At 64.1% G+C, this 137,155-nt stretch overlaps 2 protein-coding genes across 2 annotated transcripts in view; both read left to right on the top strand.

Annotated features, from left to right (window-relative positions):
• LOC125424672 (IQ domain-containing protein H-like) overlaps positions 1-18,268 on the top strand; it is a 22,493-nt gene extending 4,225 nt beyond the window's left edge. The window contains exons 4-8 of the mRNA XM_048482087.1: positions 6,247-6,369; positions 8,588-8,649; positions 13,393-13,501; positions 15,349-15,462; positions 17,687-18,268. Coding sequence (XP_048338044.1) covers positions 6,247-6,369; positions 8,588-8,649; positions 13,393-13,501; positions 15,349-15,459 — 405 coding nt within the window. The 3' untranslated portion in view covers positions 15,460-15,462; positions 17,687-18,268. The remainder of the gene's footprint in view (positions 1-6,246; positions 6,370-8,587; positions 8,650-13,392; positions 13,502-15,348; positions 15,463-17,686) is intronic.
• Positions 18,269-57,476: 39,208 nt separating this feature from the next.
• On the top strand, positions 57,477-133,806 carry MAP2K5 (mitogen-activated protein kinase kinase 5). The gene is made up of 12 exons (XM_048482086.1): positions 57,477-57,537; positions 67,294-67,361; positions 73,687-73,756; positions 80,506-80,546; positions 83,525-83,592; positions 90,329-90,377; positions 103,837-103,901; positions 105,025-105,116; positions 107,811-107,848; positions 131,146-131,214; positions 131,309-131,390; positions 133,666-133,806. The coding sequence occupies exons 2-12, from the start codon at positions 67,341-67,343 to the stop codon at positions 133,776-133,778; spliced, it is 708 nt and encodes a 235-aa protein (XP_048338043.1). The 5' UTR covers positions 57,477-57,537; positions 67,294-67,340; the 3' UTR covers positions 133,779-133,806.
• Positions 133,807-137,155: the final 3,349 nt, after the last annotated feature.

Here is a 137,155-nt window from a genome sequence, read left to right as displayed (position 1 = left end):
GACCCGCTATGAAACGTCTCCTTGAAACTGGGTTTGATATTCACCTGCTTTGTCTTCAGAGCCATTTCCTGTGATCGCTTAAAATTGTTTGGCCTCGTGGACTTTGTCCGCCTTCCGGTGTTTTTATTTATTTTTTATTTATTTATTAATTAGATTTTTATACCGCCCCATCCCCGAGGGAACTTTGGCGTGATCAGTGTAAAATGCCTCCCTGTCTTAGCGTCCAAGACAGTGGATACAGTCCCTTTTGCTTACGTTTGACTCCAAAGGTAGAAATGGCCGCACGTTTCTCCCATAAAAATGCGTCTGGAGACCCTTTAAAACCATTGCTGCAGCCTCCAAAGGAGCTACCATTTTAAGAAGAAGAAGAGTTTGGATTTCTATCCCCCCTTTCTCTCCTGCAGGAGACTCAAAGGGGCTGACAATCTCCTTGCCCTTCCCCCCTCACAACAAACACCCTGTGAGGTGGGTGGGGCTGAGAGAGCTCCGAGAAGCTGTGACTAGCCCAAGGTCACCCAGCTGGCGTGTGTGGGAGTGCACGGGCTAATCTGAATTCCCCAGATCAGCCTCCACAGCTCAGGCGGCAGAGCTGGGAATCAAACCCGGTTCCTCCAGATTAGATACACGAGCTCTTAACCTCCTACGCCACTGCTGCTCTTTAATGCATGATCAGAGGATCCGGAGGCCTCCGTCTGTCCATCAGCAGAAGGACGTGTTGTGGCATTCCAGAAAAGTGTCAGAATTTTGCAATTCTGAGGTTAATGAGCTCCTGATCTATTGTTCTAGTCCAGGGGTCTGCAACCGGCCGATTGGCCATGCTGGCAGGGGCTGATGGGAATTGTAGTCCATGAACATCTGGAGAGCCGCAGGTTGCAGACCCCTGTATCTAGTCAAGCCACCCCCTTTGAGTTTGGAAGGAGTAAATTAGATATGATTAGTCCCAGTAGTGCATGTTTAAGAAATGAAAAGTAATCAAGTAGCAACTTTTTAATTAAAATTCTGTCAGGATTAACGTAAATTTGTCATTCCCGGCCTATAATTTCCACACACACACCCAGTACATTTTTACTCCTGTAACTCTCGCTTGCCTGGCAGTCGATAGCAAAGGAAAACGCGCTGTGGCATCAGAGATGCCTTTTTTTTAAAGTCCAAAGAAATAAACAGGAGACAAATCTTTTTACAGCGTATGATCTGTAATGAATGATTAAGTAAAAACACTTTATGTGAAATTATGATGTTAATAACGCTTCCGTCCCGGCGAATTTATTACACGTACATTAGGCTGCTCGCTTTGATTTTGATAAAACGGAGCGGTGGCCGAGTGCGAGTGATGGTTTTTTTTATTTTTAGAACTCTCCTTTGCAAGAGCAAATTTCCCGGATACTGCTGCTACTGTAATTACGTACAAAACCAATCACTCATTATACTTAGGATACATTATCTTTGAGACAGATGAGGCTAAATAAGCAAGATATTAATAATTCATCTGGCAGTTCATTATGCATGTGTTTGCCTGCTTGGTAGCTGAAATAAGCACCTCATCAAACTGATGGCTGGCCTTAAACAATAGTTCTGTGTTGTTGTTGCGGCGGCACGCAAATTTACGCTTGTTAAACGGCTGCTTGGATTATTTCATCAAGCATTCGGTTATTTTATTGGTTGCCAAAAATAGACGGTTGAAATATTTGGATCCTTGGCTTCACGGCGTGTAGATGCTCGGTTCCTAACCGACGCAGGATTATCCCTGTGCTAAATAAACTAGAGAGTAGGACCCTGGCCAAATTGGGGGACTCTGCTGTGTGTGCTCGCTGCCAGCATTCATCTCCCACACACTTCGGTTCCCTGCAATACTGAAGATGCGCTCACAAATATGAACACTTACCGGTAGTAACAGTGTGGAACTGGAGCACTGGCTGCCTCTGGGGACAGCCACTGCATGCGCACTGCATGTGCGCCATTTGGGATCATATTAAGCCTGTGCTGCGGCAGCTGCATTGGCTCCCGGTAGAGTTCCGAATCATCTTCAAGGTGCTGGTGTTGACCTTTAAGGCCTTACGCGGCCTGGGACCCTCGTATCTTCGAGACTGCATCACCCCATATGTCCCTGCACGGCCTCTCCGTTCGGTGGAGGCCAATTTATTAGTGGTCCCTGGCCCCTCCATGATGCGGCTGGCCTCCACGCGGTGAAGTCGGCCCGCAGGGGTCGCAAGGAAGAGGCGAGACGCGGTGATATCATCCGGTGGAGAGAGCCAGCAGCAGGAAGCACAGTCCTTGGATCCGGCAACTCTGCTGTGTGCTGGGCCCTGGCACCTTTTATTAGGGTTTACAATAGGGGTGTGTATGGAAGGCGGGAGAGCGGGAGAATATCATATGATACATGACATCATGGGGTTGCCTACGTGCGGGAGGAAACGCTCAAGGCTCGGGTTCAATCCATACCTGGGGGCATTCCCTTTTGGCCCTTTGTCTGGGACACCTGGTGACCGTGAGTCAGGGAGTTCATGACCTGTGACTCACGGGGGTCTGGGGGATGGGGGAGCGTGTGCGCCCAAAAGGACACAGATGGCACAGGCATTCCATGCGCTCTTTCTGAGGCTCTGCTGGGTTCGCGGGGCTCACCCCTACAACGCGGCCCAGGGCCTTTACGGCTCTGGCCCCGGCCTGGTGGAACACCCTTCCTCCCACTGTCCGGGCCCTGCGGGACCTCAGTGAGTTTCGCAGGGCCTATAAGACGGAGTTGTTCCGCCGGGCCTTTGGAGGGACCAGCCGCTGAAATGGTGCCCCCCCCCCCCACCTGGCTCTTTACACCTGGGCCTATCATCTAATGGGAATCGCCGTTCCCCTCTCCTGGGGAGGATTTTAAAAATGGGGTTGGCCGGATGCCTTTTATTACTGTTATCGCTGTTTTAAAGGTTTTAAGAACTTATTTATAATTATATTTTATGTTGTACACCGCCCAGAGCCCCTCGGGGATCGGGCGGTATAAAAGTCCAATCAATCAATCAATCAATCAATCAATCAATCAATCAATCAATCAATCAATCAATCCCTGGAGTAGCGGGTGGGGACGGGGTAGCCAAGCTTGCCTTGAGTGGGCCAGCTAGGCTGAAAAACTTCTGCAGCCCCCGTCAATGCCTGGATTTGATCGTTGGCCCTCTTGAATACCTCCGCGACTTCATCCAGTTCATCAAGAAAGACAAATAGGAAAAAAATCCCTCATCCAGCAGTGGCGTAGTGGTTAAGAGCAGGTGTACTCTAATCTGGGGGAACCGGGTTTGATTCCCCGCTGTGCTGCTTGAGCTGTGGAGGCTTGTCTGGGGAATTCAGATCAGTCTGTACACTCCCACACACGCCAGCTGGGTGACCTTGGGCTAGTCACAGTTCTTCGGAGCTCTCTCAGCGCCACCTACCTCACAGGGTGTTTGTTGTGGGGGGGGAGGGAAAGGAGTTTGTAAGCGCCTTTGAGTCTCCTTGCAGGAGAGAAAAGGGGGATATAAATTCAACTCCTCCTCCTCCTCTTCTTCTTTTTTAAAATAATTTTTATTGTATAGAGTATTTGTACATTTGTTACATTTAATATCTTTATTCCATTTATATATTTTTTCCATTGTCTCCCCCCTCCCCCCCTCTTTCTATTGATTATTTCATGCAAGCAGTAGGAGATTCATTCTTCTTATTCTCTTACTCCATGGCTCTTCGTTAAATCCGGCTTCTTCAATCCATTTTTCATAAACTGTCCATATCTTCATGATATCTTCTATTTTTTCTTTCCATAAAATGGTTTTTGTCAGTCTCTCAAATATCTCTAACTGTATTTGTTCCCAAATATATTCCAACCATTTTGAAACTGTCCATTTTTTATTATCTTTCCAGCCCAACGCCAACACTGCGTGTGCTGCTCTAATCATTATTTTATACATGGGTTCCAAACTTCTATTCACTCTGATATCCTCTATTATCCCCACAATTAATAAATCTTTATTTACATCAATTTTTACTTTCACCAATAGTTCTATCCTCCTCCTCCTCCTCCTCCTCCTCTTCCTCTTCTTCTTCTTCTTCTTCTTCTTCTTCTTCTTCTTCTTCTTCTTCTTCTTCTTCTTCTTCTTCTTCTTCTTCTTCTTCTTCTTCTTCTTCTTCTTCTTCTTCTTCTTCTTCTTCCTCCTCCTCCTCCTCCTCCTCCTCCTCCTCCTCCTCCTCCTCCTCCTCCTCCTCCTCCTCCTCCTCATCATCATCATCATCATCATCCAGGGTCCAATGTTTCCCCCCCTCCCCTCCCTCCCAGTTTGGCCCTCATGTAGGATCCTGCATGGTCCCCATTAAAAATGAATGGAAATTGCCTTGGCGGTTGCCCTTGAAAAACCATTGGCCCCCTCCGCCACCAGTTTCTGCAAGAAGCAGAACACAGTTTCGCTTACACGTTATTATTTACCTCTTTATTGAAGCTGTCCAATCAATAGTACTTTGCTAAGAAATAAAAGGTGAGAAAACACATCTTGGGCTAAAACTCTGTATTGATTTGCGTGTTTTGCTTTAAGATGCCTGCCAGTGCCACACTGTTAAGGAAACAATTATTTCAAAAGTTCCCAAGTTCTAGGATCACTCTTACCAAGGTATCTCTGAAAAATTGCATGAGGAGCCAGTCCTAATGTACTACTTCCCTGCTCCAGGGGAATCGCTTCTCAAAGTGCCAGATATTGTCTCTGGGAGCAGAAACAACATCGTAAAAGAATGTTCCTTTGAAGTAATTTCAGAACAGTTGGGACAGAGGGAGATCTGGGTTAAAAGTTCTGTTCTGCCGTGATGTTCATTGGGCAATCTTAACTGTCTCTGGGTCTAACCTGCTTCACAGGTGTTATAAGGGGGTGGGAGAGGAGATAGCAGCACTGAGTTCCTTGAAAGAAGTATAGATGCAGTATCAGAGCAACTTCACCTGTGACCTCTTCCCGCAAGCAGGAATCTAAGTCAAACTTTGTAGAGAGTCTCAGTGGCGTACCGGGCCTAAATGGCGCCTGGGGGCATGACCGGCTCCCCCCCGTTATGAAAGCCAGTGGGGAGGGTGAGGCTGGGGGTGGCTCAGATGGGCACCACTGAGCCCTGCCCCCCCCTAGCCTCCCTGCAGACTGGGTCCAGCCTGGGAGGGCAGGAGCCAGACTGCAGGAAGGCCAGAGGGGTGGGTCTTGGTGGCGGGTGGCTCAGACAGGCACCATGGCGGTTGGCTGGCTCATGCTCTTCCTGGTCTTCCTGTGGGGGGGGGGGGGCAGGAGCTGGCCTGTGGCCACAGTGATCAGCTCAGCCAGCAAGTGGCACCCTGGCACGGGGGGAGCCACTGGGACCCAGCGAGTGCCCGGCACCCTCCCCCATGTGACGAAACGACGTGCGCCGGGGACATAGGATACCCCACGTTCCCATTAGTGGTACGCCACTGGTCTTTCTCTCAAACTTTTAGACAGTGTGAAAAGTCTCAAAAACTAGTTTGGTTTGCTTCAGAATCATGTTTAAATAAAGCGATAAACACTGCCTATATATTTTCCTCGTGGTTCAGAGCTTTTGGATTGCGTTTCAATTTTCTCTTGAAATTGCAAGAAGATCTCTGCTTTAAGTACACAATTATTTCGTTTTAGCGGCAACATAAAGCACTCTCCGTTCTTTCTATCAGTGTCAACGAGGACCAGTTCATGTGACTATACAGCTGTCAAAGTAATGTTATCTTGCAATATGAAGTGTGCTTAAACAGCGTTTAAGCACTGTAAGATGTGTCTCTACTGTGTTTCTTGACTCTGTGCTTCCCTACTGCATTCCCCCCGCCAAAGTGGAAACTTTCTTGTTTTAGCAAATGAGACAATGACAGGTCTTACCATAACCTCTCAAGAATTGGCCGCACTGAGAATAAAAGAGTCAGCGTGGCGTAGTGGTTAAGAGCAGGTGCACTCTAATCTGAAGGAACCGGGTTTGATTCCCCACTCTGCCGCTTGAGCTGTGGAGGCTTATCTGGTGAACTAGATTAGCTTGTGCGCTCATGCTTTGGGCTAGTCACAGTTCTTCTGAGCTCTCTCAGCCCCACCCACCTCACAGGGTGTCTGTTGTGAGGGGGGAAGGGAAAGGAGTTTGTCAGCCCCTTTGAGCCTCCTTACAGGGGAGAAAGGGGGGGATATAAATCCAAACTCTTCAACTCTTCTCCATCAAGCCAGAAATCTGCCAGCCCTTCATCACAGTAAGCTCCTCCCCCTTTTCCTTTCATGCCAGGCTTCCACAGTCAGCCGCTGCGCTGTCATGACCAGTTCGATGTGGCACACCAGCCTCTCCTTCATCTACTACAGCGTTTTCTTCAAAATGTGCAAGGCTCACGGGATCGGCTATGACGTCCAGGTAGGAAGTTTAGAGTTAAGCGAGACAGCTGGGAACGGGAAGCCCATGCAAAGGGTGGCCAGACTGACAGGACGGGGATGGGATACAAACTCTTCTTCTTCTTCTAAATAAATTTGGGCTCTTCTGCTGACTTGTGATGGGGCCGATTCTGTCTAGGGCGGGCCGGGCTTAAGGGGGCAGATACCCAGACCACAGCACAAGGCTTCAACGTCTCTCCCATTAGAAAATCCCGATTTTTATGTGAGCCTAGAGGCAAAAATCTCTTGTGTGCGTTCACTTAAATTTGGGGTGTCCAACTCTGGCCAATGCCATGCCAGCAAGGGCTGATGGGAATTGTAGTCCATGAACATCTGAAGCGCCAGAGTTGGACTTACTAGAGTTCTTACTAGAGTTCTTTGAGGGTGTAAACAGGCATGTGGATAAGGGGGAACCAGTGGACATTGTCTACTTGGATTTTCAAAAGGCTTTTGACAAAGTTCCTCACCAGAGACTGTTGAGAAAACTCAGCAATGAAGGAATAAGAGGGGAAGTCCTCCTATGGATTAAAAACTGGTTGAGAAACAGGAAGCAAAGAGTGGGTGTGAATGGGAAATTCTCACAATGGAGAGATGTAAGGAGTAGTGTCCCCCAAGGATCCGTTTTGGGACCAGTGCTCTTTAACCTATTCATAAATGACCTGGAAGTAGGGGTGGGTAGCGTGGTGGCCAAGTTTGCAGATGATACCAAATTATGTAGGGTGGTGAGAACCGCAAAGGATTGCGAAGAGCTCCAAGCGGACCTTGATAAATTAGGTGAGTGGGCTCAGAAATGGCAAATGCAGTTCAATGTAGCAAAATGCAAAGTGATGCACATAGGGGCAAAAAATCCAAACTTCACATACACTCTACAGGGGTCAGTGCTATCAGTCACAGACCAGGAAAGGGATTTGGGCGTCTTAGTTGATAGTTCCATGGGAATGTCAACTCAATGCAGGGCAGCTGTGAAAAAGGCAAACTCTATGCTGGGGAGAATTAGGAAAGGAGTTGATAATAAAACTGCAAGGATTGTCATGCCCTTATATAAAGCCGTGGTGCGACCGCACTTGGAGTACTGTGTTCAGTTCTGGTCGCCACATCTCAAAAAGGATATTGAAGAGATAGAAAAAGTGCAGAGAAGGGCAACGAGGATGATTGAGGGACTGGAGCACCTTCCCTATGAGGAGAGGCTGCAGCGTTTGGGACTCTTTAGTTTGGAGAGGAGACGTCTGAGGGGGGATGTGATTGAAGTCTATAAAATTATGCATGGGGTAGAAAATGTTGACAGAGAGACATTTTTCTCTCTTTCTCACAATACTAGAACCAGGGGGCATTCATTGAAAGTGCTGGGGGGAAGAATTAGGACTAATAAAAGGAAACACTTCTTCACGCAAGGTGTGATTGGTGTTTGGAATATGCTGCCACAGGAGGTGGTGATGGCCACTCACCTGGATAGCTTTAAAAGGGGCTTGGACAGATTGATGGAGGAGAAGTCGATTTATGGCTACCAATCTTGATCCTCTTTGATCTGAGATTGCAAATGCCTTAACAGAGCAGGTGATTGGGAGCAACAGCCGCAGAAGGCCATTGCGTTCACATCCTGCATGGGAGCTCCCAAAGGCACCTGGTGGGCCACTGCGAGTAGCAGAGAGCTGGACTAGATGGACTCTGCTCTGATCCAGCTGGCTTGTTCTTATGCTCATATGTTCTTATGAACACCACTGACTTAAATTAACCACCACTTTCAAAATCTGATTGAGCCCCACACAGCGTGTGCACGCTCCAGTTTCTCGCAGCTACAGCCTTTGTATTTTTTTTAAATTCAGGCTGCATCTTCACATTTTCAAGAGTTATCGTTATTTGAAACTTTTTACATACACCTTCATTGGCATCAAACATATAAACTGTTATAAGAATTAAAAGGAGGCGCAGTTGATCAACATTAAAAATAATATAGAGCAGACAATAAAATGCATACACTATATATTTTAAAGTACATGGATTAACACTTATTCCTAACAAATGAAGGTTTATAGTGCCCTGTAGGAAACTAGCTTCCTTCTCACAGATCTGTGGAACAGCTATATAACAAAAAATGATGTTAAAGCCACAACAGAGGTGTTGGCTGTCTGTGAAACTTTTTATTGATGACATAGATGTATTGATGACATCGATGCTAATTCCTTCCCTCCTGCCCTCCACAGCAAAAAGAAGGAACAATTTTTACGATTTTTGAAGAACAGAAGAGGCATAGATTTGGAATGTTGTAAGTACAGTGGAACCTCCGTTTTCATCACCTTCGGAGTTCGTTGGTTTTGGTTTTTGCTGACTGGGTGAAAATTTTGCCTCGGTTTTCGTCAGGTGCTCTGGTTTTTGTTGGGTTTCGCCGGCGCGCACGCTAAATTTCCAGTGAAAACCGGCGACCCCTGCTGCTCCATTGCTTGCCAGTGGGTGCCTCGGTTTTCGTTGGTTTCGGTTTTCGCCACAGTTCCCCGGATGAATTAACAACGAAAACCGAGGTTGCACTCTATGCAAGAGAGAATTGTAAGAACATAAGAACATAAGAACAAGCCAGCTGGATCAGACCAGAGTCCATCTAGTCCAGCTCTCTGCTACTCGCAGTGGCCCACCAGGTGCCTTTGGGAGTTCACATGTAGGATGTGAAAGCAATGGCCTTCTGTGGCTGTTGCTCCCGAGCACCTGGACTGTTAAGGCATTTGCAATCTCAGATCAAAGAGGATCAAGATTGGTAGCCATAAATCGACTTCTCCTCCATAAATCTGTCCAAGCCCCTTTTAAAGCTATCCAGGTTAGTGGCCATCACCACCTCCTGTGGCAGCATATTCCAAACACCAATCACACGTTGCGTGAAGAAGTGTTTCCTTTTATTAGTTCTGTTCTAATTCTTCCCCCCAGCATTTTCAATGAATGCCCCCTGGTTCTAGTATTGTGAGAAAGAGAGAAAAATTTCTCTCTGTCAACCTTTTCTACCCCATGCATAATTTTATAGACTTCAGTCATATCCCCCCTCAGACGTCTCCTCTCCAAACTAAAGAGTCCCAAACGCTGCAGCCTTTCCTCATAAGGAAGGTGCTGCAGTCCCTCAATCATCCTCGATAGCGCTTCTCTGCACTTTTTCTATCTCTTCCAATATCCTTTTTTTGGAGATGTGGCGACCAGAACTGAACACAGTAGCTCTAAGTGCTTTGGCCGCACCACAGCTTCTATATAAGGGCATGACAATCTTTGCAGTTTTATTCTCAATTCCTTTCCTAATTATCCCCAGCATAGAGTTTGCCTTTTTTCACAACTGCCATGCATTGAGTTGACATTCCCATGGAACTATCAACTAAGACGCCCAAATCCCTTCTCCTGGTCTGTGACTGATAGCAAGCACTGGACCCCTGTGGAAGCGCAGGTAATGTGAAGTTTGGATTTTTTGCCCCTATGTGCATCACTTTGCATTTTGCTACATTGAACTGCATTTGCCATTTCTTAGCCCACTCACCCTGAATTTATCAAGGTCGCTTGGAGCTCCTCGCAATCCTTTGTGGTTCTCACCACCCTACATAATTTGGTATCATCTGCAAACTTGGCCACCACGCTACCCACCCCTACTTCCAGGTCATTTATGAATAGGTTAAAGAGCACTGGTCCCAATCACGGGATCGCTTGGGGGACACCACTCCCTACATCTCTCCATTGTGAGAATTTCCCATTTACACCCACTCTTTGCTTCCTGTTTCTCAACCAGTTTTTAATCCATAGGAGGACTTCCCCTCTTATTCCTTCATTGCTGAGTTTTCTCAATAGTCTCTGGTGAGGAACTTTGTCAAAAGCCTTTTGGAAATCCAAGTAGACAATGTCCACTGGTTCCCCCTTATCCACATGCCTGTTTACATCCTCAAAGAACTCTAGTAAGTTTGTAAGACAGGATTTGCCTCTGCAAAAGCCATGCTGACTCTTTCTCAGCAGGTCTTGCTTTTCTACATGTTTTATAATTTTATCTTTAATGACAGATTCTACTAATTTACCAGGAACAGATGTCAAACTGACTGGCCTGTAATTTCCCGGGTCCCCCCTAGATCCTTTCTTAAAGATTGGTGTGACATTGGCCATCTTCCAGTCTTCAGGGATGGAGCCTGATTTCAAGGATAAGTTGCATATTAAAGTGAGAAGATCAGCAATTTCATGCTTGAGCTCTTTAAGAACTCTTGGGTGAATGCAATCTGGGCCAGGGGATTTGCCTTGTCCACTGCTGTACCTCTGGAAATATCAAGGGCTAGTCTTATATCTCCGACCGCTGGTGTCCATCCTCAACCATTTGTATCGCCTTGCCTGATACAAATCAGTCACAGACCAGGAAAGGGATTTGGGCGTCTTAGTTGATAGTTCCATGGGAATGTCAACTCAATGCATGGCAGCTGTGAAAAAGGCAAACTCTATGCTGGGGATCATTAGGAAAGGAGTTGAGAATAAAACTGCAAGGATTGTCATGCCCTTATATGGTGCGACCACACTTGGAGTCCTGTGTCCAGTTCTGGTCGCCGCATCTCAAAAAGGATATTGAGGAGATAGAAAAACTGCAGAGAAGGGCAACAAGGATGATGGAGGGACTGGAGCACCTTCCCTATGAGGAGAGGCTGCAGCGTTTGGGACTCTTTAGTTTGGAGAGGAGACGTCTGAGGGGGGATATGATTGAAGTCTATAAAATTATGCATGGGGTAGAAAATGTTGACAGAGAGACATTTTTCTCTCTTTCTCACAATACTAGAACCAGGGGGCATTCATTGAAAATGCTGGGGGGAAGAATTAGGACTAATAAAAGGAAACACTTCTTCACGCAACGTGTGATTGGTGTTTGGAATATGCTGCCACAGGAGGTGGTGATGGCCACTAACCTGGATAGCTTTAAAAGGGGCTTGGACAGATTTATGGAGGAGAAGTCGATTTATGGCTACCAATCTTGATCCTCTTTGATCTGAGATTGCAAATGCCTTAGCAGACCAGGTGCTCGGGAGCAACAGCCGCAGAAGGTCATTGCTTTCACCTCCTGCATGTGAGCTCCCAAAGGCACCTGGTGGGCCACTGCGAGTAGCAGAGAGCTGGACTAGATGGACTCTGGTCTGATCCAGCTGGCTTGTTCTTATGTTATTAAATGGCCTTGAGTAAGCGAGCGGAACCAGGCTAGGGACATCCAAAGGGCAAGCTAGATTTGAGTCCAATAGCCCTTTAGAGAACAGCAAGATTTTGAGTGTCTGAGCTTTCCTGAGTCAATGCCCCATTCATCAGATATAAGCAATTCATTTGTATGTTAAGGGGTCTCTGCTCAGCACAGAACAATCCACAGACCATGCCTACACCTTGCTGAAACTGTTGTTCATCTCCAACTGTTCAGAAGCTAGATAGAAGAGCTGACTTTAGAATTTGTAGAAACTTATTCTTTAATATTTGCTTACTGTAAAGTGGTACTTACAGCGGACTCTTATGATCTGTGCTAAAAACTGCTTTTCGAAAGTCCTCTACTTTTTAGAAATGGCTTTCTTAAATACAAGGAGCCTGCAGCCCTCCAATTGTCTGACTGGTTCAAACCAACATGTAAAATCAATCTCTCCCACTTTTTGGGAGAGGAGGGTTGTGCGTTTTGCCCCCCTTGCCCCTGAAGGATTGCTGTGCCATAGTGCTTTGTAGCTGGCAGAAGTCAGTGTTTATTATACCTGGCAGTCTTGGCTCCCTGGTAGTCTCCAACCCTTAAATTTAAATTGTGTTTTTATTGACTTGTACACCGCCCAGAGCCCTTAGGGCAGTGGTGGCGAACCTATGGCACGGGTGCCAGAGGTGGCACTCAGAGCTTTCTCTGTGGGCACGCGCAAACAGAGTGCCCCCCCCCTACACACACACATCTAGGCTGGCCTGGGCCGCTGGGCTGGATTATTAGCATTAAACCTAAGACCTAGTTTTGGGGAAGCAGTGTAGGTAACCCTGTTTAGTGCTGTTAAACCCCACTGATTTTCATACGAAGAACTAAAGTGTGATCCTTTACCTGGGAGTAAGCTCAGTTGCTGGCAATGTGGCGTGCTTCTGAGTAAACCCTCCTAGGGTCATGATTCACCCATTGGAAGAGTTGCACGGTTGCTTCAAAGCAAAGCCACCGACTACCACCAAGCTTACTCCCGAGTAATGCACGCCTCGGAGCCAGCCATTTTTTCTAAACTGAAGCCTCAATCTTCAGATTAAATTGCCGTGTTGGCACTTTGTGATAAATAAGCGGGTTTTGGGTTGCAGTTTGGGCACTCAGTCTCGAAAAGATTCACCATCACTGCCTTAGGGGATGGGGCGGTATATAAAAACAAACAAACGAATAAAACTAATACCCTGGTTCCCCGAAAATAAGTCATCCCCTGAAAATAAGATGTAGTAGAGGTTTTGCTGAAGTGCTAAATATAAAGCATCCCCCAAAAGTAAGACATAGCAAAGTTTTTGTTTGGAAGCATGCCCCGTCAAACAGAATACCAGAGCATGCAGCTGTGGAGCGGAAAAATAAGACATCCTCTGAAAATAAGACATAGCGCATCTTTGGGAGCAAAAATTAATATAGGACACTGTCTTATTTTCGGGGAAACACGGTAGCAATGGGATTTACAAAGGGCAGTTCCCAGTATAATTCTCTATGCTTAGCAGCACACGGGTGTTTCATAACCCCAGTGGTTGGTGAGTCGCATATTGAAAATCCAGAGCAGTTTTCGAAAGGCAGCAGAGTTTTTGCTCAGGCGCGCCACACCTCTTCTCTGCCGCTTGATTAATAAAAATTATTTATTGCACAAATCCTTTCTCCTGACAAGTTAAAATGGAGGCTCATCTTTCATATCTCCCTGAAGATTGCCACCTTACGAGATTGGAAATACTCATTAAATTCCACCGGCTGACAGGCTGGAATGAGAGGGCTGATTGTTTCTAAGCATGCAAATGGAATCATTGGCAAAGTCATTTGTTTGGCTATCATTAACAGAACAATTGGAGAACATCTCCAGGGGGTCCTGATGACCTTTGCTCACCATCTCTTCATCATCTATCAAGAATTATCAGCACCTAATATGCATGCCGAGACCAATTTTAAGGTGAGGTGTTAATTAACTAACGATCCCAGTTAAATTTTCTGTTCAAGGACAGAAAGACACCTCGCGCTGCATTGTGAACAAGTGCTAAAGTCCAGTGGCGGCGAACCTTTGGCACTCCAGATGTTGTGGGCTACAATTGGCCATGCTGGCAGGGGCCGATGGGAATTGTAGTCCATGAACATCTGGAGTGCTATAGGTTGGCCACTCCTGTTTTAGGTAAATATAGGTAAAATTGGGAGTCAGCCAGGTCGTTGGGGGGTCCCCCAGTGTTCACACAGTCCTCTAAGTGGTGACTGCTTAAATGTGGGGAAAGACAAATTTATAGTCTGGCCTGAAAATCTGCATCTGTATTTGTATTGGTAAGGTCACTTAGTGTGCAGCTAAATCAAGGTAGGATATGTACTATATCAGTTCTAATACTGTAGTATTTTGAATCAGTGGTTGTTTTATACGGGTCATCTTGTTTTGTATGCTATGCTGGTTGTCGACCGTTAAACTCATTCATTCATTCATTCATTCATTCATTCATTCATTCATTCATTCATTCATTCATTCATTCATTCATTCATTCATTCATTCATTCATTCAATCAAATCAAATCAAATCAAATCAAATCAAATGACCTTTATTGGCATATGTACATATTTAAAACATTATAGAACATTAGGATAACATGCCTTTGCTAGAAACTTCAGTTCTTCTTTGACTGTCCCTATCAGAGTATAGGTGATCAGTATTCAGATGGGGATCAATGAAGACTCTTCTTAGGGTGCTATGCCGGGTACAGTTTAGCAAAATGTGTGCTATAGTTTCTTTTTGCTTGTCTGGGCAATGGCATAATCTGTCCTTTGCTGGGATCTTTAAATAATCTTCCTCTAAGTTCAGCCGAGGGCAGTGTATTCATACGTGCTTGCATAAATGCACGTCTCAAAACTGGTGCTGTTAAATTATAAAAATATGCAGGTAATATTTTGTACTTCGGGGTGAGACCTAGATTCAATGGAGAACAAATTTTGTTGGCATGACATTCATTCATTCATTCATTCATTCATTCATTCATTCATTCATTCATTCATCCATCCATCCATCCATCCATCCATCCATCCATCCATCCATCCATCCATCCATCCATCCATCCATCCATCCATCCATCCATCCATCCATCCATCCATCCATCCATCCATCCATCCATCCATTCATCCATCCATCCATCCATCCATCCATCCATCCATCCATCCATCCATCCATCCATTCATTCATTCATTCATTCATTCATTCATTCATTCATTCATTCATTCATTCATTCATTCATACACAAGCCTCGAAATTTTAAGACATCACAGCAGTTTCAGGGGAGGGTGTGTGAGTTGAAGTTAGCCAGTAACACCATAGCAGGTGCTGGTGGAGCCTTAAATGCAATGTCACTGTCCCTGTCCCGGTGACACTGGTGGCTTCACGCCAGCTGGGTGACCTTGGGCTAGTCACAGCTTCTCGGAGCTCTCTCAGCCCCCCCTACCTCACAGGGTGTTTGTTGTGAGGGGGGAAGGGCAAGGAGATTGTCAGCCCCTTTGAGTCTCCTGCAGGAGAGAGGGGGGATATAAATCCAAACTCTTATTCTTCTTCTTCAGCTCCCTCCCACAGAGACCTGAACTGCTAGTCAGGTCTGACCCCAGCCAAATTTGACAGCTTCCTCAAACCAGTCCTCCAAAAGGTCACTCCACAAGGGTTTTTAAGCGCCTGACGCTGCTGTGACCCAACATGGCAAAGCGGAAGGGGGATCTAGAAGAGACGATGTCTTGCAGCATCAAAGCTCTGTAACCACTTTTGGCTGTTTGACTCTGTTACAGGGAGCAGTCCAAGATGTCGAAACTATCTTGGGAGTTGCAGAACACAACAAGCTCCGGTTTGACGAAGAGGAGGAAGAGGAGGCCTCCCGAGCACAGGCTCCCACAAAATAGAGAGTAAAACCTTAATTAAAGTCTCCTTCCTTTCTCCAGAATCTGACCCCCACACGGAAACAATCAGACACAAGTCCAGTTATGCCCACTCCAGAGGTCTATTGAGATGGGGCTTTTGATTGACTTCTCCCAGTCAGGGTGGTAGGATCCTTCAGACTGCTCCCCGTGAGTGGGTGGAGGTAGAAGGGGCTGTCAAGTTGCCGTGGGCTTAAGGTTTTCAAGACGAGAGACAAACAGAGGTGGTTTGCCATTGCTTGCCTCTGTGGACCAGCCCTGGCCTTCCTCGGTGGTCGCCCGTCCAAGTAGTAAAAAGGACCAACCATGCTCGATTAGGCAAGGCTTGGACATCCTGATCTTTAGGATATCTGATAAACTGGTAGCTGCCAACTTTTGCTCAAAAATCTGTGAATAAGATCACCCCGATGTGTGGAATGTTTCACTGAGCCTCACACTTACTTAGGTAAACTCTCAGCTCCTGTGAACACTTACTAGAACCAGGGGGCATCCATTGAAAGTGCTGGGGGGAAGAATTAGGACTAATAAAAGGAAACACTTCTTCACGCAACGTGTGATTGGTGTTTGGAATATGCTGCCACAGGAGGTGGTGATGGCCACTAACCTGGATGGCTTTAAGGGGGGCTTGGACAGATTTATGGAGGAGAAGTCGATCTATGGCTACCAATCTTGATCCTCCTTGATCTCAGATTGCAAATGCATTAACAGTCCAGGTGCTCAGGAGCAGCAGCAGCAGCAGAAGGCCATTGCTTTCACATCCTGCACGTGAGCTCCCAAAGGCACCTGGTGGGCCAGTGCGAATAGCAGAGAGCTGGACTAGATGGACTCTGGTCTGATCCAGCTGGCTTGTTCTTATGTTCTTATGATTAGGCTAGGCTTGGACATCCTGATCTTTAGGATATCTGATAAACTGGTAGCTGCCAACTTTTGCTCAAAAATATGTGAATAAGATCACCCCGATGTGTTGAATGTTTCACTGAGCCTCACACTTACTTAGGTAAACTCTCCGCTCCTGTGAACACTCACTGTGAGTACCACGTGACTTGTTTCCGCTTCTGATTCTTTTGTCATTTCCCATGTCGCTTTGGAAAAGATCGTCATCTTCCTCATTCCCTGCAGCAGCTGACGCAGAAAAAATGGGCACATACCCTGTTTCCCCAAATATAAGACATCCCCGGAAAATAAGACGTAGTAGAGGTTTTGCTGAAGTGCGAAATATAAGGCATCCCCCGAAAGTAAGACGTAGCAAAGTTTTTGTTTGGAAGCATGCCTGACGAACAGAACACAGAAAAATAAGACATCCCCTGAAAATAAGACACAGCGCATCTTTGGGAGCAAAAATTAATATAAGACACTGTCTTATATTCTGGGAAACACAGTAGTATTTTATACTGAGCGATCCATGACTTCGTGGAATACGACTGAGCAAGTTGAATGTGACAGCTAGGAAGATCCCATCACAGACATTTTGAAATATTAATTTAAAGGGGGGTTATGCAGGAAACTGTCAAAATGGACCGTGCTATATGTGTTAATAAGAATTGTCTTTTTTAAAAAAACTGATAAAGTTTTGGAGGAGGAAGTGGAAAATATATTTGTTGAATTATGCAATCAGGGCTATAAGAAAAACCAGAGCAAGAGATAAGACAGCTGAAGCCGCGTGAGCTTGACCCCTTCCATAGGTGTCAAACTCGCGGCCCTCCAGATGTTGTAGACTACAGTTCCCATCATCCCCTGCCAGCTGGCAGGGGATGATGGGAACTGTAGTCCACACTATCTGGAGGGCTGCGAGTTTGACACCTGTGCCTGAGCTCTGGTGGTGTCAGCTGTCCTGACCCCACTAAACGCATCACCAGTTTAAAATAGTTTTAAAAAATCTGGGAGACGTTTTCTCTCTCGGACATACTCCGTCCAATCCTGCCGTTTGTCTCTCCTCCTAAGTGACTGGGCCTTTCCTCCAGTTTTGTCTGGGGGCAGAATTCTGCCGCCTTGTCCCAGCTTTGAAGGGAAATGTTCCTCTTTGGTTATACATCTGCTTTCAAGTTTCTCAGAGCCGACCTGAAGGAACTGTTATTTCAGGCACCTTGGAAGCAATGATAAAATAGCAAAAGGCCGTGTTTAGGACAGGGCGGTGTTTAATATGGCAAGAGCAGTGCCTTTAAAATATCCTTCAAAGATGGTCTTCTCATTGTAATTTATTTTGTTCCTGTAGGTTAAATATCCACTTTTTTTCTGCAAGCCACATCTCTTGTCCACGTGTTTAAATCCTTCATCATGTTGCCAGAGCCACGCTGCAGTAAACGTTCAACATGGAACAAAATAGCGTTTTGGATTTTTGGAGGAACATCTTCGTTGAAGATGTACAGATGCCGCTCTGAATCCCAGCGCCAGAGACATTTCCTCACTGGGAATTATATCAGATACAATTTCTCTGCTTTGGCTTGAGGGGATATTGATTTATTCTTCCAATAAAATGCAAATGAGTTTATTTTTAAAAAGCAGCTTGGCCTCGGCGGTTGTGTTGTGGAGGGGACGAAAAGGAGAACCGGCGGCTTTAATTCTCTCGATGGACACAATACAGGTTTCTCAGGAGTCCATTCAGAAGGAAAACTGATAAACTTTTTAAAATTCTTCACGCGGGGTAGGATTGTCTGAGAACACAGCTAGTGGATGAGGCTGTCCTGTGTGTGTGCCATCAAGTCACGGCTGATTTATGACGATCCCACAAGGTTTCACATTGGGTTTATCGTTGGTTTGCCTTTGCCTGCCTCACCTGGGCTGAGAGTTCTGAGAGAGAGAGAGAGAGAGAGAGAGAGAGAGAGAGAGAGAGAGCAGGCTTCTTGCGGAGGAGTGGGGGATCAAACCTGGCTATCCACATTAGAATCTATTGATTGCTGATTTATGACGATCCCACAAGGTTTCACATTGGGTTTGTCGTTGGTTTGCCTTTGCCTGCCTCATCTGGGCTGAGAGTTCTGAGAGAGAGAGGGAGAGAGAGAGAGAGTTCTGAGAGAGAGAGAGTTCTGAGAGAGAGAGAGAGAGAGAGAGAGAGAGAGAGCATCCTGCAGGCTTCATGTGGAGGAGTGAGGGATCAAACCTGGCTATCCACATTAGAATCTATTGACTGCCACGCCATGCTGTCGTCCTTTACTGTACATGCATTTATTTAAACATTCTTGTCATGCCTTTCCCATCAGTTGAACACTCATAATAAAAACAAATTAAAAGCCATCATGAAACAGAGAAATTAGCAATCATTCACGAAGAAAAACAATCAGGTATCAACCCAAAGCTTGGATCAGAAGAAATATCCGATGTCACGCATTTGTCAACAAATATATTCGTTTCCCGCCAGGCCATCTGGGGCTGGAGCAGGGTTGCCAACGCGAGCCTGGCAAATTCCTGGAGATTTATGGGGCACTTCCTGTGGAGGGGAGGTTTTGGCAAGGAGTTTACCTAGAAATTATGCTACGTCATTGTTTGCTCTCTGACCTGTCTTTTCCTCCAGGAGAATTGATCCCTGTGGTCTGGAAATCTGCTGCAATTCTGGCTGAACGCCAGGCCCCACTTGCAGGTTGACAGTACTGGCCCTGGTGCCTGGCTTGGAAAACGGGTCCTGGAGTTGCACAGGGTGCAAGCTGAGCCCGGACGGCGCTCTGACCCATCAAGACAGGTGCCTGGAAGGAGCTGCATTTTGCAATTTGAAGAAAAGTTTGGATGTATACCCCACCTCTTGTGAGAAGACTCAACGTGGCTTACAAACTCCTTTGCCTTCCCCACCCTTCAACAGACCCTTGTGAGGTCAGTAGGGCTGAGAGAGTTGAGAGACAACTGTGACTGCCAGGGGTCTGCAACCTGCGGCTCTCTAGTTGTTTATGGACTACAATTCCCATCAGCCCCTACCAGCATGGCCAAGTGGCAGGGGCTGATGGGAATTGTAGCCCATGAACATCTGGAGAGCCGCAGGTTGCAGACTCCTGGACTAGCCCAAGATCACCCAGGAGCGTAGGAGTGGGGAAACAAAACTGGCTAGTGTGGTGAAAAGAAACTGCCCTCCCATGTTGAATGCGGAAAAGTTTTGATGGCTTTTGAAGATTGAAATTTTTAGTGCGTTGTCATTCTGTTGTTACTTCTCTGTGGGTTAGTTTTGGGGACTCAATTCTTGCCACCAGTCCAATTTGTAAATGTATGTATTGGAAGCCACTCTAAACTCGCTTTGGTAGGCAGAATGGAGTATCAAATATAATAATAATAATAATAATAATAATAATAATAATAATAATAATAATAATAATAATAATAATAATAATAGTTGCAATTCCTGGTGACAGCAGAATTGATGAGAAGCAACTGGAAAAACTTACACGATATGAGGATTTAAGGATTGAATTACAAAGACTCTGGCACAAACCAGTAAAGGTGGTCCCAGTGGTGATTGGCACACTGGGTGCAGTGCCTAAAGACCTTGGGCGGCACTTAAAAACAATCGGCGCTGACAAAATCACCATATGTCAGCTGCAAAAGGCCACCCTATTCGGCTCTGCACGCATTATTCGTCGATACATCACACAGTCCTAGATGCTAGGGAAGTGTCCTGTAATACAAAATCCAGAATATTGATCTTGTTTGCTGTGTATAACTGTTTTTGTATCAATAAAATAATAATAATAATAATAATAATAATAATAATAATAATAATAATAATAATAATAATAATAATAATAAAAACTTTGCCGATACATTACAACTTCCTAGGCCTCTGGGTGAGGCTCGAATTGTAATGAAGGCCAACAACCAGCTAAAGATCTGGCAGCTGTGAAATCTACAATAATAACAACAATCTGGTAGGTGTGATGGTAAACGAAATTAAGCAATAGGAAACTGAATCAATGGTTTTAGCCACTCAAGAGCAGGTGATTAGGACAAATAACATCAAGGCCAGAATCGAAAAATCCTCAGATGATGCAAAGTGCAGATTGTTCAAGGAGCGGCAAAACTGTAGATCACATACTCAGCTTCTGTAAAAAGATTGCCCAGACTGGGTACAAACAGAGGCCCAACTCAGTGGTCGAGACGTTCCACTGGAATTCACGCAAGAATTGCAACATTAGCACAAATAAAAACTGGTAAGAAAATCATCCAGAGAAAGTAATGGGAAATGGGAAGGTCAAGATCTTGTGGGATCACCCTGGGACCGAGGCTTGAGCAGCAGTGGCGTAGGAGGTTAAGAGCTCGTGTATCTAATCTGGAGGAACCGGGTTTGATTCCCAGCTCTGCCGCCTGAGCTGTGGAGGCTTATCTGGTGAATCAGATTAGCTTGTGCAATCCCACACATGCCAGCGGGGTGACCTTGGGCTAGTCACAGCTTCTCGGAGCTCTCTCAGCCCCACCTACCTCACAGGGTGCTTGTTGTGAGGGGGGAAGGACAAGGAGATTGTAAGCCCCTTTGAGTCTCCTGCAGGAGAGAAAGGGGGGATATAAATCCAAACTCTTCTTCTTGAGTTGTAATAAATGGCCAACAACCAGCTAAAGAACTGGCAGCTGAGATACTACACAAAATTAAATAACAATAACATCTAAGGGTGCCCAAAGGGTGGCTGCTTCCTCAAATGAGGGTGACACCCCACCCCTGCAGTGATGGCCAGCATTTTCCGGCCTCCACTCCATTGCTTCAGCTGATCCAGAAATGCAATTGAAGCTCTCTGTGCTCTGTTAATTATCAAAAGGTAAGTTGAGTCAAAACTTGTCCCTGACAATGATTAATAATGAGTGGCTGGCAGCGCATTCTGGTACATAAAACCAGCAATGTTGGCGCATAGTAATTGATTAATTAGCGCAATCTTGCTCTCCAGCTCGCTGGTCTGAGATGATGGTGGAGGGAGGAGTATTGTTCATAATTATGTGGAGCTGAAGTGTGTGTGTGTGTGTGTGTGTGTGTGTGTGTTGTCACAGCCAGGGAAAGGAGTGGGTGGCTGAGCGTGTGTGTTGTCTTACGCTCTCCTTTAAAGCTCTAATACTGTGGTGGCGAACCTTTGGCACTCCAGATGTTATGGACTACAAATCCCATTAGCCCCTGCCAGCATGGCCAATGGGGGGCTGATGGGAATTGTAGTCCATAACACACGGCTCTCCAGATGTTCATGGACTACAAATCCCATTAGCCCCTGCCAGCATGGCCAATGGGGGGCTGATGGGGGGGGGGTGGGGGGTTTTTGAGGGGTGGGGGGGGCGGGGGGGGGGAGGGGGTGGGGGGGGGGGGGGGGGGGGGGGGGGGGGGGGGGGGGGGGGGGGGGGCAGGGGGGGGGGAGGGTGGGGGGGGGGGGGGGGGGGGGGGAGGGGGGGGGGGGGGGGTTGGGGGTGGGGGGGGGGGGGGGTGGGGGGGGGGGAGGGTGGGGGGGGGGGGGGGTGGGGGGGGGGGGGGGTGGGGGGGGGGGGGGGTGGGGGGGGGGGGGGGTGGGGGGGGGGGGGGGTGGGGGGGGGGGGGGGTGGGGGGGGGGGGGGGTGGGGGGGGGGGGGGGTGGGGGGGGGGGGGGGTGGGGGGGGGGGGGGGTGGGGGGGGGGGGGGGTGGGGGGGGGGGGGGGTGGGGGGGGGGGGGGGTGGGGGGGGGGGGGGGTGGGGGGGGGGGGGGGTGGGGGGGGGGGGGGGTGGGGGGGGGGGGGGGTGGGGGGGGGGGGGGGTGGGGGGGGGGGGGGGTGGGGGGGGGGGGGGGTGGGGGGGGGGGGGGGTGGGGGGGGGGGGGGGTGGGGGGGGGGGGGGGTGGGGGGGGGGGGGGGTGGGGGGGGGGGGGGGTGGGGGGGGGGGGGGGTGGGGGGGGGGGGGGGTGGGGGGGGGGGGGGGTGGGGGGGGGGGGGGGTGGGGGGGGGGGGGGGTGGGGGGGGGGGGGGGTGGGGGGGGGGGGGGGTGGGGGGGGGGGGGGGTGGGGGGGGGGGGGGGTGGGGGGGGGGGGGGGTGGGGGGGGGGGGGGGTGGGGGGGGGGGGGGGTGGGGGGGGGGGGGGGTGGGGGGGGGGGGGGGTGGGGGGGGGGGGGGGTGGGGGGGGGGGGGGGTGGGGGGGGGGGGGGGTGGGGGGGGGGGGGGGTGGGGGGGGGGGGGGGTGGGGGGGGGGGGGGGTGGGGGGGGGGGGGGGTGGGGGGGGGGGGGGGTGGGGGGGGGGGGGGGTGGGGGGGGGGGGGGGTGGGGGGGGGGGGGGGTGGGGGGGGGGGGGGGTGGGGGGGGGGGGGGGTGGGGGGGGGGGGGGGTGGGGGGGGGGGGGGGTGGGGGGGGGGGGGGGTGGGGGGGGGGGGGGGTGGGGGGGGGGGGGGGTGGGGGGGGGGGGGGGTGGGGGGGGGGGGGGGTGGGGGGGGGGGGGGGTGGGGGGGGGGGGGGGTGGGGGGGGGGGGGGGTGGGGGGGGGGGGGGGTGGGGGGGGGGGGGGGTGGGGGGGGGGGGGGGTGGGGGGGGGGGGGGGTGGGGGGGGGGGGGGGTGGGGGGGGGGGGGGGTGGGGGGGGGGGGGGGTGGGGGGGGGGGGGGGTGGGGGGGGGGGGGGGTGGGGGGGGGGGGGGGTGGGGGGGGGGGGGGGTGGGGGGGGGGGGGGGTGGGGGGGGGGGGGGGTGGGGGGGGGGGGGGGTGGGGGGGGGGGGGGGTGGGGGGGGGGGGGGGTGGGGGGGGGGGGGGGTGGGGGGGGGGGGGGGTGGGGGGGGGGGGGGGTGGGGGGGGGGGGGGGTGGGGGGGGGGGGGGGTGGGGGGGGGGGGGGGTGGGGGGGGGGGGGGGTGGGGGGGGGGGGGGGTGGGGGGGGGGGGGGGTGGGGGGGGGGGGGGGTGGGGGGGGGGGGGGGTGGGGGGGGGGGGGGGTGGGGGGGGGGGGGGGTGGGGGGGGGGGGGGGTGGGGGGGGGGGGGGGTGGGGGGGGGGGGGGGTGGGGGGGGGGGGGGGTGGGGGGGGGGGGGGGTGGGGGGGGGGGGGGGTGGGGGGGGGGGGGGGTGGGGGGGGGGGGGGGTGGGGGGGGGGGGGGGTGGGGGGGGGGGGGGGTGGGGGGGGGGGGGGGTGGGGGGGGGGGGGGGTGGGGGGGGGGGGGGGTGGGGGGGGGGGGGGGTGGGGGGGGGGGGGGGTGGGGGGGGGGGGGGGTGGGGGGGGGGGGGGGTGGGGGGGGGGGGGGGTGGGGGGGGGGGGGGGTGGGGGGGGGGGGGGGTGGGGGGGGGGGGGGGTGGGGGGGGGGGGGGGTGGGGGGGGGGGGGGGTGGGGGGGGGGGGGGGTGGGGGGGGGGGGGGGTGGGGGGGGGGGGGGGTGGGGGGGGGGGGGGGTGGGGGGGGGGGGGGGTGGGGGGGGGGGGGGGTGGGGGGGGGGGGGGGTGGGGGGGGGGGGGGGTGGGGGGGGGGGGGGGTGGGGGGGGGGGGGGGTGGGGGGGGGGGGGGGTGGGGGGGGGGGGGGGTGGGGGGGGGGGGGGGTGGGGGGGGGGGGGGGTGGGGGGGGGGGGGGGTGGGGGGGGGGGGGGGTGGGGGGGGGGGGGGGTGGGGGGGGGGGGGGGTGGGGGGGGGGGGGGGTGGGGGGGGGGGGGGGTGGGGGGGGGGGGGGGTGGGGGGGGGGGGGGGTGGGGGGGGGGGGGGGTGGGGGGGGGGGGGGGTGGGGGGGGGGGGGGGTGGGGGGGGGGGGGGGTGGGGGGGGGGGGGGGTGGGGGGGGGGGGGGGTGGGGGGGGGGGGGGGTGGGGGGGGGGGGGGGTGGGGGGGGGGGGGGGTGGGGGGGGGGGGGGGTGGGGGGGGGGGGGGGTGGGGGGGGGGGGGGGTGGGGGGGGGGGGGGGTGGGGGGGGGGGGGGGTGGGGGGGGGGGGGGGTGGGGGGGGGGGGGGGTGGGGGGGGGGGGGGGTGGGGGGGGGGGGGGGTGGGGGGGGGGGGGGGTGGGGGGGGGGGGGGGTGGGGGGGGGGGGGGGTGGGGGGGGGGGGGGGTGGGGGGGGGGGGGGGTGGGGGGGGGGGGGGGTGGGGGGGGGGGGGGGTGGGGGGGGGGGGGGGTGGGGGGGGGGGGGGGTGGGGGGGGGGGGGGGTGGGGGGGGGGGGGGGTGGGGGGGGGGGGGGGTGGGGGGGGGGGGGGGTGGGGGGGGGGGGGGGTGGGGGGGGGGGGGGGTGGGGGGGGGGGGGGGTGGGGGGGGGGGGGGGTGGGGGGGGGGGGGGGTGGGGGGGGGGGGGGGTGGGGGGGGGGGGGGGTGGGGGGGGGGGGGGGTGGGGGGGGGGGGGGGTGGGGGGGGGGGGGGGTGGGGGGGGGGGGGGGTGGGGGGGGGGGGGGGTGGGGGGGGGGGGGGGTGGGGGGGGGGGGGGGTGGGGGGGGGGGGGGGTGGGGGGGGGGGGGGGTGGGGGGGGGGGGGGGTGGGGGGGGGGGGGGGTGGGGGGGGGGGGGGGTGGGGGGGGGGGGGGGTGGGGGGGGGGGGGGGTGGGGGGGGGGGGGGGTGGGGGGGGGGGGGGGTGGGGGGGGGGGGGGGTGGGGGGGGGGGGGGGTGGGGGGGGGGGGGGGTGGGGGGGGGGGGGGGTGGGGGGGGGGGGGGGTGGGGGGGGGGGGGGGTGGGGGGGGGGGGGGGTGGGGGGGGGGGGGGGTGGGGGGGGGGGGGGGTGGGGGGGGGGGGGGGTGGGGGGGGGGGGGGGTGGGGGGGGGGGGGGGTGGGGGGGGGGGGGGGTGGGGGGGGGGGGGGGTGGGGGGGGGGGGGGGTGGGGGGGGGGGGGGGTGGGGGGGGGGGGGGGTGGGGGGGGGGGGGGGTGGGGGGGGGGGGGGGTGGGGGGGGGGGGGGGTGGGGGGGGGGGGGGGTGGGGGGGGGGGGGGGTGGGGGGGGGGGGGGGTGGGGGGGGGGGGGGGTGGGGGGGGGGGGGGGTGGGGGGGGGGGGGGGTGGGGGGGGGGGGGGGTGGGGGGGGGGGGGGGTGGGGGGGGGGGGGGGTGGGGGGGGGGGGGGGTGGGGGGGGGGGGGGGTGGGGGGGGGGGGGGGTGGGGGGGGGGGGGGGTGGGGGGGGGGGGGGGTGGGGGGGGGGGGGGGTGGGGGGGGGGGGGGGTGGGGGGGGGGGGGGGTGGGGGGGGGGGGGGGTGGGGGGGGGGGGGGGTGGGGGGGGGGGGGGGTGGGGGGGGGGGGGGGTGGGGGGGGGGGGGGGTGGGGGGGGGGGGGGGTGGGGGGGGGGGGGGGTGGGGGGGGGGGGGGGTGGGGGGGGGGGGGGGTGGGGGGGGGGGGGGGTGGGGGGGGGGGGGGGTGGGGGGGGGGGGGGGTGGGGGGGGGGGGGGGTGGGGGGGGGGGGGGGTGGGGGGGGGGGGGGGTGGGGGGGGGGGGGGGTGGGGGGGGGGGGGGGTGGGGGGGGGGGGGGGTGGGGGGGGGGGGGGGTGGGGGGGGGGGGGGGTGGGGGGGGGGGGGGGTGGGGGGGGGGGGGGGTGGGGGGGGGGGGGGGTGGGGGGGGGGGGGGGTGGGGGGGGGGGGGGGTGGGGGGGGGGGGGGGTGGGGGGGGGGGGGGGTGGGGGGGGGGGGGGGTGGGGGGGGGGGGGGGTGGGGGGGGGGGGGGGTGGGGGGGGGGGGGGGTGGGGGGGGGGGGGGGTGGGGGGGGGGGGGGGTGGGGGGGGGGGGGGGTGGGGGGGGGGGGGGGTGGGGGGGGGGGGGGGTGGGGGGGGGGGGGGGTGGGGGGGGGGGGGGGTGGGGGGGGGGGGGGGTGGGGGGGGGGGGGGGTGGGGGGGGGGGGGGGTGGGGGGGGGGGGGGGTGGGGGGGGGGGGGGGTGGGGGGGGGGGGGGGTGGGGGGGGGGGGGGGTGGGGGGGGGGGGGGGTGGGGGGGGGGGGGGGTGGGGGGGGGGGGGGGTGGGGGGGGGGGGGGGTGGGGGGGGGGGGGGGTGGGGGGGGGGGGGGGTGGGGGGGGGGGGGGGTGGGGGGGGGGGGGGGTGGGGGGGGGGGGGGGTGGGGGGGGGGGGGGGTGGGGGGGGGGGGGGGTGGGGGGGGGGGGGGGTGGGGGGGGGGGGGGGTGGGGGGGGGGGGGGGTGGGGGGGGGGGGGGGTGGGGGGGGGGGGGGGTGGGGGGGGGGGGGGGTGGGGGGGGGGGGGGGTGGGGGGGGGGGGGGGTGGGGGGGGGGGGGGGTGGGGGGGGGGGGGGGTGGGGGGGGGGGGGGGTGGGGGGGGGGGGGGGTGGGGGGGGGGGGGGGTGGGGGGGGGGGGGGGTGGGGGGGGGGGGGGGTGGGGGGGGGGGGGGGTGGGGGGGGGGGGGGGTGGGGGGGGGGGGGGGTGGGGGGGGGGGGGGGTGGGGGGGGGGGGGGGTGGGGGGGGGGGGGGGTGGGGGGGGGGGGGGGTGGGGGGGGGGGGGGGTGGGGGGGGGGGGGGGTGGGGGGGGGGGGGGGTGGGGGGGGGGGGGGGTGGGGGGGGGGGGGGGTGGGGGGGGGGGGGGGTGGGGGGGGGGGGGGGTGGGGGGGGGGGGGGGTGGGGGGGGGGGGGGGTGGGGGGGGGGGGGGGTGGGGGGGGGGGGGGGTGGGGGGGGGGGGGGGTGGGGGGGGGGGGGGGTGGGGGGGGGGGGGGGTGGGGGGGGGGGGGGGTGGGGGGGGGGGGGGGTGGGGGGGGGGGGGGGTGGGGGGGGGGGGGGGTGGGGGGGGGGGGGGGTGGGGGGGGGGGGGGGTGGGGGGGGGGGGGGGTGGGGGGGGGGGGGGGTGGGGGGGGGGGGGGGTGGGGGGGGGGGGGGGTGGGGGGGGGGGGGGGTGGGGGGGGGGGGGGGTGGGGGGGGGGGGGGGTGGGGGGGGGGGGGGGTGGGGGGGGGGGGGGGTGGGGGGGGGGGGGGGTGGGGGGGGGGGGGGGTGGGGGGGGGGGGGGGTGGGGGGGGGGGGGGGTGGGGGGGGGGGGGGGTGGGGGGGGGGGGGGGTGGGGGGGGGGGGGGGTGGGGGGGGGGGGGGGTGGGGGGGGGGGGGGGTGGGGGGGGGGGGGGGTGGGGGGGGGGGGGGGTGGGGGGGGGGGGGGGTGGGGGGGGGGGGGGGTGGGGGGGGGGGGGGGTGGGGGGGGGGGGGGGTGGGGGGGGGGGGGGGTGGGGGGGGGGGGGGGTGGGGGGGGGGGGGGGTGGGGGGGGGGGGGGGTGGGGGGGGGGGGGGGTGGGGGGGGGGGGGGGTGGGGGGGGGGGGGGGTGGGGGGGGGGGGGGGTGGGGGGGGGGGGGGGTGGGGGGGGGGGGGGGTGGGGGGGGGGGGGGGTGGGGGGGGGGGGGGGTGGGGGGGGGGGGGGGTGGGGGGGGGGGGGGGTGGGGGGGGGGGGGGGTGGGGGGGGGGGGGGGTGGGGGGGGGGGGGGGTGGGGGGGGGGGGGGGTGGGGGGGGGGGGGGGTGGGGGGGGGGGGGGGTGGGGGGGGGGGGGGGTGGGGGGGGGGGGGGGTGGGGGGGGGGGGGGGTGGGGGGGGGGGGGGGTGGGGGGGGGGGGGGGTGGGGGGGGGGGGGGGTGGGGGGGGGGGGGGGTGGGGGGGGGGGGGGGTGGGGGGGGGGGGGGGTGGGGGGGGGGGGGGGTGGGGGGGGGGGGGGGTGGGGGGGGGGGGGGGTGGGGGGGGGGGGGGGTGGGGGGGGGGGGGGGTGGGGGGGGGGGGGGGTGGGGGGGGGGGGGGGTGGGGGGGGGGGGGGGTGGGGGGGGGGGGGGGTGGGGGGGGGGGGGGGTGGGGGGGGGGGGGGGTGGGGGGGGGGGGGGGTGGGGGGGGGGGGGGGTGGGGGGGGGGGGGGGTGGGGGGGGGGGGGGGTGGGGGGGGGGGGGGGTGGGGGGGGGGGGGGGTGGGGGGGGGGGGGGGTGGGGGGGGGGGGGGGTGGGGGGGGGGGGGGGTGGGGGGGGGGGGGGGTGGGGGGGGGGGGGGGTGGGGGGGGGGGGGGGTGGGGGGGGGGGGGGGTGGGGGGGGGGGGGGGTGGGGGGGGGGGGGGGTGGGGGGGGGGGGGGGTGGGGGGGGGGGGGGGTGGGGGGGGGGGGGGGTGGGGGGGGGGGGGGGTGGGGGGGGGGGGGGGTGGGGGGGGGGGGGGGTGGGGGGGGGGGGGGGTGGGGGGGGGGGGGGGTGGGGGGGGGGGGGGGTGGGGGGGGGGGGGGGTGGGGGGGGGGGGGGGTGGGGGGGGGGGGGGGTGGGGGGGGGGGGGGGTGGGGGGGGGGGGGGGTGGGGGGGGGGGGGGGTGGGGGGGGGGGGGGGTGGGGGGGGGGGGGGGTGGGGGGGGGGGGGGGTGGGGGGGGGGGGGGGTGGGGGGGGGGGGGGGTGGGGGGGGGGGGGGGTGGGGGGGGGGGGGGGTGGGGGGGGGGGGGGGTGGGGGGGGGGGGGGGTGGGGGGGGGGGGGGGTGGGGGGGGGGGGGGGTGGGGGGGGGGGGGGGTGGGGGGGGGGGGGGGTGGGGGGGGGGGGGGGTGGGGGGGGGGGGGGGTGGGGGGGGGGGGGGGTGGGGGGGGGGGGGGGTGGGGGGGGGGGGGGGTGGGGGGGGGGGGGGGTGGGGGGGGGGGGGGGTGGGGGGGGGGGGGGGTGGGGGGGGGGGGGGGTGGGGGGGGGGGGGGGTGGGGGGGGGGGGGGGTGGGGGGGGGGGGGGGTGGGGGGGGGGGGGGGTGGGGGGGGGGGGGGGTGGGGGGGGGGGGGGGTGGGGGGGGGGGGGGGTGGGGGGGGGGGGGGGTGGGGGGGGGGGGGGGTGGGGGGGGGGGGGGGTGGGGGGGGGGGGGGGTGGGGGGGGGGGGGGGTGGGGGGGGGGGGGGGTGGGGGGGGGGGGGGGTGGGGGGGGGGGGGGGTGGGGGGGGGGGGGGGTGGGGGGGGGGGGGGGTGGGGGGGGGGGGGGGTGGGGGGGGGGGGGGGTGGGGGGGGGGGGGGGTGGGGGGGGGGGGGGGTGGGGGGGGGGGGGGGTGGGGGGGGGGGGGGGTGGGGGGGGGGGGGGGTGGGGGGGGGGGGGGGTGGGGGGGGGGGGGGGTGGGGGGGGGGGGGGGTGGGGGGGGGGGGGGGTGGGGGGGGGGGGGGGTGGGGGGGGGGGGGGGTGGGGGGGGGGGGGGGTGGGGGGGGGGGGGGGTGGGGGGGGGGGGGGGTGGGGGGGGGGGGGGGTGGGGGGGGGGGGGGGTGGGGGGGGGGGGGGGTGGGGGGGGGGGGGGGTGGGGGGGGGGGGGGGTGGGGGGGGGGGGGGGTGGGGGGGGGGGGGGGTGGGGGGGGGGGGGGGTGGGGGGGGGGGGGGGTGGGGGGGGGGGGGGGTGGGGGGGGGGGGGGGTGGGGGGGGGGGGGGGTGGGGGGGGGGGGGGGTGGGGGGGGGGGGGGGTGGGGGGGGGGGGGGGTGGGGGGGGGGGGGGGTGGGGGGGGGGGGGGGTGGGGGGGGGGGGGGGTGGGGGGGGGGGGGGGTGGGGGGGGGGGGGGGTGGGGGGGGGGGGGGGTGGGGGGGGGGGGGGGTGGGGGGGGGGGGGGGTGGGGGGGGGGGGGGGTGGGGGGGGGGGGGGGTGGGGGGGGGGGGGGGTGGGGGGGGGGGGGGGTGGGGGGGGGGGGGGGTGGGGGGGGGGGGGGGTGGGGGGGGGGGGGGGTGGGGGGGGGGGGGGGTGGGGGGGGGGGGGGGTGGGGGGGGGGGGGGGTGGGGGGGGGGGGGGGTGGGGGGGGGGGGGGGTGGGGGGGGGGGGGGGTGGGGGGGGGGGGGGGTGGGGGGGGGGGGGGGTGGGGGGGGGGGGGGGTGGGGGGGGGGGGGGGTGGGGGGGGGGGGGGGTGGGGGGGGGGGGGGGTGGGGGGGGGGGGGGGTGGGGGGGGGGGGGGGTGGGGGGGGGGGGGGGTGGGGGGGGGGGGGGGTGGGGGGGGGGGGGGGTGGGGGGGGGGGGGGGTGGGGGGGGGGGGGGGTGGGGGGGGGGGGGGGTGGGGGGGGGGGGGGGTGGGGGGGGGGGGGGGTGGGGGGGGGGGGGGGTGGGGGGGGGGGGGGGTGGGGGGGGGGGGGGGTGGGGGGGGGGGGGGGTGGGGGGGGGGGGGGGTGGGGGGGGGGGGGGGTGGGGGGGGGGGGGGGTGGGGGGGGGGGGGGGTGGGGGGGGGGGGGGGTGGGGGGGGGGGGGGGTGGGGGGGGGGGGGGGTGGGGGGGGGGGGGGGTGGGGGGGGGGGGGGGTGGGGGGGGGGGGGGGTGGGGGGGGGGGGGGGTGGGGGGGGGGGGGGGTGGGGGGGGGGGGGGGTGGGGGGGGGGGGGGGTGGGGGGGGGGGGGGGTGGGGGGGGGGGGGGGTGGGGGGGGGGGGGGGTGGGGGGGGGGGGGGGTGGGGGGGGGGGGGGGTGGGGGGGGGGGGGGGTGGGGGGGGGGGGGGGTGGGGGGGGGGGGGGGTGGGGGGGGGGGGGGGTGGGGGGGGGGGGGGGTGGGGGGGGGGGGGGGTGGGGGGGGGGGGGGGTGGGGGGGGGGGGGGGTGGGGGGGGGGGGGGGTGGGGGGGGGGGGGGGTGGGGGGGGGGGGGGGTGGGGGGGGGGGGGGGTGGGGGGGGGGGGGGGTGGGGGGGGGGGGGGGTGGGGGGGGGGGGGGGTGGGGGGGGGGGGGGGTGGGGGGGGGGGGGGGTGGGGGGGGGGGGGGGTGGGGGGGGGGGGGGGTGGGGGGGGGGGGGGGTGGGGGGGGGGGGGGGTGGGGGGGGGGGGGGGTGGGGGGGGGGGGGGGTGGGGGGGGGGGGGGGTGGGGGGGGGGGGGGGTGGGGGGGGGGGGGGGTGGGGGGGGGGGGGGGTGGGGGGGGGGGGGGGTGGGGGGGGGGGGGGGTGGGGGGGGGGGGGGGTGGGGGGGGGGGGGGGTGGGGGGGGGGGGGGGTGGGGGGGGGGGGGGGTGGGGGGGGGGGGGGGTGGGGGGGGGGGGGGGTGGGGGGGGGGGGGGGTGGGGGGGGGGGGGGGTGGGGGGGGGGGGGGGTGGGGGGGGGGGGGGGTGGGGGGGGGGGGGGGTGGGGGGGGGGGGGGGTGGGGGGGGGGGGGGGTGGGGGGGGGGGGGGGTGGGGGGGGGGGGGGGTGGGGGGGGGGGGGGGTGGGGGGGGGGGGGGGTGGGGGGGGGGGGGGGTGGGGGGGGGGGGGGGTGGGGGGGGGGGGGGGTGGGGGGGGGGGGGGGTGGGGGGGGGGGGGGGTGGGGGGGGGGGGGGGTGGGGGGGGGGGGGGGTGGGGGGGGGGGGGGGTGGGGGGGGGGGGGGGTGGGGGGGGGGGGGGGTGGGGGGGGGGGGGGGTGGGGGGGGGGGGGGGTGGGGGGGGGGGGGGGTGGGGGGGGGGGGGGGTGGGGGGGGGGGGGGGTGGGGGGGGGGGGGGGTGGGGGGGGGGGGGGGTGGGGGGGGGGGGGGGTGGGGGGGGGGGGGGGTGGGGGGGGGGGGGGGTGGGGGGGGGGGGGGGTGGGGGGGGGGGGGGGTGGGGGGGGGGGGGGGTGGGGGGGGGGGGGGGTGGGGGGGGGGGGGGGTGGGGGGGGGGGGGGGTGGGGGGGGGGGGGGGTGGGGGGGGGGGGGGGTGGGGGGGGGGGGGGGTGGGGGGGGGGGGGGGTGGGGGGGGGGGGGGGTGGGGGGGGGGGGGGGTGGGGGGGGGGGGGGGTGGGGGGGGGGGGGGGTGGGGGGGGGGGGGGGTGGGGGGGGGGGGGGGTGGGGGGGGGGGGGGGTGGGGGGGGGGGGGGGTGGGGGGGGGGGGGGGTGGGGGGGGGGGGGGGTGGGGGGGGGGGGGGGTGGGGGGGGGGGGGGGTGGGGGGGGGGGGGGGTGGGGGGGGGGGGGGGTGGGGGGGGGGGGGGGTGGGGGGGGGGGGGGGTGGGGGGGGGGGGGGGTGGGGGGGGGGGGGGGTGGGGGGGGGGGGGGGTGGGGGGGGGGGGGGGTGGGGGGGGGGGGGGGTGGGGGGGGGGGGGGGTGGGGGGGGGGGGGGGTGGGGGGGGGGGGGGGTGGGGGGGGGGGGGGGTGGGGGGGGGGGGGGGTGGGGGGGGGGGGGGGTGGGGGGGGGGGGGGGTGGGGGGGGGGGGGGGTGGGGGGGGGGGGGGGTGGGGGGGGGGGGGGGTGGGGGGGGGGGGGGGTGGGGGGGGGGGGGGGTGGGGGGGGGGGGGGGTGGGGGGGGGGGGGGGTGGGGGGGGGGGGGGGTGGGGGGGGGGGGGGGTGGGGGGGGGGGGGGGTGGGGGGGGGGGGGGGTGGGGGGGGGGGGGGGTGGGGGGGGGGGGGGGTGGGGGGGGGGGGGGGTGGGGGGGGGGGGGGGTGGGGGGGGGGGGGGGTGGGGGGGGGGGGGGGTGGGGGGGGGGGGGGGTGGGGGGGGGGGGGGGTGGGGGGGGGGGGGGGTGGGGGGGGGGGGGGGTGGGGGGGGGGGGGGGTGGGGGGGGGGGGGGGTGGGGGGGGGGGGGGGTGGGGGGGGGGGGGGGTGGGGGGGGGGGGGGGTGGGGGGGGGGGGGGGTGGGGGGGGGGGGGGGTGGGGGGGGGGGGGGGTGGGGGGGGGGGGGGGTGGGGGGGGGGGGGGGTGGGGGGGGGGGGGGGTGGGGGGGGGGGGGGGTGGGGGGGGGGGGGGGTGGGGGGGGGGGGGGGTGGGGGGGGGGGGGGGTGGGGGGGGGGGGGGGTGGGGGGGGGGGGGGGTGGGGGGGGGGGGGGGTGGGGGGGGGGGGGGGTGGGGGGGGGGGGGGGTGGGGGGGGGGGGGGGTGGGGGGGGGGGGGGGTGGGGGGGGGGGGGGGTGGGGGGGGGGGGGGGTGGGGGGGGGGGGGGGTGGGGGGGGGGGGGGGTGGGGGGGGGGGGGGGTGGGGGGGGGGGGGGGTGGGGGGGGGGGGGGGTGGGGGGGGGGGGGGGTGGGGGGGGGGGGGGGTGGGGGGGGGGGGGGGTGGGGGGGGGGGGGGGTGGGGGGGGGGGGGGGTGGGGGGGGGGGGGGGTGGGGGGGGGGGGGGGTGGGGGGGGGGGGGGGTGGGGGGGGGGGGGGGTGGGGGGGGGGGGGGGTGGGGGGGGGGGGGGGTGGGGGGGGGGGGGGGTGGGGGGGGGGGGGGGTGGGGGGGGGGGGGGGTGGGGGGGGGGGGGGGTGGGGGGGGGGGGGGGTGGGGGGGGGGGGGGGTGGGGGGGGGGGGGGGTGGGGGGGGGGGGGGGTGGGGGGGGGGGGGGGTGGGGGGGGGGGGGGGTGGGGGGGGGGGGGGGTGGGGGGGGGGGGGGGTGGGGGGGGGGGGGGGTGGGGGGGGGGGGGGGTGGGGGGGGGGGGGGGTGGGGGGGGGGGGGGGTGGGGGGGGGGGGGGGTGGGGGGGGGGGGGGGTGGGGGGGGGGGGGGGTGGGGGGGGGGGGGGGTGGGGGGGGGGGGGGGTGGGGGGGGGGGGGGGTGGGGGGGGGGGGGGGTGGGGGGGGGGGGGGGTGGGGGGGGGGGGGGGTGGGGGGGGGGGGGGGTGGGGGGGGGGGGGGGTGGGGGGGGGGGGGGGTGGGGGGGGGGGGGGGTGGGGGGGGGGGGGGGTGGGGGGGGGGGGGGGTGGGGGGGGGGGGGGGTGGGGGGGGGGGGGGGTGGGGGGGGGGGGGGGTGGGGGGGGGGGGGGGTGGGGGGGGGGGGGGGTGGGGGGGGGGGGGGGTGGGGGGGGGGGGGGGTGGGGGGGGGGGGGGGTGGGGGGGGGGGGGGGTGGGGGGGGGGGGGGGTGGGGGGGGGGGGGGGTGGGGGGGGGGGGGGGTGGGGGGGGGGGGGGGTGGGGGGGGGGGGGGGTGGGGGGGGGGGGGGGTGGGGGGGGGGGGGGGTGGGGGGGGGGGGGGGTGGGGGGGGGGGGGGGTGGGGGGGGGGGGGGGTGGGGGGGGGGGGGGGTGGGGGGGGGGGGGGGTGGGGGGGGGGGGGGGTGGGGGGGGGGGGGGGTGGGGGGGGGGGGGGGTGGGGGGGGGGGGGGGTGGGGGGGGGGGGGGGTGGGGGGGGGGGGGGGTGGGGGGGGGGGGGGGTGGGGGGGGGGGGGGGTGGGGGGGGGGGGGGGTGGGGGGGGGGGGGGGTGGGGGGGGGGGGGGGTGGGGGGGGGGGGGGGTGGGGGGGGGGGGGGGTGGGGGGGGGGGGGGGTGGGGGGGGGGGGGGGTGGGGGGGGGGGGGGGTGGGGGGGGGGGGGGGTGGGGGGGGGGGGGGGTGGGGGGGGGGGGGGGTGGGGGGGGGGGGGGGTGGGGGGGGGGGGGGGTGGGGGGGGGGGGGGGTGGGGGGGGGGGGGGGTGGGGGGGGGGGGGGGTGGGGGGGGGGGGGGGTGGGGGGGGGGGGGGGTGGGGGGGGGGGGGGGTGGGGGGGGGGGGGGGTGGGGGGGGGGGGGGGTGGGGGGGGGGGGGGGTGGGGGGGGGGGGGGGTGGGGGGGGGGGGGGGTGGGGGGGGGGGGGGGTGGGGGGGGGGGGGGGTGGGGGGGGGGGGGGGTGGGGGGGGGGGGGGGTGGGGGGGGGGGGGGGTGGGGGGGGGGGGGGGTGGGGGGGGGGGGGGGTGGGGGGGGGGGGGGGTGGGGGGGGGGGGGGGTGGGGGGGGGGGGGGGTGGGGGGGGGGGGGGGTGGGGGGGGGGGGGGGTGGGGGGGGGGGGGGGTGGGGGGGGGGGGGGGTGGGGGGGGGGGGGGGTGGGGGGGGGGGGGGGTGGGGGGGGGGGGGGGTGGGGGGGGGGGGGGGTGGGGGGGGGGGGGGGTGGGGGGGGGGGGGGGTGGGGGGGGGGGGGGGTGGGGGGGGGGGGGGGTGGGGGGGGGGGGGGGTGGGGGGGGGGGGGGGTGGGGGGGGGGGGGGGTGGGGGGGGGGGGGGGTGGGGGGGGGGGGGGGTGGGGGGGGGGGGGGGTGGGGGGGGGGGGGGGTGGGGGGGGGGGGGGGTGGGGGGGGGGGGGGGTGGGGGGGGGGGGGGGTGGGGGGGGGGGGGGGTGGGGGGGGGGGGGGGTGGGGGGGGGGGGGGGTGGGGGGGGGGGGGGGTGGGGGGGGGGGGGGGTGGGGGGGGGGGGGGGTGGGGGGGGGGGGGGGTGGGGGGGGGGGGGGGTGGGGGGGGGGGGGGGTGGGGGGGGGGGGGGGTGGGGGGGGGGGGGGGTGGGGGGGGGGGGGGGTGGGGGGGGGGGGGGGTGGGGGGGGGGGGGGGTGGGGGGGGGGGGGGGTGGGGGGGGGGGGGGGTGGGGGGGGGGGGGGGTGGGGGGGGGGGGGGGTGGGGGGGGGGGGGGGTGGGGGGGGGGGGGGGTGGGGGGGGGGGGGGGTGGGGGGGGGGGGGGGTGGGGGGGGGGGGGGGTGGGGGGGGGGGGGGGTGGGGGGGGGGGGGGGTGGGGGGGGGGGGGGGTGGGGGGGGGGGGGGGTGGGGGGGGGGGGGGGTGGGGGGGGGGGGGGGTGGGGGGGGGGGGGGGTGGGGGGGGGGGGGGGTGGGGGGGGGGGGGGGTGGGGGGGGGGGGGGGTGGGGGGGGGGGGGGGTGGGGGGGGGGGGGGGTGGGGGGGGGGGGGGGTGGGGGGGGGGGGGGGTGGGGGGGGGGGGGGGTGGGGGGGGGGGGGGGTGGGGGGGGGGGGGGGTGGGGGGGGGGGGGGGTGGGGGGGGGGGGGGGTGGGGGGGGGGGGGGGTGGGGGGGGGGGGGGGTGGGGGGGGGGGGGGGTGGGGGGGGGGGGGGGTGGGGGGGGGGGGGGGTGGGGGGGGGGGGGGGTGGGGGGGGGGGGGGGTGGGGGGGGGGGGGGGTGGGGGGGGGGGGGGGTGGGGGGGGGGGGGGGTGGGGGGGGGGGGGGGTGGGGGGGGGGGGGGGTGGGGGGGGGGGGGGGTGGGGGGGGGGGGGGGTGGGGGGGGGGGGGGGTGGGGGGGGGGGGGGGTGGGGGGGGGGGGGGGTGGGGGGGGGGGGGGGTGGGGGGGGGGGGGGGTGGGGGGGGGGGGGGGTGGGGGGGGGGGGGGGTGGGGGGGGGGGGGGGTGGGGGGGGGGGGGGGTGGGGGGGGGGGGGGGTGGGGGGGGGGGGGGGTGGGGGGGGGGGGGGGTGGGGGGGGGGGGGGGTGGGGGGGGGGGGGGGTGGGGGGGGGGGGGGGTGGGGGGGGGGGGGGGTGGGGGGGGGGGGGGGTGGGGGGGGGGGGGGGTGGGGGGGGGGGGGGGTGGGGGGGGGGGGGGGTGGGGGGGGGGGGGGGTGGGGGGGGGGGGGGGTGGGGGGGGGGGGGGGTGGGGGGGGGGGGGGGTGGGGGGGGGGGGGGGTGGGGGGGGGGGGGGGTGGGGGGGGGGGGGGGTGGGGGGGGGGGGGGGTGGGGGGGGGGGGGGGTGGGGGGGGGGGGGGGTGGGGGGGGGGGGGGGTGGGGGGGGGGGGGGGTGGGGGGGGGGGGGGGTGGGGGGGGGGGGGGGTGGGGGGGGGGGGGGGTGGGGGGGGGGGGGGGTGGGGGGGGGGGGGGGTGGGGGGGGGGGGGGGTGGGGGGGGGGGGGGGTGGGGGGGGGGGGGGGTGGGGGGGGGGGGGGGTGGGGGGGGGGGGGGGTGGGGGGGGGGGGGGGTGGGGGGGGGGGGGGGTGGGGGGGGGGGGGGGTGGGGGGGGGGGGGGGTGGGGGGGGGGGGGGGTGGGGGGGGGGGGGGGTGGGGGGGGGGGGGGGTGGGGGGGGGGGGGGGTGGGGGGGGGGGGGGGTGGGGGGGGGGGGGGGTGGGGGGGGGGGGGGGTGGGGGGGGGGGGGGGTGGGGGGGGGGGGGGGTGGGGGGGGGGGGGGGTGGGGGGGGGGGGGGGTGGGGGGGGGGGGGGGTGGGGGGGGGGGGGGGTGGGGGGGGGGGGGGGTGGGGGGGGGGGGGGGTGGGGGGGGGGGGGGGTGGGGGGGGGGGGGGGTGGGGGGGGGGGGGGGTGGGGGGGGGGGGGGGTGGGGGGGGGGGGGGGTGGGGGGGGGGGGGGGTGGGGGGGGGGGGGGGTGGGGGGGGGGGGGGGTGGGGGGGGGGGGGGGTGGGGGGGGGGGGGGGTGGGGGGGGGGGGGGGTGGGGGGGGGGGGGGGTGGGGGGGGGGGGGGGTGGGGGGGGGGGGGGGTGGGGGGGGGGGGGGGTGGGGGGGGGGGGGGGTGGGGGGGGGGGGGGGTGGGGGGGGGGGGGGGTGGGGGGGGGGGGGGGTGGGGGGGGGGGGGGGTGGGGGGGGGGGGGGGTGGGGGGGGGGGGGGGTGGGGGGGGGGGGGGGTGGGGGGGGGGGGGGGTGGGGGGGGGGGGGGGTGGGGGGGGGGGGGGGTGGGGGGGGGGGGGGGTGGGGGGGGGGGGGGGTGGGGGGGGGGGGGGGTGGGGGGGGGGGGGGGTGGGGGGGGGGGGGGGTGGGGGGGGGGGGGGGTGGGGGGGGGGGGGGGTGGGGGGGGGGGGGGGTGGGGGGGGGGGGGGGTGGGGGGGGGGGGGGGTGGGGGGGGGGGGGGGTGGGGGGGGGGGGGGGTGGGGGGGGGGGGGGGTGGGGGGGGGGGGGGGTGGGGGGGGGGGGGGGTGGGGGGGGGGGGGGGTGGGGGGGGGGGGGGGTGGGGGGGGGGGGGGGTGGGGGGGGGGGGGGGTGGGGGGGGGGGGGGGTGGGGGGGGGGGGGGGTGGGGGGGGGGGGGGGTGGGGGGGGGGGGGGGTGGGGGGGGGGGGGGGTGGGGGGGGGGGGGGGTGGGGGGGGGGGGGGGTGGGGGGGGGGGGGGGTGGGGGGGGGGGGGGGTGGGGGGGGGGGGGGGTGGGGGGGGGGGGGGGTGGGGGGGGGGGGGGGTGGGGGGGGGGGGGGGTGGGGGGGGGGGGGGGTGGGGGGGGGGGGGGGTGGGGGGGGGGGGGGGTGGGGGGGGGGGGGGGTGGGGGGGGGGGGGGGTGGGGGGGGGGGGGGGTGGGGGGGGGGGGGGGTGGGGGGGGGGGGGGGTGGGGGGGGGGGGGGGTGGGGGGGGGGGGGGGTGGGGGGGGGGGGGGGTGGGGGGGGGGGGGGGTGGGGGGGGGGGGGGGTGGGGGGGGGGGGGGGTGGGGGGGGGGGGGGGTGGGGGGGGGGGGGGGTGGGGGGGGGGGGGGGTGGGGGGGGGGGGGGGTGGGGGGGGGGGGGGGTGGGGGGGGGGGGGGGTGGGGGGGGGGGGGGGTGGGGGGGGGGGGGGGTGGGGGGGGGGGGGGGTGGGGGGGGGGGGGGGTGGGGGGGGGGGGGGGTGGGGGGGGGGGGGGGTGGGGGGGGGGGGGGGTGGGGGGGGGGGGGGGTGGGGGGGGGGGGGGGTGGGGGGGGGGGGGGGTGGGGGGGGGGGGGGGTGGGGGGGGGGGGGGGTGGGGGGGGGGGGGGGTGGGGGGGGGGGGGGGTGGGGGGGGGGGGGGGTGGGGGGGGGGGGGGGTGGGGGGGGGGGGGGGTGGGGGGGGGGGGGGGTGGGGGGGGGGGGGGGTGGGGGGGGGGGGGGGTGGGGGGGGGGGGGGGTGGGGGGGGGGGGGGGTGGGGGGGGGGGGGGGTGGGGGGGGGGGGGGGTGGGGGGGGGGGGGGGTGGGGGGGGGGGGGGGTGGGGGGGGGGGGGGGTGGGGGGGGGGGGGGGTGGGGGGGGGGGGGGGTGGGGGGGGGGGGGGGTGGGGGGGGGGGGGGGTGGGGGGGGGGGGGGGTGGGGGGGGGGGGGGGTGGGGGGGGGGGGGGGTGGGGGGGGGGGGGGGTGGGGGGGGGGGGGGGTGGGGGGGGGGGGGGGTGGGGGGGGGGGGGGGTGGGGGGGGGGGGGGGTGGGGGGGGGGGGGGGTGGGGGGGGGGGGGGGTGGGGGGGGGGGGGGGTGGGGGGGGGGGGGGGTGGGGGGGGGGGGGGGTGGGGGGGGGGGGGGGTGGGGGGGGGGGGGGGTGGGGGGGGGGGGGGGTGGGGGGGGGGGGGGGTGGGGGGGGGGGGGGGTGGGGGGGGGGGGGGGTGGGGGGGGGGGGGGGTGGGGGGGGGGGGGGGTGGGGGGGGGGGGGGGTGGGGGGGGGGGGGGGTGGGGGGGGGGGGGGGTGGGGGGGGGGGGGGGTGGGGGGGGGGGGGGGTGGGGGGGGGGGGGGGTGGGGGGGGGGGGGGGTGGGGGGGGGGGGGGGTGGGGGGGGGGGGGGGTGGGGGGGGGGGGGGGTGGGGGGGGGGGGGGGTGGGGGGGGGGGGGGGTGGGGGGGGGGGGGGGTGGGGGGGGGGGGGGGTGGGGGGGGGGGGGGGTGGGGGGGGGGGGGGGTGGGGGGGGGGGGGGGTGGGGGGGGGGGGGGGTGGGGGGGGGGGGGGGTGGGGGGGGGGGGGGGTGGGGGGGGGGGGGGGTGGGGGGGGGGGGGGGTGGGGGGGGGGGGGGGTGGGGGGGGGGGGGGGTGGGGGGGGGGGGGGGTGGGGGGGGGGGGGGGTGGGGGGGGGGGGGGGTGGGGGGGGGGGGGGGTGGGGGGGGGGGGGGGTGGGGGGGGGGGGGGGTGGGGGGGGGGGGGGGTGGGGGGGGGGGGGGGTGGGGGGGGGGGGGGGTGGGGGGGGGGGGGGGTGGGGGGGGGGGGGGGTGGGGGGGGGGGGGGGTGGGGGGGGGGGGGGGTGGGGGGGGGGGGGGGTGGGGGGGGGGGGGGGTGGGGGGGGGGGGGGGTGGGGGGGGGGGGGGGTGGGGGGGGGGGGGGGTGGGGGGGGGGGGGGGTGGGGGGGGGGGGGGGTGGGGGGGGGGGGGGGTGGGGGGGGGGGGGGGTGGGGGGGGGGGGGGGTGGGGGGGGGGGGGGGTGGGGGGGGGGGGGGGTGGGGGGGGGGGGGGGTGGGGGGGGGGGGGGGTGGGGGGGGGGGGGGGTGGGGGGGGGGGGGGGTGGGGGGGGGGGGGGGTGGGGGGGGGGGGGGGTGGGGGGGGGGGGGGGTGGGGGGGGGGGGGGGTGGGGGGGGGGGGGGGTGGGGGGGGGGGGGGGTGGGGGGGGGGGGGGGTGGGGGGGGGGGGGGGTGGGGGGGGGGGGGGGTGGGGGGGGGGGGGGGTGGGGGGGGGGGGGGGTGGGGGGGGGGGGGGGTGGGGGGGGGGGGGGGTGGGGGGGGGGGGGGGTGGGGGGGGGGGGGGGTGGGGGGGGGGGGGGGTGGGGGGGGGGGGGGGTGGGGGGGGGGGGGGGTGGGGGGGGGGGGGGGTGGGGGGGGGGGGGGGTGGGGGGGGGGGGGGGTGGGGGGGGGGGGGGGTGGGGGGGGGGGGGGGTGGGGGGGGGGGGGGGTGGGGGGGGGGGGGGGTGGGGGGGGGGGGGGGTGGGGGGGGGGGGGGGTGGGGGGGGGGGGGGGTGGGGGGGGGGGGGGGTGGGGGGGGGGGGGGGTGGGGGGGGGGGGGGGTGGGGGGGGGGGGGGGTGGGGGGGGGGGGGGGTGGGGGGGGGGGGGGGTGGGGGGGGGGGGGGGTGGGGGGGGGGGGGGGTGGGGGGGGGGGGGGGTGGGGGGGGGGGGGGGTGGGGGGGGGGGGGGGTGGGGGGGGGGGGGGGTGGGGGGGGGGGGGGGTGGGGGGGGGGGGGGGTGGGGGGGGGGGGGGGTGGGGGGGGGGGGGGGTGGGGGGGGGGGGGGGTGGGGGGGGGGGGGGGTGGGGGGGGGGGGGGGTGGGGGGGGGGGGGGGTGGGGGGGGGGGGGGGTGGGGGGGGGGGGGGGTGGGGGGGGGGGGGGGTGGGGGGGGGGGGGGGTGGGGGGGGGGGGGGGTGGGGGGGGGGGGGGGTGGGGGGGGGGGGGGGTGGGGGGGGGGGGGGGTGGGGGGGGGGGGGGGTGGGGGGGGGGGGGGGTGGGGGGGGGGGGGGGTGGGGGGGGGGGGGGGTGGGGGGGGGGGGGGGTGGGGGGGGGGGGGGGTGGGGGGGGGGGGGGGTGGGGGGGGGGGGGGGTGGGGGGGGGGGGGGGTGGGGGGGGGGGGGGGTGGGGGGGGGGGGGGGTGGGGGGGGGGGGGGGTGGGGGGGGGGGGGGGTGGGGGGGGGGGGGGGTGGGGGGGGGGGGGGGTGGGGGGGGGGGGGGGTGGGGGGGGGGGGGGGTGGGGGGGGGGGGGGGTGGGGGGGGGGGGGGGTGGGGGGGGGGGGGGGTGGGGGGGGGGGGGGGTGGGGGGGGGGGGGGGTGGGGGGGGGGGGGGGTGGGGGGGGGGGGGGGTGGGGGGGGGGGGGGGTGGGGGGGGGGGGGGGTGGGGGGGGGGGGGGGTGGGGGGGGGGGGGGGTGGGGGGGGGGGGGGGTGGGGGGGGGGGGGGGTGGGGGGGGGGGGGGGTGGGGGGGGGGGGGGGTGGGGGGGGGGGGGGGTGGGGGGGGGGGGGGGTGGGGGGGGGGGGGGGTGGGGGGGGGGGGGGGTGGGGGGGGGGGGGGGTGGGGGGGGGGGGGGGTGGGGGGGGGGGGGGGTGGGGGGGGGGGGGGGTGGGGGGGGGGGGGGGTGGGGGGGGGGGGGGGTGGGGGGGGGGGGGGGTGGGGGGGGGGGGGGGTGGGGGGGGGGGGGGGTGGGGGGGGGGGGGGGTGGGGGGGGGGGGGGGTGGGGGGGGGGGGGGGTGGGGGGGGGGGGGGGTGGGGGGGGGGGGGGGTGGGGGGGGGGGGGGGTGGGGGGGGGGGGGGGTGGGGGGGGGGGGGGGTGGGGGGGGGGGGGGGTGGGGGGGGGGGGGGGTGGGGGGGGGGGGGGGTGGGGGGGGGGGGGGGTGGGGGGGGGGGGGGGTGGGGGGGGGGGGGGGTGGGGGGGGGGGGGGGTGGGGGGGGGGGGGGGTGGGGGGGGGGGGGGGTGGGGGGGGGGGGGGGTGGGGGGGGGGGGGGGTGGGGGGGGGGGGGGGTGGGGGGGGGGGGGGGTGGGGGGGGGGGGGGGTGGGGGGGGGGGGGGGTGGGGGGGGGGGGGGGTGGGGGGGGGGGGGGGTGGGGGGGGGGGGGGGTGGGGGGGGGGGGGGGTGGGGGGGGGGGGGGGTGGGGGGGGGGGGGGGTGGGGGGGGGGGGGGGTGGGGGGGGGGGGGGGTGGGGGGGGGGGGGGGTGGGGGGGGGGGGGGGTGGGGGGGGGGGGGGGTGGGGGGGGGGGGGGGTGGGGGGGGGGGGGGGTGGGGGGGGGGGGGGGTGGGGGGGGGGGGGGGTGGGGGGGGGGGGGGGTGGGGGGGGGGGGGGGTGGGGGGGGGGGGGGGTGGGGGGGGGGGGGGGTGGGGGGGGGGGGGGGTGGGGGGGGGGGGGGGTGGGGGGGGGGGGGGGTGGGGGGGGGGGGGGGTGGGGGGGGGGGGGGGTGGGGGGGGGGGGGGGTGGGGGGGGGGGGGGGTGGGGGGGGGGGGGGGTGGGGGGGGGGGGGGGTGGGGGGGGGGGGGGGTGGGGGGGGGGGGGGGTGGGGGGGGGGGGGGGTGGGGGGGGGGGGGGGTGGGGGGGGGGGGGGGTGGGGGGGGGGGGGGGTGGGGGGGGGGGGGGGTGGGGGGGGGGGGGGGTGGGGGGGGGGGGGGGTGGGGGGGGGGGGGGGTGGGGGGGGGGGGGGGTGGGGGGGGGGGGGGGTGGGGGGGGGGGGGGGTGGGGGGGGGGGGGGGTGGGGGGGGGGGGGGGTGGGGGGGGGGGGGGGTGGGGGGGGGGGGGGGTGGGGGGGGGGGGGGGTGGGGGGGGGGGGGGGTGGGGGGGGGGGGGGGTGGGGGGGGGGGGGGGTGGGGGGGGGGGGGGGTGGGGGGGGGGGGGGGTGGGGGGGGGGGGGGGTGGGGGGGGGGGGGGGTGGGGGGGGGGGGGGGTGGGGGGGGGGGGGGGTGGGGGGGGGGGGGGGTGGGGGGGGGGGGGGGTGGGGGGGGGGGGGGGTGGGGGGGGGGGGGGGTGGGGGGGGGGGGGGGTGGGGGGGGGGGGGGGTGGGGGGGGGGGGGGGTGGGGGGGGGGGGGGGTGGGGGGGGGGGGGGGTGGGGGGGGGGGGGGGTGGGGGGGGGGGGGGGTGGGGGGGGGGGGGGGTGGGGGGGGGGGGGGGTGGGGGGGGGGGGGGGTGGGGGGGGGGGGGGGTGGGGGGGGGGGGGGGTGGGGGGGGGGGGGGGTGGGGGGGGGGGGGGGTGGGGGGGGGGGGGGGTGGGGGGGGGGGGGGGTGGGGGGGGGGGGGGGTGGGGGGGGGGGGGGGTGGGGGGGGGGGGGGGTGGGGGGGGGGGGGGGTGGGGGGGGGGGGGGGTGGGGGGGGGGGGGGGTGGGGGGGGGGGGGGGTGGGGGGGGGGGGGGGTGGGGGGGGGGGGGGGTGGGGGGGGGGGGGGGTGGGGGGGGGGGGGGGTGGGGGGGGGGGGGGGTGGGGGGGGGGGGGGGTGGGGGGGGGGGGGGGTGGGGGGGGGGGGGGGTGGGGGGGGGGGGGGGTGGGGGGGGGGGGGGGTGGGGGGGGGGGGGGGTGGGGGGGGGGGGGGGTGGGGGGGGGGGGGGGTGGGGGGGGGGGGGGGTGGGGGGGGGGGGGGGTGGGGGGGGGGGGGGGTGGGGGGGGGGGGGGGTGGGGGGGGGGGGGGGTGGGGGGGGGGGGGGGTGGGGGGGGGGGGGGGTGGGGGGGGGGGGGGGTGGGGGGGGGGGGGGGTGGGGGGGGGGGGGGGTGGGGGGGGGGGGGGGTGGGGGGGGGGGGGGGTGGGGGGGGGGGGGGGTGGGGGGGGGGGGGGGTGGGGGGGGGGGGGGGTGGGGGGGGGGGGGGGTGGGGGGGGGGGGGGGTGGGGGGGGGGGGGGGTGGGGGGGGGGGGGGGTGGGGGGGGGGGGGGGTGGGGGGGGGGGGGGGTGGGGGGGGGGGGGGGTGGGGGGGGGGGGGGGTGGGGGGGGGGGGGGGTGGGGGGGGGGGGGGGTGGGGGGGGGGGGGGGTGGGGGGGGGGGGGGGTGGGGGGGGGGGGGGGTGGGGGGGGGGGGGGGTGGGGGGGGGGGGGGGTGGGGGGGGGGGGGGGTGGGGGGGGGGGGGGGTGGGGGGGGGGGGGGGTGGGGGGGGGGGGGGGTGGGGGGGGGGGGGGGTGGGGGGGGGGGGGGGTGGGGGGGGGGGGGGGTGGGGGGGGGGGGGGGTGGGGGGGGGGGGGGGTGGGGGGGGGGGGGGGTGGGGGGGGGGGGGGGTGGGGGGGGGGGGGGGTGGGGGGGGGGGGGGGTGGGGGGGGGGGGGGGTGGGGGGGGGGGGGGGTGGGGGGGGGGGGGGGTGGGGGGGGGGGGGGGTGGGGGGGGGGGGGGGTGGGGGGGGGGGGGGGTGGGGGGGGGGGGGGGTGGGGGGGGGGGGGGGTGGGGGGGGGGGGGGGTGGGGGGGGGGGGGGGTGGGGGGGGGGGGGGGTGGGGGGGGGGGGGGGTGGGGGGGGGGGGGGGTGGGGGGGGGGGGGGGTGGGGGGGGGGGGGGGTGGGGGGGGGGGGGGGTGGGGGGGGGGGGGGGTGGGGGGGGGGGGGGGTGGGGGGGGGGGGGGGTGGGGGGGGGGGGGGGTGGGGGGGGGGGGGGGTGGGGGGGGGGGGGGGTGGGGGGGGGGGGGGGTGGGGGGGGGGGGGGGTGGGGGGGGGGGGGGGTGGGGGGGGGGGGGGGTGGGGGGGGGGGGGGGTGGGGGGGGGGGGGGGTGGGGGGGGGGGGGGGTGGGGGGGGGGGGGGGTGGGGGGGGGGGGGGGTGGGGGGGGGGGGGGGTGGGGGGGGGGGGGGGTGGGGGGGGGGGGGGGTGGGGGGGGGGGGGGGTGGGGGGGGGGGGGGGTGGGGGGGGGGGGGGGTGGGGGGGGGGGGGGGTGGGGGGGGGGGGGGGTGGGGGGGGGGGGGGGTGGGGGGGGGGGGGGGTGGGGGGGGGGGGGGGTGGGGGGGGGGGGGGGTGGGGGGGGGGGGGGGTGGGGGGGGGGGGGGGTGGGGGGGGGGGGGGGTGGGGGGGGGGGGGGGTGGGGGGGGGGGGGGGTGGGGGGGGGGGGGGGTGGGGGGGGGGGGGGGTGGGGGGGGGGGGGGGTGGGGGGGGGGGGGGGTGGGGGGGGGGGGGGGTGGGGGGGGGGGGGGGTGGGGGGGGGGGGGGGTGGGGGGGGGGGGGGGTGGGGGGGGGGGGGGGTGGGGGGGGGGGGGGGTGGGGGGGGGGGGGGGTGGGGGGGGGGGGGGGTGGGGGGGGGGGGGGGTGGGGGGGGGGGGGGGTGGGGGGGGGGGGGGGTGGGGGGGGGGGGGGGTGGGGGGGGGGGGGGGTGGGGGGGGGGGGGGGTGGGGGGGGGGGGGGGTGGGGGGGGGGGGGGGTGGGGGGGGGGGGGGGTGGGGGGGGGGGGGGGTGGGGGGGGGGGGGGGTGGGGGGGGGGGGGGGTGGGGGGGGGGGGGGGTGGGGGGGGGGGGGGGTGGGGGGGGGGGGGGGTGGGGGGGGGGGGGGGTGGGGGGGGGGGGGGGTGGGGGGGGGGGGGGGTGGGGGGGGGGGGGGGTGGGGGGGGGGGGGGGTGGGGGGGGGGGGGGGTGGGGGGGGGGGGGGGTGGGGGGGGGGGGGGGTGGGGGGGGGGGGGGGTGGGGGGGGGGGGGGGTGGGGGGGGGGGGGGGTGGGGGGGGGGGGGGGTGGGGGGGGGGGGGGGTGGGGGGGGGGGGGGGTGGGGGGGGGGGGGGGTGGGGGGGGGGGGGGGTGGGGGGGGGGGGGGGTGGGGGGGGGGGGGGGTGGGGGGGGGGGGGGGTGGGGGGGGGGGGGGGTGGGGGGGGGGGGGGGTGGGGGGGGGGGGGGGTGGGGGGGGGGGGGGGTGGGGGGGGGGGGGGGTGGGGGGGGGGGGGGGTGGGGGGGGGGGGGGGTGGGGGGGGGGGGGGGTGGGGGGGGGGGGGGGTGGGGGGGGGGGGGGGTGGGGGGGGGGGGGGGTGGGGGGGGGGGGGGGTGGGGGGGGGGGGGGGTGGGGGGGGGGGGGGGTGGGGGGGGGGGGGGGTGGGGGGGGGGGGGGGTGGGGGGGGGGGGGGGTGGGGGGGGGGGGGGGTGGGGGGGGGGGGGGGTGGGGGGGGGGGGGGGTGGGGGGGGGGGGGGGTGGGGGGGGGGGGGGGTGGGGGGGGGGGGGGGTGGGGGGGGGGGGGGGTGGGGGGGGGGGGGGGTGGGGGGGGGGGGGGGTGGGGGGGGGGGGGGGTGGGGGGGGGGGGGGGTGGGGGGGGGGGGGGGTGGGGGGGGGGGGGGGTGGGGGGGGGGGGGGGTGGGGGGGGGGGGGGGTGGGGGGGGGGGGGGGTGGGGGGGGGGGGGGGTGGGGGGGGGGGGGGGTGGGGGGGGGGGGGGGTGGGGGGGGGGGGGGGTGGGGGGGGGGGGGGGTGGGGGGGGGGGGGGGTGGGGGGGGGGGGGGGTGGGGGGGGGGGGGGGTGGGGGGGGGGGGGGGTGGGGGGGGGGGGGGGTGGGGGGGGGGGGGGGTGGGGGGGGGGGGGGGTGGGGGGGGGGGGGGGTGGGGGGGGGGGGGGGTGGGGGGGGGGGGGGGTGGGGGGGGGGGGGGGTGGGGGGGGGGGGGGGTGGGGGGGGGGGGGGGTGGGGGGGGGGGGGGGTGGGGGGGGGGGGGGGTGGGGGGGGGGGGGGGTGGGGGGGGGGGGGGGTGGGGGGGGGGGGGGGTGGGGGGGGGGGGGGGTGGGGGGGGGGGGGGGTGGGGGGGGGGGGGGGTGGGGGGGGGGGGGGGTGGGGGGGGGGGGGGGTGGGGGGGGGGGGGGGTGGGGGGGGGGGGGGGTGGGGGGGGGGGGGGGTGGGGGGGGGGGGGGGTGGGGGGGGGGGGGGGTGGGGGGGGGGGGGGGTGGGGGGGGGGGGGGGTGGGGGGGGGGGGGGGTGGGGGGGGGGGGGGGTGGGGGGGGGGGGGGGTGGGGGGGGGGGGGGGTGGGGGGGGGGGGGGGTGGGGGGGGGGGGGGGTGGGGGGGGGGGGGGGTGGGGGGGGGGGGGGGTGGGGGGGGGGGGGGGTGGGGGGGGGGGGGGGTGGGGGGGGGGGGGGGTGGGGGGGGGGGGGGGTGGGGGGGGGGGGGGGTGGGGGGGGGGGGGGGTGGGGGGGGGGGGGGGTGGGGGGGGGGGGGGGTGGGGGGGGGGGGGGGTGGGGGGGGGGGGGGGTGGGGGGGGGGGGGGGTGGGGGGGGGGGGGGGTGGGGGGGGGGGGGGGTGGGGGGGGGGGGGGGTGGGGGGGGGGGGGGGTGGGGGGGGGGGGGGGTGGGGGGGGGGGGGGGTGGGGGGGGGGGGGGGTGGGGGGGGGGGGGGGTGGGGGGGGGGGGGGGTGGGGGGGGGGGGGGGTGGGGGGGGGGGGGGGTGGGGGGGGGGGGGGGTGGGGGGGGGGGGGGGTGGGGGGGGGGGGGGGTGGGGGGGGGGGGGGGTGGGGGGGGGGGGGGGTGGGGGGGGGGGGGGGTGGGGGGGGGGGGGGGTGGGGGGGGGGGGGGGTGGGGGGGGGGGGGGGTGGGGGGGGGGGGGGGTGGGGGGGGGGGGGGGTGGGGGGGGGGGGGGGTGGGGGGGGGGGGGGGTGGGGGGGGGGGGGGGTGGGGGGGGGGGGGGGTGGGGGGGGGGGGGGGTGGGGGGGGGGGGGGGTGGGGGGGGGGGGGGGTGGGGGGGGGGGGGGGTGGGGGGGGGGGGGGGTGGGGGGGGGGGGGGGTGGGGGGGGGGGGGGGTGGGGGGGGGGGGGGGTGGGGGGGGGGGGGGGTGGGGGGGGGGGGGGGTGGGGGGGGGGGGGGGTGGGGGGGGGGGGGGGTGGGGGGGGGGGGGGGTGGGGGGGGGGGGGGGTGGGGGGGGGGGGGGGTGGGGGGGGGGGGGGGTGGGGGGGGGGGGGGGTGGGGGGGGGGGGGGGTGGGGGGGGGGGGGGGTGGGGGGGGGGGGGGGTGGGGGGGGGGGGGGGTGGGGGGGGGGGGGGGTGGGGGGGGGGGGGGGTGGGGGGGGGGGGGGGTGGGGGGGGGGGGGGGTGGGGGGGGGGGGGGGTGGGGGGGGGGGGGGGTGGGGGGGGGGGGGGGTGGGGGGGGGGGGGGGTGGGGGGGGGGGGGGGTGGGGGGGGGGGGGGGTGGGGGGGGGGGGGGGTGGGGGGGGGGGGGGGTGGGGGGGGGGGGGGGTGGGGGGGGGGGGGGGTGGGGGGGGGGGGGGGTGGGGGGGGGGGGGGGTGGGGGGGGGGGGGGGTGGGGGGGGGGGGGGGTGGGGGGGGGGGGGGGTGGGGGGGGGGGGGGGTGGGGGGGGGGGGGGGTGGGGGGGGGGGGGGGTGGGGGGGGGGGGGGGTGGGGGGGGGGGGGGGTGGGGGGGGGGGGGGGTGGGGGGGGGGGGGGGTGGGGGGGGGGGGGGGTGGGGGGGGGGGGGGGTGGGGGGGGGGGGGGGTGGGGGGGGGGGGGGGTGGGGGGGGGGGGGGGTGGGGGGGGGGGGGGGTGGGGGGGGGGGGGGGTGGGGGGGGGGGGGGGTGGGGGGGGGGGGGGGTGGGGGGGGGGGGGGGTGGGGGGGGGGGGGGGTGGGGGGGGGGGGGGGTGGGGGGGGGGGGGGGTGGGGGGGGGGGGGGGTGGGGGGGGGGGGGGGTGGGGGGGGGGGGGGGTGGGGGGGGGGGGGGGTGGGGGGGGGGGGGGGTGGGGGGGGGGGGGGGTGGGGGGGGGGGGGGGTGGGGGGGGGGGGGGGTGGGGGGGGGGGGGGGTGGGGGGGGGGGGGGGTGGGGGGGGGGGGGGGTGGGGGGGGGGGGGGGTGGGGGGGGGGGGGGGTGGGGGGGGGGGGGGGTGGGGGGGGGGGGGGGTGGGGGGGGGGGGGGGTGGGGGGGGGGGGGGGTGGGGGGGGGGGGGGGTGGGGGGGGGGGGGGGTGGGGGGGGGGGGGGGTGGGGGGGGGGGGGGGTGGGGGGGGGGGGGGGTGGGGGGGGGGGGGGGTGGGGGGGGGGGGGGGTGGGGGGGGGGGGGGGTGGGGGGGGGGGGGGGTGGGGGGGGGGGGGGGTGGGGGGGGGGGGGGGTGGGGGGGGGGGGGGGTGGGGGGGGGGGGGGGTGGGGGGGGGGGGGGGTGGGGGGGGGGGGGGGTGGGGGGGGGGGGGGGTGGGGGGGGGGGGGGGTGGGGGGGGGGGGGGGTGGGGGGGGGGGGGGGTGGGGGGGGGGGGGGGTGGGGGGGGGGGGGGGTGGGGGGGGGGGGGGGTGGGGGGGGGGGGGGGTGGGGGGGGGGGGGGGTGGGGGGGGGGGGGGGTGGGGGGGGGGGGGGGTGGGGGGGGGGGGGGGTGGGGGGGGGGGGGGGTGGGGGGGGGGGGGGGTGGGGGGGGGGGGGGGTGGGGGGGGGGGGGGGTGGGGGGGGGGGGGGGTGGGGGGGGGGGGGGGTGGGGGGGGGGGGGGGTGGGGGGGGGGGGGGGTGGGGGGGGGGGGGGGTGGGGGGGGGGGGGGGTGGGGGGGGGGGGGGGTGGGGGGGGGGGGGGGTGGGGGGGGGGGGGGGTGGGGGGGGGGGGGGGTGGGGGGGGGGGGGGGTGGGGGGGGGGGGGGGTGGGGGGGGGGGGGGGTGGGGGGGGGGGGGGGTGGGGGGGGGGGGGGGTGGGGGGGGGGGGGGGTGGGGGGGGGGGGGGGTGGGGGGGGGGGGGGGTGGGGGGGGGGGGGGGTGGGGGGGGGGGGGGGTGGGGGGGGGGGGGGGTGGGGGGGGGGGGGGGTGGGGGGGGGGGGGGGTGGGGGGGGGGGGGGGTGGGGGGGGGGGGGGGTGGGGGGGGGGGGGGGTGGGGGGGGGGGGGGGTGGGGGGGGGGGGGGGTGGGGGGGGGGGGGGGTGGGGGGGGGGGGGGGTGGGGGGGGGGGGGGGTGGGGGGGGGGGGGGGTGGGGGGGGGGGGGGGTGGGGGGGGGGGGGGGTGGGGGGGGGGGGGGGTGGGGGGGGGGGGGGGTGGGGGGGGGGGGGGGTGGGGGGGGGGGGGGGTGGGGGGGGGGGGGGGTGGGGGGGGGGGGGGGTGGGGGGGGGGGGGGGTGGGGGGGGGGGGGGGTGGGGGGGGGGGGGGGTGGGGGGGGGGGGGGGTGGGGGGGGGGGGGGGTGGGGGGGGGGGGGGGTGGGGGGGGGGGGGGGTGGGGGGGGGGGGGGGTGGGGGGGGGGGGGGGTGGGGGGGGGGGGGGGTGGGGGGGGGGGGGGGTGGGGGGGGGGGGGGGTGGGGGGGGGGGGGGGTGGGGGGGGGGGGGGGTGGGGGGGGGGGGGGGTGGGGGGGGGGGGGGGTGGGGGGGGGGGGGGGTGGGGGGGGGGGGGGGTGGGGGGGGGGGGGGGTGGGGGGGGGGGGGGGTGGGGGGGGGGGGGGGTGGGGGGGGGGGGGGGTGGGGGGGGGGGGGGGTGGGGGGGGGGGGGGGTGGGGGGGGGGGGGGGTGGGGGGGGGGGGGGGTGGGGGGGGGGGGGGGTGGGGGGGGGGGGGGGTGGGGGGGGGGGGGGGTGGGGGGGGGGGGGGGTGGGGGGGGGGGGGGGTGGGGGGGGGGGGGGGTGGGGGGGGGGGGGGGTGGGGGGGGGGGGGGGTGGGGGGGGGGGGGGGTGGGGGGGGGGGGGGGTGGGGGGGGGGGGGGGTGGGGGGGGGGGGGGGTGGGGGGGGGGGGGGGTGGGGGGGGGGGGGGGTGGGGGGGGGGGGGGGTGGGGGGGGGGGGGGGTGGGGGGGGGGGGGGGTGGGGGGGGGGGGGGGTGGGGGGGGGGGGGGGTGGGGGGGGGGGGGGGTGGGGGGGGGGGGGGGTGGGGGGGGGGGGGGGTGGGGGGGGGGGGGGGTGGGGGGGGGGGGGGGTGGGGGGGGGGGGGGGTGGGGGGGGGGGGGGGTGGGGGGGGGGGGGGGTGGGGGGGGGGGGGGGTGGGGGGGGGGGGGGGTGGGGGGGGGGGGGGGTGGGGGGGGGGGGGGGTGGGGGGGGGGGGGGGTGGGGGGGGGGGGGGGTGGGGGGGGGGGGGGGTGGGGGGGGGGGGGGGTGGGGGGGGGGGGGGGTGGGGGGGGGGGGGGGTGGGGGGGGGGGGGGGTGGGGGGGGGGGGGGGTGGGGGGGGGGGGGGGTGGGGGGGGGGGGGGGTGGGGGGGGGGGGGGGTGGGGGGGGGGGGGGGTGGGGGGGGGGGGGGGTGGGGGGGGGGGGGGGTGGGGGGGGGGGGGGGTGGGGGGGGGGGGGGGTGGGGGGGGGGGGGGGTGGGGGGGGGGGGGGGTGGGGGGGGGGGGGGGTGGGGGGGGGGGGGGGTGGGGGGGGGGGGGGGTGGGGGGGGGGGGGGGTGGGGGGGGGGGGGGGTGGGGGGGGGGGGGGGTGGGGGGGGGGGGGGGTGGGGGGGGGGGGGGGTGGGGGGGGGGGGGGGTGGGGGGGGGGGGGGGTGGGGGGGGGGGGGGGTGGGGGGGGGGGGGGGTGGGGGGGGGGGGGGGTGGGGGGGGGGGGGGGTGGGGGGGGGGGGGGGTGGGGGGGGGGGGGGGTGGGGGGGGGGGGGGGTGGGGGGGGGGGGGGGTGGGGGGGGGGGGGGGTGGGGGGGGGGGGGGGTGGGGGGGGGGGGGGGTGGGGGGGGGGGGGGGTGGGGGGGGGGGGGGGTGGGGGGGGGGGGGGGTGGGGGGGGGGGGGGGTGGGGGGGGGGGGGGGTGGGGGGGGGGGGGGGTGGGGGGGGGGGGGGGTGGGGGGGGGGGGGGGTGGGGGGGGGGGGGGGTGGGGGGGGGGGGGGGTGGGGGGGGGGGGGGGTGGGGGGGGGGGGGGGTGGGGGGGGGGGGGGGTGGGGGGGGGGGGGGGTGGGGGGGGGGGGGGGTGGGGGGGGGGGGGGGTGGGGGGGGGGGGGGGTGGGGGGGGGGGGGGGTGGGGGGGGGGGGGGGTGGGGGGGGGGGGGGGTGGGGGGGGGGGGGGGTGGGGGGGGGGGGGGGTGGGGGGGGGGGGGGGTGGGGGGGGGGGGGGGTGGGGGGGGGGGGGGGTGGGGGGGGGGGGGGGTGGGGGGGGGGGGGGGTGGGGGGGGGGGGGGGTGGGGGGGGGGGGGGGTGGGGGGGGGGGGGGGTGGGGGGGGGGGGGGGTGGGGGGGGGGGGGGGTGGGGGGGGGGGGGGGTGGGGGGGGGGGGGGGTGGGGGGGGGGGGGGGTGGGGGGGGGGGGGGGTGGGGGGGGGGGGGGGTGGGGGGGGGGGGGGGTGGGGGGGGGGGGGGGTGGGGGGGGGGGGGGGTGGGGGGGGGGGGGGGTGGGGGGGGGGGGGGGTGGGGGGGGGGGGGGGTGGGGGGGGGGGGGGGTGGGGGGGGGGGGGGGTGGGGGGGGGGGGGGGTGGGGGGGGGGGGGGGTGGGGGGGGGGGGGGGTGGGGGGGGGGGGGGGTGGGGGGGGGGGGGGGTGGGGGGGGGGGGGGGTGGGGGGGGGGGGGGGTGGGGGGGGGGGGGGGTGGGGGGGGGGGGGGGTGGGGGGGGGGGGGGGTGGGGGGGGGGGGGGGTGGGGGGGGGGGGGGGTGGGGGGGGGGGGGGGTGGGGGGGGGGGGGGGTGGGGGGGGGGGGGGGTGGGGGGGGGGGGGGGTGGGGGGGGGGGGGGGTGGGGGGGGGGGGGGGTGGGGGGGGGGGGGGGTGGGGGGGGGGGGGGGTGGGGGGGGGGGGGGGTGGGGGGGGGGGGGGGTGGGGGGGGGGGGGGGTGGGGGGGGGGGGGGGTGGGGGGGGGGGGGGGTGGGGGGGGGGGGGGGTGGGGGGGGGGGGGGGTGGGGGGGGGGGGGGGTGGGGGGGGGGGGGGGTGGGGGGGGGGGGGGGTGGGGGGGGGGGGGGGTGGGGGGGGGGGGGGGTGGGGGGGGGGGGGGGTGGGGGGGGGGGGGGGTGGGGGGGGGGGGGGGTGGGGGGGGGGGGGGGTGGGGGGGGGGGGGGGTGGGGGGGGGGGGGGGTGGGGGGGGGGGGGGGTGGGGGGGGGGGGGGGTGGGGGGGGGGGGGGGTGGGGGGGGGGGGGGGTGGGGGGGGGGGGGGGTGGGGGGGGGGGGGGGTGGGGGGGGGGGGGGGTGGGGGGGGGGGGGGGTGGGGGGGGGGGGGGGTGGGGGGGGGGGGGGGTGGGGGGGGGGGGGGGTGGGGGGGGGGGGGGGTGGGGGGGGGGGGGGGTGGGGGGGGGGGGGGGTGGGGGGGGGGGGGGGTGGGGGGGGGGGGGGGTGGGGGGGGGGGGGGGTGGGGGGGGGGGGGGGTGGGGGGGGGGGGGGGTGGGGGGGGGGGGGGGTGGGGGGGGGGGGGGGTGGGGGGGGGGGGGGGTGGGGGGGGGGGGGGGTGGGGGGGGGGGGGGGTGGGGGGGGGGGGGGGTGGGGGGGGGGGGGGGTGGGGGGGGGGGGGGGTGGGGGGGGGGGGGGGTGGGGGGGGGGGGGGGTGGGGGGGGGGGGGGGTGGGGGGGGGGGGGGGTGGGGGGGGGGGGGGGTGGGGGGGGGGGGGGGTGGGGGGGGGGGGGGGTGGGGGGGGGGGGGGGTGGGGGGGGGGGGGGGTGGGGGGGGGGGGGGGTGGGGGGGGGGGGGGGTGGGGGGGGGGGGGGGTGGGGGGGGGGGGGGGTGGGGGGGGGGGGGGGTGGGGGGGGGGGGGGGTGGGGGGGGGGGGGGGTGGGGGGGGGGGGGGGTGGGGGGGGGGGGGGGTGGGGGGGGGGGGGGGTGGGGGGGGGGGGGGGTGGGGGGGGGGGGGGGTGGGGGGGGGGGGGGGTGGGGGGGGGGGGGGGTGGGGGGGGGGGGGGGTGGGGGGGGGGGGGGGTGGGGGGGGGGGGGGGTGGGGGGGGGGGGGGGTGGGGGGGGGGGGGGGTGGGGGGGGGGGGGGGTGGGGGGGGGGGGGGGTGGGGGGGGGGGGGGGTGGGGGGGGGGGGGGGTGGGGGGGGGGGGGGGTGGGGGGGGGGGGGGGTGGGGGGGGGGGGGGGTGGGGGGGGGGGGGGGTGGGGGGGGGGGGGGGTGGGGGGGGGGGGGGGTGGGGGGGGGGGGGGGTGGGGGGGGGGGGGGGTGGGGGGGGGGGGGGGTGGGGGGGGGGGGGGGTGGGGGGGGGGGGGGGTGGGGGGGGGGGGGGGTGGGGGGGGGGGGGGGTGGGGGGGGGGGGGGGTGGGGGGGGGGGGGGGTGGGGGGGGGGGGGGGTGGGGGGGGGGGGGGGTGGGGGGGGGGGGGGGTGGGGGGGGGGGGGGGTGGGGGGGGGGGGGGGTGGGGGGGGGGGGGGGTGGGGGGGGGGGGGGGTGGGGGGGGGGGGGGGTGGGGGGGGGGGGGGGTGGGGGGGGGGGGGGGTGGGGGGGGGGGGGGGTGGGGGGGGGGGGGGGTGGGGGGGGGGGGGGGTGGGGGGGGGGGGGGGTGGGGGGGGGGGGGGGTGGGGGGGGGGGGGGGTGGGGGGGGGGGGGGGTGGGGGGGGGGGGGGGTGGGGGGGGGGGGGGGTGGGGGGGGGGGGGGGTGGGGGGGGGGGGGGGTGGGGGGGGGGGGGGGTGGGGGGGGGGGGGGGTGGGGGGGGGGGGGGGTGGGGGGGGGGGGGGGTGGGGGGGGGGGGGGGTGGGGGGGGGGGGGGGTGGGGGGGGGGGGGGGTGGGGGGGGGGGGGGGTGGGGGGGGGGGGGGGTGGGGGGGGGGGGGGGTGGGGGGGGGGGGGGGTGGGGGGGGGGGGGGGTGGGGGGGGGGGGGGGTGGGGGGGGGGGGGGGTGGGGGGGGGGGGGGGTGGGGGGGGGGGGGGGTGGGGGGGGGGGGGGGTGGGGGGGGGGGGGGGTGGGGGGGGGGGGGGGTGGGGGGGGGGGGGGGTGGGGGGGGGGGGGGGTGGGGGGGGGGGGGGGTGGGGGGGGGGGGGGGTGGGGGGGGGGGGGGGTGGGGGGGGGGGGGGGTGGGGGGGGGGGGGGGTGGGGGGGGGGGGGGGTGGGGGGGGGGGGGGGTGGGGGGGGGGGGGGGTGGGGGGGGGGGGGGGTGGGGGGGGGGGGGGGTGGGGGGGGGGGGGGGTGGGGGGGGGGGGGGGTGGGGGGGGGGGGGGGTGGGGGGGGGGGGGGGTGGGGGGGGGGGGGGGTGGGGGGGGGGGGGGGTGGGGGGGGGGGGGGGTGGGGGGGGGGGGGGGTGGGGGGGGGGGGGGGTGGGGGGGGGGGGGGGTGGGGGGGGGGGGGGGTGGGGGGGGGGGGGGGTGGGGGGGGGGGGGGGTGGGGGGGGGGGGGGGTGGGGGGGGGGGGGGGTGGGGGGGGGGGGGGGTGGGGGGGGGGGGGGGTGGGGGGGGGGGGGGGTGGGGGGGGGGGGGGGTGGGGGGGGGGGGGGGTGGGGGGGGGGGGGGGTGGGGGGGGGGGGGGGTGGGGGGGGGGGGGGGTGGGGGGGGGGGGGGGTGGGGGGGGGGGGGGGTGGGGGGGGGGGGGGGTGGGGGGGGGGGGGGGTGGGGGGGGGGGGGGGTGGGGGGGGGGGGGGGTGGGGGGGGGGGGGGGTGGGGGGGGGGGGGGGTGGGGGGGGGGGGGGGTGGGGGGGGGGGGGGGTGGGGGGGGGGGGGGGTGGGGGGGGGGGGGGGTGGGGGGGGGGGGGGGTGGGGGGGGGGGGGGGTGGGGGGGGGGGGGGGTGGGGGGGGGGGGGGGTGGGGGGGGGGGGGGGTGGGGGGGGGGGGGGGTGGGGGGGGGGGGGGGTGGGGGGGGGGGGGGGTGGGGGGGGGGGGGGGTGGGGGGGGGGGGGGGTGGGGGGGGGGGGGGGTGGGGGGGGGGGGGGGTGGGGGGGGGGGGGGGTGGGGGGGGGGGGGGGTGGGGGGGGGGGGGGGTGGGGGGGGGGGGGGGTGGGGGGGGGGGGGGGTGGGGGGGGGGGGGGGTGGGGGGGGGGGGGGGTGGGGGGGGGGGGGGGTGGGGGGGGGGGGGGGTGGGGGGGGGGGGGGGTGGGGGGGGGGGGGGGTGGGGGGGGGGGGGGGTGGGGGGGGGGGGGGGTGGGGGGGGGGGGGGGTGGGGGGGGGGGGGGGTGGGGGGGGGGGGGGGTGGGGGGGGGGGGGGGTGGGGGGGGGGGGGGGTGGGGGGGGGGGGGGGTGGGGGGGGGGGGGGGTGGGGGGGGGGGGGGGTGGGGGGGGGGGGGGGTGGGGGGGGGGGGGGGTGGGGGGGGGGGGGGGTGGGGGGGGGGGGGGGTGGGGGGGGGGGGGGGTGGGGGGGGGGGGGGGTGGGGGGGGGGGGGGGTGGGGGGGGGGGGGGGTGGGGGGGGGGGGGGGTGGGGGGGGGGGGGGGTGGGGGGGGGGGGGGGTGGGGGGGGGGGGGGGTGGGGGGGGGGGGGGGTGGGGGGGGGGGGGGGTGGGGGGGGGGGGGGGTGGGGGGGGGGGGGGGTGGGGGGGGGGGGGGGTGGGGGGGGGGGGGGGTGGGGGGGGGGGGGGGTGGGGGGGGGGGGGGGTGGGGGGGGGGGGGGGTGGGGGGGGGGGGGGGTGGGGGGGGGGGGGGGTGGGGGGGGGGGGGGGTGGGGGGGGGGGGGGGTGGGGGGGGGGGGGGGTGGGGGGGGGGGGGGGTGGGGGGGGGGGGGGGTGGGGGGGGGGGGGGGTGGGGGGGGGGGGGGGTGGGGGGGGGGGGGGGTGGGGGGGGGGGGGGGTGGGGGGGGGGGGGGGTGGGGGGGGGGGGGGGTGGGGGGGGGGGGGGGTGGGGGGGGGGGGGGGTGGGGGGGGGGGGGGGTGGGGGGGGGGGGGGGTGGGGGGGGGGGGGGGTGGGGGGGGGGGGGGGTGGGGGGGGGGGGGGGTGGGGGGGGGGGGGGGTGGGGGGGGGGGGGGGTGGGGGGGGGGGGGGGTGGGGGGGGGGGGGGGTGGGGGGGGGGGGGGGTGGGGGGGGGGGGGGGTGGGGGGGGGGGGGGGTGGGGGGGGGGGGGGGTGGGGGGGGGGGGGGGTGGGGGGGGGGGGGGGTGGGGGGGGGGGGGGGTGGGGGGGGGGGGGGGTGGGGGGGGGGGGGGGTGGGGGGGGGGGGGGGTGGGTTAATTATATATATATAGTAAGGATTAGCAATATATATATAATTAAATTTATATACCGCCCACCCCCGGAGGGCTTTGTTATTGTGTTTTCCTCCTCCATTTCCCCACATCAGAAACCCTGTGGGGTAGGCCTGCCTGGGAGTTTGTGATAGGCCCCTGTCACCCAGTGAGCTTGCGTAGTAGAAGTGGGGTTTCAAACCCAGGTCATCCAGCGTCCTGGTCTGCTACTCTGTCCATTGCATTACACTGGCAGCGTGGAGCATTGCAGCCCAGGTGAGCAAGGTGAATATATTGAGAATGCAAATGCCGTGCATTCAAACATGAGTCTTGAAATGTCTCTAAAGGCATTTGGATCGTTTCCAAAAGAAGAAAATATTGAAACAGACTTGTAGTGGTTAAGAGCAGGTGCACTCTAATCTGAAGGAACCAGGTTTGATTCTCTGCTGTGCCGCCTGAGCTGTGGAGGCTTATCTGGGGAATTCAGATTAGCCTGTGCACTCCCACACACGCCAGCTGGGTGACCTTGGGCTAGTCACAGTTCTTCTGAGCTCTCTCACCCCCACCTACCTCCAGGGTGTTTGTTGTGAGGAGGGAAGAGAAAGGAGTTTGTAAGCCCCCTTGAGTCGCCTTACAGGAGAGAAAGGGGGGATATAAATCCAATTCTTCTTCTACTCTTCTTCTGTTGGGTTTGCTGTTCTGTTTTCTTAGTTGTGAATGAATCAACAAATGATTTCCTAGTAAAAGCAGCTACTTATGAATGGTTATGCAGAAAATGTTGAGTAAGAAGTACAACTAACTGGACTACCGTTCTGTTTTACAGGATGTGATCAGTCAAGTTCTTCCTGATGCCACGACAACAGCTTTTGAATGTGAGTACAGTTTGTCTGGAGAGGGCTTTGTGTTGGCATTATTTATTTAAAAAAATGACAACTACATATTGTTTATGTTCAGATACATTACAGTTAAATATTTATACTTGGATGCAAATTTAATGACAATCCTGAACTAAGTAATATTTTATTATTTAATCACATCTTGAGAGCGCATATTTCTACAATATAGCTTTAATTACCAGCGTGACCTTACAGTGCTCTTCGTGCGCGCTGCAATTATATTGCTCAAATTAAATGAAAAGTATAAAGTACCTGGAGGCTTTGTAGGCTGAGATTTTAATTTTCAGATGCTTCTATTATTAAAAACAGAAATCGGCAGCTTTCGGGAGGGTGGGATTTCAAAGCGCAGAGCGTTACAATCAACGTGGCGGCAGAGGGCTAATCTTGCAATGTCCCTTTTCTAGCAAAAGCAGAGGCATTCAGACTGCCACTGCCCCACCCTTGACCACACAAAAACACCATTCTGTGGGTGGAAAAATACCTGCGGGCAGCTCGGACTCCAAAGAGCAAATTCCTGATTGCAGGACTGATGGTAGCATTGGGGTTAAAAGCTGGTGTTGAGATATGTCAGTGGTGGCGAACCTATAGCAAGGGTGCCAGAGGTGGCACTCAGAGCCCTCTCTGTGGGCACGCACAAACAGAGTTTGTCATGGGTGGGGGAATTGCCCCCCCCCCCACACATCTAGGCTGGCCTGAGCTGCTGGGCTCGATTATTAGCACTAAACCTAAGATCTAGTTTTGGGGAAGCAGTGTAGGTAACCCTGTTAAGCGCTGTTAAACCCCACTGATTTTCATGTGAAGAACTAAAGCGTGATCCTTTACCTGGCAGTAAGCTCGATTGCTTCTGAGTAAACCCTCCTAGGGTCGTGATTCACCCGTTGGAAGAGTTGCACGGTTGCTTCAAAGCAAAGCCACCGACTACCACCAAGCTTACTCCTGAGTAACGCATGCCTCGGAGCCAACCGGTTTTTCTAAACTAAAACCTCAGTATTTAGGTTAAATAAATAAGTGGGTTTTGGGTTGCAATAAATAAGTGGGTTTTGGGTTGCAATAAATAAGTGGGTTTTGGGCACTCGGTCTCGAAAAGGTTCGCCATCACTGAGATACGTGGAGCAGCCTTAAAATGACTGAACTCATTTCTCCAGGGCTGGAAACAGGATGACGCTACAGGAGAGGACATCACCGCAGTCCTCTCTTCCTGTTGAACATCTGTTCAACATCCACATGTGTCCCCTTGCCCAGTTCTTCCAGAGTTTCAGCATGGGTTGCCACAATTACACTGATGACACCCGATTATACCCAGATATTTTGGGCCTTACCTGGCAGTTGTGGTGAAGTGGTTGAAGCAGAGCTTACTGAAACTAAATCCAGTGAAGACAGGGGTCTTGTGGCTGGGCCGTGGAGCCTGGCCACCTTCCAGCCCTTGACAAGGTGGAACTAACACCTTGATAAGGTACAATGAACACCCTCATGACTGTCAGGAGCTTGGGCGTAACACTTGACATGTCTAAGATCACAGTGTGGCCAGGCTGGCCTTTTATCATCCACACTAGACCAGGTTACCGACCCCCTTCTTGTCACCCAGCTACGGTAACCCATTCAACGGTCACCTCTAGGTTAGACTCTTGTAACTTTCTTGAACGTGGCCTACCCTTGAGACCAGTGGTGGGATCCAAAAATTTCAGTAACAGGTTCCCATGGTGGTGGGATTCAAACTGTGGCGTAGCGCCAATGGGGCTGGGCGGGGCACGACGGGGGCGTGGCCAGGCATTCTGGGGGCGGGGCATTCCTGGGCGGGGTTGTGGCAAGGATGCAGCCGCTGCGCCGGTCCTTGGGCGGGAAACGAATGCACGCAGGCGCAGGCTGCCACGCACGCCCGTGCACCTCCTGCTAGACTGCTTCAAGTTCTGCGCGCTACTGCTGAGAGCAGGGGCGTAACTAAGGCAAAAATCATGTGGCAAAATCACCCATTAGTAACCCCCTCTCGGCACACACAAATAATTAGTAACCTACTCTCGGGAACCTGTGAGAACCCTCTGGATCCCACCTCTGCTTGAGACTGATCTGGAAACTCCAAACGGTTCAGAATGCAGCTGCCCAGCTCCTTACTGGAACGCCATGCTGGGAGTGTGTCTATCCAGTGCTTGCGTTGGGTACCAGTGGAGTACTGGGTCAGGCTCAAGGTTCTTGTACTAATGTCCAAAGCCCTGAGTGGTCTGGGGCCTTTGTACCTGCAGGATCACTTCTCCCAAATACACCCCCAAGAGAACATTTGCTTTGGTGATTCCTGAGCTGAAGGACATCCAACTGTGCTCCGCCAGGGCCTCTGCAGCCCTGGGTCCGGCCTGGTGGAACTCTGTCGCATGAGACCGGAGCAGCAGTGGCGTAGGAGGTTAAGAGCAGGTGCACTCTAATCTGGAGGAACCGGGTTTGATTCCCAGCTCTGCCGCCTGAGCTGTGGAGGCTTCTCTGGGGAATTCAGATTACTCTGTGCACTCCCACACACGCCAGCTGGGTGACCTTGGGCTAGTCACAGCTTCTTGGAGCTCTCTCAGCCCCACCTACCTCACAGGGTGTTTGTTGTGAGGGTGGAAGGGCAAGGAGATTGTAAGCCCCTTTGAGTCTCCTGCAGGAGAGAAAGGGGGGATATAAATCCAAACTCTTCTTCTTCTTCTTTCAGGACCTATCACAGTTCTGCGGGGCCTGTGAGACGGAGGGGTTCTTCCAGGCCTACAGTTAAGACAAAAGTAGTTACACCCATGTGCATTCTTTCTCCTTTTTCCTTTCCTCTCCCACCTCTCCCCGTTCCCCTCCTCCCTCCTTTTAGTTAACTACCGTGTATGCTCGCGTGTAAGCCGAGTTTTTCAGCCCTGTTTAAAGGCTGAGAAAAGCCCCCTCGGCTTATAGGCAAGTCACCATTTTCTATTAATCACAAGGAGGCTGGGGGCGGGGCCGGGACAACCTCCCTGCCCCCGGAAGCCCCTTGTTGCTGCCCTCATCGAGGGTGAAGGGGGAACCCCGAGGCACCCTGGCTGGCTGGGCTTCCTCAAACCCCGGGAGGCAGAGGGAGCTCCTTATTTGGGAAGTGACATCAGGGGGAGTCCCAGCCAGCCAGCCAGCCAGCAGGCAGAGGGAGCTCCTTATTTGGGCAGTGACTCCCCCTGATGTCACTTCCCAAATAAGGAGCTCCCTCTGCCTCCCGGCTTCCCACCCTCGGCTTATACCCGAGTCAATAAGTTTTCCCAGGTTTGGGCAGTAAAATTAGGTGCCTCGTCTTATACACAGGTCGGCTTATACACGAGTATATACAGTAGTTTCCCTTACTTTTGTGAGAGATTAATTTACGGTGCCCTCATAACTTGCTAATTTCCATCTGGGACTTTTGTCGTCGTAGACCACCCTGAGCCCATTAGAGAGCAGGGCGGCATAGAAATCGAAATACAAACAAACCATTAAATAAGCTATGAGCTGCATTTTAAGGTACAAACTTCAACTCCGTCATGAATTCGGTGGGTTGTCTGAAGCAAGTGATTCTCTTTCTCCCCCTCTTCCGTATAACATAGGGAAAGCAGTATTGGCCTACCTCACAGGGCTGCTGAGCAGGTTCCTTGTTTGCAAATATAGAATCTGAACATTATATTATTGCTGATGAGGAAGGGGTTGTTACTCGGAGGGGGGTTGGGATCTGAACTGAGAGGAGACCACACGCTGAAGAATTTAGGTTGGTCTACTGAAGGGGCAACTGCCTGTCCCCCCCCTTCCCCCAGATCACGTACTTTTTGCCTTCCTCGCACATCAGTTTGCACTGAGCTCCGGTCGCAGGCATCCTGATCTGAGCAGCAACCTCTTCTGCAGGCGCCGTGGGTCAAACTTGCCTGAAAAGTATGGTGTTCACGGCCCGTCTCTAACATCTGCTGCCGCGTTTCCCGCTTTCTGTCTTCAGCCTGTCACGCTGCACCGGCGTGACACCGTTTCCCCTGCCATTTAAGTGGCATCAAAAATATGTCGCAAGTATTGCTGCGGCTTGGTTTCTAGGCTATCCTCTTTGTGCTGAAGGCCCGCATTTCACTGACGTTCACATCTTCTCAGCTCCTCGATGGCCTTCTTGGAAGCCGTTAATTGCCGCCGACAGCCGCCTCCTCTCCTGTTCGTGTAGTTATTGCTACCTCCACTGTGTCTTCCGTGTCTGCCTCTACCTGGGGCTGCCGTTCCCTCTCGCCGTCGGACCTTTTATGGGGCCTTTCGCTGTCGCGTGCCATGTTGCTGCAGACAAAATGGCTAGCGACATATGGTTCGTTATTGCCTTTTTATCCAAACGCCGCCGCTTTGTGCCCGCGTGACACACTGTGCCTTTTGCCGAGATTGCTCCCGAAGACTTGGCTGCCATCTGCCGCCTTTTATGTGGCGTCTTTGCGAGGAGGGGGCATTAGCAGAAATCGAGGCTTGATTTCGTTTGGCTTCTGCGCCTGCTTCCCTGGTGGGCTGGGAGATCACAGATGCGCTCTCAGGAAGCGGAGGGTCGTGGCGAGCGGACTTTGAACCTCTGTGTAGCCCGGAATGAATCCTTTCAAAGAAGATCCCAAAGTACTTTTTCAAGGAAAAAGAATCTTCCTACTAAATCTGTCAGATAACAATATTGCAGGGGGAGGGAGGGAGGGCGGAGGGAGCATAAGCAGTATCCAGGGGCAGTATTTCCCGCCTATCAAATAGAAAATGATGATCCTTTGTACAGATGCCTGTCTCTGTGTGGTAATAATAGGACCGTGGTGGTGAACCTATGGCACTCCAGATGTTCATGGACTACAATTCCCATCAATTCTACAATTCTACTCTAGAGCTGTGGCTATGCTAAACTCCGCGGCTTCGTGTTGATGTGTTTGGGGCTGTGTAGGGATGGGTGGAGGAAGGGGAAAGTGAGGATGATGTATGAGTCTGAAATTGTGTGCATCGAGGAATGCTGCTGTAAATTTCGTTGTGCGTGCACAATGACAATAAAATGCTTATGCTTATCAGCCCCTGCCAGCATGGCCAATTGGCCGTGCTGGCAGGGGCCGATGGGAATTGTAGTCCATGAACATCTGGAGTGCCATAGGTTTGCCACCAGTGCAATAGGACGTTCAGCTCCCATCTGCTACCTCCAAAGATGTCAGTGCAGTCCAAGCAATGCTTTCCTGTGAGCAAGCCCGGTTGAATACACCGGAGTTAAGGTCGTGAGTCGGCTTGCTCCGAGTTGCTGTCTTGCCTTGTGTTTAAAGCTGATCTGCAGGCCTGTGCCACTACGTTCTCAGTGGCTTTGGTGAACAGTTGTGTTATCCATCGTGGCCCTTGGCACGGAATACGCTCCCGAGGCATTTTTTAAAGGTACCCCCCTCTCTTTTATTTTCATTCGTTTTCCTGCCAGTTGAAGCTTTCATTGCCATTATAGTGTGATGTAGTGGTGAGAGTGTCAGGGTCATATCTCCACTCTGCTGTGGAAGGAAAACTAGAACCAGGGGGCATTCATTGAAAATGCTGGGGGGAAGAATTAGGACTAATAAAAGGAAACACTTCTTCACGCAACGTGAGATTGGTGTTTGGAATATGCTGCCACAGGAGGTGGTGATGGCCACTAACCTGGAGAGCTTTAAAAAGGGCTTGGACAGATTGATGGAGGAGAAGTCGATCTATGGCTACCAATCTTGATCCTCCTTGATCTCAGATTGCAAATGCCTTAGAAGACCAGGTGCTCAGGAGCAGCAGCAGCAGCAGGCCATTGCTTTCGCCTCCTGCATGTGAGCTCCCAAAGGCACCTGGTGGGCCACTGCGAGTAGCAGAGTGCTGGACTAGATGGACTCTGGTCTGATCCAGCAGGCTAGTTCTTATGTTCTTATGAAGTTCACTGGATGACCTTGGGCCAGCCATACATGCTCCCCCAACCCACCTCACAGGGTAGTTGTGTGGATAAAATGGAGGAGGAGAACGTAGACCACGTTTTGTTCCCCATTGGAGAGAAAAACAAGGTGCGAATGAAGGTGCCAAGAGCCGTCCTGAAGTGAGAGGAGCAGTGTTGTGGGATGACCGAATCAGGACCCAGGATCAAGACTCCAAGGGCTGCTGCATTCAGCCATCATGACAAACTCACCTGTTTGCTTCGGAGGCGTCCTGGTTTGAGAAGCCTTTGATCGGCTATTACCGACAAACTGAACTTCCGATCGTGCGGAAGCCTGTTGCAAATGCCGACGGCCACGTCGTGATTTCCAGGCGACATCGCTGCGGAATGTTGTCTCCTTCCAGTTTGTCACAACGTCCAAATGCAGGAGCCTGGCTAGACAGGAGTTTCTTGTCTCTCTGGCAAACCAGGGGTTCATCCCAGGCTCCATTTGTCAGCAGTTAGAACTGAACTTCCAGGCCTCTCCTCGCCCACCGTGTGTCGAGCCCCGGATCTGGACCAATACCAGACTCAGTGATTACAATTAGAAGTCTTGTTATTGTCAGACAGCGGTGTAGTCCTAGAACAGTGATGGCGAACCTTTTTGAGACCGAGTGCCCCAACTGCAACCCAAAACCCACTTATTTATCGCAAAGTGCCAACACGGCAATTTAACCTGAATACTGAGGTTTTAGTTTAGAAAAAACGGTTGGCTCTGAGGCGTGTGTTACTCAGGAGTAAGCTTGGTGGTAGTCGGTGGCTTTGCTTTGAAGCAACTGTGCAACTCTTCCAACGGGTGAATCACGACCCTAGGAGGGTTTACTCAGAAGCAAGCCCCACTGCCAGCAACCAAGCTTACTCCCAGGTAAAGGATCGCACTTTAGTTCTTTGCATGAAAATCAGTGGGGTTTAACAGCGCTTAACAGGGTAACCTACACTGCTTTCCCAAAACTAGGTCTTAGGTTTAATGCTAATAATCGAGCCCAGCGGCCCAGGCCAGCCTAGATGTGTGTGTGGGGGCTATTTCCCCCCCACATGATGAACTCTGTTTGTGCGTGCCCACAGAGAGGGCTCTGAGTGCCACCTCTGGCACCCGTGCCATAGGTTCGCCATTACTGTCCTAGAAGAAGCCAGTTCTAAACATCTGCTCTTCTAGCATCCCTTTTGATGCCCTAAACTCGCGGCCCTCCAGATGTTCCGGACTACAGTTCCCATCACCCCCTACCAGCTTCATGCTGGCAGGGGATGATGGGAACTGTAGTCCGTAACATCTGGAGGGCCGCGAGTTTGACACCTATGCAAGATTCCTCAAGGCCTCCCCCCTTCTTTCCTTCCCCAGAAACATCAAAGCAAAACAGTACAAAGCAAACAAGGTGACAACCGTGCCCACCTGGTGCTTGGGCATCATTTACATACTATAGGTTACAAAGTACAAAGGCAGCCATAACCCATAAGCCATAACTCGCAGCCCCTTTTGCTGTCAGGTGCGCTGCTTGAAACCGTGATCCGCTGACCTCCATGAAACGATGCTCCCGGGTAATAGGAACCCCCAAGGAACCAAACAGGGATGGCCGGCAGCATGAAGGGAGAATCAGTCGTCGTCCCCACTTAATCTGGATTCAACTCCAGGAATTAAACTGGGGGTGAACCATTGCCCCAGCACGGTTCGGCATCACCAACAGCTCCATTTGCCAGTTCTCTTTAGGAGCAGCAGTGGCGTAGGAGGTCAAGAGCTCGTGTATCTAATCCGGAGGAACCGGGTTTGATTCCCAGCTCTGCCGCCTGAGCTGTGGAGGGTTATCTGGGGAATTCAGATTAGCCTGTACACTCCCACACACGCCAGCTGGGTGACCTTGGGCTAGTCACAGCTTCTCGGAGCTCTCTCAGCCCCACCCACCTCACAGGGTGTTTGTTGTGAGGGGGGAAGGGCAAGGAGATTGTCAGCCCCTTTGAGTCTCCTGCAGGAGAGAAAGGGGGAATATAAATCCAAACTCTTCTTCTTCTTCTCTTCTTAAAGAAGGAGAGATCCTTGTCTTTCCTAGCAAATCATTCCAGAGCTGAATTATTTCGATAAGTAGCAATCTCTCCTCAATGTGTCCTACTGTGTCTAACTTGGAGACCCTCATGTGTGCATTGTGGAACCCCCCTCCCCAAAAAGCAACAACTGTGCAGCTTTTTATTGCGATGGCTTCATTTGAATGCCGTTCTCCATATGCAGTTGCTGTGGCATCCTTGAGCGGGAGGGTTGTGTCCTGTTCTCACAGTGGAATAGCAGTTGGATGCTGATGCTCATTGCAGAATTGTCAGCTCAGAACACCTCCTTATCCTTCTGTCTGTTTCAGTTCACAGATTCCTCTCCTGCGTGTTTTTTATTGGTAGACATCCAGTTGCTGTTCAGTATTTGTGGGTGAAGCTTAAGAACATAAGAAAGAGCCTGCTGGATCAGACCAGAGTCCATCTAGTCCAGCACTCTGCTACTTGCAGTGGCCCACCAGGTGCCTTTGGGAGCTCACATGCAGGATGTGAAAGCAGTGGCCTTCTGCGGCTGCTGCTTCTCCCGAGCACCTGGTCTGCTAAGGCCTTTGCAATCTCAGATGAAGGAGGATCAAGATTGGTAGCCATACATCGACTTCTCCTCCATAAATCTGTACCTATCCCTACTTCCAGGCCATTTATGAATAGGTTAAAAAGCACTGGTCCCAAAACAGATCCTTGGGGGACACCACTCCCTACATCTTTCCATTGTGAGAACTTCCCATTTACACCCACCCTTTGCTTCCTGTTTCTCAACCAGTTTTGAATCCATAGGAGGACTTCCCCTCTTATTCCTTGATTGTTGAGTTTTTTCAATAGTCTCTGGTGAGGAACTTTCTCAATAGTCTCTGGTGAGGAACTTTCTCAAAAGCCTTTTGGAAATCCAAGTAGACAATGTCCACTGGTTCCCCCTTATCCACATGCCTGTTTACACCCTCAAAGAACTCTAGTAAGTTTGTAAGGCAGGACTTGCCTCTGCAAAAGCCATGCTGACTCTCTCAACAGGTCTTGCTTTTCTACATGTTTTGTAATTTTATCTTTAATGATAGATTCTACGAATTTACCAGGAACAGATGTCAAACTATTGTCGAAGGCTTTCACGGCCGGATTCAACTGGTTCTGGTGGGTTTTCTGGGCTGTGTGGCCGTGGTCTGGTGGATCTTGTTCCTAACGTTTCGCCTGCATTTGTGGCTGGCATATTTATTTATTTATTTATTTATTGGTCTTGCTAGACCGCCCAACCCCCGAAGGGCTCTGAGACATAGAACAAATACAATATAAGATCTCATAAATACAATATAGCAATAAAACATTAAAATTCATTAAAATACATTATAACAGCAATTTCAAAAATTACAGATAAAAATACATGCACAGATGCACGCACAGATGGCGCCCAACCCAAAGGCCAGGAGGGCCAGCATATTCAGAGGTGTATCACAGGACACAGTGTGTAACAGACTTCCCTCTGTGATACACCTCTGAAGATGCCATGATACACCTCTGAAGATGCCAGCCACAGATGCAGGCGAAACGTTAGGAACAAGATCCACCAGACCACGGCCACACAGCCCGGAAAACCCACCCCAACCAGATGTCAAACTGACTGGCCTGTAATTTCCTGGGTCTCCCCTAGATCCTTTCTTAAAGATTGGTGTGACATTGACCATCTTCCAGTCTTCAGGGAGCTTCCATTCTTTCTGTGGGGGTTCTTTGGGTTTTTGCTCCCTGAACTGAGAACTTTCAACATGCCCCTCCCACTGACTCCCCCCGCTCTTTTCTTTTTACAGATGAAGATGAGGATGGTGATCGGATTACTGTTCGAAGCGATGAAGAAATGAAAGCCATGCTGTCCTATGTAAGTAGAGCCTGTGACAAATTGAGCGAAGGTTCCTCGGCCGATTTTTGCTGCGCAGGAGACTTTGAACTGAGTAGGAGAGGGGCCGAATATGTGCCCTCATTTCAGTGTGGCTGGGGCAAAAATCTGTCTGGGGTCTTGGAATCTGCATTTTTTTCTCTTTCGGGTAACGCCTCGCTGGTGCAACGTAAGCATCGGAACGTGTCCCCCCCCACCCCCCCAGTATAATATCAGTTGAAAGTATGCTTGGATTCTTGCATAAAAGTTTTAAATGTGCCCTCTGTTGTTGTTGTTTTTTTGTTTTTTTTAAGTATACACTTACAGATCACATCACATGGACATTAAGAGTAATGCGTTCTAATGACTTTTGCGTTGGGTATAGTCAGCTAAATGGACTATCAATTTCTTGTATTTTTTATGCAGTACTTAAAGTAACGGCTCATTAAAAATGAACCCCTCAGCTCTTAAAAAAAATCCTTAAAAACAAAAATCTGCTTTTATCAGAGGCTTTTCACTCCTCCTCTCCGAAGAGTTATGTTTTGGCTGCAGGCTCAACGTGCCGGGAAGATTTAGAGCCGCGTTGTCTTTTTTTTAATAACTATAAAAATATGAAAACAGGGCTACTTATTGAATCACAGCGACTCGTGTGTAAGTTTATAAATGACTTGTCCTTTGTGCTTTATAAATGAGCAGGAGGGTGGCCGTTAACATTAGTTTTCCGGCAAAACAGAGTAACACAATATTGTTCCGGTCTGGTCTTCTCTGTGTTTTCTTTTGGAGGGAGACGGGAGGTGGGGTGGACAGTTCTTCTTCACAGCTGGACTGTCAGCTCAGCCTTTTTTCTTCTGGAGCCTCAGTGCCTGAATCCCAGCCCACTGTTTCAAGCCACTGTCCTGACACCAGCTCTGCATGTCTTTCTCCCACAGAACGGCCTCGGCCATTGTGGTAAATAGGGGAGCTTAAGCAACAACAACAACCTTTATTTGGCATTTAAAAATAGGTTCTAGAGCGTTGCCAGACATTTTTTAAATACAAATCAAGAGTACATTCAAAGCGCAGACAGGAAGACTATATAGCAGTATACATTACTTAGAAAGTTCTGTCCCTTGTAAAAGAAATTTTGCTACTTTTTCCAAGAGCACGACATCTGTGTTGTTTAACACAACAGAACAGTCAGAGTCACGTTCAGATTTGTCTAGGGCCAGCCTGGGAGAGAAATTCCTAATGCCCACATATCTCGGACAGTCAAGAATAATGTGAGCAAGAGTCTCCACTTGATTTTTACAGTGTGGACAAACCCGATCCTGAAGAGGTATGGATAAGAAGCGACCTTTTGTAATGGCCGATGGGAAGGTATTGGATCTGGCCCTTGTGATAATCCATCTCTGTTGGGGTTCAGTTAATAATCTGCTTAAGCAGACAGGAATTGTTTTGAGCAGCGGACATAGTTTTGAGCAGCAGACATAGCCAATTGTTTTGAGCAGTGGACATAGTTTTGAGCAGCGGACATAGGCAATTGTTTTGAGCAGCAGACATAGCCAATTGTTTTGAGCAGCGGACATAGTTTTGAGCAGCAGACATAGCCAATTGTTTTGAGCAGCAGACATAGCCAATTGTTTTGAGCAGCGGACATAGTTTTGAGCAGCGGACATAGCCAATTGTTTTTTTTTTATTGATAATATTTTTATTGCAATTTCACAATAGGCATTAAGGAATATTTCATACATTTATAGGTGAGAGCATTTGTCTGTACATGAAATAAAAGAGTTTCCCATATAGAGTTTTACAAAAATCAAAGCTTTACTACTCACATTTAATATTTGTCCTTAATCCCTTAAACAAACCCTTCCCTCCTCCCCCTCCCACTGGATACCCCTCTGACTTCCCCTCTATCGGTTTGCGACTAGTATTATTAAAATTTACAGAATTTTATATACAGTAATTTCTTCTTAACTAAGCGGTATAGAGAGAGCAAAAGAAAATTCAAGCTTAAACACTTAGCAAATTCGGTGAAACTTTATTAACTCTAGCTAAGTAATTGATCCATGGCTGCCATACTTTATAATATTCCTCAGTTGGCCGGTCTTTTAAATTAAAAGAAATTCTGTCCATCATATACAGTTGCTGAAGTAAGGTTAAGGTCAGGTAATAGCCAATTGTTTTGAGCAGCGGACATAGCCAATAGTTCTGGGATTGGGAGTGCTGTGTGGCAAATTGTTACTGGAAAAGAGGGAAATAGAAGAAGAAGAGGAGGAGGAGGAAGAGGAGAGAGGAAGAGGAGAATTTATATCCCCCTTTCTCTCCTGTAGGAGACTTAAAGGGCCTAACAAACTCCTTTCGCTTCTCCCCTCACAACAAACGCCCTGCAAGGTAGGTGGGGCTGAGAGAGCTCCGAAGAACTGTGACTAGCCAAAGGTCACCCAGCTGGCGTGTGTTGGAGCGCACAGGCTAATCTGAATTCCCCAGATAAGCCTCCACAGCTCAAGCGGCAGAGCGGGGAATCTACCGCGGTCCCTCCAGAGTAGAGTGCACCTGCTCTTAACCACTACGCCACTGCTGCTCCTTAAATAGGTCAAGAAGAGGCTCTGGCTCCGTTGTGGGGCATGCTGTTTGCAGGCGGAGGGTCCCATTTTGGACAGCCAGCCTTAAGTGTTGGGATAGGACTGTGGACAGCTGGGTTGGAGTTCCCACTTTGCCGAGAAGCTGACTGGGCCACTCCGACTGTCAGCCTCACATAAGAACATAGGTGTCAAACTCGCGGCCCTCCAGATGTTATGGACTACAGTTCCCATCAACCCCTGCCAGCATTATGCTGGCAGGGGATGATGGGAACTGTAGTCCATAACATCTGGAGGGAGGGAGTTTGGCACCTGTGCATAAGAACAGCTCATCTGGATCAGATCGGTGGTCCATCCGGCAGCCCAACCAGCTGCCCTGGAGAGCCAGCAAACTGGGCTTAGAGGCCAAGGCCTTCTGCTCATATTGCCTCCTAGAACCGGGCTTCAGAGGTTGACTCACTCTGAAGGCAGAGGTTCCCTTAACTCACCGAGGCCAGTAGCTGTTGGCCTCTCCTCCGTGAATCTTGCCTTGCCCCCAGGCACGTCCACAGCACTGAACTGAGAAGGGAGAGCCTGGAATACTTCCGCGTTCCTTGCAGGGAGGATGGGATGAAAACATGCTTGGTTCAACCCCCCACATCCATAAAACAACGGAGGACGTCTAAGGCTGAGGACCCTCCCAGCACGTTGTAGGACTCTGTCACAGGACGTGGCTGCGTTCCACATTGTGGCCCACGTGTTATTCAGGCCCGAGCCACATGATGCTAAAAGGTGTCAGAGGGTGTTCCTATTTGGGAAGCAGCTGTGATAATAAGTGCAGGGCATTTTTCTGGCGTATTCACAGGGTTGGGAGAACTATTCCCAAGACAATGTATTGTCGAAGGCTTTCACGGCCGGAATCACTTGGGTGCTGTAGTGGTTTCCGGGCTGTATGGCCGTGTTCTAGCAGCATTCTCTCCTGACGTTTCGCCTGCATCTGTGGCTGGCATCTTCAGAGGATCTAATGTTGGGAAAGCAAGTGGAGTATATATATATCTGTTGGAGTGTCCAGGGTGGGTGAAGAAACATTGTCTGTGAGTAACAAAGAAGACAACCAGGTCAATAGTTGAGGGCATCTGAATAGAAGTATGAGTAACAATGAAATCTATAGCATGGGAGTAACAATGGAGACAGCAAGGTCACTGGTGGGAGCATCTGAATAGAAGTATCCTGGCCTTTGTTTCCTTTGTCCATAGTCATCCTATGTTTGTGTGGAGCTGGTTAGACACTGTCTTGACTCTAGTGTTTTTCAACACTGGCAGCCAAGTTCTGTTCATTTTCATAGTTTCTTCCTTTCTGTTAAAATTGTCCATGTGCTTATTCCCAAGACCGTTGCTGGGCAGTCATCTAGAATAGGGGACCCCAAAGTGATGCTCCCTCGAGTGTTTTTAGAAAGTGGGCTGGGGTTTTGCTCAGCAAAGGTTCTTACTGGCCATTGGAGATTTGGCTGCAGATTTTTAAAAGGGTACTGTGGCAGCAACCGCCTCCACAGCGCAAGAATCTTGGCCGTGTGACTGAAGGTGAACCACGGCAGCCATTTTGTGGGTGGCTTTACCTCCTGCCTCAGCTCTTTTTTCGGCAGCCATTTTGTACCTTCCACACGACGTCAGAATTCTAAAGGTGCCCGCAGGCTCCAAAAGGTCGGGGACCCCCGACCTGGACAAATGAGAGCGAAAGTTAGTTTTTAACCGAAAAATGAAAGCCGTAATGGAGACCACCTCTGGAGCAGGTTTTGTGGGTCATTTTTTCCCCCCATTTGACCTTCGTATCCTTGGAGCTTATTGGTTTCAAAATTTTGCCATGAGCTGTTTTGAAAGTCGTCTCGTCACAAACGGGCTTTGCCTTTGCCGGGACGCTCGGGTTGTTTTTTTCCCCCCCAAATGAGTCATTTTGGAAATCCTGCAGCCAGATGATTAAAATGAATTTCCGATTGTACCTCATGTTTAATTAAGGGAGAGGCGTGAAGCGACTGAGGAGCGGCTCTGCCACAGTGGGTTTCTCTTGGTATAAAAAGGCAGTAATTTTTTTGACAGCCACTGATTGGAAAATTGCTGGCAGCCATCTCGAAGCAAGGGGGTACACGTTTTGGATCAATAACTGGCAAATTTTTCCATTAAAAAGAATACCTGAACAATGTTCCAAATAGCCACTGGCACCTTAACTTTCCATGGCAACCTCCGGTGCTCATATGCGGAGGACAAATCATTTTTTGGACAATTTTTCCAGACTACTTGTTAACAGTTATTGCTGTCCCAAAAGGTTGACAGCTGACATGATGGATATTTCATTTACTTGTCATCTCTGTTTGAGTAATGGAGAATGCCACATGAGTCCTTTCTTTTTCTTTTTTCTTTTTTTGGCATGGGGGTGTAAAGCAACAAAGGACAAAATCTACTGGGTACCCCAGCTGTAAGCCCCAGTGGGATGAATGGGATGTGTGGCTAGGAAACGGGTACATGGCATGTGACAGTAAGGAGGAGATAAGAACATCGGAAGAGCCCTGCTGGGTCAGAGCAACGAGGGTCCATCTAGCTCAGGGGTCTGCAGCCTGTGGCTCTCCAGATGTTAATGGACTACAGTTCCCATCAGCCCCTGCCAGCATGATCAATTGGCCATGCTGGCAGGGGCTGATGGGAATTGTAGTCCATGAACATCTGGAGTGCCATAGGTTGGCCAGCCCTGTTCTAGGCCCTCACAAGAAATAAGACCCGCACATGAAGGCAGCGGCCCTCTCCTCTTTGCCTCCAGCTTCTGGGGCCTGAAGTAGTTTCCTTTTAACTATCATGACTGAAGATTTTGGTCTGGGAGCACCTTAACAGGCGAGATTCCTCTGGTCAAAGGACCTTTGCCGCTTGAAAGCCTATGTCCTGCAACTCTTGATAGTCTTGAAGAAGAAGAGTTTGGATTTATATCCCCCCTTTCTCTCCTGCAGGAGACTCAAAGGGGCTGACAATCTCCTTGCCCTTCCCCCCTCACAACAAACACCCTGTGAGGTGGGTGGGGCTGAGAGAGCTCCGAGAAGCTGTGACCAGCCCAAGGTCACCCAGCTGGCATGTGTGGGAGTGCACAGTCTAATCTGAATTCCCCAGATAAGCCTCCACAGCTCAGGCGGCAGAGCTGGGAATCAGACCCGGTTCCTCCAGATTAGATACATGAGCTCTTAACCTCCTACGCCACTGCTGCTCCTGCCGCCACTGAAGGAGCTACTGTACTTGAATCTTGCTTTTCTGCTACAGACCAACACAGCCACCCCGTCTAAAACTATTTTATGTATTTGTTTTACAAAATTTATATCCTGCTTTTCTGCCCTCAAGACCACTGTCATGACTAGCAGGCATTCATAGACCTTAGTCCTTTGCGTAATCCTTATTCTTTTACAAACCCAGTGGCCATCCTTCAGCTGCTTGCCAGCAAAATGGGGCTGTTGCTGTCCACAAAAGTATAGTAAGAAGAAATTACAGTTATTGTTCTTTGCACAAAATATGGGCTACAGGCTCAAAGGCTCTCTACTGAAAAGGATGTGGGGGGGGGGCAATTGTTCTGCGTTCAAGGACATCAAAGTGTTTTGTGGCAATCACAGGAGGAGGCTGCTGTTTAATTCACTGTGCTGTGCGGCAAGCGTGTGTGTTCTCCCGAATGTGTGAATCGTGCAAGCGGCACGAGCGCTGTTGTTGGCCTTTGTAGGTTGCTGAGTCGTCTCCCTCTCTCATCTCTTTCTCTCTTTGCAGTATTACGCCACGGTGTTGGAGCAGCAAGTGAACGGCCAGTTAGTCGTGCCTCTGCAGATCTACCCAAGAGGTAATGTATTAAAAAGTTCTCATCACTCGCAGCTATAGCCAGCAGTGTCGTTTTCTGCAAGTTCAGAGATGTACAATATTGCATCTGCCTCTCTGTTTTGGCCAGAGGATTGTGTTGTTCTTAGGACACTGTAGCTGTTGCAAACAAGCAGTCTTTAAACCGCATTACCCCATATGTCCCTACTAGGCCTCTGCGTTCAGTGGAGGCCAATTTGCTCGTAGTCCCTGGCCCCTCAATGATGCGGCTGGCCTCCACTCGGGCCAGGACTTTTACAGCCCTGGCCCCTGCCTGGTGGAACACTCTTCCTCCAGCTGTCCGGGCCCTGCGGGACCTTGGTGAGTTCTGCAGGGCCTGCAAGACGGAGTTGTTCCGCCGGGCCTTTGGAGTGTCCAGCCGCTGATTGTGTGCCCCCTCCACCCTCTTATGTTTTGGGCCTATTACCATCTATGTGACCCATGCTCTTCTCCCCTCCTGGGAGGGTCTAATAGGAATTGTTGCGGGCATTGTTGTTTATTATTTGCTGCATTTTAATTTTAATTTAAATTATTTACAGTCTACTATGTATCTGTAATTTTATGTTGTCCACCGCCCAGAGCCCTTCGGGGATTGGGCGGTATATAACACTGATAAATAAATAATAATAATAATAAACTCGCAAGACTGAAGCCCTTTCTGCACAGGCAACCCAAACGGGTTAAATGAACTCATATTGCCTGTCTTGCCGTTTGCAAGGTGAATGCAGGAGCCATCTGGGATGGCTGGAAGTCTGGCGACAGAATGCAGGATTTTTTTGCACAGGAAATGCTTTGTTTCCTGTGCATCCAAAAATCCCCCCACCCGAGAATCCCCACACACAAGAATCCCCCCACAAACATACCGGCACAAAATGGTGGTCTGAATCCACTCTAATGGCAGCCACCTGCAGAATCCACCATAATGGTGGGTGGAAGCACGGGAAATAGAGCGCTTCTTTCCTGCTTGCCGTAGGTTGCCCAGGCAAGTAGGAAGTATCTGAAGCCCAGAGGAAAGGGGGAAAGTCACTAATAATAAAGGGGGAAAGGAGCAGCAGTGGCATAGGAGGTTAAGAGCTTGTGTATCTAATCTGGAGGAACCGGGTTTGATTCCCCGCTCTGCCGCCTGAGCTGTGGAGGCTTATCTGGGGAATTCAGATTAGCCTGTACACTCCCACACACGCCAGCTGGGTGACCTTGGGCTAGTCACAGCTTCTCGAAGCTCTCTCAGCCCCACCTACCTCACAGGGTGTTTGTTGTGAGGGGGGAAGGGCAAGGAGATTGTCAGCCCCTTTGAGTCTCCTACAGGAGAGAAAGGGGGGATATAAATCCAAACTCCTCCTCCTCCTCCTCCTCCTCCTCCTCCTCCCTCCTCCTCCTCCTCCTCCTCCTCCTCCTCCTCTTCTTCTTCTTCTTCTTCTTCTTCTTCTTCTTCTTCTTCTTCTTCTTCTTCTTCTTCTTCTTCTTCTTCTTCTTCTTCTTCTTCTTCTTCTTCTTCTTCTTCTTCTTCAGCAACTTTCATTTAACCCAGGTTCAACAAAATAAAATAGGTTAGAAGTGTTTGGAGGACTGATTTCTGAGCTGAGGGAACTTCTCCCCTATAATGCCTTTTTCACATCTCTTAACCCATCATATTTTGTCTGTGCAGAATCACCTTTAGTTCACATCATATGTATTTGTTTACGTTTTTAAGTGGTGTGTCCCATGTGAGCTTGTGTGCTGAGATGCAAAGCAAAGCCGGCAGAGTCGCCAGCACTTTCCATGGGCTCCCAGGCTCTTCCAGGTTTTTATTGCCCGTCTGGGACTGCAAAAACAGTCATGTTTCAAGGGCTGGGGAAAGGGGTCTGCTCTTGATTCATAGAGACATGGTGTATTTTTCCTAATCTGCTCAGGATCTTGATTCATATAATGGTGTACTTTTCCTAACCCACTCCCTTTCCAGTCTCTGAAAGGACAGCTCTTAATCACTGGTGTAGTTTTAAATTCTCTTTGCCATAAATTAATTGAAATAATTAAAAATGGAACTTCCACTGTTAACCGCTAACCGTCGAAATAGTCATTGCAGGAGTTTCCTAATTGAAGCACTGTAGGCTCTTCACTACTTAGAACTATCTCTAGTTTGAATTGGGCAGTTAGACAATATTATTATTATTATTATTATTATTATTATTATTATTATTATTATTATTTAATTTAATATACCGCCCAATCCCCGAAGGGCTCTGGGCGGTGTACAACATAAAACACATAAAAACATCTTTCTTTTCGAATACCTTTAATGGCATATAGATTGTTTAAGATTAGCTTAGCAAGATAATAACAGCCTTTACAACTTTACAATTTCTGACGAGTTAAAATAACACCATTTAAAAATTTAGCCACCGCTTCCAACAGCTCGTAGTTGTGGCTGTTTAAAAGATATATAACCTTCTGTTTATCTGTAATGCCTTCACTTCCATGCAGGAAGGGGATTATGTGCTTCTTCCTACCTATCTCATAAAAGGGACAATCCAACAGCATATGAGATACTTGCTTCCACAGAACCCATGCCACCACGGGCATTTCCTTTCTTTATGTGGGATTCCAAGGTGGCGTCCAAGGCTAAAGGGAAGAAGGCAGGGCATTACACCTAGCTAAGGTGATTGCTCCTACCAATCACGGGCCTCAACCAGGAGATAAAGGTACTGGGCTGCAAATTAGTCTAGCCAGAGGTATTCCGAGAGAGATGGGGGAACAGGTTTGATTAGCTTCCGCGAGCATCTGTTGAAACTCTCTGTCGAAAAGTCTCTTCGTGATAGCCCCATAGACCTCCTGCTCTGTTAGCATTAGCAGGTCTCCTTCCAAGGAAATGCCCAACTCATTAAGTTTGGCTTCGATTTTAACCCACCACTGGGTTGTGTGTGGAGGATGGAGCGTCCCTGGGATGTATAGTCCAGTTCATCCTGATTAAAACAAATCCTGGCCCAAAATCCTGATATTCGGCACCAGGCCAGAGTTTCCAGCCGATGCTGGCCTGTTTCTAAGCACAGGGCCGTATAGGGAACAGAATGGGGCAAGCCAAGGATTTTATACAGAAAGTATGACTGGACCCTTTCAACCTCTCTCTGCTCCATGCCCCTATCCAGATGGGGATCCCATAAAGGATTTGTTGACTCCACTTTGGCATTAAATGCTCTCAACGCTGCAGGGATGTATCCTCGGCCTTTCCATAGAGGCATTATAATGGCTGAGGCACTTAATTTAGCGGCGGAGATGGCCCGATTCCTATGTAGTGTCCAGGAGGCCCTATGATGGTAGGTAAGCCCTAGGTATTTATATGACTGCACCTGCTCGAAACTACTGTGGCCTATCCGCCAATTGGTGGCTTTCCATTTATGGGTAAATACCACAATTTTGGATTTATCTAAGTTAAGTTGCAAATCGTTGAGTGTGCAGTATTCTATACAACATAAAAACATCATAGGCATCCATCCATAAATTATAATAAAAACAGCACATGATATATCAAGATGGCGTCCCACCTGAACCTAATCCCTTCAACAAGAGGGGGTAATGGTCCCGATGGTATGAGGGACCCATAGCTCTTAATAATGGATCCCATTAATTAGGATTCCAACCTGGGGGGGGGAGGGGGCACTCAGTGGCTGGTTTCTCCAAAAGCCCGGTGGAACAACTCGGTCTTACAGGCCCTGCGGAAATCCCCAAGGTCCCGCAGGGCCCGGACAGTTGGAGGGAGAGTGTTCCACCAGGCAATAGAATCTCTATCACGGGCTGATGTCCCCCCAAGAGGCTGATGGTGCGGGCAGTTTGGAGGTTGCTTGTGGGGAAGAGAACTTGGATTTAGAAGGATCCGGGGTGTCCTTTTTTCCATTCCTGTCTAGGCAAGTAGAGAATTCCAGTGGATCCCAGCAGTCATCTTGCAGCACCTCAGTTCTTAGCTCATCAGACACAGGTCCTAAAAGAGATCTTATTTTTGGAAGTGCAGACTCGGGTAGCAGGTGGTCTGCTTTTAGAGGCGCCCGCTGGGTGTCGGGGGAGCATAATTCTCGGAAGAGCAGAAGGCAGCAGAAAAAGAGGAAGACCCAGCATGAGATAAGGTTGACTCAATCGAGGAAGCCGTGGCCTTTAGCCTGCACATCCTGAGCAAGGCTCTCGGTGATAGGAGGCTTGGCGGGCCATTCATTCATAGGGTTGCTGGAAGTGGGGAACGACTCAATGACACAGAACGCACCCAGGGACTCTAAACCTGCTCGTTTAGGAGCAGCAGTGGCGTAGTGGTTAAGAGCAAGTGCACTCTAATCTGGAGGAACAGGGTTTGATTCCGCACTCTGCTGCTTGAGCTGTGGAGGCTTGTCTGGGGAACTAGATTTAATAAGCAAGAAAAGGCTAAAAGATTGTGCCCATGTAACGACGGCTCAGTTGAATCTCTGGCCCACCAATTACTACACTGTCTCAGATTCAAGGAAATCAGATCCAAGTATGTGAATCTTACTCCTTTACATTTACCCCATCTCCCCGATTTAATTAGATTACACTACTTGTTGGACAACCCTGATCCTTCTCTCTGTATGATAGTGGCAGACTTTCTCCTGGAAATTACTAAACGCCAGTAGATTTCCTTCGACCTGTATTGTATATGCTTTTGAATCCGTTTTTTATTATTGTTGTACTGTTGTCTATGCCAATAAAGGCTTGCTTCTCGGATTAGCCTGTGCACTTCCACACACACCAACTGGGTGACCTTGGGCTAGTCACAGCTCTTCGGAGCTCTCTCAGCCCCATCCACCTCACAGGGTGTTTGTTGTGAGCGGGGAAGGGCAAGGAGTTTGTAAGCCCCTTTGAGTCTCCTTACAGGTGAGAAACAGCGGGGGAGGAGGGGTTTGATTCTTCTTCTTCTTCTTCTTCTTCTTCTTCTTCTTCTTCTTCTTCTTCTTCTTCTTCTTCTTCTTCTTCTTCTTCTTCTTCTTCTTCTTCTTCTTCTTCTTCTTCTTCTTCTTCTTCTTCTTCTTCTTCTTCTTCTTCTTCTTCTTCTTCTTCTTCTTCTTCTATTTTATTTTTGCTTCATGAGGAGAAAATTACTGAGAGGACTAGAGCCATTTGAACACCGCAGAGCCTGGTTCCCAGTGGTGGGATCAGCCGGTTCGCACACCTTCGGCAGAACGGGTTGTTAAAATGGTGCTTATAAACAACCAGTTGTTAAATTATTTGAATCCCTCCACTGCTGGTACCCATCCCTTCCTCTGCTGCCTGTTGTGATGTTCAGGACTTAGGAATCCCAAATTAAGTGTTGAGTGCTGCGGTAACTCAGTTTCGCATTTTAGATATTCTCAATCTGGGACGTGCCATCTTAGTTAAAACCGTGAGTTCCCATTCTTGCACCCCCTCTCCCCAAATTAGGAATCTGATTTCATTTTCATTAGCTGCTTCTCAGATTTCCTTACCTGCCTTGTGCCCCCAAACCAGCAACTCCGGATTTCTCGTTTACGAAGAGGACGTGGACGCTTCACGCCGCTGGAACGGCACAGACCGATCCCGACTGCTGTATTTAATAATTATAATCTGTGTCCTTTTGACTAATAAATAGCTTTGTTTCCCGCTGTCAAAAGCAGGAGTGAAAATGCATGCATTCCTGAGGAAAGGAGGGGGGGGGGCATCAAATGCATCCTTCTCCGCACAATCAATCAAAACTGACGGGCCCTTTAACGTCCCATTTATTGGGCACTGTAGTTTTAAAATGGGAACTGTCTGTAACATGTAGCTGGAAGCCTTTGCGGTTTTAATGTTTGACAAAAGCACAGCTACGGCATTGGGGGCGGGGCGGGGGGGGGGAGAGATGGGGATGGCACATTCATTGTAGAGTCTGTGAGGCTTCAAGGAAATAATTCTATCTTGTCCTACTGTACTTTGTCTTTAAGACTGGACATCTTAGGAACCCGTCAGGACTTTTGCATAAGTCACTAAGGGGATCATCTCTGTTTGTTCTTCGGCTTCTTGGCGTCCTGAGATCTTCAAGAGAGTGATCTTTGTGTAGTGTTTAGAGCACAGGTGTCAAACGTGCGGCCCTCCAGATGTTATGGACTACAGTTCCCATCATCCCCTGCCAGCATGATGCTGGCAGGGGATGATGGGAACTGTAGTATATAACATCTGGAGGGCAGCACGTTTGACACCTGTGGTTTAGAGTATCAGAGCCTAGTCTGCGAGGCCTCGAGTTCAGATCCCCACTCTTGCTGGAAGCTTGCCAGGTGACACAGAGTCATTATGAGGATAACATTCGTACGTCCGGTCTCTCACTCTGAGTTTGCCATGTGGGAACATGGAACAAAATAGATAGATGATCTGGCACACGGATGATCCCATTTGATCGTGTTCCCTAAACTGTGTCCCCCCCAAAAATAAATCAAGCTAATTTCTCAGAAAAATACAAATGAAAAACAACAGAAACGACTGGAATTTAGAACAGGAGTGTCGTTCATAGTTCTCTTGATTCTGATGCCCTGGAAGCCAAAATTAGAATGTATATTAGCCGCTACGATCCCTTTAAAAATGCTCTCTCCTGCAGTTCTGGGAAACCTGCGTCGTAATTCCCACTTCGGGTCTTAAGAGCCGCTTTTCAATCATTTCTCTCTGCTAATTTTGGTGCTAACCTCATTTTCACAAAAAAAAAAAAATCATCATTTTGAGCAAATTTGTAAATGGCCCTGATGTGTTGTACAATCGAGTCAATTACTGTTTCAGCCTGCAAGCCTCCTGGGAAACGGAACATACACGGCCTGAAGGTAGGAATTTCAATAATTGTTTCAGTAAACTTAGATGGATTTGCAATGCTGTGTTCCACTTATTGAAATGTCAAAAGAAAACTGTACTTTCTTCATCCTGACAAGCAGTTTTTCTTTTATTTTTTTTAAAAAAAACATTGTGGAGAAAATGACTGTAAATCCGACTACCCAGTGCTGCCAGTATTACGAGCTGAAATTTCTTCCTTTCTTTTCTAATAAATTTATTAAATCAACATAAGAAATAGAGGACGCAAACCATCCTGATCGCCTCCTCTGCACGCCACCTTAAAAAAAATGGAAGTTGAACAGGATGGTATCTACAGCAAAGGAAAAAATTGGGTATTTATTCAGAGAGTACCCATGTTGGTCTGCAGTAGGACACCCAGATTTGAGTCCTTGGAGACCCACAAGAAGGCGAATTTACTGGTGGTCCCCGGCCCCTCCATGATGCGGCTGAGCACCGGCTAGGGCCAGAGCATTGCCCTGGCTCCCTGCCTGGTGTGGAACTTCCTCCAGTAGGCGAATTCTGCGGGACCTTGGGAGAGTTCAAGGGGCCTTCGCAAAACGGTGCTGTTCCACCGGGCTTTTGAGGGAGCCGGCCGCTGAGCCCGCCCCTCATGTTGTCCCGCACACTGGCTATCTATTGGACCATCTGCCAATCCCCTCCCTTCCCAGGGTTTGATCACTGGGGTTGGGTGCCAGACGTCTTCTGTTATTAATCAAATTATTCTTTGAAGGTTATTACTGCTGCCGTAGTTTTATAGTTTTAAGGTTTTGGGGTTTAACTCGGGTTATTCGATTTGTTTTTATTGTATTGTTGTTTGTTGTGCACCGCCCTGAGCCCTTTGGGGGGTAGGGCGGTTTACCAAATCGAATAAATAAATAAATAAATAAATAAAATAAGAAGTGGGGGGGAGTTGGGGGGGCTGGCGGCAGCAAAGGGAGTTTTGACTCTCAATAGTTTTTACCTCCCAAATTCTCACGGGTCTCCGAAGTGCTTCTGGGCTCCAATCTGGCTGCTATTCATTTGTTAGAATTGATTTATCTCTGTGTGAGTAAACCCTGACTACTCCGTAGCATTTGTGTTAAATTTCATTTTGTCTACGCGTGTCTTGGCAAGGTTGCCTGTGTTTTGATGACTGCTTCGCAAGCGGAATGCCACGTTCGTTTTCATCCTTTTTAGTACGATGAGACACGTACAGCGATACCTTAGCGCAAAAAAGATTGTGGGGAGGGGAGAGGTGTATTCAATAGGAACGGAACGAAAATCTTTTTGTGTGCCCATTCTTTTTGTGAGGCCCAAGTACATAGTCCAACTCTGGACTCAACTTCCATACCCCTGCTTCTGTTTGCTGATGACGCAGTTGTACTTTCCCGCTCACGCAAGGTCGGATCTAAGGAGGAAGGCTTTTAGAGTGTTGTACGCATAGAATGCCTGCACACTCAAGCGATTTGCAACTTAACTTAAGATAAATCCAAAATTGTGGTATTTACCCACTAAAATGGAAAGACCACCACCAATTGGCTGGATAGGCCACAGTAGATTTCGGTGCAGGTGCAGTCATATAAATGCCTAGGGCTTACCCTACCATCATAGGGACCTCCCTGGACACTAAGCATAGGAATCGGGACCCATCTCCATGCCAAATTAAGTGCCTCCAGCCATTATATCGCTTCCTTCCTATAGGGGAAAGAGCCGAGGATCACATCCCTGCAGCGTTAGAGAGCATTTTAATGACGCCAAAGTGGAGTCAACAAATCCTTTTATGGGATCCCCATCTGGATAGGGGGCATGGAGCAGAGAGGTTGAAAGAGGGTCCAGTCCATACTTTCTGTATACAAATCCTTAGCTTGCCCTTATTCTGTTCCCTATCTTTGACCCTGTGCTTAGAAACAGGCCAGCATCGGTTGAAACTCTGGCCTGGTGCCGCATATCCAAGTTTCTTTGGGCCAGGATTTGCCTTTAATCGTCGAGATGAACTGGACTATACGATCCCAGGGACGCCTCCATCCCTCCACACAACCCAGTGGTGGGTTGCAATCGGGCCAAACTTAATGAGTTTAGGCCAATTTCCTTTGGAGAGGACCCAAGCTAATGCTAACAGAGCAGGGAGGTCTATGGGCTATCAAGAAGAAGAGACTTTTGACAATGAGAGTTCTGCAACCACAAGGAGGAGATGCTAAGAGGGAAGCTAATGAAAACCTGTTCCCTCGATGTGTCTCTCTCTGGGAATACCTACAATAGGATGAAGACTAATTGCAGCCCCCACAGTACCTTTATCATCCTGGTTGAGATCCGATTGGGGGCGTTAGTAGAATTAAGAGCAATCCCCACACCCTTAGCTAGGTGTAATGCCCTACCTTCTTCCCTCTTTAGCCTTGACGTACCACCTTGGGAATCCCACTATAAAGAAAAGTGAAATGTCCGTGGTGGCATGGGTTCTGTGGAAACAGTATCTCATATGCTGTTGGATTGTCCCTTTATGAGATAGGTAGGAAGAAGTTAACATAATCCCCTTCCTGCATGGAAGTGAAGAGCATTACAGATAAAACAGAAGGTTATATATATCTTTTAAACAGCCACGAAATTGCTGAGAAGCTGTTGGAAGCGGTGGCTAAATTTTTTAAATGTCAAATGGTGTTATTTTAACTTCGTCCAGAAATTGTAAAAGAGTTGTAAAGGCTGTTGTTATTATCTTGCTTCTAAAAGCTAATCTTAGAAGCAATCTATATGCCATTAAAGGTATTCGAAATCGAAATCGATTGCATTACTTAATCAATCATTTCAGAGTGGTTTTTAGAAAGCGGGATTCCTCAGTAGCCCAGTAACACAGAAGCTGGATTTCAACCGTGGGCAACGAGCTAATTAACCTTTCCAGTGAAATAGGGAAATTAATGGCAAATTACAGGTTAATTAGAACTATATCCTGCCGGGCACAGAAACAACCTGGAAGTAGAGATCCCTTTCCTGCCTGCAGGTAAATACACGAGCTGGGTCAGCTAACAACAGTGCTGCCGCCGTCCCGGATTCCCTTCCAAGCAATAGGTAAGAGTCGGACAGAAAAACAGCCTGTGTGTTATTAAAGCAGCACCCGAGAAGCGATTTCTTCATTTTAATTAACGGAAGCGGAAGTGCCTGTTCACTTGGGGGAGGATTTGATTGACCTGCTGCTTCCAGGTGCCAAGATTTTTCTTGAGCGGCTAAGGAGAGAAGCAGGGGCTAGGTCTTTGAAGCTGAGTGAGTTCAAGAGGAATTGGGGATCCAGCAGGTTCTCACAGGTTCCCAGGAGTAGGTTACTAATTATTTGTGTATTGGTGCTTGAGAGGGGGGGTTACTTAATGGAGGTGATTTTGCCATGTGATTTTTTTTTTTGCCCTTAGTTACGCCCTCCACACCTCTCCTTGATAGCAGTAGCGCCGCAGAACTTGAAGCAGTCTAGCAGGAGGTGTAACTGGCGCAGTGCATGGCAGCCTGCGCCTCAGCCTGCGTGCATTCGCTTCCAGCTGAAGGTTCAGCAGCTGCTCGCGCCCCCTTGCCCACAGCCCAGCCAGGAATGCCCCATCCCGCATCGGTGCTCCGCAGCCCATTGGCTCTACCACGGTTTGGAATCCCACCACCATGGGAACCTGTGACTAAAATTTTTGGATCCCACCACTGGGTGAGTTCCTTTGGTGTCAAACGCGTTCTTGACCCTTCAGATAAAGTTGATTGGACTACGAAGTTCCCCATCATCCCTTGCCAGTATAAGGCTGGCGAAGGGGGATGATGGAAACTGTATGATCCATAACTTATCTGAGAGAACCATCAGCGGGCAGCTCTGACTCAAATATCTTCTGGAAGAACCTCAGTTCATCTTTGGCTCAACCCAGAACCTTCTCCTGTACCGTGCGGCACGTGTGGTTGCTGCAGCAACGGAGCAGAAGTTCGCTTTGATGTAAGTTACTGGGTTGTAGTTCTGGACCTCAGAGGGCCAGCTTCAGCGCATCGTAGCTGGACGAGCAGAGTTCCAGTCCTTGTCTAGCCACACAGCCGCTGAATGGCTTTGAGCAAGTTTGCTGCTTTTCAGCTCTGCTCTTTCCACTCTATAAAATGGAGGTGTCCCCCTTTCTGGCGCCTTCTTGTAGGGCATCGGAATATAAACAGAAGGGGTAACTGTAAACCAAGTTACTCTGCCTCATGAATTATGAAGGTGGAAGACCTTGTTCCCTCTGTTTCTTTCTCTGAATATTCCCTCTCTCAGGGTGTGTTTTTTTTTATCGCCCAGCTACTGCTGTCTCCATTGTGATCTGATCTCATTTACGGAGAAGGGGGCAGCTCTTGTTCTGTTGGTTGCTGGAGAGTTTGGGTGTGTGTGTGTGAGGAAGAGTAAGGGAGAGATGCTTAGAAGTCAGACTGCAGAAGTTCTAGCCAGGAGCGGGTTCCAGTTCTGCAGACTCAACCTGGAGTTTGGGCAAGAAGGGATGAAATATGCTGCCCAAAGGGATGGAATATGCTGCCACAGGAGGTGGAGATGGCCACTAACCTGGATAGCTTGAAAAGGGGCTTGGACAGATTTATGGAGGAGAAGTCGATCTATGGCTCCCAATCTTCATCCTCCTTGATCTGAGATTGGAAATGCCTGAGCAGACCAGGTGATCGGGAGCAGCAGGAGCAGCAGCAGAAGGCCCTTGCTTTCACATCCTGCCTGTGAGCTCCCAAAGACACCTGGTGGGCCACTGCAAGTCACAGAATGCTGGACTAGATCAGTGATGGCGAACCTGTCGAGACCGGGTGCCCAAATTGCAACCCAAAACACACTTATTTAGTGCAAAGTGCCAACACGGCAATTTAACCTGAATACTGAGATTATAGTTTAGAAAAAACAGTTGGCTCTTGGCATAGGCCAAGATACTGGGAGTAAGCTTATGAAGCTAACCACTGTGCAACACTTCGAATGGGTGAATCACAACCTTAGGAGGGTTTACTCAGAAGCAAGCCCCATTGCCCGCAACTGAGTTTACTCCCAGGTAAAGGATTGTGCCCAGGCCAGCCTAGATTGTGTGTCTCCGTGTGTGGGGGGTGATTTTCTCCCCCCCCCCACATGATGAACTCTGTGCACATGTGGCCACAGAAAGGGCTCTGAGTGCCACCTCTGGCACCCGTGCCATAGGTTCGCCACCACTGGACTAGATGGACTCTGGTCTGATCCAGCAGCCTCTTTCTTATGTTGTTAAACTTGATGAAGGAAGAATTGGCACCTTTTGGGGACAGGCTGACTGTGGTTGGAGGAAAGGAAAGTATCAAAGATTACACAACCTTTGTCACCTTGTAAGGAGATTTCAAGGGGGCCTTCTCAGTGGTAGAGGCATTCCTGGCCTCAGTCCACTGCCTCACCCCTTGAGGGTCAGAGAGTGAGGCATGAGGAGGAGCCCCACCAGAGACCCTGGAGAGGCACTTTATTTTATTTATTTATTTATTAATTATTAGATGAGAGCATCAGCCTCATATCTGGCGGCAGAGGTTCGTCAGAGGTAGAGGAGCCTTCCAGTCTGAGGGCTCTGAGATAGCCATGGATCACCATAATTTCCCATCAGCCCCTGCCAGCATGGCCAAGTGGCAGGGCTGATGGGAATTGTAGTCCATGAACATCTGGAGGGCCATAGTTTGAAGACCTCTGCCCTAAGGGCTCTGGGCGGTGAACAACAAGTGTTACAAAACAGTAATAACAATAGCAATAAAATTAATATAATTAACATCATTAAAATATAAAATTACAGCGTTCCACATAAATTACTTGGCGTCCAGCATTAAAACTATCAATAAAAACCCCTCCCGGAGAGGGGGACAGAATAGATGTCACAAACTCCCAGAATGTTAAATGGAGGGACAGAAAGGGCGCACACCATCAGCGGCTGGCCTTCCCCCGGCGTCTCGTGGAACAACTCAGTCTTACAGGCCCTGCGGAACTCTCCAAGATCTCTCCAAGATCCCGGACAGTTGGAGGAAGAGTGTTCCACCTGGCCCGGGTGGAGGCCAGTCGTATCATTGATCTGCCAGTTAGGGGAGGCCAGCCTGACTCTGATAGACCAAAGGTCTGGCTTGGTGGAAGAGCTGGGTCACTGGTACAGAGACAAGGCTGAATACAAGAGGCTCAACCCTCATCATGGTCAGTTGAAGGACATCAAACTTGTCGATGTTTTCTGCAAGGTCACAACATTAGTCAAAGGCAAATTAGTGGAGAAGCAGAATTGCATCTTGGTAGTGACAGCTTCAGAGAGTGGTTGCGTTGGTCTTGGGTAGAACAGCTCAGTTGGAGTCCACAAGCACCTTCGAGGCCAAGAAGATTTTTGATTGTGAGCTTTCAAAAAGGGAGCGTTGGCTTTCGAAAGCTTATATCCCCTGAACCGTGCTGTTCTTTCGATAAGTAGGGTGTCAGATCGGTTTCTCCAGTTTGATTCATCATCCCCTGCCAGCATCATGCTGGCAGGGGATGATGGGAACTGTAGTCCATAACATCTGGAGGGCCGCGAGTTTGACACCTGTGTTTAAGGTGCCCCTTGACTTGGATCTTGATAGTTAGAGACACTGCGGAGGAGCAAAAATCATAAGAGGGTGTGTGAGCAAGAGGGAGAGAAAGAGAGAAAGAAAGAAGCCCAGGACTGTAATCTGTTTTGGGCCTTTTAAATATTAAGGAGAAAGAAAAAAGAGTCAGTGGAAGAAAGAAAAAGATTGGGGAGACAGTTCTGGATCTTCTGCTAGCTGCGCAAGGGAATATCTTAACTTTAAAAGTTGGCCATTGCAACGGTCCAAGAAAGGATTGCTTAAATATTGGAAAATATTTTAAAAGCATTCACTTCATTAGAACAACCGAAAATATACTGAAATCATCAACAGCTTTGGTACTTGTGCTCATTAGAAAAACTTCCTTGTCCGTTGTTGTGAAACCATAAAATCAGTGTATTGTCGAAGGCTTTCACGGACGGAATCACTTGGGTGCTGTGTGGTTTCCGGGCTGTATGGCCATGTTCTAGCAGCATTCTCTTCTGACGTTTCGCCTGCATCTGTGGCTGGCATCTTCAGAGGATCTGAAGCAGCATTCTCTCCTGACGTTTCGCCTGCATCTGTGGCTGGCATCTTCAGAGGATCTGAAGCAGCATTCTCTCCTGACGTTTCGCCTGCATCTGTGGCTGGCATCTTCAGAGGATCTGAAGCAGCATTCTCTCCTGACGTTTCGCCTGCATCTGTGGCTGGCATCTTCAGAAGATGCCAGCCACAGATGCAGGCGAAACGTCAGGAGAGAATGCTGCTAGAACGCGCCATACAGCCCGGAAACCACACAGCACCCAACATAAAATCAGTGTTTCGAAATACCGAAGTGTTTTAATGTCAGGTCAGATTTCTATCATTGCGACCTGCTCACATTTAGCCTGGGATGCTAGGGTAAACTTACCATTTCCAATTAAAAAAGAGGCAAACAAAAATAATACAGAGTAAAGCAAAAAATCTGTGTTTTGAGGCCTTTCTGCCAACGTTGGAGGTGCCTGCAATTTCAGCAGGTGGCCAGTAGGGGGAGCTTTGCCGCACTGCCAGCTTCCGGGCAAGGGTCAGAAAACACACACACCCCTCCACAAAAGATACTCTGGTTAAATATTTTGAAAAGTGAGCTTCCACCTCTAAAGTGCCATTCTTAACTTTAGGGAATATTTGACCTGTGTTCCAGATCTGCTAAAAGCTATATATGTTCATGTTCTGCTGCACCCCCCCCCCCCCACATTGGGGAATGACCGGCCTGAGGAGACGGTCAGGAAGACTCCCGCTCTCCCGGCCTTCTGCACAGTATACAAAACTGATTTATTTCTGCAGTGTTTTTTAACCACAGGTAATAGGGCTGTAAGGGAACCGTTCAGCAAGATACTTTTTGTGACACGGCGCCAGTTCACGCTCGCTGATGTTATGGACTACAGTTCCCATCATCCCCTGCCAGCATCATGCTGGGAGGGGGTGATGGGAACTGCAGTCCACAACATCTGGCGGGCCGTGAGTTTGACACCTATGCAAAGGGAAAGGATCGTGGTCTGTACTGCTGTGTATAGTGTGTACTATTTGTTGCTATACGTACTACCCTGTTTCCCCAAATATAAGACATCTCCGGAAAATAAGACGTAGTAGAGGTTTTGCTGAAGTGTGTAATATAAGGCATCCCCCAAAAGTGAGACGTAGCAAAGTTTTTGTTTGGAAGCATGCCTGACGAACAGAATACAGAAATATAAGACATCCCCTGAAAATAAGACATAGCGCATCTTTGGGAGCAAAAATTAATATAAGACACTGTCTTATGTTCGGGGAAACACGGTACTATGTGATTTCTGTATCTTGTTAATACTTATCATCTTGTTTCAGCTTGGTTTCTGGTTTCTGCAATCCTACTCCTATTACATTGCTTACTGGGTGTTGATTGTATTTTCTCACACTGTGTAATCTCAGTAAGAAAGGGTGGAATATAAGTATTGCAAATAAATAAGTAATGAATTGAATACTTGGTTGGGGAGTCACGCATTATGTTGTCCAGCCTAACTCAAGAACCTGTTGCGTTCAGAGCTGCAGTTCAATGTTTGGTGATAAATGGTACGAGAAGCTTCAAAATGTATAAGCTCACCATTACTTCATCCTCCCAAGAAAATGGGAAGGATTATCTGCAAAGTAGAACAGATGTTCTGTTATTAAGCATTCGATGTTTAATAATAATACTTCACGAAGCAGTCGTGATTATTTGTTTGATTGACATAATGCGTCCAAAAGTGTCCCAGAAACGAAGACTGGACATCTAATGGGGCAGTTAATTGCCTTTCATTTTCCAAAACCAGCCTGCCTTTGGGAGACCTTGTTTTGAAGTCCTGGACAGTCGACCGCTGTTTCATGAGCACGAAACAGCCGGTCAAGCAAGAGATGACAAGATCACGTAGACACTTCACTTGGGAAAGTCCTCTTTCTTGGAAGTGGGCTTATTAAAGATAGGGGTTTTTTTGTTTATTTGTGCTGATGGATGGATGTTCGTGCCTTTCCAGAGCTGATCTTTCTTTGAAAAATTCAGTATTGGCTCGATTCAGAACGGCATCTTTGCTTGGCAGTGAAAACTGAATGGCTTTTTAAGCCTTTTAATTTTGTAGAGCCAAATCCTATGGCCAGTTCTCTGTCACACGCCCATTGGAGCACATGGGGGCTCTGCGGGTTCGTTTCTTCGTAGCTCCGTCAGTTAACACCCGTAATTTAGAAACAGTCAATTAAAACCACGTGTAGGAGTGGCCAACCTCTAGGTGGAGTCTGGAAATCTAGATCAGGGATCTGCAACCTGCGGCTCTCCAGATGTTCATGGACTATCTTTTTTTTTAAAAAATGACTGGTTTGGAGGCTGGCATTATACCCTTCTGCAGGGGTCTTCAAACTACGGCCTTCCAGATGTTCATGGACTACAATTCCCATCAGCCCCTGCCAGCATGGCCAAGTGGTAGGGCTCATGGGAACTGTAGTCTATGAACATCTGGAGGGCCATAGTTTGAAGACCACTGCCCTTCTGACTCCCCCAATTCGAAGCTTCAACCCCAGCTCTCCAGGAACGTCAGAGTTGGCACGTCTGTGCTCAGATCTCAGATTTTCTTTCCACCACACCACGTGGACTTCATGTTCTTTCTCGTTTCTTGCTTTCCTGTTTTTTGGGGGCAGTGGTATATGTTCTCCCAGCTTGGTGCAAGTTGCAGTCACGCTATCTTCAACATATTCCCCCCCCCCTTTTCCATTTTAACAGTTTGAAGAAGTCTTCTGCGGAACTGAAGAAAATATTAGCTAACGGCCAGGTAAGTGAATCAGATGCGGGGGGGGGGGGGGTGTGCACACGCGCAAGGTGTGTTCTCCTGCACAAATGGAGAAATGCCCCGTGTTGTGAGACAGCCTCAGAGACGCTGACGGCTCATTTACCAGTAATGAGTTCTTTTAATAAAGAAGAGGAGAGGCTGAGAGAGTGCTTGTATTACGAAGGAGCTGATTGATTTGGACTGGCACCGCAATTTGCTTCCCCTTTCTCAAAACGTACTAATCAGATTTAGCTCCAAATAGATTGAAGCGCCTTTTGCATCCGTCGTTTTTTTCGCTGCTGCCTCAACTTAAATCAATTTTGAAGAGTAAAGGAGGGCTGTGGAGCTTGTTAGATCTTTCTGCACGCGGGCTGAGGTCCAAGTCGCACTCAGCAGCGTTGAATAACAGAGGACGCCGCAGCAGAAGGCGATGCTGTCCTGTTCTTTGGAGCCTCGCATTTTGCGCTGCAGAAGGGATATCGTAGACTCTCCCCCTCCCCCTCGTCCTCCCCTAGCCTGGGCAATTGAATGCGATAGCTTCGCAATTGACAGGCAGAATGAACACTCCAGGGCCGGGCCTTTCTGGCCAGCTTTGATTCCAACAGACAGGAAGGCCCAGAGTGGTATAATGACTTTAAATATACACCGCTAAATGCGAGTACCTGTAAGGCAGCAGGATTCGTCAATAGCAACATAAATAAGTTTTAATGTTTGTCATGGTGAAAGCCCTTTGATAGCCTTGGAGGCAGGCACCTGTCCGCTGCGATCAAGCCGGCCTATTAGACACTATTGACTGAGACATCTGTGTCACTGCAAATAAAAGACTCTTATTGATTTTCTTAACTGCTGTTCACTTCCTTTCCATGTTGCGAAGGCTGAAATCTTAATTATCTCAGATGCGTATTCAGTGCCTTCACACAGTGACCTCTCCCTGTCTCATTGGCATTTCATGAATCAAGTAGTTGTAGTTGAAGGTGTCAAGAAGATAAAAGCGGGTCTTCGCGCTTGTCCTTCAGCCGGTCACCTGTAACACTCGGCTCTTCGCAGGGGAGAGCCGTCTCGCCAGCATCACCCGCACAGCGGCCTTGATCGTTGGCAAACAGCTTCCTTTAAATAAAACTTAGGCTTATGGATTTCAATGTATTATTATTTTTTAAACATCAGTTCTGACTCCTGCCAGAGCGGTTACGGCGGGAATTCTACTCTTCATAAAATGAAATACATGTACAGCATTTATAGTCTTTTAACTAACTTTTTCTGAATGCCTTTGGGGACGGGGGGGTGATACTGGAAGTTCCTTCCTGCCTTCCTGCCTTCCTGCCTTCCTGCCTTCCTGCCTGCCTGCCTGCCTGCCTGCCTTCCTTCCTTCCTTCCTTCCTTCCTTCCTTCCTTCCTTCCTTCCTTCCTTCCTTCCTTCCTTCCTTCCTTCCTTCCTTCCTTCCTTCCTTCCTTCCTTCCTTCCTTCCTTCCTTCCTGCCTGCCTGCCTGCCTGCCTGCCTGCCTGCCTGCCTGCCTGCCTGCCTCCCTGCCTGCCTGCCTGCCTGCCTGCCTGCCTGCCTGCCTGCCTGCCTTCCTTCCTTCCTGCCTTCCTGCCTGCCTGCCTTCCTGCCTTCCTGCCTGCCTTCCCTTCTCTTCCCTTCCCGCCTGCCTTCCTGCCTTCTTTCCTTCCTTCCTTCCTTCCTTCCTTCCTTCCTTCCTTCCTTCCTTCCTTCCTTCTTGCCTGCCTTCCTGCCTGCCTGCCTTCCTGTCTTCCTGCCTGCCTGCCTGCCTGCCGTCCTTCTGTCCTTCCGTCCTATTTTATGAGAACAAATTACATTGAATACACTTAATGAAAAATGTTAATACATGGTAAGGAAAGGAAATGTGCACAAACCACCCACCTCCCTTTTTAATTGCAGCAATCCTGGGCATGTACAGTTCCTGGGGCTGCAAGGGCAGGGAGGTTTGTGTGTGAGAGCAAGAGAGGATTTAGAGTCTGAAGACTGGCTTGGGTCTGAAATCACGGAGCGCAGCCACACTCCTTTTCCTGTCCGTTGGGCGTTTGGCCGAAAACCAGTTCAAGGGCAGCCCAAGGAGCACCCACAAGTGCATAAAGTTGTCCGACTCTCGTTGGTGGAGACATGATCTCTTTTCTTCCTTGCGGAGTGGACTGGGGAAAGCACCTATGCTTGGTTGCTACATCTGCTCATGGAAGCCGGCATGGAGCTCTTTACTGGGGGACAGGCAGGCATATTCTCTGGGCAGTCCAGCCTGCATGGAGCTCCGTTTATCAACCCAGACACTCTCAATTGCATACAAGGCAGGCTCTAAACCACAGGTGTCAAACTCGTGGCCCTCCAGATGTTATGGATTACAGTTCCCATCACCCCCTGCCAGCATGATGCTGGCAGGGCATGATGGGAACTGTAGTCCATAACATCTGGAGGGCCACGAGTTTGACACCTATGCTCTAAACCCTCCAGTTGCTGCGGAGCCTGTGTTGGTCTTCAGTGCTCTCCCAGATACAAAGGCACAAAATTAATAAGTTATGCACTACAGCAGTTATGGACTACAAAATTAATAAGTTATGCACTACAGCACGAGCTGGCAGGGGATGATGGGAACTGTAGTCCATAACAAAATGATGGGAACTGTAGTCCATAACAAATTAATAAGTTTTTAACTACAGCACGAGCTGGCAGGGGATGATGGGAACTGTAGTCCATAACATCTGGAGGGCCACAAGTTTGACACCTATGCTCTAAACCCTCCAGTTGCTGCGGAGCCTGTGTTGGTCTTCAGTGCTCTCCCAGATACAAAGGCACAAAATTAATAAGTTGTTGGAGTGTCTTTGGTTGTCGCGTCTGAGGTTTTCGTTCTTTAACAGTTTGGTGGTTTAAGCTCCGCTCGGCGTAACTTTAGCACAGGGGATCTTTTTTTTTATTTCACTTCTTTTGCACTCCTGCTTGAAAGCATTAATAAAGACATTCGTTCTTTCCCTGATAGCCTCCACTTAGGTTTAATAAGGAATTCATATTAATCATTAAAGGAAAGGGGACGCGATCCTTCAAGATAATCAAATATTGACAGGCTAGAAATAGCTTTCTGCCGAGGTTCATTGATATAGGTTATGTGATATAAATATTTATTTCTTTTCTGTCACTCAGCGCAAATGCCGCCCATTGATTCCGCATTGATGTAGTGTCAACAGTTCATAAGAAACATTTGACTGGCCCGTGTTTTCCGATTAGTCTCTGCTCTATAAAGTGGGATTTACTAAATCTCTTCAATTGTCTGCTCACGGAGTGTGACTGCTTTCTGAAGTCATTAGAACTTCGATTGGTAACGAGGAGGTATCGCTTGTAGGGCTCAACTTCTGCTGGAGCTTTACATATTAAATCAGGATTAATTGACCCCCCCCCCCCTTTTTTTTTATTTTTTTGGCTTCTAATGATTTATCAGAAATGCATGCTGATTCTGTCTCGGACGCCAGAAATGAACACAGAGTGTTTTGTTTGCTGATCCATAATTGGATTCACTTTCCATTTGGTCCTCCTGAACTTGGCAACCAACCAGCGTTTTCAGACAGATTAATATTCCAGGACTTGCTGTGGAGTCTTAGTTATGATTTGGTGGGGTCCCTTGGGCAGATTCCGCAGGGGCCCAAAACAGCGGCGTGAAAACGGCGTGAAATGGTTTCAAACAGTGTAAAAGGGTTTACATCGTTTTCACGCCGCTGTTTTTGGCCCCTGCGGAATCCGCCTCAGTTTCCCAAGTACAGCAGATAGTTTCTGGGCAGTTCCCATCATCCCCTGCCAGCATGATGAGTTTGACACCTGTGCTCTAGAGGGCACAGAGGCCTTCCCCTGAGAGCCAGTGTGGTGTAGTGGTTAAGAGCAGGTGGACTGTAATCTGGAGAACCGGGCTTGATTCCCCACTCCTCCACCGGAGTGGCAGAGGCTTATCTGGTGAATCAGATGTGTTTCCGCACTCCTACATTTCTGCTGGGTGACCTTGGGCTAGTCACAATTCTTCGGAACGCTCTCAGCCGCACCTACCCCACAAGATGTCTGTTGTGGGGAGGGGAAGGGAAAGGAGCTTGTCAGCCACCTCGAGTCTCCTTGCAGGAGAGAAAGGTCAGGTATAAATCCAAACTCCTCTTCTTCTGATGCTGCCTCCTGGCACCAGTATTCAGAGGTCGACCGCCTCTGGATGCTGGTCTTACGGTCTCTCTGCTTTCTTGTCACTATTGCCACGCACAACAGATTTTTCAAGGAGTAATGCGCTAGGGCCGTGGTGGCGAACCTATGGCACGGGTGCCAGAGGTGGCACTCAGAGCTCTCTCTGTGGGCACGCACAAACAGATTACCCCCCCCCCCACACACACACACATTTAGGCTGGCCTGGGCCGCTGGGCTGGATTATTAGCATTAAACCTAAGACCTAGTTTTGGGGAAGCAGTGTAGGTAACCCTGTTAAGCGCTGTTAAACCCCACTGATTTTCATGCGAAGAACTAAAGTGCGATCCTTTACCTGGGAGAGTAAACTCGGTTGCTAGCAATGGGGCTTGCTTCTGAGTAAACCCTCCTAGGGTCGTGATTCACCCGTTGGAAGAGTTGCACGGTTGCTTCAAAGCAAAGCCACCGACTACCACCAAGCTTACTCCTGAGTAACGCATGTCTCACCAATCTTTAAGAAAGGATCTAGGGGGGACCCGGGAAATTACAGGCCAGTCAGTTTGACATCTGTTCCTGGTAAATTAGTAGAATCTGTCATTAAAGATAAAATTATAAAACATGTACAAAAGCAAGACCTGCTGAGAAAGAGTCAGCATGGCTTTTGCAGAGGCAAATCCTGTCTTACAAACTTACTAGGAGTTCTTTGAGCATGTAAATAGGCACGTGGATAAGGGGGACCCAGTGGACATTGTCTACTTGGATTTCCAAAAGGCTTTTGACAAAGTTCCTCACCAGAGACTATTGAGAAAACTCAGCAATGAAGGAATAAGAGGAAGTCCTCCTATGGATTAAAAAAAACTGGTTGAGAAACAGGAAGCAAAGAGTGGGTGTAAACTGGGAAATTCTCACAATGGAGAGATGTGGGGAGGAACCCCCCAAGGATCCAGATGGGGACCAGTGTTTCTTTAACCTATTCATAAATGGGATCTAAGTAGGGGTGGGTAAGCGTGGTGGCCAATAAGTTTGCAGATGATACCAAATTATGTAGGGTGGTGAGAACCACAAAGGATTGCGAGCTCAAGCCGACCTTGATAAATTAGGTGAGTGGGCTAAGAAATGGCAAATGCAGTTCAATGTAGCAAAATGCAAAGTGATGCACATAGGGGCAAAAAAATCCAAACTTCACATACACGCTACAGGGGTCAGTGCTATCAGTCACAGACCAGGAAAGGGATTTGGGCGTCTTAATTGATAGTTCCATGGGAATGTCAACTCAATGTATGGCAGCTGTGAAAAAGGCAAACTCTATGCTGGGGAGAATTAGGAAAGGAATTGATAATAAACTGCAAAGATTGTCATGCCCTTATATAAAGCCGTGGAGTGCGACCAAACTTGGAGTACTGCTTTCAGTTCTCGTCAACACATCCAAACAAGGATATTGAAGAGATAGAAAAGTGCAGAGAAGGCAAACTAGGATGATTGAGGGACTGGAGCACCTTCCTTATGAGGAAAGGCTGCAGCGTTTGGGACTCTTTAGTTTGGAGAGGAGACGGCTGAGGGGGGATATGATTGAAGTCTATAAAATTATGCATGGGGTAGAAAATGTTGACAGAGAGAAATTGTTCTCTCTTTCTCACAATACTAGAACCAGGGGGCATTCATTGAAAATGCTGGGGGGAAGAATTAGGACTAATAAAAGGAAACACTTCTTCAATGCATAGCGTGTGATTGGTGTTTGGAATATGCTGCCACAGGAGGTGGTGATGGCCACTAACCTGGATAGCTTTAAAAGGGGCTTGGACAGATTTATGGAGGAGAAGTCAATTTATGGCTACCAATCTTGATCCTCTTTGATCTGAGATTGCAAATGCCTTAACAGTCCAGGTGCTCGCGAGCAACAGCCGCAGAAGGCCATTGCTTTCACATCCTACATGTGAACTCCCAAAGGCACCTGGTGGGCCACTGCGAGTAGCAGAGAGCTGGACTAGATGGACTCTGGTCTGATCCAGCTGGCTTGTTCTTATGTTCTTATGTTCTTATGTCTTGGAGCCAACCGTTTTTTCTAAACTAAAACCTCAGTATTCAGGTTAAAATGACGTGTTGGCACTTTGTGATAAATAATGGGTTTTGGGTTGCCATTTGGGCACTCGGTCTCGAGAAGGTTCGCCATCACTGCTCTAGGGAATGGTCCAGGGAGATTGTTAAGGAGGGGTTTCGTGTGTATGCAGGGAGGTCTCGCTTCCTCTCCACGGCTCGACTAAAAGCAGGTGAAATGGGCCGGGGTGAGGAAAACGCAGCTGGAAAAAAAAGAAGAGCCCAGACAATTTGTGTCTGTGAAAACTTTACTGGTCCTTCTTGAATTGAAGCTCCCATAATTAAGCCGCAAACGGCTGCTCCCAGAAGGACATGCCTCTTGTTGTTGGATGCGAATCTATTTGCAGTAACGCAGATCTGAAGTGTTTCTCCTCTGACGACTCTGAACAAAGGTAGATTAAATTAAGTGACCTACATCAGGGCCCTGGGAGGGTTTTCCTCTTCCCCCAGTACACGCTGTAACTCAGTAGCAGAGCGTGGGCTGCGGATTCCAGAAGACGGGTTCTGTCCCTGGCATCTCTCTGGTTAGGAAGGACCCTGGGCCTCCTTGGGGGCAAAACCTCTCTGCCTGCGCTCCCGGAGAGAGGCTGTGATTGGAGGAGGTGGTTGTGAGCGAGATGGACCTACTGTCCAGCTTTCCATGAGGCTCCTTTGCATATTTATATGCATCTGTGCTCATGATATCCAGTGGCGAACATGTGGTCATTGGCTTTCTTGTCCCGTCCCCCCTGTGTGTATAGGGCAGTGGTGGCGAACCTATGGCACAGTGCCAGATGTGGCACTCAGAGCCCTCTCTGTGGGCATGCACAATCAGAGTGCCCACCTCACATCTAGGCTGGCCTGGGCTGCTGGGCTTGATTATTAGCATTAAACCTAAGACCTAGTTTTGGGGAAGCAGTGTAGATAACCCTGTTAAGCGCCAAGCAAACCACACTGATTTCGCATAAGAACTAAAGCGGATCCTTTACCTGGGGAGTAAGCCTCGGCTGCTGGCAATGGGGTTTCGTTTCCCTCTGAGTAAACCCTCCTAGGGTTGTGATTCACCCGTTAGAAGAGTTGCATGGTTGCTTCAAAGCAAAGCCACCGACTACCACCAAGCTTACTCCCCGAAAGTAACGCATCGCTCGAGCCAAACTTTCATTCTTTCCAAAACTAAAACCCTCAGTATTCAGGGCAGGTTAAATCTGCCATGTTGCTGCCACTTTTACATAAAATGTTGGTTTTGGGTTGCACCTGGGGCACCTCGGTCTCCTCAAAAAAGGTTCGCCATCACTGGTATAGGGGGTGCTCCTAAGATGATGTACCTAGGTGACCATCTCAGGAGAAGAGAAAGGAGAGCAAGGGGCAAGGCAGAGAGTCAGGGGTCTGCAACCTGCGGCTCTCCAGATGTTCATGGACTACAATTCCCATCAGCCCCTGCCTGCATGGGGGCTGATGGGAATTGTAGTCCATGAACATCTGGAGAGCCGCAGGTTGCAGACCCCTCTAGCTCTCCTGGATCTCTACACATTTTGCAGTTTGCTTTGTCAAAGGGATCTTCTGCAGAAGTGTCTGAGCTGAGAAATTTCCGTAGAAGAACCCCTGACGAAGCAAATGGCAAAACATGTCGGGATCTAGAAGAGTTGGATAAACTCTCGGGCTGGTTATTCACCAGCGCTCTGGCATGACAATGGACCGGAAGTGCATCGGGACAGGAAATCATGCCCCAACGCGCTTCCTCTTTGCCGCGTGCCGAGAGAGGAGGCTCATCATGCCTAGATTTCTTGTCCCAGCGGCAGTGGCGTACCTAGGCAAACTGGAGCCCTGGGCAAAACCTGAGTTTGATGCCCCCCCCCCCCCAACAACAACCTTTATTAGGCATTGAAAGAATAAAAGAAAGAAAGAAAACAAGCATTGGCAGGAAGGGGGGATTTAAAAGGAGAATCTGGGGAAATTTTTAGGGTGTGCCTGCTGTCAGGGGCGCAATTATTAAGATAGCAGCACCAAAATTTCAGAGTATCTTCATGAGCCCCAACTGATGATACCACTCAGGTTTGGTGAAGTTTGGTTCAGGGGGTCCAAAGTTATGGACCCTCAAAGGTGTAGCCCCCATCTCCTATTAGCTCCCATTGGAAACAATGGGGGATGGGGACACTCCATAATTTTGGATTCCCTAAACCAAACCTCACCAAACCTGGGTGATATCATTAGGATAGTCTCATGAAAAATCCCTGAAATTGTGGTGCTGCTAGCCTAAAAACTGCGCCCCCCTGCAGGCCAAAAACAGAAAAAAAAAACACTGAAAATTCAAAAAAATCCCGCCTGCATTTTTGGTGCCCCCCACAAGGTGGTGCCCTGGGCAACTGCCCACTTTGCCCAATGGGAGGAACGCCTCTGCCCAGCGGGCTTCCTCTTGCCCTCCGTGCACTTCTTGCTTTCCACGTGGAAGGCGAGAGCACTTCTAGCGTGAGGGCAGGGAACAGCCAGCCGTGAGTAATTGGTCTCAGTTTTGTATTTTGCTCTCCTTTGTCCTTTCCTGCCCACTGGCGCGGTCTCGTTTTCTCTTGTCCATTTCAGGATCCTGGGCCCTTTCGGAGGTATCTCTGGAAATTGTGTCTCTGTGCTGCTTTCCAGGAGACACGAGGTGCCCCACATAAGTAGAAAACCAGTTCCAGTAGAAAGATAAGAAACATTCACATGTTTACTTTAACAAAGGGGACCCCAAAGTGGCTGGCATCACTGTACAAGAGAAGGCCGCGGCCTCTCCGTAGCTGGATCTTCAGAGGAACTGGTTGGCCACTATGTGAGACCGGATGCTGGAATTAAATGGACCGCTGATCTGATCCAACAGAGCTCTCTTCCTTACGTTCCTCCGCTTTATCCTCACAACAATCCCGAGGGGTAGGCTAGGCTGAGGTCTTACAATCTCCTCAAGGTCAGCAAGCAAGCTTTCATGGCAGAGTAGGGGTTTGAGATCCTAGCTCGATCCACTGTGCATGCCGCAATAGAGCAAAATTGCCACATGCGATATGCAATAAGACAAGGCTGCAGTCGGACCTCCCCCAGCAAAGACTCCGCCCTCCACAAAAAAGGGCTTCTTGTGCCAAACTCCCTTTCATACTCCCCAGCACTCATGGCAGCCACCTCTCCCCCCCCCCCGCCCCACCCTCCGTGCCTTTCTGGGGGGGGGTGGTCTTCTGCAGCACAGACCCCTCAATAGGATGGGCCCAGATTCTGGCTGTCTGCAGAGCACACGAAACACGGGGAAGGCACCGTGGAAAATGTCACGGCAAGAGCTCACTTGGCATATGGAGGGCCAGTCCAATCTATACATTTGATCCTCCAGCGAGCTCTAGCCAACAGATAGGGTTCTTCTCCCCCTATTCCTCTTGGTCCTCAACCAACCCTGTGAGGTAGGCTAGGCAGAGTGGAGATGGCCGGCCAGATGTCCCCCAGTGAGCCTCGTGGGATTTAAAGGAGCAGCAGTGGCATAGGGTTTAAGAGCTCGTGCATCTAATCAGGAGGAACCAGGTTTGATTCCCAGCTCTGCCACCTGAGCTGTGGAGGCTTATCTGGGGAATTCAGATTAGCCTGTGCACTCCCACACACGCCAGCTGGGTGACCTTGGGCTAGTCACAGCTTCTCGGAGCTCTCTCAGCCCCACCCACCTCACAGGGTGTTTGTTGTGAGGGGGGAAGGGCAAGGAGATTGTCAGCCCCTTTGAGTCTCCTCTGCAGGAGAGAAAAGTGGGGATATAAATCCAAACTCCTCCTCCCTCCCTCCTCCCTCCCTCCCTCCCTCCTCTCCTCCCTCCTCCTCCTCCCTCCTCTCTCTTCTCTGCCTCCCTCCCTCCCTCCTCTTCTCTTCTTCTTCTTCTCCTTCTTCTTCTCCTTCTCCTTCTCCTCCTCCTCCTCCTCCTCCTCCTCCTCCTCCTCTTCTTCTTCCTCTTCTTCTACTACTACTACTACTACTACTACTACTACTACTACTACTACTACTACTACTACTACTACTACCAGGTTTACTGACTCTCCGATCTAGGTTTTTTCTCATAAGGGACAAATTGAACTGCAGTACTTGTGTGAAGAAAAAGCCATTCAGAATCAGTCGCCTCAAGCACAAACGCTCTCCCCTTCTTTTCCTGACGGTGTTGAAATGAGAAAAAAAATCATTCCGGAGGAAAAACCTCGTAGAACAAACCTTAATTTTGATTCATGGCTGGCCATTGCGTATTAATTAATTTCAATCTACCAAGTTCGCCGCTGCACACTCAATAGGCAATTTATATAAAGTCCACTTTTCCACTTCTAATGATCACAGATTGCCCGCTCTTTAGGCCTAAACGCTTATAGAAGGAAGCATATTTCCCTGGATAAATGAGCGTTGCGTTGTGGTGCAGCACGAAATATTTTAAGCATCACTTTTGGGGCCCTCAAGTAGATTACTACTTGAAGTTATTCTAGCACAATTTATTTCTAAAACCTGCCTGCTGAGGCCTGAGTGTTGGGTGGACCTTTTATTCCAACTAAGTAGCCCATCAGATTTTTTCCTCCTGATATAACTTGCATGCGGTCAAGCCGTAAAATCCTTTATGACCCGGGACAACGTACCTCATGGGCTGTCGTCTCTGATATGAATTTACTTGTTCGGTCTGGTCATCTTTGAAGGTCTTCTGTGTATTTGGTGAAGAGAAGGCTAAGAGGTGACATGAGAGCCATGTTTAGATATTTGAAGGGATGTCACGTTGGTGAGTGAGCAAGCTTGCTTTCTGCGGCTCCAGAGACTAGGACCAGGAGTCATGGGTTCAAGGTGCAGGAAAAGAGATTCCACCTAAACATCAGGAAAAACTTCCTGACATTTAGGGATGTTCGCCAGTGGAATGCACCACCTCTAAGTGTGGTGGAGTCTTCTTCTTTGGAGGCTTTTAAAGAGAGGCTGGATGGCCATCTGCCAGGAGTGCTTTGATTGTGTGTTCCTGCATTGCAGGGGGTTGGACTTGATGGCTCTTGGGGTCTCTTCCAATGTTATTATTCCTTTGGGGGGCCACAGTCATCTGAGACTACACAGGTGACCCTTCTCTGTCATGGCACCAAAACTTTGGAGCTCCCTTCCCAGGGAAATTGGTCTGTTTCCCTGTATTGGTGTCTTCCTCAAGCAGGTGAAGGCTGTTCTGTGCTTTCACATCCTGCATTTCACATCCTGCATGTGAGCTCCCAAAGGCACCTGGTGGGCCACTGCGAGTAGCAGAGTGCTGGACTAGATGGGCTCTGGTCTGATCCAACAGGCTAGTAGTTCTTATGTTCTTAATGTGTTTTCGAAAGTCGTTGTGGCTGTTGCGGGTTTTCTGGACTGTGTGACCGTGGTCTGGTAGTTTTAGCTTCTAGCGTTTTGCCCGGGGATGCAGCCAAACAGCTACAACAGCCATTCTGTACAACAATTTCAGCTTTTTGTAGTGAGCCACGCCCGAAGTCGGCCCTGCTCTCGCGTGCCACGGAGAGAAACACATCTCGCTGTGACGTGCCTCTGAAGAGGCCGTTCGTAGATGCAGGTGAAACGTTAACAGTGAAAGCTACCAGATCACAGCCACAAGACGTGGAAAACGCACAACCGCCACTTTTCTGTTTCATTTGGTACCTCCCCAATAGCCACCTCATCCCTGGCTCTGGTATTTCTACTGAATTAGTGTACATTTTAAAACATCTTTTAAAATTGTTTTAATGTTTTCATATTGTTATGTGCCTTGCCCTGGGGTCCCTGATCAGGTGGGAATGTGTTTTTTAAGGTTTTTAAATGAACAGTGCCCTGGTTCTTAAACTTTAGAGAAGAAGAAGAGTTTTGGATTTATATCCCCCTTTTCTCTCCTGCAGGAGACTCAAAGGGGCTTACAATCTCCTTGCCCTTCCCCCCTGACAACAAACACCCTGTGAGGTAGGTGGGGCTGAGAGAGCTCCGAGAAGCTGTGACTAGCCCAAGGTCACCCAGCTGGCGTGTGTGGGAGTGCCCAGGCTAATCTGAATTCCCCAGATAAGCCTCCACAGCTCAGGCGGCAGAGCTGGGAATCAAACCTGGTTCCTCCAGATTAGATACATGAGCTCTTAACCTCCTATGCCACTGCTGCTAGCAATCAAAAGACCTTCCCAGTTTGATATGCCCCTATCTTACGTTGCCTGGGTCTTTCCAGTGCTGCCATGGAGCCTTGCGGTCTTCAGAATGCTGGTTTTGCTGTGCAAAACCTGGGCTCTAGTTAGTTGTAACCGTGAAGAGAGAGGCTTCTTTTGGGGAACGGCTGTGGGAAGGGCGCGTGTGATCCTGCAGCCAACTCCAGTGCATAGCGGCTAAGAGCAGTGGCTAAGAGCAGGTGCACTCTGATCTGGAGGAACCGGGTTTGATTCCCAGCTCTGCCACTTGAGTTGTGGAGGCTTATCTGGGGAATTCAGATTAGCCTGTGCACTCCCACACACGCCAGCTGGGTGACCTTGGGCTAGTCACAGCTCTTCTGAGCTCTCTCAGCCCCACCCACCTCACAGGGTGTTTGTTGTGAGTGGGGAAGGACAAGGAGCTTGTAAGCCCCTTTGAGTCTCCCGCAGGAGAGAAGGGGGGATATAAATCCAAACTCCTCCTCCTCCTCCCCCCCTCCTCCTCCTCCTCCTCCTCCTCCTCCTCCTCCTCCTCCTCTTCTCCTCCTCCTCCTCCTCCTCCTCCTCCTCCTCCTCCTCCTCCTCCTTCGGTAGACCTGTTCCCCTTCACCTGTTATTTCACAGATCTCCTTGAGCTGGCTGACCTGGGACGAGTTGGATCCACTTGTTTGCAGTGATTGTTCCCCATCTCTGGATCTAACTTCCGGGCGAGGCTTAAGGTCCAAGGCCTGGCTGATCTGCTTTCTAGTCCCCTCCCCAACTAGGCCTTGGTTGTAACTCTGCCCCGAAGACCCTTCCTCCCTCTCCCGTCGCCTGCTCCTCATGAGCTATGTTATCATTCCATTTTTGACACCTTTTATCAAATTTTAATGAAATGACCCAGGCAAACAAATTGTCATTAAACTTTCCATCACTTTGTCCCTTGGTATTGTCTTTTATAAATTGGACAGCAAATGTTGTATTGATCTCCCTGTTCTTGCGGCTGAACTTGAAATGACCCAGGCGGCTGGTAGTTTATGGCCCGGAGTTGCATTTCCTTGACACTTCCATCCACGGCTTGACACCTCTTTTGTTTTTCTTTTTTCCCTCATGGAGATAAATGAACGAGACATACGGTATCGAGACATCCTCGGTCACGGCAACGGCGGAACAGTCTACAAGTGAGTGTTTTCCACGCACCCTTCCTTCCAGCTTTAACTTTTGGGAAAGGAAAGCTCCCCCCACCCTTTTCTCCATTGATAACTCATAGAGTTTCTAGCCTTTGTTCTTCCACCGGGAAGGTCCTGTTGTATTTAAGGTTTTTAGGAGTTTCCTTCCATCTCTACCATAGTTCTTGAAAAATAACCCCCCTGTCTTTATATATCTTGTTTATTGATCCTGTCAAAGCCAAAAGAGATACAGAAGGTAGCTACCGTAGTCCAGACGACCTGTTTCTGGAGTGAAGCAGTTTGTGGTTTCTAGCCTGGAAAGCGAGCGGGGAGAACTGAACGGCCCTGGGGAGTCCCGCGGATGAAACAGCACCTTCCTCTCAAAACCGTCCATTTATTTTTAGGCTGCCAGCCTGAGACAAACCAAATAAACGTTTTTTTGTGAAGGATAGAGGCTGCATAGCAGTAGACTCCTAACGGAGAAGACACATCGATCAACAGCCAGGGAGTTCCACAGGCACAGTTGGCCTGTGGAACTCATGGCCCCAGGATATTCTGGTGGCTGTTGGAAGGGATTATGTTTCTGAGTGGACGCTAGATCTGTGGACAGTTATTATAGCAGCAAGCGGCTCAGCCTCGGTTTCGGACACGTGGTCTCTCCAGTCCCCAAGTGTTGAAGGGTTCAGCGGGATTTGCTTTGCCTGCTGAGCTACGTGAATCATTTGAACAGCCCAGAATTAACCACTTCATTGCTATCTGCTTCCCAGTCTATCCCCATCCATCGGGATTGTTGATATTCCAGTGCAGGGGTCTGCAACCTGCAATTCTCCAGATGAATTCCCATCAGCCCCTGCCAGCATGGCCAATTGGCCATGGGCTACAATTCCCATCAGCCCCTGCCAGCATGGCCAATTGGCTATGGGCTAGAATTCCCATTGGTCATGCTGGCAGGGGCTGATGGGAATTGTAGTCCATGAACATCTGGAGAGCCGCGTGTTATGGACTACAATTCCCATCAGCCCCCCCATTTGGCCATGCTGGCAGGGGCTGATGGGATTTGTAGTCCATGAACATCTGGAGAGCCGCAGTTGCAGACCCCTGTTCCAGTGACTTTGGCCTCTTTTACCTCTTTCAGGTTGAATTTGCAGGCGCTGCGGTTGCTGCATGGGGCTGGCTGTCGCTCAGAGGTGGACGATGTGTCTTGCCGGCTGGAGCCCGCCTTTCACTGTACGAGTCCCTCGGAAGCGGCTGCCTTTTAGAGTGTGCCAGGTTCTCCATCCTGTGGGCGCCGTGGTGCTCTGACCCATTTTGGGGTGCCTGCTGAGTGCTTGTAAAAAATGGATGGGAGTAGGTGGGGCTTTTGCAAGGCTTCTGATTGGCTGTGTCAATGAAAAGGCATCCCGCTCAACAGAGTTTCTGCCTGCAGCGTTAAATAGTTACAAATATATATCATCGATCCCTGCTGTTTTGTGGTTGGTCCTTGAGCATCCATTCTGTGCATGGTTGCAGTTATTGCAGCAGCAATTGCGTCGCAGAATCCTGCCCTGTGACGGAATTCTGGAGGTGCCTGCAGGCTAAGCGAGGTAAGGGACCCCGGAAGCGTGTAGTACTGAGCCAGTTACAACGTCACAGGTTTTTACCCCAAGGAGACCGCACCTAACGCATGTTGGATGGAAACCATCAACTGGGAAAGCTGTCAACGGCTGTGAAGGTGTTCCTTGAAGAAAATTTATTGCAGATGTTGTGACCTTCTGGTGGAACTGGTTGTGGTGGGTTTTCTGGGCTGCGTGGCCGTGGTCTGGTGGATCTTGTTCCTAACATTTCGCCTGCATCTGTGGCTGGCATCTTCAGAGGCGTATCGCAGAGGGAAGTCTATTATACACTGTGTCCAGTGAGAAGGGAATGTTTAGTGGGGTATGTCCATGTCCCATGGTGGGGAACCAATCATTAAGTGATTGGATGAAACTTGCTATGCAAAGGTGTGGTTGCCTGCATTGTAATACGGGTCGGGTTTTTCAGTCCAGGGAGTGATTCACATTTGCATTCCCTGCCGCAGCAACAGCCTTAGTGAATGCAAACCCTGTGTCTGGGTGGAGTCCATTGTCCATGAACCCAGCATGCCCTTGGCCTTTGGTTCTGGTGTTTTTAATTACTGGTAGCCAAGTTCTGTTAATTCTCAGAGTCTCTTCCTTCTTGTTGAAGTTTTCTTGGTGCTTGTGGATTTCAGTGGCCTCCCTGTGTGGTCTGACATAGTAACCTTCCGAGTTGTCCAGAATGCCAGTGTTTTGAAATAAAACGTTATGTCCCATTTTGTTTAGAGCATGTTCTGCAATTGCGGATTTTTCAGGATGGTTAAGCCGACAGTGTCTTTCGTGCTCCTTAATACGAGTCTGAATGCTGCGTTTTGTCGTTCCAATGTAGACCTTTCCACAGCTGCAGGGTATGCAACAGACTGTGAGGGGGTCTCTCTTGTCCTTTGCTGATCGTAATGAAGTGAGGGGGTCTCTCTTGTCCTTTGCTGAGCTTAGCATCTGCTGTAGGTTTGTAGGGTATGTTTTTTCATCAATTTCCCTATTTGATTTGTGATTCCCTTGATGTATGGTAGAAATATTTTTTCCTGTTGGGGGGCTGTTTCTCCTCAGTCCTTTCGGTTTCTCTTCTGGTGGAAGTTTCTACTTCTGCCAGGTCAGTTATATTCTGTATTCCATCCTGTTCCCTTTTGTGTTGTGGTACCAGTTGAACTGAAATTAATATAATATAATAATAAGTATATACCGACAAATTGTAGCTGACTCACAAACACACTGGAACCACTGCTGTCATGAGGTGCTTTTGGGGAGAGAATGAGTATGGCCCACTTTGGGTGGCACAGCTGACGTAGGGTGACCTCCTAGAGCAGTGATGGCGAACCTATGGCACGGGTGCCAGAGGTGGCACTCAGAGCCCTCTCTGTGGGCACGCACAAACAGAGTTCATCATGTGGGGAGGAAATCACCCCCCCCCACACACACACACAATCTAGGCTGGCCTGGGCCGTTGGGCTGGATTATTAGCATTAAACCGAAGACCTAGTTTTGGGGAAGCAGTGTAGATAACCCTGTTAAGCGCTGTTAAACCCCACTGATTTTCATGCAAAGAACTAAAGTGTGATCCTTTACCTGGGAGTAAGCTCGGTTGCTGGCAATGTGACTTGCTTCTGAGTAAACCCTCCTAGGGTCGTGATTCACCTGTTCAAAGAGTTGCATGGTAGCTTCAAAGCAAAGCCATCAACTACCGCCACGCCTACTCCCGAGTAATGCATGCCTTAGAGCCAACCATTTTTTCTAACTCAGGCTCACTCCACACATGCAGAATAATGCACTTTCAAACTGCTTTCAGTGCTCTTTGAAGATGTGCGGAATAGCAAAATCCACTTGCAAACAGTTGTGAAAGTGGTTTGAAAATGCATTATTTTGCGTGTGCGGAAGGGGCCTAAAACCTCAGAATTCAGGTTAAATTGCCGTGTTGGCACTTTGCGATGAATAAGTGGGTTTTGGGTTGCAATTTGGGCACTCGGTCTCAAAAAGGCTCACCTTCACTGTCCTAGAGCTTTCAAGGCAAGTGGCAAACAGGGGTGGTTGCTCATTGCCTACCTGTGCATAGAGACCCTGAACTTCCTTGGTGGTCACCCATCCGAGCACTAACCAAGGCCAACAATGCTTCGCTTCTGAGACCTCTGATGAGATTTGGCTAGGTCAGACTACCGCCTGCTAAATTGAAATTCCCATATTTTAAAAGTGTACAGGTGACTGGATTCTGCTCTAGCTACAGGCAGGCTTTTTCACCTGCTGACGTCGGTGGGCTTTTGTCAAACAAAACAAATGGCAAATGCTTTGGCGGCGTTTCTTTTGTTTCTTTTCTTTTTTCCCCCTTGTCTGGCAGCTTTCTGTACCGTCACCCGGAGCTTGTTTCTGAAATCTGTGCGCACGCATTGATTTCTAACTGAAGAATGAAAGTGTGTGCGCGCGCGCGCGCGCCCGTGTGTGTATGTGTGTCTACAAAAAACCCTGCACCGAGTCATATCCATTATGGCAATGAAATATTACCCACATTCCGCAAACAAGAAGGTACGTTCCAGGTCGCTGAGCAGAAACGTTCAGTTTCTGTTTCCAGGTGAACTAACTATTATTGAAATAGTTTATGGAGATTGAGATATTGATCACTTTCATGCTAACCGTGGCTCAAGGGGAGAGCAAGGGAGGGGAGGGGGTTAGGCTCTTTGGAAGACACTGTTTCATTGGAGTCTGGGGGAGGCTGTGAGGGGGGGGTTATTGCCTTTCCAGGTTTATTGCTGGAAGGGAAGAGTATCTTGGCTTCATTTTTATGACAGTATAATTATACTTCAGAAATGCACTTGATTACTCTGTGTAGCAGAATTGTTCCGGTGCATTGCCTGGGCCAATACTGCTATACAAACAACTTTTCAGTCAATTGGGTAGGGTAAAAATCAATACTTTTATGGCAATATTTCTAGGGAGAACTTGCTGAATCTAAATGTTTAGTGTGGTGCCTATCTTTTTGTTTGTTTGTTTAAAGAAAATGTGGTTTATAGCTATGTGGCTTCCAGTTAAACTTATTTCTTGTGTATTTTTAAACATGGGAAGGTGAGAGTTGCGCTCCTGAATTTTGGGGCTGTTCTGTTTCCACCCAGGTGTTTTGGCGACAGTGTTTTTAGAGTAGCTACATGATGTCGCCTTCTGCTTTCCCCCGGTTTGCTACAAAGATCATAGGACGCCTTTGGGTGCTGTAGGGTCCTGGAAGTTTTGCATTTTTTTCCAGTCTTGCGTCCACATCAGCACGATTTTCCTTACCTCGACTTCCTTAGCTGCTGTTTCCCCTTGCCATCAGAAGCCTTTTGGGGAGGCTGGTAAAAATAGTAGTTGACAAATTGCTGTAGTGCAGTATGATTATAACAACCTATTAAAACGAAATCATTCCCAGTTTTCATTTTTAAAAGTAAGCCTGTAGGCAAGCCGCACATTTCCTCTTATAACTTCACAATGAAAAGGCTGGTGGGGGGGAGGGGGGGTGGGGGGGGGGGGGGGTGGGGGGGGGGGGGGGGGGGGGGGGGGGGGGTTGTGGGGGGGGGGGGGGGGGTGGGGGGGGCGGGGGGTGGGGGGGGGGGGGGGCGGGGGGGGGGGGGGGGGGGGGGGGGGGGGGGTGGGGGGGGGGGGGGGGGGGGGGGGGGGGGGGGGGTTTTTGGGGGGGGGGGGGGGGGGGGGGGGGGGGGGGGGGGGGGGGGGGGGGTGGGGGGGGGCGCGGGGTGGGTAAAGGGGGGGGGGGGTGGGGGGGGGGGGGGGTGGGGGGGGGGGGGGGTGGGGGGGGGGGGGGGTGGGGGGGGGGGGGGGTGGGGGGGGGGGGGGGTGGGGGGGGGGGGGGGTGGGGGGGGGGGGGGGTGGGGGGGGGGGGGGGTGGGGGGGGGGGGGGGTGGGGGGGGGGGGGGGTGGGGGGGGGGGGGGGTGGGGGGGGGGGGGGGTGGGGGGGGGGGGGGGTGGGGGGGGGGGGGGGTGGGGGGGGGGGGGGGTGGGGGGGGGGGGGGGTGGGGGGGGGGGGGGGTGGGGGGGGGGGGGGGTGGGGGGGGGGGGGGGTGGGGGGGGGGGGGGGTGGGGGGGGGGGGGGGTGGGGGGGGGGGGGGGTGGGGGGGGGGGGGGGTGGGGGGGGGGGGGGGTGGGGGGGGGGGGGGGTGGGGGGGGGGGGGGGTGGGGGGGGGGGGGGGTGGGGGGGGGGGGGGGTGGGGGGGGGGGGGGGTGGGGGGGGGGGGGGGTGGGGGGGGGGGGGGGTGGGGGGGGGGGGGGGTGGGGGGGGGGGGGGGTGGGGGGGGGGGGGGGTGGGGGGGGGGGGGGGTGGGGGGGGGGGGGGGTGGGGGGGGGGGGGGGTGGGGGGGGGGGGGGGTGGGGGGGGGGGGGGGTGGGGGGGGGGGGGGGTGGGGGGGGGGGGGGGTGGGGGGGGGGGGGGGTGGGGGGGGGGGGGGGTGGGGGGGGGGGGGGGTGGGGGGGGGGGGGGGTGGGGGGGGGGGGGGGTGGGGGGGGGGGGGGGTGGGGGGGGGGGGGGGTGGGGGGGGGGGGGGGTGGGGGGGGGGGGGGGTGGGGGGGGGGGGGGGTGGGGGGGGGGGGGGGTGGGGGGGGGGGGGGGTGGGGGGGGGGGGGGGTGGGGGGGGGGGGGGGTGGGGGGGGGGGGGGGTGGGGGGGGGGGGGGGTGGGGGGGGGGGGGGGTGGGGGGGGGGGGGGGTGGGGGGGGGGGGGGGTGGGGGGGGGGGGGGGTGGGGGGGGGGGGGGGTGGGGGGGGGGGGGGGTGGGGGGGGGGGGGGGTGGGGGGGGGGGGGGGTGGGGGGGGGGGGGGGTGGGGGGGGGGGGGGGTGGGGGGGGGGGGGGGTGGGGGGGGGGGGGGGTGGGGGGGGGGGGGGGTGGGGGGGGGGGGGGGTGGGGGGGGGGGGGGGTGGGGGGGGGGGGGGGTGGGGGGGGGGGGGGGTGGGGGGGGGGGGGGGTGGGGGGGGGGGGGGGTGGGGGGGGGGGGGGGTGGGGGGGGGGGGGGGTGGGGGGGGGGGGGGGTGGGGGGGGGGGGGGGTGGGGGGGGGGGGGGGTGGGGGGGGGGGGGGGTGGGGGGGGGGGGGGGTGGGGGGGGGGGGGGGTGGGGGGGGGGGGGGGTGGGGGGGGGGGGGGGTGGGGGGGGGGGGGGGTGGGGGGGGGGGGGGGTGGGGGGGGGGGGGGGTGGGGGGGGGGGGGGGTGGGGGGGGGGGGGGGTGGGGGGGGGGGGGGGTGGGGGGGGGGGGGGGTGGGGGGGGGGGGGGGTGGGGGGGGGGGGGGGTGGGGGGGGGGGGGGGTGGGGGGGGGGGGGGGTGGGGGGGGGGGGGGGTGGGGGGGGGGGGGGGTGGGGGGGGGGGGGGGTGGGGGGGGGGGGGGGTGGGGGGGGGGGGGGGTGGGGGGGGGGGGGGGTGGGGGGGGGGGGGGGTGGGGGGGGGGGGGGGTGGGGGGGGGGGGGGGTGGGGGGGGGGGGGGGTGGGGGGGGGGGGGGGTGGGGGGGGGGGGGGGTGGGGGGGGGGGGGGGTGGGGGGGGGGGGGGGTGGGGGGGGGGGGGGGTGGGGGGGGGGGGGGGTGGGGGGGGGGGGGGGTGGGGGGGGGGGGGGGTGGGGGGGGGGGGGGGTGGGGGGGGGGGGGGGTGGGGGGGGGGGGGGGTGGGGGGGGGGGGGGGTGGGGGGGGGGGGGGGTGGGGGGGGGGGGGGGTGGGGGGGGGGGGGGGTGGGGGGGGGGGGGGGTGGGGGGGGGGGGGGGTGGGGGGGGGGGGGGGTGGGGGGGGGGGGGGGTGGGGGGGGGGGGGGGTGGGGGGGGGGGGGGGTGGGGGGGGGGGGGGGTGGGGGGGGGGGGGGGTGGGGGGGGGGGGGGGTGGGGGGGGGGGGGGGTGGGGGGGGGGGGGGGTGGGGGGGGGGGGGGGTGGGGGGGGGGGGGGGTGGGGGGGGGGGGGGGTGGGGGGGGGGGGGGGTGGGGGGGGGGGGGGGTGGGGGGGGGGGGGGGTGGGGGGGGGGGGGGGTGGGGGGGGGGGGGGGTGGGGGGGGGGGGGGGTGGGGGGGGGGGGGGGTGGGGGGGGGGGGGGGTGGGGGGGGGGGGGGGTGGGGGGGGGGGGGGGTGGGGGGGGGGGGGGGTGGGGGGGGGGGGGGGTGGGGGGGGGGGGGGGTGGGGGGGGGGGGGGGTGGGGGGGGGGGGGGGTGGGGGGGGGGGGGGGTGGGGGGGGGGGGGGGTGGGGGGGGGGGGGGGTGGGGGGGGGGGGGGGTGGGGGGGGGGGGGGGTGGGGGGGGGGGGGGGTGGGGGGGGGGGGGGGTGGGGGGGGGGGGGGGTGGGGGGGGGGGGGGGTGGGGGGGGGGGGGGGTGGGGGGGGGGGGGGGTGGGGGGGGGGGGGGGTGGGGGGGGGGGGGGGTGGGGGGGGGGGGGGGTGGGGGGGGGGGGGGGTGGGGGGGGGGGGGGGTGGGGGGGGGGGGGGGTGGGGGGGGGGGGGGGTGGGGGGGGGGGGGGGTGGGGGGGGGGGGGGGTGGGGGGGGGGGGGGGTGGGGGGGGGGGGGGGTGGGGGGGGGGGGGGGTGGGGGGGGGGGGGGGTGGGGGGGGGGGGGGGTGGGGGGGGGGGGGGGTGGGGGGGGGGGGGGGTGGGGGGGGGGGGGGGTGGGGGGGGGGGGGGGTGGGGGGGGGGGGGGGTGGGGGGGGGGGGGGGTGGGGGGGGGGGGGGGTGGGGGGGGGGGGGGGTGGGGGGGGGGGGGGGTGGGGGGGGGGGGGGGTGGGGGGGGGGGGGGGTGGGGGGGGGGGGGGGTGGGGGGGGGGGGGGGTGGGGGGGGGGGGGGGTGGGGGGGGGGGGGGGTGGGGGGGGGGGGGGGTGGGGGGGGGGGGGGGTGGGGGGGGGGGGGGGTGGGGGGGGGGGGGGGTGGGGGGGGGGGGGGGTGGGGGGGGGGGGGGGTGGGGGGGGGGGGGGGTGGGGGGGGGGGGGGGTGGGGGGGGGGGGGGGTGGGGGGGGGGGGGGGTGGGGGGGGGGGGGGGTGGGGGGGGGGGGGGGTGGGGGGGGGGGGGGGTGGGGGGGGGGGGGGGTGGGGGGGGGGGGGGGTGGGGGGGGGGGGGGGTGGGGGGGGGGGGGGGTGGGGGGGGGGGGGGGTGGGGGGGGGGGGGGGTGGGGGGGGGGGGGGGTGGGGGGGGGGGGGGGTGGGGGGGGGGGGGGGTGGGGGGGGGGGGGGGTGGGGGGGGGGGGGGGTGGGGGGGGGGGGGGGTGGGGGGGGGGGGGGGTGGGGGGGGGGGGGGGTGGGGGGGGGGGGGGGTGGGGGGGGGGGGGGGTGGGGGGGGGGGGGGGTGGGGGGGGGGGGGGGTGGGGGGGGGGGGGGGTGGGGGGGGGGGGGGGTGGGGGGGGGGGGGGGTGGGGGGGGGGGGGGGTGGGGGGGGGGGGGGGTGGGGGGGGGGGGGGGTGGGGGGGGGGGGGGGTGGGGGGGGGGGGGGGTGGGGGGGGGGGGGGGTGGGGGGGGGGGGGGGTGGGGGGGGGGGGGGGTGGGGGGGGGGGGGGGTGGGGGGGGGGGGGGGTGGGGGGGGGGGGGGGTGGGGGGGGGGGGGGGTGGGGGGGGGGGGGGGTGGGGGGGGGGGGGGGTGGGGGGGGGGGGGGGTGGGGGGGGGGGGGGGTGGGGGGGGGGGGGGGTGGGGGGGGGGGGGGGTGGGGGGGGGGGGGGGTGGGGGGGGGGGGGGGTGGGGGGGGGGGGGGGTGGGGGGGGGGGGGGGTGGGGGGGGGGGGGGGTGGGGGGGGGGGGGGGTGGGGGGGGGGGGGGGTGGGGGGGGGGGGGGGTGGGGGGGGGGGGGGGTGGGGGGGGGGGGGGGTGGGGGGGGGGGGGGGTGGGGGGGGGGGGGGGTGGGGGGGGGGGGGGGTGGGGGGGGGGGGGGGTGGGGGGGGGGGGGGGTGGGGGGGGGGGGGGGTGGGGGGGGGGGGGGGTGGGGGGGGGGGGGGGTGGGGGGGGGGGGGGGTGGGGGGGGGGGGGGGTGGGGGGGGGGGGGGGTGGGGGGGGGGGGGGGTGGGGGGGGGGGGGGGTGGGGGGGGGGGGGGGTGGGGGGGGGGGGGGGTGGGGGGGGGGGGGGGTGGGGGGGGGGGGGGGTGGGGGGGGGGGGGGGTGGGGGGGGGGGGGGGTGGGGGGGGGGGGGGGTGGGGGGGGGGGGGGGTGGGGGGGGGGGGGGGTGGGGGGGGGGGGGGGTGGGGGGGGGGGGGGGTGGGGGGGGGGGGGGGTGGGGGGGGGGGGGGGTGGGGGGGGGGGGGGGTGGGGGGGGGGGGGGGTGGGGGGGGGGGGGGGTGGGGGGGGGGGGGGGTGGGGGGGGGGGGGGGTGGGGGGGGGGGGGGGTGGGGGGGGGGGGGGGTGGGGGGGGGGGGGGGTGGGGGGGGGGGGGGGTGGGGGGGGGGGGGGGTGGGGGGGGGGGGGGGTGGGGGGGGGGGGGGGTGGGGGGGGGGGGGGGTGGGGGGGGGGGGGGGTGGGGGGGGGGGGGGGTGGGGGGGGGGGGGGGTGGGGGGGGGGGGGGGTGGGGGGGGGGGGGGGTGGGGGGGGGGGGGGGTGGGGGGGGGGGGGGGTGGGGGGGGGGGGGGGTGGGGGGGGGGGGGGGTGGGGGGGGGGGGGGGTGGGGGGGGGGGGGGGTGGGGGGGGGGGGGGGTGGGGGGGGGGGGGGGTGGGGGGGGGGGGGGGTGGGGGGGGGGGGGGGTGGGGGGGGGGGGGGGTGGGGGGGGGGGGGGGTGGGGGGGGGGGGGGGTGGGGGGGGGGGGGGGTGGGGGGGGGGGGGGGTGGGGGGGGGGGGGGGTGGGGGGGGGGGGGGGTGGGGGGGGGGGGGGGTGGGGGGGGGGGGGGGTGGGGGGGGGGGGGGGTGGGGGGGGGGGGGGGTGGGGGGGGGGGGGGGTGGGGGGGGGGGGGGGTGGGGGGGGGGGGGGGTGGGGGGGGGGGGGGGTGGGGGGGGGGGGGGGTGGGGGGGGGGGGGGGTGGGGGGGGGGGGGGGTGGGGGGGGGGGGGGGTGGGGGGGGGGGGGGGTGGGGGGGGGGGGGGGTGGGGGGGGGGGGGGGTGGGGGGGGGGGGGGGTGGGGGGGGGGGGGGGTGGGGGGGGGGGGGGGTGGGGGGGGGGGGGGGTGGGGGGGGGGGGGGGTGGGGGGGGGGGGGGGTGGGGGGGGGGGGGGGTGGGGGGGGGGGGGGGTGGGGGGGGGGGGGGGTGGGGGGGGGGGGGGGTGGGGGGGGGGGGGGGTGGGGGGGGGGGGGGGTGGGGGGGGGGGGGGGTGGGGGGGGGGGGGGGTGGGGGGGGGGGGGGGTGGGGGGGGGGGGGGGTGGGGGGGGGGGGGGGTGGGGGGGGGGGGGGGTGGGGGGGGGGGGGGGTGGGGGGGGGGGGGGGTGGGGGGGGGGGGGGGTGGGGGGGGGGGGGGGTGGGGGGGGGGGGGGGTGGGGGGGGGGGGGGGTGGGGGGGGGGGGGGGTGGGGGGGGGGGGGGGTGGGGGGGGGGGGGGGTGGGGGGGGGGGGGGGTGGGGGGGGGGGGGGGTGGGGGGGGGGGGGGGTGGGGGGGGGGGGGGGTGGGGGGGGGGGGGGGTGGGGGGGGGGGGGGGTGGGGGGGGGGGGGGGTGGGGGGGGGGGGGGGTGGGGGGGGGGGGGGGTGGGGGGGGGGGGGGGTGGGGGGGGGGGGGGGTGGGGGGGGGGGGGGGTGGGGGGGGGGGGGGGTGGGGGGGGGGGGGGGTGGGGGGGGGGGGGGGTGGGGGGGGGGGGGGGTGGGGGGGGGGGGGGGTGGGGGGGGGGGGGGGTGGGGGGGGGGGGGGGTGGGGGGGGGGGGGGGTGGGGGGGGGGGGGGGTGGGGGGGGGGGGGGGTGGGGGGGGGGGGGGGTGGGGGGGGGGGGGGGTGGGGGGGGGGGGGGGTGGGGGGGGGGGGGGGTGGGGGGGGGGGGGGGTGGGGGGGGGGGGGGGTGGGGGGGGGGGGGGGTGGGGGGGGGGGGGGGTGGGGGGGGGGGGGGGTGGGGGGGGGGGGGGGTGGGGGGGGGGGGGGGTGGGGGGGGGGGGGGGTGGGGGGGGGGGGGGGTGGGGGGGGGGGGGGGTGGGGGGGGGGGGGGGTGGGGGGGGGGGGGGGTGGGGGGGGGGGGGGGTGGGGGGGGGGGGGGGTGGGGGGGGGGGGGGGTGGGGGGGGGGGGGGGTGGGGGGGGGGGGGGGTGGGGGGGGGGGGGGGTGGGGGGGGGGGGGGGTGGGGGGGGGGGGGGGTGGGGGGGGGGGGGGGTGGGGGGGGGGGGGGGTGGGGGGGGGGGGGGGTGGGGGGGGGGGGGGGTGGGGGGGGGGGGGGGTGGGGGGGGGGGGGGGTGGGGGGGGGGGGGGGTGGGGGGGGGGGGGGGTGGGGGGGGGGGGGGGTGGGGGGGGGGGGGGGTGGGGGGGGGGGGGGGTGGGGGGGGGGGGGGGTGGGGGGGGGGGGGGGTGGGGGGGGGGGGGGGTGGGGGGGGGGGGGGGTGGGGGGGGGGGGGGGTGGGGGGGGGGGGGGGTGGGGGGGGGGGGGGGTGGGGGGGGGGGGGGGTGGGGGGGGGGGGGGGTGGGGGGGGGGGGGGGTGGGGGGGGGGGGGGGTGGGGGGGGGGGGGGGTGGGGGGGGGGGGGGGTGGGGGGGGGGGGGGGTGGGGGGGGGGGGGGGTGGGGGGGGGGGGGGGTGGGGGGGGGGGGGGGTGGGGGGGGGGGGGGGTGGGGGGGGGGGGGGGTGGGGGGGGGGGGGGGTGGGGGGGGGGGGGGGTGGGGGGGGGGGGGGGTGGGGGGGGGGGGGGGTGGGGGGGGGGGGGGGTGGGGGGGGGGGGGGGTGGGGGGGGGGGGGGGTGGGGGGGGGGGGGGGTGGGGGGGGGGGGGGGTGGGGGGGGGGGGGGGTGGGGGGGGGGGGGGGTGGGGGGGGGGGGGGGTGGGGGGGGGGGGGGGTGGGGGGGGGGGGGGGTGGGGGGGGGGGGGGGTGGGGGGGGGGGGGGGTGGGGGGGGGGGGGGGTGGGGGGGGGGGGGGGTGGGGGGGGGGGGGGGTGGGGGGGGGGGGGGGTGGGGGGGGGGGGGGGTGGGGGGGGGGGGGGGTGGGGGGGGGGGGGGGTGGGGGGGGGGGGGGGTGGGGGGGGGGGGGGGTGGGGGGGGGGGGGGGTGGGGGGGGGGGGGGGTGGGGGGGGGGGGGGGTGGGGGGGGGGGGGGGTGGGGGGGGGGGGGGGTGGGGGGGGGGGGGGGTGGGGGGGGGGGGGGGTGGGGGGGGGGGGGGGTGGGGGGGGGGGGGGGTGGGGGGGGGGGGGGGTGGGGGGGGGGGGGGGTGGGGGGGGGGGGGGGTGGGGGGGGGGGGGGGTGGGGGGGGGGGGGGGTGGGGGGGGGGGGGGGTGGGGGGGGGGGGGGGTGGGGGGGGGGGGGGGTGGGGGGGGGGGGGGGTGGGGGGGGGGGGGGGTGGGGGGGGGGGGGGGTGGGGGGGGGGGGGGGTGGGGGGGGGGGGGGGTGGGGGGGGGGGGGGGTGGGGGGGGGGGGGGGTGGGGGGGGGGGGGGGTGGGGGGGGGGGGGGGTGGGGGGGGGGGGGGGTGGGGGGGGGGGGGGGTGGGGGGGGGGGGGGGTGGGGGGGGGGGGGGGTGGGGGGGGGGGGGGGTGGGGGGGGGGGGGGGTGGGGGGGGGGGGGGGTGGGGGGGGGGGGGGGTGGGGGGGGGGGGGGGTGGGGGGGGGGGGGGGTGGGGGGGGGGGGGGGTGGGGGGGGGGGGGGGTGGGGGGGGGGGGGGGTGGGGGGGGGGGGGGGTGGGGGGGGGGGGGGGTGGGGGGGGGGGGGGGTGGGGGGGGGGGGGGGTGGGGGGGGGGGGGGGTGGGGGGGGGGGGGGGTGGGGGGGGGGGGGGGTGGGGGGGGGGGGGGGTGGGGGGGGGGGGGGGTGGGGGGGGGGGGGGGTGGGGGGGGGGGGGGGTGGGGGGGGGGGGGGGTGGGGGGGGGGGGGGGTGGGGGGGGGGGGGGGTGGGGGGGGGGGGGGGTGGGGGGGGGGGGGGGTGGGGGGGGGGGGGGGTGGGGGGGGGGGGGGGTGGGGGGGGGGGGGGGTGGGGGGGGGGGGGGGTGGGGGGGGGGGGGGGTGGGGGGGGGGGGGGGTGGGGGGGGGGGGGGGTGGGGGGGGGGGGGGGTGGGGGGGGGGGGGGGTGGGGGGGGGGGGGGGTGGGGGGGGGGGGGGGTGGGGGGGGGGGGGGGTGGGGGGGGGGGGGGGTGGGGGGGGGGGGGGGTGGGGGGGGGGGGGGGTGGGGGGGGGGGGGGGTGGGGGGGGGGGGGGGTGGGGGGGGGGGGGGGTGGGGGGGGGGGGGGGTGGGGGGGGGGGGGGGTGGGGGGGGGGGGGGGTGGGGGGGGGGGGGGGTGGGGGGGGGGGGGGGTGGGGGGGGGGGGGGGTGGGGGGGGGGGGGGGTGGGGGGGGGGGGGGGTGGGGGGGGGGGGGGGTGGGGGGGGGGGGGGGTGGGGGGGGGGGGGGGTGGGGGGGGGGGGGGGTGGGGGGGGGGGGGGGTGGGGGGGGGGGGGGGTGGGGGGGGGGGGGGGTGGGGGGGGGGGGGGGTGGGGGGGGGGGGGGGTGGGGGGGGGGGGGGGTGGGGGGGGGGGGGGGTGGGGGGGGGGGGGGGTGGGGGGGGGGGGGGGTGGGGGGGGGGGGGGGTGGGGGGGGGGGGGGGTGGGGGGGGGGGGGGGTGGGGGGGGGGGGGGGTGGGGGGGGGGGGGGGTGGGGGGGGGGGGGGGTGGGGGGGGGGGGGGGTGGGGGGGGGGGGGGGTGGGGGGGGGGGGGGGTGGGGGGGGGGGGGGGTGGGGGGGGGGGGGGGTGGGGGGGGGGGGGGGTGGGGGGGGGGGGGGGTGGGGGGGGGGGGGGGTGGGGGGGGGGGGGGGTGGGGGGGGGGGGGGGTGGGGGGGGGGGGGGGTGGGGGGGGGGGGGGGTGGGGGGGGGGGGGGGTGGGGGGGGGGGGGGGTGGGGGGGGGGGGGGGTGGGGGGGGGGGGGGGTGGGGGGGGGGGGGGGTGGGGGGGGGGGGGGGTGGGGGGGGGGGGGGGTGGGGGGGGGGGGGGGTGGGGGGGGGGGGGGGTGGGGGGGGGGGGGGGTGGGGGGGGGGGGGGGTGGGGGGGGGGGGGGGTGGGGGGGGGGGGGGGTGGGGGGGGGGGGGGGTGGGGGGGGGGGGGGGTGGGGGGGGGGGGGGGTGGGGGGGGGGGGGGGTGGGGGGGGGGGGGGGTGGGGGGGGGGGGGGGTGGGGGGGGGGGGGGGTGGGGGGGGGGGGGGGTGGGGGGGGGGGGGGGTGGGGGGGGGGGGGGGTGGGGGGGGGGGGGGGTGGGGGGGGGGGGGGGTGGGGGGGGGGGGGGGTGGGGGGGGGGGGGGGTGGGGGGGGGGGGGGGTGGGGGGGGGGGGGGGTGGGGGGGGGGGGGGGTGGGGGGGGGGGGGGGTGGGGGGGGGGGGGGGTGGGGGGGGGGGGGGGTGGGGGGGGGGGGGGGTGGGGGGGGGGGGGGGTGGGGGGGGGGGGGGGTGGGGGGGGGGGGGGGTGGGGGGGGGGGGGGGTGGGGGGGGGGGGGGGTGGGGGGGGGGGGGGGTGGGGGGGGGGGGGGGTGGGGGGGGGGGGGGGTGGGGGGGGGGGGGGGTGGGGGGGGGGGGGGGTGGGGGGGGGGGGGGGTGGGGGGGGGGGGGGGTGGGGGGGGGGGGGGGTGGGGGGGGGGGGGGGTGGGGGGGGGGGGGGGTGGGGGGGGGGGGGGGTGGGGGGGGGGGGGGGTGGGGGGGGGGGGGGGTGGGGGGGGGGGGGGGTGGGGGGGGGGGGGGGTGGGGGGGGGGGGGGGTGGGGGGGGGGGGGGGTGGGGGGGGGGGGGGGTGGGGGGGGGGGGGGGTGGGGGGGGGGGGGGGTGGGGGGGGGGGGGGGTGGGGGGGGGGGGGGGTGGGGGGGGGGGGGGGTGGGGGGGGGGGGGGGTGGGGGGGGGGGGGGGTGGGGGGGGGGGGGGGTGGGGGGGGGGGGGGGTGGGGGGGGGGGGGGGTGGGGGGGGGGGGGGGTGGGGGGGGGGGGGGGTGGGGGGGGGGGGGGGTGGGGGGGGGGGGGGGTGGGGGGGGGGGGGGGTGGGGGGGGGGGGGGGTGGGGGGGGGGGGGGGTGGGGGGGGGGGGGGGTGGGGGGGGGGGGGGGTGGGGGGGGGGGGGGGTGGGGGGGGGGGGGGGTGGGGGGGGGGGGGGGTGGGGGGGGGGGGGGGTGGGGGGGGGGGGGGGTGGGGGGGGGGGGGGGTGGGGGGGGGGGGGGGTGGGGGGGGGGGGGGGTGGGGGGGGGGGGGGGTGGGGGGGGGGGGGGGTGGGGGGGGGGGGGGGTGGGGGGGGGGGGGGGTGGGGGGGGGGGGGGGTGGGGGGGGGGGGGGGTGGGGGGGGGGGGGGGTGGGGGGGGGGGGGGGTGGGGGGGGGGGGGGGTGGGGGGGGGGGGGGGTGGGGGGGGGGGGGGGTGGGGGGGGGGGGGGGTGGGGGGGGGGGGGGGTGGGGGGGGGGGGGGGTGGGGGGGGGGGGGGGTGGGGGGGGGGGGGGGTGGGGGGGGGGGGGGGTGGGGGGGGGGGGGGGTGGGGGGGGGGGGGGGTGGGGGGGGGGGGGGGTGGGGGGGGGGGGGGGTGGGGGGGGGGGGGGGTGGGGGGGGGGGGGGGTGGGGGGGGGGGGGGGTGGGGGGGGGGGGGGGTGGGGGGGGGGGGGGGTGGGGGGGGGGGGGGGTGGGGGGGGGGGGGGGTGGGGGGGGGGGGGGGTGGGGGGGGGGGGGGGTGGGGGGGGGGGGGGGTGGGGGGGGGGGGGGGTGGGGGGGGGGGGGGGTGGGGGGGGGGGGGGGTGGGGGGGGGGGGGGGTGGGGGGGGGGGGGGGTGGGGGGGGGGGGGGGTGGGGGGGGGGGGGGGTGGGGGGGGGGGGGGGTGGGGGGGGGGGGGGGTGGGGGGGGGGGGGGGTGGGGGGGGGGGGGGGTGGGGGGGGGGGGGGGTGGGGGGGGGGGGGGGTGGGGGGGGGGGGGGGTGGGGGGGGGGGGGGGTGGGGGGGGGGGGGGGTGGGGGGGGGGGGGGGTGGGGGGGGGGGGGGGTGGGGGGGGGGGGGGGTGGGGGGGGGGGGGGGTGGGGGGGGGGGGGGGTGGGGGGGGGGGGGGGTGGGGGGGGGGGGGGGTGGGGGGGGGGGGGGGTGGGGGGGGGGGGGGGTGGGGGGGGGGGGGGGTGGGGGGGGGGGGGGGTGGGGGGGGGGGGGGGTGGGGGGGGGGGGGGGTGGGGGGGGGGGGGGGTGGGGGGGGGGGGGGGTGGGGGGGGGGGGGGGTGGGGGGGGGGGGGGGTGGGGGGGGGGGGGGGTGGGGGGGGGGGGGGGTGGGGGGGGGGGGGGGTGGGGGGGGGGGGGGGTGGGGGGGGGGGGGGGTGGGGGGGGGGGGGGGTGGGGGGGGGGGGGGGTGGGGGGGGGGGGGGGTGGGGGGGGGGGGGGGTGGGGGGGGGGGGGGGTGGGGGGGGGGGGGGGTGGGGGGGGGGGGGGGTGGGGGGGGGGGGGGGTGGGGGGGGGGGGGGGTGGGGGGGGGGGGGGGTGGGGGGGGGGGGGGGTGGGGGGGGGGGGGGGTGGGGGGGGGGGGGGGTGGGGGGGGGGGGGGGTGGGGGGGGGGGGGGGTGGGGGGGGGGGGGGGTGGGGGGGGGGGGGGGTGGGGGGGGGGGGGGGTGGGGGGGGGGGGGGGTGGGGGGGGGGGGGGGTGGGGGGGGGGGGGGGTGGGGGGGGGGGGGGGTGGGGGGGGGGGGGGGTGGGGGGGGGGGGGGGTGGGGGGGGGGGGGGGTGGGGGGGGGGGGGGGTGGGGGGGGGGGGGGGTGGGGGGGGGGGGGGGTGGGGGGGGGGGGGGGTGGGGGGGGGGGGGGGTGGGGGGGGGGGGGGGTGGGGGGGGGGGGGGGTGGGGGGGGGGGGGGGTGGGGGGGGGGGGGGGTGGGGGGGGGGGGGGGTGGGGGGGGGGGGGGGTGGGGGGGGGGGGGGGTGGGGGGGGGGGGGGGTGGGGGGGGGGGGGGGTGGGGGGGGGGGGGGGTGGGGGGGGGGGGGGGTGGGGGGGGGGGGGGGTGGGGGGGGGGGGGGGTGGGGGGGGGGGGGGGTGGGGGGGGGGGGGGGTGGGGGGGGGGGGGGGTGGGGGGGGGGGGGGGTGGGGGGGGGGGGGGGTGGGGGGGGGGGGGGGTGGGGGGGGGGGGGGGTGGGGGGGGGGGGGGGTGGGGGGGGGGGGGGGTGGGGGGGGGGGGGGGTGGGGGGGGGGGGGGGTGGGGGGGGGGGGGGGTGGGGGGGGGGGGGGGTGGGGGGGGGGGGGGGTGGGGGGGGGGGGGGGTGGGGGGGGGGGGGGGTGGGGGGGGGGGGGGGTGGGGGGGGGGGGGGGTGGGGGGGGGGGGGGGTGGGGGGGGGGGGGGGTGGGGGGGGGGGGGGGTGGGGGGGGGGGGGGGTGGGGGGGGGGGGGGGTGGGGGGGGGGGGGGGTGGGGGGGGGGGGGGGTGGGGGGGGGGGGGGGTGGGGGGGGGGGGGGGTGGGGGGGGGGGGGGGTGGGGGGGGGGGGGGGTGGGGGGGGGGGGGGGTGGGGGGGGGGGGGGGTGGGGGGGGGGGGGGGTGGGGGGGGGGGGGGGTGGGGGGGGGGGGGGGTGGGGGGGGGGGGGGGTGGGGGGGGGGGGGGGTGGGGGGGGGGGGGGGTGGGGGGGGGGGGGGGTGGGGGGGGGGGGGGGTGGGGGGGGGGGGGGGTGGGGGGGGGGGGGGGTGGGGGGGGGGGGGGGTGGGGGGGGGGGGGGGTGGGGGGGGGGGGGGGTGGGGGGGGGGGGGGGTGGGGGGGGGGGGGGGTGGGGGGGGGGGGGGGTGGGGGGGGGGGGGGGTGGGGGGGGGGGGGGGTGGGGGGGGGGGGGGGTGGGGGGGGGGGGGGGTGGGGGGGGGGGGGGGTGGGGGGGGGGGGGGGTGGGGGGGGGGGGGGGTGGGGGGGGGGGGGGGTGGGGGGGGGGGGGGGTGGGGGGGGGGGGGGGTGGGGGGGGGGGGGGGTGGGGGGGGGGGGGGGTGGGGGGGGGGGGGGGTGGGGGGGGGGGGGGGTGGGGGGGGGGGGGGGTGGGGGGGGGGGGGGGTGGGGGGGGGGGGGGGTGGGGGGGGGGGGGGGTGGGGGGGGGGGGGGGTGGGGGGGGGGGGGGGTGGGGGGGGGGGGGGGTGGGGGGGGGGGGGGGTGGGGGGGGGGGGGGGTGGGGGGGGGGGGGGGTGGGGGGGGGGGGGGGTGGGGGGGGGGGGGGGTGGGGGGGGGGGGGGGTGGGGGGGGGGGGGGGTGGGGGGGGGGGGGGGTGGGGGGGGGGGGGGGTGGGGGGGGGGGGGGGTGGGGGGGGGGGGGGGTGGGGGGGGGGGGGGGTGGGGGGGGGGGGGGGTGGGGGGGGGGGGGGGTGGGGGGGGGGGGGGGTGGGGGGGGGGGGGGGTGGGGGGGGGGGGGGGTGGGGGGGGGGGGGGGTGGGGGGGGGGGGGGGTGGGGGGGGGGGGGGGTGGGGGGGGGGGGGGGTGGGGGGGGGGGGGGGTGGGGGGGGGGGGGGGTGGGGGGGGGGGGGGGTGGGGGGGGGGGGGGGTGGGGGGGGGGGGGGGTGGGGGGGGGGGGGGGTGGGGGGGGGGGGGGGTGGGGGGGGGGGGGGGTGGGGGGGGGGGGGGGTGGGGGGGGGGGGGGGTGGGGGGGGGGGGGGGTGGGGGGGGGGGGGGGTGGGGGGGGGGGGGGGTGGGGGGGGGGGGGGGTGGGGGGGGGGGGGGGTGGGGGGGGGGGGGGGTGGGGGGGGGGGGGGGTGGGGGGGGGGGGGGGTGGGGGGGGGGGGGGGTGGGGGGGGGGGGGGGTGGGGGGGGGGGGGGGTGGGGGGGGGGGGGGGTGGGGGGGGGGGGGGGTGGGGGGGGGGGGGGGTGGGGGGGGGGGGGGGTGGGGGGGGGGGGGGGTGGGGGGGGGGGGGGGTGGGGGGGGGGGGGGGTGGGGGGGGGGGGGGGTGGGGGGGGGGGGGGGTGGGGGGGGGGGGGGGTGGGGGGGGGGGGGGGTGGGGGGGGGGGGGGGTGGGGGGGGGGGGGGGTGGGGGGGGGGGGGGGTGGGGGGGGGGGGGGGTGGGGGGGGGGGGGGGTGGGGGGGGGGGGGGGTGGGGGGGGGGGGGGGTGGGGGGGGGGGGGGGTGGGGGGGGGGGGGGGTGGGGGGGGGGGGGGGTGGGGGGGGGGGGGGGTGGGGGGGGGGGGGGGTGGGGGGGGGGGGGGGTGGGGGGGGGGGGGGGTGGGGGGGGGGGGGGGTGGGGGGGGGGGGGGGTGGGGGGGGGGGGGGGTGGGGGGGGGGGGGGGTGGGGGGGGGGGGGGGTGGGGGGGGGGGGGGGTGGGGGGGGGGGGGGGTGGGGGGGGGGGGGGGTGGGGGGGGGGGGGGGTGGGGGGGGGGGGGGGTGGGGGGGGGGGGGGGTGGGGGGGGGGGGGGGTGGGGGGGGGGGGGGGTGGGGGGGGGGGGGGGTGGGGGGGGGGGGGGGTGGGGGGGGGGGGGGGTGGGGGGGGGGGGGGGTGGGGGGGGGGGGGGGTGGGGGGGGGGGGGGGTGGGGGGGGGGGGGGGTGGGGCCCATCAGCCCCTGCCACCATGGCCAATTGGCCATGGTGGCAGGGGCTGATGGGAATTGTAGTCCATGAACATCTGGAGAGCCACAGGTTGCAGACCCCTGGTCTAGATGTATCAGAAATCAGAAGTGGCTGGAGGGAGAAAGATGCACCAAAATCTCTTGCTACTCTGTGGTCCCCATATATTCCCGAAGGCCTCTCTGTCCATGGAACGTTTCTCCACCTTACCCAGAGGAGGGAAAAGCAGCCCACCCACAAACCGTGTGTTCAGTGGCGGAATGCCGCTCTGCAGCCGCTATCAATTTCCTCTGCTCTTAAGCTAGCATTTAAATGGTCCATTTGATTAATCATTTGTATACTGACTATCATACTTCCAGATTTCCTCTGAGTTGTACATACTGTAAAAGACAATTATGTCGCCACAGATTAAATAAGTGAATTAAAACGGAGTTGCTGCTTAATTTGACCTGTGATTTTTGCTCCCGCTCCCGTTAGTGGTACGCGCACCATTCCGGCAAATAGATGAAGTCATCCATGACAACCGGTGATGAATTGCCATCGCTATACTGTATATTTTAATAGCCTCTCACTAATTTAAATTGAGCACCGAGTAAATTATAATTCAGTCACTTGACTGCTTGTATTTAACTTGACAACTCATCCTTATTGTGGGAGAGAGGTGGGGAAAAGGGGCTCAGGTATTGCTTGCAGGGTTAACTCTTTCCTTGGGAAACGTTCCGCGTCGGAATGATCACAGACTGGGGACGCAGCGCGGTTTCTTTTGCCGCTCTTCCTTGATGTGAGGTGGAGGGCACCACGTTATCTGTTAAAAATCGGGAAACAGGACAAAAGCAGTGTGGCTCCCCCTCCCCTAAACCCCCTGTTCAGAGGTGGGATCCAGCAGGTTCTCACAGGTTCCCGAGAGTAGGTTACTCGTTATTTGTGTGTGCCGAGAGGGGGTTACTAATGGGTGATTTTCCCACGTGATTTTTGCCTTAGTTATGCCCCTCCTCTCAGCAGTAGCACGCAGAACTTGAAGCAGTCTAGCAAGAGGTGCACCAGCGTGCGTGGCAGTCTGTGCCTGCGTGCATTCGTTTCCCGCCCAAGGACCGGCGCAGCGGCTGCATCCTTGCCACAGCCCCGCCCAGGAATGCCCTGCCCCCGGAATGCCTGGCCACACCCCCGTCGTGCCCCGCCCAGCCCCATTGGCGCTATGCCACAGTTTGAATCCCACCACCACGGGAACCTGTTACTAAAATTTTTGGATCCCACCACTGCCCCTGTTCCATATTATTCCTCTTCTGGATTCTGTCCCATGCCAATAAATCTAAATATTGGATACCCACGTTGTAGCAGTGGATATTATTATCTATTTCTGTGCTCAGGGTAATTGAAACGATGTACGCTTTTAAGTAATTTGGGGCCCAGAGCTGAAGCTGTGTTTAATGTCGCAGCTCCGAGCATGGTTCCTTCCAACGAGCCCCAGTGAATTTGATGGGTTTTACTTATGGAAGTGAATGGGTTTAGGTGCACTTAACTCTTCATAGGGTCTGGCTGCAGTTTGAATTCTCTGCCTCTCCTTTTGATTCCCATCAATAACATTCTGGGTAAGGTACGTCGATCTCTGGCTCCCAATCTTGATCCTCTTTGATCTGAGATTGCAAACGCCTTAGCAGACCAGGTGCTCAGGAGCAACAGCCACAGAAGGCCCTTGCTTTCACATCCTGCATGTGAGATCCCCAAGGCACCTGGTGGGCCACTGCGAGTAGCAGAGAGCTGGACTAGATGGACTCTGGTCTGATCCAGCTGGCTTGTTCTTATGGCGTAGGAGGTTAAGAGCTCGTGTATCTAATCTGGAGGAACCGGGTTTGATTCCCAGCTCTGCCGCCTGAGCTGTGGAGGCTTATCTGGGGAATTCAGATTAGCCTGGGCACTCCCACACACGGCAGCTGGGTGACCTTGGGCTAGTCACAGCTTCTCGGAGCTCTCTCAGCCCCACCCACCTCACAGGGTGTTTGTTGTGAGGGGGGAAGGGCAAGGAGTTTGTCAGCCCCTTTGAGTCTCCTACAGGAGAGAAAGGGGGATATAAATCCAAACTCCTCCTCCTCCTCCTCCTCCTCCTCCTCCTCCTCCTCCTCCTCTTCTTCTTCTTCTTCTTCTTCTGTTCTTACATGTTGTTATGCTCATGAGCTGAATACAAGCAAAACAGGCTCCTAACAATTACTCAGCAGACACTCCACCTAGCCAGCCACAACCACGGTGTTTCGCAAACGTGCTTAGCCAACCCCCATGGCAAGCCTCGGCTCACGGACTTCTTGCCAAATAGTGCTGCTGCCAACATAAATGCTATTTTGAGCAGTGCATCGATACGGCATCCATGTTTTTTTCTTTGCACAAGTCCATTCTTAAAAATCAGCATTCCTGTAATTTACAGCAGCCGTTGAGCCTTTCCTTCTCTGTTTTGTGTGTGAACTGATACAACATCCTGTCTCTGGGACATCAGATCCACTCAATATTTTGTAAACGCTCCTGCTGTGATCGAGCTCTCGTGTCAGCCCAGGAAAGTCATCTCTTTTAGATATGACGGCGGGTTAAATTTTGTTTCTGTTTTAATGGGCGAAATTGATAGAGTGTTCCAGCAAGTTACTTTGTTTTAAGCTTTCCACCCAGGAAAAAAAAATGTAAGTGAATATTGTTGGCAAATGACTATTGATCTGGAGAAGTGTGTTAAATGTTTTCTTGGCAGCCCTTCCACTACAGTTACAATTTAGTTTAGGGAGAGCTTTTATAAATAACCCTAAAGCAAATTCTTGATAGAAACTGGTTATGCTCTCCCCGCTCAGACAGATGTCAATACTGTAAATTGTAGGCTTGGAAACGAGTTCCTTCTTTTTGTGTGCGTGTTTCTTTCTCAGCCACATGCTGTTGTGGACTGCGGGTTGTGTTGTTTTTGCAAAGCACGCTTGAGCCTCAAATTACTAGTTCCGTTCCTGGGTGTCGGTGGCAGCTGCTCTCACACTGCTGCTGCTTCTGACACGGTTGGCCATCTTCTATACCAGTGGTAGCGAACCTATGGCATGGGTGTCAGAGGTGGCACTCAGAGCCCTCTCTGTGGGCGCGTGCAAACAGAGTTGGCCCCCTCCCCCACACATCTAGGCTGGCCTGGGTCGCTGGGCTCAAATATTAGCATTAAACCTTAGACCTAGTTTTGGGGAAGCAGTGTAAGTAACCCTGTTAAGCACTGTTAAACCCCACTGATTTTCATTCAAAGAAGTAAAGTGCAATCCTTTACCTAGGAGTAAGCTCAGTTGCTGGCAATGGGGCTTGCTTCTGAGTAAACCCTCCTAGGGTCGTGATCCACCCATTGGAAGAGTTGCATGGTTGCTTCAAAGCAAAGCCACTGACTACCACCAAGCTTACTCCCGAATAACGCAGGCCTCAGAGCCAACCATTTTTTCTAAACTAAAACCTCAGTATTCAGGTTACATTGCTGTGTTGGCACTTTGCGATAAATAAGTGGGTTTTGAGTTGCAATTTGGGCACTCGGTCTCGAAAAGGTTCGTCATCACTGTTCTATACGCTCAGGGGCCATAGTATTCTCCAGGAATCCAAGTCATTGATAAAAATATTGAATAGCACTGGGCCTAGGACAGAACCTTGTGGTACCCCACTAGTCACTTCTCTCCAGGATGAAGATGAGCCATTGATGAGGACCCTTTGAGTTCGGCCAGTCAACCAACTACAAATCCATCTGACAGTAGCCTTGTCTAGCCCACATTTTACTGGCTGGCTCGTAAGAATGTCATGGGGCTTTGTCAAAGGCCTTACTAAAATCAAGACATGCTATGTTCACAGCATTCCCTTTGTTTACCAAGGTTGTCAACCCATCAAAAAAAGAGTTAAGATTAGTCTGGCATGACTTGTGTTGGAGAAACTGATGTTGACTTTTAGTGATCGCAGCATTCCCTTCCAAGTGCTTACAGACTGTCTCCTTAATGATCTGCTCTAGAATCTTTCCTGGTATTGATGTCAGGCTGACTGGACAGTAATTATTTGGGTCCTCTTCTTTTCCCTTTTTGAAGATGGGGATAACATTAGTTCTCCTCCAGTCCAATGGGACTTCTCCTCCAGGAGTTCTCAAAAATTATAGCAAGCGGTTCTGAGATTACTGCTACCAGTTCTTTTAATACCCTAGGATGTAGTTCATCAGGCCCTGGAGATTTGAATTCATTTAAAGTTGTCAGGCATTCCTGTACTACCTCTTTACTTATTTCTTGCTGAATTTTCCCTACTATATCTTCTGTTCCATTTCCCCCGGTTGAGCACTGTTTTCCTTTCAAGAGACTACCGAGGCAAAGAAGGTGCTGAGTAGTTCTGCCTTTCCTCTGTCCCTTGTTAGTATTTTGCCATCTTTTCCACGCAGTGACCCTTCATATCCTTTTTCTTCCTTTTGCCTTTTTGATTGCTTTTAACCTCCCTGGCAAGCCTTAGCTTATTCTGAGCTTTAGCTTTTCTGACTTTCTCCTTGCACATCCTGGCTATTTGTTTGAATTCCTCTTTGGTGATTTCCCCCTTTTCCCATTTCTTGTACATGTCCCTTTTAAATCTCAGCTCAATTGAAAGTTCTTTAGACCTCCATCCTGGTTTTCTTAGACACCTCTTATTTTTCCTTCTAATTGGAGCTGCTTGAAATTGTGTCTTCAAGATCTCACATTTAAGAAACTCCCATCCTTCTCTCTCTTTTTTATTATTTATTTATTTATTATTTAAATTTATAGACTGCCCAATCTCCAAGGGGCTCTGCGCGGTGCACAACATCAACTATGTACAATAGTGACCATATGTACTAAAATTCATTAAAACCATTAAAGCCATGTAAACAGCGGTCAAAAACAGTAACAATAAAAATGGCGTCCCGCAACCCAATTCCTTTAAAACCACCCCAAAAAGAAGGGAGCAACCAAACTCCTCCCTAAAAATAGAAATAAGTATGCAAGAACAGATTATAAAAATAGGGAGCAAGAGAGCCAGGGAGCAAAGCAAAGAAGGGGCGGCGGGGGGGGACACTTTCCATGCCAGGGATCTCTGGGATCTCTTCTTAACCACGGAATCATACCCAGTGGCTTCCTAAGTTAACTGAAAACAGCTTTCTTAAAGTGTAGAATACGTGTCTGACTAGAGCCGGTGCGGTGTAGTGGTTAAGAGCATTGGACTCTAATCTGGAGAACCAAGTTCGACTCTCGACTCCGTCACATGAAGACTGCAGCATGACCTTGGGCTCATCACAGTTCTCTCAGAACTCTCCGAGCCCCACCTACCTCTTGAGGTGTCCGTTGTGGGAGCGGGGGGGAAGGAAGGGAATTGTAAGCTATTTTTTACTCCTTGTGGTAGAGACAAATACCAACTCTTCTTCTAGCCCAGGTAGTTCAGTAAAAATAGATTTCGTCCAAAAGTTTGTTACTAGTTGAGTTTCAAGGGTTAACAAGAGCAGAGGAAGCACTTTCTTTGGAGTTGCCCTGAACACAGCCAGAGAATGGTAACCAGCTGACGTTGGTTCGGGGGGGGGGGTGTTGCAGAGGGCGCTGGGGATGCTCTATCACAGTGGTGGCGAACCTTTGGCACTCCAGATGTTATGGACTACAATTCCCATCAGCCCCTTCCAATTGGCCATGCTGGCAGGGGCTGGTGGGAATTGTAGTCCATAACATCTGGAGTGCCAAAGGTTCGCCACCACGGCTCTATCACCTGCCAGTTCAGCTCACTCCATGTTCACCTGGGGCAGTCCTGTTCACAACCTGTATACAGGAACAGACTACTTGCAGCTTCTGATCTCTTGCTGTGAACATTTTACTGTGTAGCGGTGGGGGTGGTGATGCTGCCACAGGAGGTGGTGATGGCCACTCACCTGGATAGCTTTAAAAAGGGTTTGGACAGATTTATGGAGGAGAAGTCGATCTCTGGCTACCAATCTTGATCCTCCTTGGTCTGAGGTTACAAATGCCTTAGCAGACAAGGTGCTCGGGAGCAGCAGCAGCAGCAACAGAAGGCCATTGCTTTCACATCATGCACATGAGCTCCCAAAGGCACCTGGTGGGCCACTGCGAGTAGCAGAGTGCTGGACTAGATGGACTCTGGTCTGATCCAGCAGGCTAGTTCTTATGTTCTTATGTTCTAATGTGGTGGATCGGGAGCTATCTCCCAAGCGATCAGCTGGAAGTCATTTTTTTCCCTTGATCTCCCATCCTGGGAGCGTCGCTGTCTTCCACACTTCCCAAAATACAGCAAATTGAAGGGAGCGATCAGAACCTCATCTGATTTGCCTTCTGTTTCCCGCACCCCAGGCTACCATCTTAGGCTGCAGAGTAAAGGAGAGGAAACCAGTGTTTTCTCTCTTTTGCAAAGGAGGGCTCAGGGGCCCAGCTTCTGTCTCCATCCAGCTTGGGGGGGGCGGGGAGAGAAGCAAGCTTTTCCCCCCTCTCACTTTTGTAGTTTCACCATGTCATTATTCTCTGGGGCGTAGGGGTAGACCACAACCCAGATCCCAGCTGACACTCTGGTAAGCTGGTTCTTTGCACTTGCTCAGTGAGAGGTCGCAGTCTTGTGGGAGGGAGCAGCAGTGGTGTAGTGGTTAAGAGCAGGTGCATTCTAATCTGGAGGAACCGGGTTTGATTCCCAGCTCTGCTACTTGAGCTGTGGAGGCTTATCTGGGGAATTCAGATTAGCCTGTACACTCCAATGCACGCCAGCTGAGTGCCCTTGGACTAGTCACAGCTTTACGGAGCTGTGAGGTAGGCCCCACCTACCTCACAGCGTGTTTGTTGTGAGGGGGGAAGGGCAAGGAGATGGTAAGCCCCTTTGAGTCTCCTACAGGAGAGAAAGGGGGGATATAAATCCAAACTCTTCTTGTTTGGCATCTGTTTGAGACGCTCGACGGCAATCCGGACACATCCCTGAATGGCTCACAGTCTGATTGTGAGTGTCACACAAGTTAGGTTCAAGCGCCAGTTCGCTAAGAAATTCATGACCCCACCAGACCGTTGGTTATTATACACACATGCTCCCCACACCCAACCTAGTCAGTGCAACCCAAGGTTTTGGGGTTTCCAAAAACCCGTAATGTGGTTTAGGGCAAAGATTAATCTGCTTGGGAATGTGGTACCTGTGGGATATTTTTCTTTCTCAAGAAATAATGTCTAAATTCTCATTTTCAGGTGATCCCTTTAGACATTACACTGGAACTGCAGAAACAGATCATGTCAGAACTAGAAATTCTTTACAAGGTATGATCGTGTAGCGATGACGAGTTAATGTTCTTCTTCTGCGATTTGTCTCCGAAGTATGCTAGTGGATTCTCTTTTTTCTTTCTTCTTACAGTGTGATTCATCCTACATTATAGGCTTTTATGGTGCCTTTTTTGTTGAAAACCGGATTTCCATTTGTACTGAATTCATGGATGGTGAGTGAAGCAGGCTGAATATATTTTTTAAAAAACTCTTGACTCTTTAAAATGGTGTAATTGCCGAACCAATTTGAATGTTTGTTCAGTGCATATCCTAAAGACTCGCAAAGCCGTTTTCTACAGATGGTGCAACGTGCTGATATATTTTTTGGGAAGAAGATGTTTGAAAAATAATAGCCACTGTTTGCTAGCTTTAACGCATCAGGCGAGCAAGAGTTGTGATTACTTGATGTTAAGTATGTTACATTTTCTTGAGCGGAGTTGCATTGACTTTTATTGAAAATTTAAATAGAACAGAAATAAATGCTGGTTTATCTGTGGTTTGATACTTGCCACTTCTGTGCAATCTGTCTTCACTGACAAAACAGCTGTTCTCTCTTTTAATGTTTCAGTCACCAAAACGGATTTTCTTCTCAAGAAGCTTTCCCATTGTCCTGTGTGTTTCTTTATTTGCTTCGTTTATTTCTAGTCCACCTTTCCTACTGAGCCCCAAGGCGGGCTAGAGAGCACAGAGAGATAACAGTGTCATCATAACATGTAGGACACAGCATGGGTCATGTGACAGGACTAATCATAATATTAGTCACAACTGGAGAGTCCTGGCGAAAACCGCGCCAAACTCTTGATAATATGAGTGTGAGATCCCCATCCCCACAAGAGAAGCAGACAGTTCCACATTGTCCGGCCTGGAGTCTCTTCCCAGCCGCAAAACTCCAAGGCCATAGCTAGAACCTAAGAACATAAGAACATGCCAGCTGGATCAGACCAGAGTCCATCTAGTCCAGCTCTCTGCTACTCCCAGTGGCCCACCAGGTGCCTTTGGGAGCTCACATGCAGGATGTGAAAGCAATGGCCTTCTGCGGCTGTTGCTCCCGAGCACCTGGACTGTTGAGGCATTTGCAATCTCAGATCAAAGAGGATCAAGATTGGTAGCCATAAATCAACTTCTCCTCCATAAATCTGTCCAAGCCCCTTTTAGAGCTATCCAGGTGAGTGGCCATCACCACCTCCTGTGGCAGCATATTCCAAACACCAATCACACGTTGCGTGAAGAAGTGTTTCCTTTTATTAGTCCTAATTCTTCCCCCTTTTATTAGTCCTAATTCTTCCCCTAGTCCTAATTCTTCCCCCTAGAAGTGATAAAAACTGCACCTGTGAAAGCAATCCCCCCCCCCCCCCCCAACAGCACCATCATGAAACATATGAAGGAGCCTTCTGGGTCTTTCTGTCCTACTACTGATCTAATTCCTTTACAAGACTGTCCTGAACATTTTTGTTCGTCACATTTTGCAGTTGTTTGGATCAGGAAGGTATGCTGGACTGAGTTCCTCCACCTCTCTCAGACTGTGCAGTGGTGTAGTGGTTTAGAGCAGGTGTACTCTGATCTGGAGGAACCAGGTTTGATTCCCCGCTCTGCCACTTGAGCTGTGGAGGCTTATGTGGGGAATTCATATTAGCCTGTACACTCCAATGCACGCCAGCTGGGTGACCTTGGGCTAGTCACAGCTGTACGGAGCACTCTCAACCCCACCTACCTCACAGGGTGTTTGTTAGGGGAGGGGAGGGGAAAGAGTTTGTAAGCCCTTTTGAGTCTCCTGCAGGAGAGAGATAAATCCAACTTTTCTTCTTCTACCTCAGTGATGGCGAGCCTTTTTGAGACCGAGTGCCCAAACTGCAACCCAGAACCCACTTATTTATCGCAAAGTGCCAACACAGCAATTTAACCTGAATTCTGAGGTTTTAGTTAGAAAAAATGGTTGGCTCTGAGGCGTGCATTACTCGGGAGTAGGCTTGGTGGTAGTTGATGGCTTTGCTTTGAAGCAACCATGCAACTCTTCGAACGGGTGAATCACGACCCTAGGAGGGTTTACTCAGAAGCAAGTCACATTGCCAGCAACCGAGCTTACTCCCAGATAAAGGATCACAGTTTAGTTCTTCGCATGAAAATCAGTGGGGTTTCACAGCGCTTAACAGGGTTATCTACACTGCTTCCCCAAAACTAGGTCTTCGGTTTATTCTAATAATCCAGCCCAACGGCCCAGGCCAGCCTAGATGTGGGGGGGGGGGAGGGGGGCGATTTCCTCCCCACATGATGAACTCTGTGCGTGCCCACAGAGAGGGCTCTGAGTGCCACCTCTGGCACCCGTGCCATAGGTTCGCCGTCACTGTTCTACCTAGACCCGCTGTTTTTCTTACCCTACAGTGGGCTTTGCTGCTAGTGCTGGAACAAATCCATTTTTAAAAATATTAACTGGTATTTCGTCTGTTGCAGGAGGCTCGTTGGATGTGTACCGAAAAATTCCAGAACACGTGCTTGGAAGAATAGCCGTGGCTGTAAGTATTTTTCGAACCATAGTTTGTGAATGTTATGCACTCGCGTCCTGAACATTTTGTACAGGCTGCAAAGCGAGGAGACCCAACAAAAATCATACAGGTGGCCAAAACTACCACTTTCAGACAATCTACCAGCACGAAGGGAAGATTGAGAGATAAAAGTCACCTTTGTTGTTGCATCCATTGTTAAATTCCACAAGGCTTCTATCTCGTATGTGCATCAAAATAAACATGGCGATTTCCATTACGTTTATTTGCTAAATTTCGGCACACATCTATGATTGCCATTTGCAAATTGCTCTTCCTTTCCTTTTAATCGTTGCTGTATGATCCACTGTTAGCAGTGATGCTGATCTTAACAGTTCTTTCGCTTTTGTGGCAAACCATTCAGTTCCAAATTCAGACCTTCCCAAAGTGGTTTATTTATTTACTTAAAACAGAGGTCTTAAAACTATGGCCCTCCAGATGTTCATAGACTACAATTCCCTACCATTTGGCCATGCTGGCAGGGGCTGATGGGAATTGTAGTCCATGAACATCTGGAGGGCCATAGTTTGAAGACCTCTGACTTAAAACATTTTAATGCCCGTTCTCCACCCAATCAGAGTCCACAAGGAGGTGAACATCAGAAACATGAAAACATTTAAGCAATGGAAAAATGCAATTGAAATTGTGAAGTAATTCAATTAAAAATACATGAACAACACTGTAAGGAGGGCTAGCAACCATTATTGGGGGTATGCTAGACGAAACAAAGAAGTCTGTACTTGCTAGTGAAATATACTGATAGAGGGAGACAGGTGAATATCCCTGGCGAGGGAGTTCCGGAGTTTTGGTGCCGCTACCAAGTACGCCCTTTTTTTGGCATCGTATATTTTGGGGGGGGGGGGGGGGCAATTGAAGCAGGGCCTCTAAAGGTGACTGAAGTGTGCAGTTAGGTACTGGTGTAATATTTGTGGTTTTGGACATGTATGATACTTATAACAAGACTTCATCTGAAATGAAGAAGGAGGAGGAGGAGGAGGAGGGGGGGGAGGAGGAGGAGGAGGAGTTTGGATTTATATCCCCCCTTTCTCTCCTGCAGGAGACTCAAAGGGGCTTACAATCTCCTTGCCCTTCCCCCCTCACAATAAACACCCTGTGAGGGAGGTGGGGCTGAGAGAGCTCCGAGAAGCTGTGACTAGCCCAAGGTCACCCAGCTGGTGTGTGTGGGAGTGTACAGGCTAATCTGAATTCCCCAGATAAGCCTCCACAGCTCAGGCGGCAGAGCTGGGAATCAAACCTCTTTCCTCCAGATTAGATACATGAGCTCTTAACCTCCTACGCCACTGCTGCTCCTAATAGACAGCAATTACTGCAAGCCTTTTTCAGTGTAATTGGGTAGGACAGGTAGGAGTCAGTAGTCTTTCCTGCCACAGGTGGTAAAATTCAGGATGGGCGACATTTGTGACCTGCGCCTCCATAGACAGGGAAGCTTCCAGAATCACTCCAAGACTCTTGATGGTGGCCGTTGGTGAATTGCACACCATTGAGAGTCGGCCGCTGGCCATTTCCATCTGCTCTCACCCAGCCGCAGGACCTCCATCTCTGATGGATTCAACTTCAGCTGTCTGTGATGCAGCTGTAAGCCATCTTTTTTGTCTAATCATTCTTAAAAGCCACGTTAAGTTCGGGTTTTCCTTTGCATCTTGTTATCACGTATAAGTTCTATGAGCTTATTGAACATTGTGTGAAATACTTCATTTTTATAGTCCTTCGTATACCGCCATTCGGATTTATTGGGGAGCTCTTAAGTTTTACTTTTTCATCAGAAGGAGAGAAATTCCCTTCTACTCGTTCGTCAGCTCTTGTTCATAACCATATAATTTTATCGATGTTGGCTTCCCCGCAAAAACTAGTTCTGCACTTGGGATGATGCACAAAATCTGCACACACTTAGAAACGGGAGTCCTCTTCTCCAGACCGGGATTCTAATAGCAAGGCGAGTTCACCAAGTTGGGAGAGAACGCATTCCAATTAGCAAGCTGATGCCCACGAGAACGAATCTTGGTTGAGTATCATGGGGTGGGGTATTGCTGAACAATTGCTAAATCTGAAGCGGGGCTTTGATAGTTTTAAGTGGTTTGAAGCATAACAAAGTTATTCTGTAATGTACCATTTAATTAAAAGCCAGTTTTCCACACTCATTATACATCAAGTTGACAACTGAAGTCCTTTAATCTAACTCAGACATCTATGTAGGCATTTTTCATTGTAATTCGCAGCTCTCCTTCCTTCTGTGCACAAAGACGCTCTTTTCATCTGATGCTCTGTCTCTGGAGCGGTTCCAGATGGACTCGTTTTTCAAGCCCCGTGGAGCTTCCTGTGGTCTAGAAGAACTCTTGGCTTGCTCCCCCCCCCTTTTTAAGTCGAGAGTAAAAGTGTTTCATTTTCACTTTCTGGAAGACGTGTACAATATTAATAACTATCGTTGATCTAGCTTGTATAACCTCAGACTTCTTTGTCGTTGCCACTGCGCATCGGCGAAACTGAAGTGAAAATGCGTGACTCTGAAATGTATGAGAATTTCAGGTGTCAGACGGTTCTTGAGTCGTTATTAGTTTCAAACCTGTCTTAGATTATTTTAGGATATGTAAATCCTAACAGGTGAAGAAGAAGAAGAAGAAGAAGAAGAAGAAGAAGAAGAAGAAGAAGAAGAAGAAGAAGAAGAAGAAGAAGAAGAAGAGTTTGGATTTATATCCCCCCTTTCTCTCCTGCAGGAGACTCAAAGGGGCTGACAATCTCCTTGCCCTCCCCCCCTCACAACAATCACCCTGTGAGGTAGGTGGGGCTGAGAGAGCTCCGAGAAGCTGTGACTAGCCCAAGGTCACCCAGCAGGCGTGTGTGGGAGCGCACAGGCTAATCTGAATTCCCCAGATAAGCCTCCACAGCTCAGGCGGCAGAGCTGGGAATCAAACCCGGTTCCTCCAGATTAGATACACGAGCTCTTAACCTCCTACGCCACTGCTGTTCTGTTTTGGTGAGGGGAAAGATACAGGGGTGTTACCAGATTTCATAAGTTTACAGTTTATTAGAATAGCCCAGTTTCTAACCTGGATAGCCCTGGCCTAGCCTGATCTTGTCGGAAATCAGAAGCTAAGCAGGGTTAGCTCTGGTTAGAATTTGGATGGGCAATTTCCATGGCACGCCAGACTCATGGCGTGGAGGCAAGCAATGGCAAACCACCTCCCAGTGCCTCTTGCCTTGAAAACCCTACTGAGGTCCTGATAAATTGGCTGTGACTCAAGGCTGGAGTGAGGGGGAACAGCGCCTGGGGCACTCGTGCGCCCTGCGCCCCTGCCGTGCCCCCGCCCGCCCCTGGAATGGCCCATCACACCTCTGGAATGCCCCCACACAGACGCGCTCCCAGTTCTTTGGTGCCCCCCTTG

Source organism: Sphaerodactylus townsendi, linkage group LG17 (assembly GCF_021028975.2).
Source record: "Sphaerodactylus townsendi isolate TG3544 linkage group LG17, MPM_Stown_v2.3, whole genome shotgun sequence".
NCBI classification, from domain to species: Eukaryota; Metazoa; Chordata; class Lepidosauria; order Squamata; family Sphaerodactylidae; genus Sphaerodactylus; species Sphaerodactylus townsendi.
Note: the sequence above shows the minus strand (reverse complement) of the source record. Positions and strands in the feature narration are given on the sequence as shown.

Excerpts from the sequence above, each read along its gene's own strand:
- MAP2K5 (XM_048482086.1), top strand. The coding sequence starts at position 67,341 with ATGAAAGCCATGCTGTCCTAT. Across the intron at positions 73,757-80,505 it reads TCTGCAGATCTACCCAAGAG|CCTGCAAGCCTCCTGGGAAA; the intron begins GTAATGTATTAA and ends TTACTGTTTCAG. Across the intron at positions 105,117-107,810 it reads GCTGGAGCCCGCCTTTCACT|CTTTCTGTACCGTCACCCGG; the intron begins GTACGAGTCCCT and ends CTTGTCTGGCAG.